Consider the following 134,546-nt stretch of genomic DNA (forward strand, 5'->3'; position numbering starts at 1 on the left):
AAAATGACGAAAAATGCTGGTGACGAAAAAATGCTGCTGACGAAAAATGACAAAAAATGCTGGTGACGAAAAATGACGAAAAATGCTGGTGACGAAAAAAATGCTGGTGACGAAAAAATGCTGGTGACGAAAAATGACGAAAAAATGCTGGTGACGAAAAATGACAAAAAATGCTGGTGACGAAAAATGACAAAAAATGCTGGTGACGAAAAAATGCTGGTGACGAAAAATGCTGGTGTCGAAAAAATGCTGGTGACTAAAAATGACGAAAAATGCTGGTGACGAAAAATGACGAAAAATGCTGGTGACGAAAAATGCTGGTGACAAAAAAATGCTGGTGACGAAAAAATGCTGGTGACGAAAAATGACAAAAAATGCTGACAAAAAATGCTGGTGACGAAAAAATGCTGGTGACGAAAAATGACGAAAAAATGCTGGTGACGAAAAATGACGAAAAAATGCTGGTGACGAAAAATGACGAAAAATGCTGGTGACGAAAAAAATGCTGGTGACGAAAAAATGCTGGTTACGAAAAATGACGAAAAACGCTGGTGACGAAAAATGACGAAAAATGCTGGTGACGAAAAAAATGCTGGTGACGAAAAAATGCTGGTGACGAAAAATGACGAAAAAATGCTGGTGACGAAAAATGACAAAAAATGCTGGTGACGAAAAAATGCTGGTGACGAAAAATGACAAAAAATGCTGGTGACGAAAAAATGCTGGTGACGAAAAATGACGAAAAATGCTGGTGACGAAAAAAATGCTGGTGACGAAAAATGACGAAAAATGCTGGTGACGAAAAATGCTGGTGACGAAAAATGACGAAAAATGCTGGTGACGAAAAAATGCTGGTGACGAAAAAATGCTGGTGACGAAAAAATGCTGGTGACGAAAAATGACGAAAAATGCTGGTGACGAAAAATGACGAAAAATGCTGGTGACGAAAAAATGCTGGTGGCGAAAAATGACGAAAAATGCTGGTGACGAAAAAATACTGGTGACGAAAAATGACAAAAAATGCTGGTGACGAAAAAATGCTGGTGACGAAAAAATGCTGGTTACGAAAAATTACGAAAAACGCTGGTGACGAAAAATGACGAAAAATGCTGGTGACGAAAAAAATGCTGGTGACGAAAAAATGCTGGTGACGAAAAATGACGAAAAAATGCTGGTGACAAAAAATGCTGGTGACGAAAAATGACGAAAAATGCTGGTGACGAAAAAATGCTGGTGACGAAAAATTACGAAAAATGCTGGTGACGAAAAAAATGCTGGTGACGAAAAATGACGAAAAATGCTGGTGACGAAAAAATGCTGGTAACGCTGGTGATGAAAAATGCTGGTGACGAAAAATGACGAAAAATGCTGGTGACGAAAAAATGCTGGTGACGAAAAAATGCTGGTGACGAAAAATGACGAAAAATGCTGGTGACGAAAAATGACGAAAAATGCTGGTGACGAAAAAATGCTGGTGACGAAAAATGACAAAAAATGCTGGTGACGAAAAAATGCTGGTGACGAAAAATGACGAAAAATGCTGGTGACGAAAAAAATGCTGGTGACGAAAAATGACGAAAAATGCTGGTGACGAAAAAATGCTGGTAACGCTGGTGACGAAAAATGCTGGTGACGAAAAATGACGAAAAATGCTGGTGACGAAAAATGCTGGTGACGAAAAAATGCTGGTGACGAAAAATGACGAAAAATGCTGGTGACGAAAAATGACAAAAAATGCTGGTGACGAAAAAATGCTGGTGACGAAAAATGACAAAAAATGCTGGTGACGAAAAAATGCTGGTGACGAAAAATGACGAAAAATGCTGGTGACGAAAAAAATGCTGGTGACGAAAAATGACGAAAAATGCTGGTGACGAAAAATGACGAAAAATGCTGGTGACGAAAAATGACGAAAAATGCTGGTGACGAAAAAATGCTGGTGACGAAAAAATGCTGGTGACGAAAAATGCTGGTGACGAAAAATGACGAAAAATGCTGGTGACGAAAAAATGCTGGTGACGAAAAATGACGAAAAATGCTGGTGACGAAAAATGACGAAAAATGCTGGTGACGAAAAAAATGCTGGTGACGAAAAATGACGAAAAATGCTGGTGACGAAAAAATGCTGGTGACGAAAAATGACGAAAAATGCTGGTGACGAAAAATGACGAAAAATGCTGGTGACGAAAAAATGCTGGTGACGAAAAAATGCTGGTGACGAAAAATGACGAAAAATGCTGGTGACGAAAAATGACGAAAAATGCTGGTGACGAAAAAAATGCTGGTGACGAAAAAATGCTGGTGACGAAAAATGACGAAAAATGACGAAAAATGCTGGTGACGAAAAAATGCTGGTGACGAAAAATGACGAAAAATGCTGGTGACGAAAAAATGCTGGTGACGAAAAATGACAAAAAATGCTGGTGACGAAAAAATGCTGGTGACGAAAAATTTCCACTTCTATGGTAATATATATGTATTTTTAGCGGCGCTAGCCGCTCTATACCTTTAGGTATAGAGCGGATATTAGCCCTATACACAACATACACAATACATTACACAAAGTACATTACAGGACATACATCACAGAAGCAGACAGAAACAAGCAATGTTTTATTTTGGTTCTGAAACGAAAATCAGTAAGATAGACTTGAGAAGTGAATTTGAATTGAATCTTAGGGCGGATTCACAATCTTAGGGCGGAACCAGCCTTGAGGCTGGTAGGAAGGAATACCTGGGAAGGAATTGGTAAAGCGTGTGCACTTTGTGAGAAGTTTTATAAGGTTTTCAATAGGGGGCGAGCCTAACTTGTTAGCAATGTTTTTTAAAAAGCTATACCCTTACCAAATAAAAAAAAATGCTGGTGACGAAAAAATGCTGGTAACGCTGGTGACGAAAAATGCTGGTGACGAAAAATGACGAAAAATGCTGGTGACGAAAAATGCTGGTGACGAAAAAATGCTGGTGACGAAAAATGACGAAAAATGCTGGTGACGAAAAATGACAAAAAATGCTGGTGACGAAAAAATGCTGGTGACGAAAAATGACAAAAAATGCTGGTGACGAAAAAATGCTGGTGACGAAAAATGACGAAAAATGCTGGTGACGAAAAAAATGCTGGTGACGAAAAATGACGAAAAATGCTGGTGACGAAAAATGACGAAAAATGCTGGTGACGAAAAATGACGAAAAATGCTGGTGACGAAAAAATGCTGGTGACGAAAAAATGCTGGTGACGAAAAATGCTGGTGACGAAAAATGACGAAAAATGCTGGTGACGAAAAAATGCTGGTGACGAAAAATGACTTACCAAATACCATTCCAAAAATCTAAAACTTCTCACAAAGTACACTTATAATAGATGCTAGCTTTACCAATTCCTTCCCAGGTATTCCTTCCAACCAGCCTCAAGGCTGGTTCAAGGCCGCAGTGTGAATCCGCCTTCAGATTATACTAAGATACCTTCACAGGCCCGGGGGATCTTAGTATAATCTGAGCTTCAAATTGGAAGTGAATATTTGAAAAATTGAGCAATATCTAATTTGGGGTCTGAAAGGAAAATCAGTAAAATAATTGTTTAAAAAGTGAATTGGAATAGAATGTGAGATTATACTAAGATCCCCTGACCGACATGCATGCTTGAGTTTTTTTCTTTGAAATCATTTGTAGTTTGGGAGATATTTAACTTTAAGCGCCCAATGCATTGTCAATGCGGCAATGGACATTTAAACTTTTACCTGGGGCTTTTACCTTTATCTAATATTGTAGTGAATACCACACGAGTTAACAGATTACGTCAAAATCTCTGTGGTGCAGTGGTTTAGATACAGGGCTTACAACCGGAAGGTTCCCAGTCCAAATCCAACTTAGACATTTTTCCAACTTTTACCTGACTCTTGCACCTTCAAATCCCACACATGCTGATTTGCCATTTCCAGGATTTGATTTCCAGGATTTGAGTCTTGAGTCCCAAGACTCAAGACCCAAAAGAGTCTTGAGTCGAACCAATTACTCCCGCGGAGACATCAAATTTATCTTTTGGGCCTTGAGTCCCAAGACTCAAGGCCCAAAAGAGAAATTTGATCTCTCCGCGGGAGTAATTGGTTCGACTCAAGACCCAAAAGAAGGTGAACTGACTGTAATGATTCAAAATGTCATATACTAGAAGTGTGAAATGGGACATTCTGCATAATGAGTACCTTCTACTTTTGGTACTTTAAGTACATTTTGATACCAATACTTTTGTATCTATCTATATATACAATTTGAATCCTGCGCCATGTCGGTTGTCAGTATGTACGAACGTTGTATGTGGCCAGTGTGACGTAATCTGACATCACGCCAGTGTGACGTAATCTGACATCACGATGAGACGGTCGTCCCGAATATGGACACAACGCCAGTGTGACGTAATCTCACGACAGCATGACATCACGCGTCAGACCGCACCAGTTCGACGGCTTCCATAGTGGGTTTTGGTCATTGGAGAGGTGATGCACGTCACCTCTTTCTGAAGTGGGTACTTTCAAAGCCTGCCGTGGATTTAGGAGAGCACAAAACTCTCTCTCACACTATGAGGTGCCTGTAAGGTGGCACTGCAAAGTGAACGACGCGTCACGCTAGACGTTCGGGCCGCGTAGCGGCCCGAACTTCTAGTTTTGTACATTTTGAATTCCTGACTTCTACTTATTTCTACATTGCAGTATTGATACTTTTACTTAAGTAAAAAAATTGAGTACTTTTTCCACGACTGGCGAAATTACATTTCTCTGTCCACGTTTTTTTGTTTTGTTAATAATCACCATTGTTTTTCATATTTTTCAGTTGATATCAATCATGTTCTTTCTGTCAGATCACACTTATCATCTAAAAGGGTGAAATGACCTACAGATTCAAACAGCAGTAACCAGGGTTTCTAAATAGATTACATTGTCTACCCCACCAAAGTGGGGTCTGGGGACCCCCGGGGGTCCTTGACGGGGTTCTAGGGGTGGGGCCCCCAGCGAAATCAGTTAAACCACTTTATATACATTGGCTGTTTGAAAATAGCCGATCTACAAAGCACTGTGAGCTTGCAGATCTGCTATTTAAAAAAAAAACTCTTGCAATTTTTGTAAACATTTGGAATATATTTGAGACATTTTAACACAAATCTTGTATGGGGTCCGCAGCCAATTACATACAGTATTAAGTTGGGGCTCTTTGACATAAAAACGTTTGAGAACCACTGGATTTAATACATTGTGTACAGTTTGGCTTGTTGTCATGGGAGAGTTGTCACAGCAGTGTTCATCACACCGTTGGATCGCTGTGAACGGCCACAGTGGGCAGAATAGCTCGCTTACAGCACCTGAGCTCCAGAGCGCGGAATCTGTGACCGCCCCTCCAGAGCATGGACAAGCAATAGCGGACAATGGGAAAAGAAGCCTGTCATTCAGCCATTCGAACCAATAGTCAAAAAGTGACGGACACGCCCCCATTGTCATTCAAACCAATCAAAGCATCACAGGCACTCCCCTTTTTTGCTGTCTTTCTATAGACCAGATTCACACGGCGGCCATATAGAGCATCGCAGTTGCGCAGAATCCGGGTGCCGGAAGTAAATACTCAATGCATTTTTCCCATTGACTTTTCCAAAAATATTTATATCAATGAATTTAAGCCTAGAATCAAGCCATCCAGGATTCTGGTGAATCATGACCATAAAACCTTTTTTTCTGTGATTTTTAAAATTTTATATTTAATGATATGATATACTATGTTTAATAAATACCCTTTGTTTTGCCGTTTTCAAAAAAGCTTTTTCACAGAATCAAACGTTTTATGGTCATGATTCACCAGGATCCTGGATAGCTTGATTCTAGGCTTAAATTAATTTATATGAATATTTTCGGAAAAGTCAATGGGAAAAATGCATTGAGTATTTACTTCCGGCAACTGGAAGTGGGCGGGAACTGCGACGCTCTATTGCCATTAAGTCAATGAAATGCCACCCCAGTTGCCACAGCAACGCAATGTTAAATTCCAAAATGGCCACTGTGTGAATATGGACTATACCGGCTTGCTGTACAACCTGGTAAAAACAAGACAGAGGCAAGAGGAAACAGACAAAAATACAACATGAGTCTACTGATGGAAGCAGAAAAACAATAGATTGAAATTCCAATACATTTGAAGTTCTCCAAGATCTACTTGAGCAGGACACCAGCATTTACAACCAGTGGCAACATAAAGATACAATAACATAAACGTGCCAAGTGGTCGGCAGAAACAGAAAATGGATATCTACAGAAACTCTACATAGGATTAAATAGTACGAAAAAAGAAAGCAGTGACAAACAGCCGCACAAGAGTACACTGATGTCAACAGAACAGTAAAGAGGAGCATCTATGGGGACAAGCTGAAATACATCAACGAGAAGCAGAGTCAGAAGCAGAGTGTCAACGAGAAGCAGAGTGTCAAGGCTGAGCGAATCAACTAGGGCCAGGCAAGCGCTGCCGAATCTATCCAATGCCTCACCACCAGATTTCTGAACAGTTTCCAAATGGCTACCATCAGATTGTGTAACAAGTTCTGTACGCTGCCCGTCGCCTTGCTGTTCTGATGAGTCCATGATATCACTAATGAGAAAGGATTGATAGGGTGGGGCAGAGAACACATCAGAAACACAAAAACATTCTATCACACCTACTGACAGAGACACGAGTCAGTCAAGTTCATACAAAAAGTAATTTTGGAATGTGATCCTAGCAGAATGATTATTGATGACAGTCTCCTCTCCATCCTCATTCTTGGTTTCTCTCAACACGGCTGGCGGGGGCTTCCTTTGGCAGTCCAGTGATGGGAAGGTCTGCCCTAGTGGCAGCAGGTCATCTTCATCAATCTCATTTTCCTCAGCTGGTATCTCTGTGATGTCATCTGTTCCCAGGGACATACTACCATCTTCAGTCGGTTTGCTGTTGTCTGGGACCAGTGCCATGGCAGACACAGCTAATGCCATTTGTGTTGTTTCACTTGGTATCTGATTCATAAGTAATGCATGTGTTTCCACCTGATTCAGCTTTCCATTTGAATAATCGTTCTCTGCTGCGACCACATTGATCTCTGGTTTTACATGAGCATTTGACTCAGAATAGTAATAGTTTTCATTGCAGGGTGCAGGGATTCTCTCATAATCAACAGTGATTCCCTCTTCAGTAGACAGGCCTATATGATGGACAGTACCATCGCCTTGGCAAACTGTACCGCAGGTGTATTTGTATTGTGCTGCTTGGACACAAATCTTTCCACCTTTCTCTTTGCTTTCCACAATGTCCTCATGCTCTCCTTTAACCATGTCTTCATCTTTCTTCTTTTCATTGATCTCTGAAGTTTTCACGTAAGCATTTGACTCAGAATAGTTATAATTTTCATTGCAGAGTGCAGGGATGTTCCCATTATCAACAGCGATTCCTCCTTCAGTAGACAGGCCTATATGATGGATAGTACCGTCCCCTTGGCAAACAGTACAGCAGGCATCTTTGTATTGTGTTGCTCGGTCACATATCCCGCATTCGCTCTCTTTTCTTTCCACAATTTCTTCTTGCTCCCCTTTACCCTCGTCTTCATCTTTCTCACATTCTTTCTCCTGCTCCTTCCAAATCTCCTCCACTCCACTTGCCTCCGCCTCAAACTCCTCCTCATCTCTCTTGCAAGCACTGTCAGTTTGACAAATACTTAAAGCCTCCGTGGAGGGCAAAACAGGCAGTATGATGGTGAGCTGTCCTTTCTGTTTGTTGAACTTGGCATAGCCTTTATCCTCATCCACAGGGTATGCTAGAGGCAGCTCCAGTCTGTAGGCTGGTTTGTTTGACTCCAGCAGTAGGGTTTTATTCTTTATCTCCAGGTTAGCATCCCTGGCTGACTTAAGTAGGGGCACGGCAACAGTGACAACTATCTCCTTGGGCCTTGGGCTTTGGGCTGAGTCTCTGGAACATCGGAAGTCCTGCAGATCAATGAAGGATCTGTATTTCAATGTGTAGATGGGTGTCGTCACCTCCTTGGGTGGTTGGATGTGGAGAGTCTTGGATTTGGTGTCATTATTGTTTTTTGTTTTGGGAGCCTCTGTTGACTCAGTTGTTGCTGGGGATTTCTCAGGGTATGGGAAAGCAAGAGGGTCGGACTGTGTTGGAGGCTCTTTGGGTATAAAGCCAGAAATGGGTTTTCGAATCATACAAGGATGAGGACTACCTTTGTACTTGATGTTCAACTCTCTCATATTATTTTCATCAAGAGTCACTTTAAAAGCATCTTGGATTCCTTGAATGGCTGTGTTGTCTACTATACTCATGAACCGTTTGTCTTTGCTAGCGAGGTGAATACTGTCAGGATGGAGCACAACATCATAGATCATGAACTTGTTTCCCTTTGGATCTCTCTCTTGTCTTCCAGGGACCAAACTGTGAGGCAGAGACCAATGCTGCCCCCTCCTGCCATCCTCTGTCACTCCCCTTTTGAATTCAGGCTTTCCAATTTCTTCGCTGCTACAGATGTTGATGAAGCACTTCTGACTGCCGTTCAGACTTGTCCTGAGAACTCTAAATGGTTCTACATGGATAAAATTGATGTCATTTCCTCTCCCCTGTTCCAACTGTTTGATCTCTTCTTCATATCTTTTCTTTTTATTGGGGTCCGATAACTCTCTAGCGTAATCAAATAACAATCCTCTGAACTTTTCATCTCTGAAAGCTTGTGTGAATATCTTGATTTCATCCTCTGTCACATTAAGTTCTTTTGTGAATTTCTTGATTTCGTCCTCTGTCACATTAAGTTCTTTTATATGTTCTCCAAACACCATGATGATTGCACTGAGGAAGTAGCAAAACTACGGTATCAACAAACATGCGTTGCAATTTAGCAAATGCAAACTAAAATTTACATAATGTACAAGTTCCCAAGTGATAATTAAATGGGTTTATAAAGGGATTTTATATTGGGGCGGTGATGTCACAATTAGTTCTGACCTTGCATTGTGATTGGGTGATTCAATCGTGTATGATTCGAAACCCCATTCCTGTCATTTGCAAACTCATAGCGCACCTTGTTTACCTTGCCTATTGCAGTAGCAATGGCTGCCATCAGCTGAAAGCAAAGGCAATAACCTGCATCCTCGCCACACTTCTCCCTAATCTGTTCGTCACTGATTACTGATTACAGACAGACATTGTGCAACACATTGTGCGAGTGTAGTCATTTGAACCGGAAACACATGAAGGTGTCCTGTGTTTCGAGTTCAAATCTGCTGCTGAGCCAATCAAAAGTAGTTATGAGAAACTGACCTGGAACAGGGAACAGGAAGGCCACATTCTGGAAAAGGGAACTACAGTCATGTACTGTACAGGGCCTACTGCCTCGTGTGCTGATGAGCGCTCCCTCTGTGCGTACGGCTTATCACAGCGACTGGAGGTGTGGTTTTGAGGACAACTGGTTTGGGAATCGCTTACACACAACATAAACCAAGGAGTATACAGTTGCCTACTATATGTAAAGGAGAGGTCACGGTAAACAGCCTTCTACCTCTGCACTGGGAGGAAAACTTCAGCAGAAAGTTTGATGGAATGCATTTTTAAGTGTCGGGACTTCTTATTGAGCGGTCGGTCCTGTTCTTTTGCAACCTGCCTGCGTGCACGCCTGCATTTCATGTCTGATAAGGGCTCTATTTGTATACGCTTGTGGCACCCATGTCCATCATCAAAATCAACACTCTCAAAATATCAACCATTTCTGTTCAGTTGACTAAAGACACTCTCTCCTCTCTTCTCTTTCTCTCTAGTGAAAATGACAGAAACAAGGCCGGAATGTACTCACTTACGCGAGTCAGTCTGTCTGTCTGTCTGTCCGTCCGTCTGTGAACATTTCATCTCCGGTGCTGTTGGACCGATCCACGTGAAACTGTGCACGCACACTCCAAGTAGGCCAAGGAAGAACCTCTGCCCCAAATTCTTCAAATCAACCTCATGGTGGCGCTACAGGCCAATTCACGTTTTGGCCTATAACTCGACTATAGAACCGTAGGGCGAACAATCATTGGATCATGACGGCACTTCCCACATAGGCCACGCCCATTTCGGCCTGACAATATTCGTCAATTTAGCGTTTTATTCAAAACACACTTTGTGCTACTGCTCCTGCAGATTTTGTCCAAAACTCACGCAAATCGGTACGCATCATGGCTGTGGTCACCTGATGCATAATGCATCTGTTCTGATTGGCGAAGAAGGAGGAACCGTCACACCAATCCTTTCAAATCAGCCTCATGGTGGCGCTATAACAGCTCTCTAATACGTCTTGAACCGTAGGTCATACAATCATAATCCTTTTATGGATTTCTTAGAGTATGACTCCACACATAGGCACCAGCCATTTGTGTAAGACTACATTTTCAGTTTTCTTCAAAACCCACTTTTGGCTACTACTCCTACAAATTACATACAAAACTCACACAAATGGGTACATATTAGCTGTGGGGTCATGTGATCAAGATGTATCAGTCTGGGTAGGCACCTGGCCTGGCGAAGATCTGTGCTCTGAGGAGCGCACTTTTCTAGTTGAGATATGAATCATTAGCAGTTGTGTTGTATTAAGATAATTCATTCTCAGAATCAAGGATTTCTTATATTAATACATTTTGAGTCATTGAATATATCATCTACAGACAATAAAAAAATCACACCCAGTGTGAAGTGGGCGGTGTGGTCACAGTGGTCATCACAGTGATGGAAGTGATTCACTTAACAAAAAACATACAAGTGTTTTTTTTAAGTCCATACTGCTATTCATAGGGCTGCACATGTGTCATGTGTTTCGCTTGCCAATCACAGTCCTGAATTTGCAAAGACAGCCAATCACATTACAGCTAGTGGTGATGACACTACAGCTGTAATGTGATTGGCTGACTTTTCAAAAGTATAGATTTGCATTGACTGTGGAAGGGTTAGCGTTGTAGACTGCGTTGTAGACTATTGGCCAATCATGGTGCAGGATTGGTCAGTGTCCAAACCTCACTTATAGGGGGCGGTTACACCGCCCCAAAAATGATAATAATAAAATAATCATGTGGATCTTGGGACCCACAGAAACAGCATGGTTCTCAGACTTCATATGGCCAGCCTTCATCATTAACATCATTAACCCAAAGGATCTCAAAACACCTTCTTCAGGCAGCCGAACTAATCTTTTTACTGAGCATGTGAAGACAGTGTGCTGTTTATTTTTATTTTTTTATTCAGTGTAACTTTAATTTGATCAATTTAAATATTTTTTTAAAATTCTAAACGTGAAAAGAAATTAGCCACGGAAACAGACAGACAGACACACACAGGGACCAGCAGGGGGTCCTCTGAGGGCTAAATTAACACTGAGGATTCTACAGTATAGGCTAGGGTCCCAGAGATAAAGAAATGGAACCAAATGGGGGGGTCCGTGGCCAAATGCATATCCAACCGGGGGTCTTTGAAATTAAACAGGGTGAGAATTACTAAAACATTGTGGACACAATCTTTCTAAAATGTAAAAAATTAGGATAAGTGTGCAAGCCCCTTTCATTTAACTTTGGAACATGGTCTGAAATAATGTAAAGTATACATGATTTGAACATGCTTGAACATTTGATATTTAAGGCTTAGTATTTCTACAATTGCCACAAATAGCTACAAAACCAGTTCGTAGCAATTACAAGGTTACTTTAGCTCTGATAATGCAACTAAACTACACTAAAATCCTCAGTGCTTCCTTGACTCAGTTAAGTTACAGACCCGTAAGCCCTGGTAGGCCACACACCTGATATTGATTAAAGGTTCTATGACATTCATTTTCACTTTTTATATTTTGTATGTTTTTTGGGGGGTTTTATGACCTCAATTACACCCAAAAAATATGAACTTCGAACATTCAGTGGATTTTCTGTGGTCTGGGGTTTTCTGAATATTTAGGCTGAAAAGTAATCTGAGCTTGGCCCTTGGGCAGTGAAGTCACAGGCCATTAATCCCGCCCACTCTCCTCCTCGTCCCTCGGCGATGATTGACAGGCAAAATCCCTCAACGGCGACACCCGCAGGCAAAGATTTATTTTTTCATTGCAGTTGAAAAGGCTTTAGAAATGTGAGAGAAAAAAACCTGCCATGGATCACTGGAGTGGAATTTTCGTTAAAACTTTTTATACAGGACCATGACAAAGACTTTTAATGAGTGGTAAAACTGTACAGTATGTCACGAAACCTTTAACAGCTGGTCAAGAAGAGACCCTCTTCTAGACGGCTATACTCCTGCAGAGCCACGCTGTAGAAAAAAAAGGTTTCAAAATAAATAAATCAAGTAAATAGGAGCGTTCCTCGCAATGTTACTGTGAGAGTGTCTGTGAGATCATACAGATAATCAATCATTGAATCATGTGAGATGGGAGATTCCTGCAAATGAGGTAAAAGTCGCCAGGTATCATATTTCTTAATGATTAGATTAGGCCACTGTTTCCTAAACCATGGGTCGGGACCCATGTTTATGGGTCGCAAGTAAATATCCATGTTTTTTAACATTTCATACAATCTTTAAAAAAATAGGCAAAATCTTTTTACAAATCTTTTTTTCAAAATAATTTCAGAAATAAAATTTAAAAATCCAAAAAATGTAAAAAAAGAAGAGGCTTACAACATGTTACATCGCGACACATTGTGAGCTTTTAGATCAGCTATCTTTATACTGCAATTAGAGAAGGTAGTGGGTGGAGCCTGTATGCCAGAACACTTTTTTTCTTGGGGTAGGACAGGGGTAAGCTAGGCTATGGGGATAGGGGTAGGGGGGCCTTTGGGTAGGACAGGGGTAAACGGCCGGAGGCCGCTTTTTTCTAGTTATCACAATTAAATAGGGCTTAAGTGGATGTATGCAGTGTTGCTATGCTCATTTGGGATGTGCTTGCACTGTATCTTAATGACGTGACGCGCATGTCGCTTAACACCTACACTACAGGTCACACAATGGACAATTGATATGCATCTAGGCTCATTCCTATGTTAATGTACCTGGTGTGAGTCGGGAGCCGTTGTAAACTTTGTTGAGGTGTGAATTTAAAGTCGTCTTAAATCTATGCGTGTGCCTGCGCGTGCTCCTGGTCAAATAGGTTCCTGCACTCTGTGCAAGGCCGTCCCATGAGCATTGCACCCCTGGAGGTATGTTTGTACGTTTGGGTCCCAGAAAAACACCAAATCCATCTTTTGGGTCTCAGCTGAAAACTTTTGGAAACCAGCGGGTTAGGCTATATCTTTTCCAGGGGTGTGCTGCTGCTGTCCATCTCTGAGAGCCACGATCCAACTGGCAATGGGAGATCTGATGTCCATTTCAGTTAATCCTGATGCATTTAATGCATCAAAAATAGCCAATTTGAAAGCGTGGCTATTTTCTTGTGTCACGTGGTTGGTGTGTAACACTGACTTTGTTTCTGTTCCTGACAAGCTCTGCTTCTTGGACAGTGGACTTTCTGCAAAAACTCTTTATGAAGTGGTGGAATGTACAGATAGATGCATCTTATTGACAGCCCTTGGGGAGGAATATGAAACCCGACTGTTTCATAATCATTTGGAGACCTGTCAATGTTACTGTATCTAGCTATGGCTGCTGACAAGTAGTTCCTGGCTGACTGGCTCTTGAACATCATCTGGATCTTGCTCCCTTAGTATCGGAGGAATGTACTTGTACGTATCGGTGGCCGAGTCGTCCAGGATCTTCCAATCCTTCACCTTGCTGTCAGTTGGGTTGTTCAGGCATGTAAAATTCCCAAAGCAGACATGCATGATGACAACGACGAAGACGATGCACAGGACTACAGTCGTGAATATGAACGGCGGAGACGTAAACCCCTTGGTGAAGGTGAAGAAAAACACATAGAACAGACAGATAATGGGGGCCATCCCCACGGCGGTCACGGCTGAAGAATGGATCTTTTTGTCGAGTTTGGCGGGCAGGTATGCGTAGTACATGTTGTACCTGTCAGCAAAGCGCTTCAGCAGCATGTATATCAGTCCAAAGGGGACGATGATTGGGCAGGCGATGCTGTAGGCCATGACTATAGTAAAGACACACATCATCCAGGCATAAGCTGTACCGAAGTCGAACTCTTGGGCTTGGTGCTTCTTGACATGCCTGCGGTCAGCATCAGAACGGGCCAGACAAAGTTTGATCATGTATGTTATAAAACCCATGATGTTCAACAGTTCACAGGGAATACCAATGAAGGATGAAGCAATGACGTAATTCACAAAGAAGGCTCCAATGTGGGGAAGGAACACACACTCAAATCTGTCTAAGTCCTCTGCCAGGGTGTCGCTCAATAACCATTTGAAGAACACTTCCAGATTGGAGATTCCCAATGAGGGTAGCACCAGGATCATCAAGATTAAGAAAATGTAGCCTTTGTACATGGCCTCCCTTCTCGTTACTGACTGCGTCCAGTGATTTTCCAAATCAGAAGAGTACAGAACGACGATGGGGAGAGTACAGGATAAGACAGCCATAAGGATGGTGGGGAGAAACATTTTGAGAATTGGATTTAGGTCATCGATTACAGCAATTTCGTCCAGCTTGGTGATAAACCTGGCTGGGGTGGTGAGGAAGAACAACAGGGTGAATAGGGATATGTTGATGGTGAGCCAGCGCACCCACCAGATATACTTATTACATGACAGATTCCCCCAGTAGAGGTTCTGTGGATCAGGGGCATAGGTAACACAGACATTCGGGTTGTTCAAGTCGAGTTTGCTACTGAACTGAGAGGACTTCGGCGTCTGACAATAACAGCGACAGTAAGCGCCAAAACACTTGCAAGCATTGAAGTCCCTCATGATCGTGTTAGTCATGGCCTCGCTTTTGAAGGTGACAAAGGCCATTCCTATGGGTTTCATTTTTACTCTCTCTTTCTCTTCCGTAAACTCCACTCCCAGTTCGTTCTCCAGTTTGGTGTAGTAGCTCACAGCCTCTTCCTTTACGACACTTCTTTTGTCGAAGATGGAGCTGAGACTCCATAACTGTGGGTTGATCATGGTAGGCGTGCCCTGCTTATCCTCCAATTCTTTGTAGAACACCTTGTTGCGCACTGCCTTCTTCTTTCGAGATTGTAGATTCATCAGCTTAGACACATCATAACATAAAGTAACCTGTGCAACTTTACATCCATCCTCCTCATACGCCATCTCAAAGTGTTGCTCTAATTCATTCTCCGTTGCATCTTTAGGGAGTCCAGTGATGAATAAAGTGTGTCTCACCACCTCATCCTCTTTGTAGTGCATTTTGGATGCGTGCCGTTTCATAAAGTACAGTGTCAGTAACACGTAAAATAATGCAAAGACTGTGTGCAGCCATAGTCGTGGATTAAGGGCATCTAAATTAGCAATCATTGTTCGTCCAAAATTGTAAGGGTTATTTTTTGAAAATATTGTTCCGGAAAAGTTGATTGGCAAGACGATGACAATAGACAGTGAGCACAACACTACAAGCAATTGAATGATGTGGCGCTGAAAGGACAGGTAGTGTTCCGCATCCTCACCGCACTTCTCCCGAATCTGTTCGTCACTGATGCAGTACATGGCAGTTAGCCAGGAACAAAAGCCTGGGTCTTGGTTTACATTTCCTGAGCTGGAGATCGAGTTGCCGACCTCTTTAGGCTCCTGGTGTTCTTCAAGTATATTTAAACTTGTGGAGTAGGCCACGTTTTCTGCATCACGCACCAATGCAAGACGTCCATGGTCACCAAGTCTTTGCATGAAGGAGAACACAACCAAGCAAGACAAGAACACCATGAAGTCCAGGGCGAGGACAGTGAGCACCCCTCCAAAGTTCAAGCCTTTAAGAAGGTCACTGTGGATTTTGGTTGAATTGGTGCATACTTCGTGGCGGCCTTGTGGAGTCAATGCTTGTGCCACCCAAATGCCCATCATCAAAATCAGCACTCTCTGGAAATAAGCCATTTCTGGAAACCTCAGTACGCTGAAGACTCTCTTCTCTCTCTAGTGAATGGAAACATCAAAGAACACTAGCTGCTCATTCAGCAGCTTATATATAGGCAGCGGATGTCACACATAGTTCTGACCTTGCGTTGTGATTGGCTGAGATTGCGTTGTGATTGGCTGACACATTGTCAATGTTTCCAAATATATCACATTTCACAATTTTGTCATGCTGTACTGTCCCAGGTGAAGGCGCTGTTACAGCAACACACACATGCGAGTGCACGCACACAGACCCTGTTCTAGGCGGCTCGGCCCCTAACTCCAATTGTTTTTGTCTCCGCCAGGAGACTATGTTTTCGTTCTCGTCCTTCCGTGTGTCCACCAAGCTAACATTGGTCAAGCTTCACGTGACACGTGACAATATGTTGAAAGGGTGTGCTTTGATTGGCTAGCGAGACGCATGATGAAATAGAGACCTATAAATAGGTGTGTCACTTCAAAAGAGCATTTATATCTTTTGAAGTGAGGTAAGACATGATTAATCAGGAACAGTACTGGCGGAGACCTGTGCTCCGAGGAGCACATTTTCTAGTTTTAATAATATTCCAGTATATTAATTATGTGATATTGTCTAGTTAGTAATCTGTGTGTGTGTGTGTGTGTGTGTGTGTGTGTGTGTGTGTGTGTGTGTGTGTGTGTGTGTGTGTGTGTGTGTGTGTGTGTTTTCGAGAACCGAAAAACCACGAAAATCACTAATATCTGTATCTGTCAGCTGAGGAGAATGCACAAATTATCTGTGTTCAGGAGATGGTATGCATTGGCTTTCCTGATTGGCCAACCCAAACTGTTGGCTTCACGGATTGGCGGAGCATCACGTCACGTTTGTGGCGCTAAACGGTATAAATCGGCTGACCTGACAGAGATTTGCTAACCTGACCTGTCGGCTTAAGTGATTGGCCGAGCTTCACGTAACGTTTATGCCGCATAGCCGATAGTAACAAAGCAATAGAACGGAAAGTAGGAAAAGGCCATAATATGGAAGAATGTGATAGAAGAATGGCAATAATGTTGGGATGGAGGAGAGAGGAGGTCATAACATGTATTGTATTCCCGAATTGCATCGTTCACGACATGCATGGCCCCGATTAGGCCAGTAATAATGATTTCAGTAACTCGTGTTGTTGTGGGAACAAACGATCATGAGGGCATCCCTGGACGTGGACGTACTAAAGATGCAGGCATGTAAAGTACTGGCGAGCTATCCAGATGTATGGAGACTCAAGATGACAGTGGTTCCCAACCTGTGGGCCATGAGGATAATGCAGGTGGGCCCCCAAATAATTGACAAAACAAAAGATTTCATTGACAATATAACATTATTATATTAAAATAATAACATTGACAATGTAGTTTCCGTAGTGATACCGATAAATGGGAACTTAAAGTATTATACTATGTTTAGTTTCATAGATCCAAGAGTGAGAATGCCCGATTTAGTTGGAATTCAGGACAGAGGCATGGTAAAGTTCAACCAGACGGTAAATTTATTCAGCATATGAACAATACCAACTGACAAACACTGGAAGCTCCAGCCCAGTGGCAAATGGCAGCCTTTTATACCCAGCTGGAACTAATAAGCCTGGACTATACCATTTTACGGGGTGTAGTCTAAATGAGAGCATACCATAAATACATAAATAAACACACAATAAATACATAAAGGTCCAGCCCAATCTACTGAAACACAAAAGGTAATGTTAAGCATTCAATCAAACTCAACAATAAAACCTCACACGGTGAACTGCAAATTACTAAAAGTGCAAATGTGCTGTGCAAATAAATGCATGCGTGCACTCTGTATTCTGTATTCTTTATTCATTTGGATCCCCATTAACTGCCACCAAAGTAGCAATACTCTTCCTGGGGTCCACAACAAACAAACAACAAACAAAACACAATGAAAACGTGTACAGTCTTGTTAAAAACATTTCAAGACAATACATTTCATATTTTAAAATAAAATAAAATAAAATAAAGTTTAAAAAATTGAGAAAACTTTCATTCACAAGTGGATAAAATATTCAATATAATTTTGATGTGGTTACACTATTTGTCATTTTCAGGCGCATTCTGTCATTTTCTTTACAAGAATTGTGCAAATGTCTGTTCAAATGACATGAAACCAACAACCTACAAAATTTACATTTTAACAAACCTGATACATGCCTTTAAAATAAGATATTAAAAATATGTTTTAATTTGTCATCTTGTCAAGCCCATTTTGTCACCAACCCAGTACCTTTTTCTTGCACTGTAACTGTATCTGAACTGCTGTACTGAACTTTGGCTACTGAATAATATGATGAATAATATCTTATCTTGTCTCACCATAACAAGGTCATGGAAAAGGCTGTGGCGAAAACAAAGGTTGCCAAGATCATTAGAGAAGTGGGCTCTCAACCCTTTTTGGGGCAAGGACCCCCAAATGAATGTGTATTTGGTCACTTTCCAGGGACCCCATACAAGATTTGCGTTGCCAATATGCTTTACTTATACCCAAGTAAACGTTTGAATACAGGACTTTTACTTGTAACAGAGTATTTGTACATTGAAGTGATACTTTCACTTATTATTCTTCCACCTCTGCTTGGTGGGCTGGGTGGCTTTTAAGTAGCGAAGTAAGTTGCGTTTAGACACATCCTGACTCTTGGGAGGCTCATGAAAGCAAAAACTAATCTCACACTGAAAGTCTATAGAAAAGCATGTTGAAAGTACATACCAACAATGACCACATGATGGCAGTGTCTCCACATGCTGTCAGCATTGACTATGTAATGGGATTGGATTTTCAAGAAATTAACTACACGCAGTGGTGAAAGAAGTAGATTTTCGACAACGTGTTGTGAGCTTGTATATTGCATATTTTTTATTTCTGATTACTAATTTGATTAATTATTATGTAATCTATATCTGCAAAGTAACTGGTACCTAAAGCTGTCAAAGACATGTAGGAGTAAAATGTACAACATTGCCTGTGAGATGTACTGAAGTAAAAGTATAAAGTATCAAGAAATTGAAAAACTCAAGTAATGTGCTTATAGTTTACTTTATGTCACTGACTACAGGTCTCACAAGGTACATTCTGTGTTGTGTATGCTGCATTGATTTCAGTGTAACCGGAACAGTGGGCCCCTGAGAACACTGGGCACAATTTTTCAAAATATTGATTTATTTTATATTTCTCTGTGTAATTGATGCATAGCCAAATATGTTTCTATGTTTCGTTTGTTCTGACTTGAAGCATCGTTGATACTTGGTTTTCTCTATTTTTGTCTTTTGTTTCCTTTTTTCTATTGTGACAATTAATTTAACTATTAATAAGGTGGGCTTGGTTAACACAAAGGAGCAAATATCTCAGTGGTTAGTACTATTATGAACACAATTTTGGCCATTACGCAGCCCTTGGTTCGTTGGGCAGAAACCTCTTATCTCCATTCTAACTTTGTGTTTTTTCATAAATGAATGCCCTACTTGATCATACTACAGCATCAGGCAACAGCATCAAAAGTAGCAGATCCTGGGCTGCCCGCTGGCCTAGCGGTCCAGGCCCATACCACAAACAGTAGGTTCTGATGCAGCCTGACAGCGAGTCGAGGGTTCAAATCCCCATCCCAACGACCTTTGCTGCATGTCACTCCCCATTTCTCTCTCCCCGTTTCCTGTCAAACCAGTGGAGGTCAATAAGTAGGCCTACAGAAAAAGCCCCCAAAAATATCTATAAAAAGAAGTAGCAGATTAGGGCTGTGAATTGTTTGCTATCTCACAAATCGATTCGATTCGGATTCTTGGGGTCACGATTCCGATTTTTATCAATTTTTTCAAAATAAACGATTCTCGATTCAAAATCGATTTTTTTCGATTCAAAAGCGATTTTTTTTTTATTCAAAAGCGATTTTTTTCCCGATTCGATTCAAAACGATTCTTGATTCAAAACATAGGATACATTTATGTAACTTTTATAATTGTAAAGGTTTTATCAACTGATAATAATGTAAACACACAAAGGTAATTTTTTCTTTTTTGAAAAAAAACGTTTTTGGTTGAGAATTGATTCTGAATCAATCGTCCAACATGAGAATCGCGATTCGTATTCGAATAGATTTTTTCCGACACCCTTATAGCAGATCCACAAGCTCGCAACGCGTTTTGAGCTTGTCGATCTGCTGCTTTTGTTATTTTTGAATTTGAATCCTGAAAAGTAACAGTTTTGTACATATGAGGTTTCCACCCGACAGAGATGATATTTTAATTTACATTAAAGGAGTAGTGCACCCAAAAAAAATACGTATTGTCTATAAATTACACACCCCATGAAGTGTTGAATTCATGGTGATTTTTATCTCCGTATTTCAAGTTTTTTTTTTTTGCGTAAATGCCCTACTTCATCATACAAGAGTGTCGCGCAAAACTCGTGAAAATAGCCGATCTACATGCGTCACAACAACGCCTCGCATCGCGAAATGTTGTGAGCTTGTAGATCGGTTATTTTTTTTAAAAGGACCTTGTTTTGGACATACAAAGTTTTCACCCGACAGCGACGATATATTATATACAACGTTGGTTCTCAAAGTGGGGTCCGGGGACCCCCAGGGGTCCTTAAGGGGTCATTTCAACCACGTTATGAATTTATACATTGGCTATTCAAAAATAGCAGATCTACAAGATCTGCTATTTTTGAATTATTTTGAAAAATATCAAACATGTTTCAGATGGGGGTCCACGGCCAAATATATATCGATTTGGGGGTCCTTGACATGAAAAGGTTTGAGAACCACTGATATCCTATAATACATTGCAAAACCCAAAACCCAAAAACAAACCCTGCCACTGTGTGGGAATAAACACAAAAACAACATATCAATGTCACTAACAACACACGCCACAACGCGCAGAATGACTACGCGCAGTCTGTAGGCCACTTCACACTGCTCAGCACACATCTGCCCCCTCGAAGCATAATTAATTGCGGCCAACACAAACTCACAACATTACGGTCGGCCATGTTGTTCCTTAGCGTCATCGCTGAACACCGCCCAGCGAGACCCAAACCGCGAGGCGGACCAAATTTCGTGTACACCATTTGTGTTACCTTTTATTTCCTCCGAGGTGGAAACTGGAAAGACTGGTGATGCGAGGTTAGTTCCCTTTAGCTCTCAGCACGCTGTGTGTGTGTGTGTGTGTGTGTGTGTGTGTGTGTGTCTGTGGACTACTGCACGCTTTTGTGGGTCTTTGCGAAATCCCGAAGTGGAGTTTATTGGTCATTGGAACGGTGATGCACGTCACCCCTTTGTCAAGTGGGTATTTTCAAACCCTGGAATGGATTTAGGGGAGCATCAGAGTGTTTGTGTTGGAGCGCCTCAGTGCGGCTGCAGAGTTCATGTGCAACCTCTTGCATGCGATGTTTCGCGGGGGTCCAAAAGGGTCCGCGATGTTTGGCGGGGGTCCCGACACTCCCAGGGGACCCGGGGGTCCCCCATATTGAATATCAGTGTTGCCACATTTGCGCCAGAAACAAGCAAACACCTTCATGAAAAAAAAAAAAACAGCCGAAGGGGTCCGCCATGTTCCAGGGGGGTCCCAACACTCCCAGGGGTGGGGTCCGCGGACCCCCACGTAAAAAAAATATATAAACACTTTTTTCATTTTTTTTTTTTTTTTTTTTTACTTTTGGAAAGTTCTATCCCACCATTTTGGTACCCCAAAATAAGCGCGCCATCACAGCCCTAGAGCCCCGTGCGCGGCTGGGGTCGAGGGGGGCGTAGCCCCCCGAGAATCTAGTACAGAATAAAGCTTTTTGTCATTGTCAATCATTGATTGGGACTTAGTTGGAATGTATACACACACCCCTTCTTCCAAGTTGCAGACACTGCTGGTCATAAAGATTAAAGATAGAAGATAGGCATATGACCTAAATTGATTCCTTGTAAACTTGTAAATCACTATTCCCGATATGAGTAGTATGTCCTGTTTTGAACTCCTTTGCAAGGCGTTTGTTCAATACCTTTCAGTAACCATGATGACCATGAGCAGTGCATGGTGGAAGAAGCACTCAGATCTTCACCTTAATTAAAAGCACCAATACCACAGTGAAGAAATACTCTGTTACAATAAACATCCTTACTCCAAGTCCAAATACTAGATTATTAGCATCAAGATATACTTAAAGTAGAGAAGTAAAAGTAGTCCTTTTGCAGTATGTAATTTGACAATAATTATTGATTATTTATGTGTTCATTACTTTGAAGTTGCAGCTGGTAAAGGTGGAGTCCCTTTTAATATTGGCTAAATACTGCTAGCTTAACCTATAACATTCATTAGTTGATTTATAATTTGTAACAATAATCTATATCCGCAAAGTAACTATTAACTCAAACTAAAAAAGTACTTCCCTCTGAAAATGTTGTGTATTAGAAGTAAGTACGTAGCATGAAATAGAAATAACTACCTCTACTTAAGTACAGTACTTGAGTAAATGCTCTACATTCCCGAGTCCTCATTTAGCTGCCTTCAAATATGAGCCAACACTTCAGTCACACTCACAACACAAATGCATGCAATCGCTTTTATTGTTTGTTGTGGCTGGAGTGGCTACAATCGTGTTTAGGTTGCCGTTTATTGCACCAATTTTCTACAGAAAGGTCCAAGTAGTATAATGTAGGCGCACAGATTAGCCTACATACTTGCATATACATTTATAAAAGGTTATGTTCATCCTACAGCAAGATCAGCTGTATTTTCTATGGTCACAAAAAAATAAACACAAAACATAATTAACCACTTAAGCCCTGTTATTTTATACTTTGTCGTCGGATGATGTTGTCACACAGCGAAAACAGCCGACCAACAAGCTCTGATCATGATGCATCATGAGCTTGTTAATTGGCTATTTTCTTTTTCTATTTTTGACCATTTTGTGACCACTTTTGCCTATATGAGGCCAAGTTGAAACTAACTCATTTGAGTTGGTTTAACTCTGTAGTTAAACCAACCCCCAAAGGACCCCCAAATTGATATGTATGTGGCCGCAGACCCCCACCTGAAAATGTGTTGTGAGGCCAGGGACCCCCAGAAGCAAACATTTGTGTTAACAATGTTCGCCCTTTAAAAAAAAAGGATTTAAAGATTTGCACACATTTTCAAGATTTTTCAAAAATAGCAGATCTACAAACTCATAGCGCGGCACTCGGTGTCGCACTATGAGCTTGTACATCTGCTATTTTTGAATAGCCAAAGTATAAAATGTGGATAAAGGGGTTAAAAATGATTGTGACGCTTTATTAACTAATTTTGCTGGGGACCCCCTGGAACCACCTTACTGTCCCAGTCGTCACAATGCGCAGCTGCAACCTGATTTGCAACAATCAAACTTGACTTTGTAATGAGATGCAAGAATTCCCTTCCTCTATTGTCTGTACTTAGTGGTTTTACACCCTGGAAATCATTTGACCCATAATTAAAGGATGTGTTGCGGGGGTGGGGGGGGGGGGGGCTGCAAACCAGAGCAGCTGGTTCTCAAACATCTTTGTGTCAAGGACCCCCAAATTTTGTCCCATGCAGGGAATATATTTTTGTTGTTAGGTTTTGTGGAACATTCAACAACCGTCTATATCAGGGATCTTCAACAGGGGGTCCGGGATCCCTAGGGGGTCCTCAGAGTTACTACAGGGGGTCCGCCAAAATGTGTGATATGATTTATTCATTTTTTTACATCAACCACTTGAACCCTAGCATCCCTTTTCTGAGGAGAATTTTAGCCAAAAATAGCAGATCTACAAACTCATAACTCAAGATCGGCTATTTTTGGCAAAGAGATATAGGTGTAGAGAGAAAAAAGAGCAGCAGAAGTTTATCTGAAACACAATTTTATACAATATAGAATAGGGCGTGCTTCGTCTCTCCCTCAGCTAGGGGGTCCTTGGCCTGAAAACGTTGAAGACCCCTGGTCTATATACTGAGGAGATGAAAGCAGAGAGAGTGAATAGTCAGTGTATACATTATCTTATTGGGCAACTTCTACACAACTTCACAACACAACGTTTGGCTTGTGAAATAATCACGTCGAAATAAATGAAAGAAACCGTTCCTCATTTTGCTGGGGAACCCCTGTATCCCCCCGTCCCCCCCGTCCCCCAACGACTTCACTCTGAGAAGCACTGCCCCGGGGGGTAATCTCTAATAAGACATTGTGTCACTCACCTCCATGTCTGTCTGCGATCACTTATTACACACAATCTCCCTCCACAGGGGGATTGTGGGGCAATGGAGCAAGAGAGGAGACTCATCAACCCCGGGTGGAACTGTATGACATTGGTTCTCAAAGTATGGTCCTTTGGGGGGGGGTCCCCAGCTAAATTTGTTAATACATATATAATAACCCCTTTATCCATATTGTATACGTTGGCTATTCATCATACATACATACATACATTCATCATATACATCTGCTATTTTTGAACATTTTCGAAGTGTTTGAAGAATTTCAAATAATTTTGATTTTTTTTTAAACACAAAATGTTCTTTTCTGGGGGTCGCTGGCACAAATTATCTTCAGATGGGGGAGTTCTGCGGACAAATATATATATATATATATATATAAACACTACCCTTCCTCTCTGCCTGGCCTACTTGTTGTTAACTAGTTGTACGAACGCTTGTTTTGTATTGTTGTATTGTTTATTGGATCTTGTTTAGTCGATACACTTATTTGTTTTAGCTCATGCTCATTTGATTTTGCTATTTTGTCTCATCTGTTTAGGGAAATAGGTAGCTGATATATTGCACTTTTACCTTAGCGCTAGGTATACTCTTATTTGCTTGTTTTTGCAGAAAATGCACTTAAGACTTCTGGTGATTAGTAGTTTTCGTTCCCTACCTATGTTGAAGACACTTATTGTAAGTCGCTTTGGATAAAAGCGTCTGCTAAATGACTGTAATGTAATGTATATATACATTTTGGGGTCCTTGACAGCAAAAAGGTTTGAGAACCACTGCTGTATGAGACATGGCATGTCCTTTGCGCCAGTAGCTAATGAGGATTCACAACAAGGCGTGCCGTGGCCGCTCTGCCCGGTCAACTCTCCTGTAGGTCAGCTGTCATGTAACTCGGAGTAACACCCGTGCAATTCTGCACGGCGGCTTTGGGGGAAAGTAACTAAGTACATTTACTTATTTAAGTACTGTACTTAAGTGACATTTTCTGGTATTTCTTACCTTACTAGAATTTTAAGTACTTTTACTTCTATTCCACTACATCTCAGAGGCAAATATTGTACTTTTACTCCACTACAATTGTTTAAAAACTTGAGCTACTAGTTACTTCGTAGGTTTCAATTATTATTACAAAACATACATTACCCACTTCAGCCATATATTTCATCCATTTGAAAATAGCCGATCTACAAGCTCACAATGCGTCGCGATGCGACGCATTGTGAGCTTGTAGATCTGCTACTTTCAAAAGATTTTTATACACTTCATACATTTGAAAACGTGTGAGATGGGACCTTCTGCATAATGACTAGGTGCTTTCTACCTTTGGTACTTTAAGTACATTTTGATACCAATACTTTCGTACTTTTACTTCAAGTGCTTTTTGAATTCCGCACTTTTACTTGTAACAGAGTACTTCTAGATTGCAGTATTGATACTTTTACTTGAGTAAAACATTTAAGTACTTTTTCCACCACTGCACAGCGGCCACATCGTAATATCAACGGTGTTTCTTTCTTAGTAACACTGGGTTGTTGTACTGATTAGCCTACACTGTTGACACTGTAACAATATCAGCTTTTCTGTGATATCATATAATGTCAGTGTGATTGGGTGTTATTTGCTCATGTTTTTTTTGTTTTGTTTTTTTGCCTACGCTTGGGGCAGGACACTGTATGGAGTCTATGGACACAGTGAATGTGTTTTGTTTTGTTTTGTTCTGCAGTGCAGGCGTTATATATTAGTATTGAGGTATATTGTGGGTATACCGTTTGGCATACATATTTGATTGTGCTTTTTGGGGCGGGATACTGTGACTTTGTGGTTGTTGTTCCACATAGTGCAGGCTATTGTACAGGTGTATACTACTGTTTACTGTTGCTTGATGGTGCTTTTTGTGACGTTATTCCTGTATCTACAGCAGGGGTCTTCAACGTTTTCAGGCCAAGGACTCCCTAGCTGAGAGAGAGAGATGAAGCAGGGACCCCCTCTATATTGTATAAAATTGTGTTTCAGATTCAACTTTTTTTGTTTACTTGGTCTGCTCTTTTTTCCCTCTGCACCTATACCTCTTTGCCAAAATAGCCCGATCTACAAGCACACAACGCCTCACAGCGCGAGGTGCTGTGAGCTTGTAGATCTGCTATTTTTGGCTAAAGTTCTCCTCAGAAAAAGGGATGCTAGGGTTCAAGTGGTAAAGGTAAAAAAAATAATCATATCACACAAAGATTTGGCGGCCCCCCCTGTAGTAACTCTGAGGACCCCCTGTTGAAGACCCCTGATCTACAGTACTTTTTCTCACTCTTGTACTGTATCTGTAACTAAACTGTTGTGCAGCCTCTGGTGACAGAATTTCCCGCGCAAGATCAATATCAATGTCTGTCTGTCTGTTCAATAGATATTATGACACTAAATATCTTCGCCAAAAATAGCCTATCTACAAGCTCACAACGTCACAGTCACAGTGTGGCAAGTTCCTTTCGCCAAAGATTGGCCCCTAGAATATATGTTAGGAGTTAAGTGCTCAAATTGACATTGACGATTCTACTGTGTAGAAAAGGTATTAGCACTGCGGCACAATGTCTCTGCAAAAAAAAAAAAAGGAAAGAAAGAAAAAATAAATGACCCCATTACCCAATGACCTTGACATGTGCTGCAACATGGCAAAGTTTGCAATGTTGGCTCTGGGTCAACTTCTGTTCGAGGAGAGGCAAATGACATCTTTTATCTTCTATCTCCTGTTTAAGCAAATGTGGGAACATGCCCCGCAGCTGACTGTAACGAACGGAGAGTAAACATTGTCTCTTTTTATTGGCCACTCCTGCACTGTGTCGATGCAGCCTAGCCACAGTTAGCCCACTCACGTGTAAGAACGTCCAGATTCTGGACAAACGACTGGAAAGCAACCAGACCAACGTAATAACAAGCACCATAGTAATTTGAACAAAACTGAAGTTTTGACACAATAGGCCATACAAAAATGCCATTTGCAGGGCAAGAAATTGCTCATGAAAGTTTAAACCATTTCCCAAAGAATTTCAAGATTTTTCCACAATCTTGTTTTTGCTGATCTACAAGCTCATAATGCATCAAAAAATGCGATAGGCTTGTAGATGTGAGCTTGTAGATCAGCTATTTCTGAATAACCGAAGTATAAAATATAGGGCTTAATTGGTTAAAAGTGAAATGACACCTGTATGCTATGTAAAACTGTCCACTGTGACACCATTTTAAACTGCCTAAAGTAATTCTGAACAAAATCGAGGTTTTGAGACAATAGGTCACAGGCATTGCTTTCCGAAGTCCCCCATATGCACACGTGTTACTGTAACTGAGTTTACATATTCCAGTGAAGGAAATAAAGGATCATTCTGAGAGCTTTTCCGCATCATCAAAGCTCACGCCCAATAAATGACTTTGGTGATATGAAACAGTGGTATTTGTATTAGGGTTACTAAATAACCCAGGGAACGGGCTACTGCTAATGGCCCCAGACCCATTAGTCATTACCAAGAAAAGAAAACTACCAAACTATGTGCGGCGTGACTTTAAATTGTCTTGTCTTTGTGGACTTGTTGTGACTGTTTTCCAGTGGTTGGCCATAAAGATAGGCATGCGACCTAAATTGATTCTTTGTAAACCAATATTACCCCTGATTATGTTTTTGTTTAGAGCTCCTTGCAATAGCTGTTACACCTAAATGACACCTCAAGTCCTCATTTGACTGCACTCCCATTCACTTTCAAGACTCAATATTTTCTATTTGTTACATTTCATAAACTATAGTACACAGTGTATAATGATTTGGGTTCGGTTCCTCTACATTGTAGCAACAATAACAAACAAACAAACCAAAAATAATTAAATAATAACAACAAGGAAGGTGTGTGTGTGTGTGTGTGTGTGTGTGTGTGTGTGTGTGTGTGTGTGTGTGTGTGTGTGTGTGTGTGTGTGTGTGTGTGTGTGTGTGTGTGTGTGTGTGTGTGTGTGTGTGTGTGTGTGTGTGTGTGTGTGTGTGTGGGGACATTATTTATTTAAATAAGGCAAGGGTTGTATTAGTTTCATTTAAAGTACTGATGATGTAGCAATACACATTCAATGAGGTCTAGCAGGTCTGTGTTGCTAGCCTTGGTATCAATGGCTCAATTAGCATTTCACAAGTAAGGGTGACGTTGCTGGAAAAAATACAATTGCACAGCAAAACTTGGCTGTATTTAGTTAGACATGGTTATATTTGGTTACATTTCTAACTCTAGGGTTAAATGAACTTGTGATCAAAGCCCTTGCAATAAGGAAGTGTGGCACCCAGTCATTCAGAGGGGTGTGGGAAGACATTGCTTTGTCACCATCTGCTGCCTTATCACTGACTAAATGGAAATGTATCTATTGTCCCCTGTGTGTGCAACTGCATTTATATTGGCTGATGCAATGGGGGGGTGGGGGCGCATGTGTTTCTCTTGCGTAAAGGACATTGGGACAACCTTGTTTAGTTTTCATTATTGTTCTATTCTATTAGTCTGAAGGGATGGTGGATATGGCATTGTGTACAGGACTGTAGGCACAATACAAGCTACAGTATACAAGGTTGTTTCACAAGCAGTGTGGACACAGGAGAGATGCACTCTTTTCAGGGTGTCTCACCTCGGATGGGTGTGGTTTTGAGGTAAAGTTAAGGCATAGTTTCTGTGAGTGTGCGTTAGGGGATAGGCATATTAGGGGTGGTCCCTGGGCGAAACAACCTGGAAAGAGGTTGTCCCAGACACAGGATGTGCTGTCCAATGGCTGTTCATGGGGACGGCAAATGAACACTAACTAATTAAACCCTACATACTTAGTTGACCGGGGTCCCCCCGGTACATAAAAAACGTTTTGTCGGTTAAACGGCCCTGATATTTCCGTTGTCTGGAGGGATAGGTAGAGTTGGGTGGTGTGTGTGTGTGTGTGTGTGTGTGTGTGTGTGTGTGTGTGTGTGTGTGTGTGTGTGTGTGTGTGTGTGTGTGTGTGTGTGTGTGTGTGTGTGTGTGTGTGTGTGTGTGAATGAATGAATGAATGCATTTTTATTTCCGTGTCTTGTCAAAAAGACCCATCCCTTACGGGGTTTTAAGACACCAAAACACAAATAAACAATATCAAATTCTCTTCCTAGAAGACTGCACAAAGGAAAACGTTTGGTAAACGTGTGTGTGTGCGTGTGCGTGTGTGTGTGTGTGTGTGTGTGTGTGTGTGTGTGTGTGTGTGTGTGTGTGTGTGTGTGTGTGTGAGAGACGTGTGTGCGTGGAGGGAGGGGGGATCAAAGAAAAGTGAGACAAGGTGAAAAATTGGGAGGATGTGTTTTTTCCGTCCCTTGACGCCTTGAGGGATTCTTTGGCTTGATATGCCCTGCCTCCCCACACCTCTGTCCTCCTCCAGAAACCCCCTCCAAAGCCTCCACTCCCTGCCCCCCCCCCCCCCCCCTCCCCCCCACACACACACACCCCAGCCCGCCCTATCCACTTCATTTGCATAGAGTACTTGAAAAACAGGGGGCAGGTGACACCGGCCAACAGAGGAACGAGGGACCTGGGGCTGAACACACTCACTCACTCACTCACACACCACAGCGCTCCTCTGTTCCACTGGCTTTGAGCGCACACACCCACAACCTCTCTCTCTCATACACACACACACACACACACCCACACCCACACACCTGTCACTCAGACCAGCCCTCAAAGGTTCAGTAACCACCTAGAACAGAAGAGCCAGTGCAAGACACCAGAGACAGACAGAGAGCAGCTCCCTACTGGGACCTCCTGGACAAATTCATCCCACTTTAAAGACCGCTGAAGGAGACGCATGTTGGCCCCACAGCGGGAGTGAGGGCCCGAGCAAGTGATAACCTGCTAACCCAGGACAGAGTGGGAGAGAGATAACGGCCCGACTGCACCTCTTCACTGAACAATTAGGTAAGCTGAAACGGTACTTTAAACACTGAGAGTGCAATTGCCACATGGTTCCATTTGTACACTCTCAGTATTTTACCTATGTTAGATGTGTACAGGCTCAGAGTTACAAATGTTTGAATCTTCAGTGAACTTCACCGAAACGTTACTTTAACACTCTGTGTCACAAATGTTTGAATGAACTGTGGAGGATTGAATGAACTGTGGAGGATTTTCTGTGTAATGTGTAGAATTGGACACAGCACCATTGTTTCTGCACCGGCTGCTGTTGAGTGAGGGAAAGCAATTTCACCCGTTGAGCTGTTCACCAAGTGAAATTTGAATGCATTAGTGCGAGTGTTTTTTTTTCATTTAACCCAGAGAGTAAACCCTTTTTTATATATTCATTTTTTCAAGCTTATGTATTTACACAACCTAGATGTACCATATTGAGCCATGCAAGCACACAGATCCACCACAAACAAAGGGAAAAGCTCCAGAAATCGTAGGCTGCAATACATGAATGCATTTTATCCTTATGGATAATAAAGCCTGAAGGGGTCGCAAACGTGACAGTGAAAACGGGCCATTGTCAAGACTGCCGCTGTTGGAAACGATATCGGGATATTATAATACACGTATGACGGAGGCTCATTATGTTGCGTTCCATGGGAGCAGCACCTCCTCGCGCTCGGCTCCACTCTCTCTGTGTTGCGGTATCTCAAATGGCAGGGAGCTCAAATTACATTTACTTTTCAAATACAGAACAGGTAGGGTGAGCAAATGAGCACACCGGTTTGGGAGCTTAAAAAACATACAAACAGGTGACCTCAAAGTACACCACACCTGAATCCATGGGCTCAAAGAGTGGGAGGGGGTGCGCGGAGCATAGAAGGAGGTTTTCTATAATCTTAACCCACTGTTTCCCAAAGTTAAAAACAATTAAATCACAACTTTTCATCAATTAAAAACAATTCCAACATTTTTCAAAAGTATTTCATAAATAAAATGAAAAAAATCTGAATCATTTCAATAAATGAATAAATAAAAAAAGTTGAAGAAGTTGTGAAAAAAGCAGATGTACAAGCTCACAACACGGCGCGTAGCAACACGTTGTGAGCTTGTAGATCTGCTATTTTCACTAGTCTGGGTCCCGGGCAGACGTCTAATTTCTCTTTTGGGTCTTGAGCTAAAAGGTTTGGGAACCACTGCTTTAACCAACCTGGCGTCCCTCCCCGTTTTGGATTTTTTTTTAACAAAAGTTAAAAAATGCATTCCTAAATATAGCCTACCGCCGTACGAGGAAGTATAAAGTAGAGCTTCTAGCTGTTAAATTGCCCCAACAAGCTGTGTTTGCCTCTGTTTTGAATACACAAAATATGGTCTCGTGAGATAATGGTAAATGGGTCAGTTGAACAGTTGAGTGCAGAACAAAACACGTGCTTGCTGATAGTGATTGGAGGGGGGCATATAGATAGCAAGGTCCTAGACAGTGAGCAAGTTCAAACCAGTAGTTCTACCGTGTTACACTATATACGTATAATATACGTATTTAGTGTAACATGGTAGAACTACTGGTTTGAACTTGCAGGTCTTAGTATATTATACCTGCTGAACATTTTCGGAGCCAAAGACCACACCACTGGTTCAAACTAACCACCAAACAGTGGCATTTGAACTTCTGTTTTCATTTTGGTTTCCTCATTTTTGTTTTTATTTCAGTCTTAGTTTTAGCTTACTATAATAACCCCACTACAGAGACCACAGGCAAAGGTATTCCGTACACAGGGTGAAACACAAGGCACTCCTCCGTCCAGCGTCGTTCTGTCCTGGCAACAAGCGTCAGCAGCAATACAGTTAATGTGTAACTTCCCTGTAACCTCTACTACCCAACACTCTGACCCTGCACCGTTTAACCACTCCTTGAAAGCTTAGGGAAGGATTTCCCCTGTTGTGTAAACTGGCACTTAACGGTATCTCATTTTGCATCCGGTATTCACCTCGCTCTGTCTAGAAACTTAGATCCCAAACCAGATTCTGACTGTTTACACACCGCTATAAGAAGAGTCTGCAAAGTGAGGCGGCACAACCGACACAATAATGACCCTCTAGAGCAGTGGTTCTCAAAGTGGGTACCAAATAGACTTTTATGAGTCTGTAAGTCCCCCATAACTTTGAGAGCATACATGTGGAACCAAATGGGTCCATTTGGTTACACGTGTATGCTCTCAAAGTTATGGGGTTCCTTGAAATTAAAAAAGTTTCTGCTTTATACATCCCTGTCTGTGCAGCAATCCCAAAGCGAAGAACTTTAATCTTCTAAACAAAGAACACTAAAAAGTTATTTGTTTTCACACTTGAAATTAAAACGTTTGACAGCCAATGCTCTGGAGAACCGTGTGCTTTATACTTCCCTGTCCGAGCTGCAATCCCAAAGCAAAGAACTTACATTTTCTAAACAAAGAACACCTATGCATCAACAGCCCCGCCCGGTCTGGTCTTTCCAGCGGGCGTCAATGACCATGTCAGTTAAACTGTCATGGAAATTAACGGAGGATGAAGCTATGTCCAAGTCTGGCCTGGAGCTAATCCACACACACACACACACACACACACACACACACACACACACACACACACACACACACACACACACACACACACACACACACACACACACACACACACACACACACACACACACACACACACACACACACACACACACACACACACACACACACACACACACACACACACACTGCTTTCAGCTCATTGACTTCTGACAATTATGTATGTGTTACATTGTTGCCCAATGCAAAGATGGTTGCTATGTATTTAAAGCTATCACTGACACTGGCTAACCTGGCCTCAGGCTTTTGAGAACCGTTTCTCCAGTCCAGTTTCGCTGGTTTTCTGTGACTTTCTATGATGCTGAAACGTATAGGTCAACCCTGTAGGATCTGGGCCTTTCGAGGAAAGCTAAGGAGGAAAGCTTTAATGATTGAGTGAACTAGACCAGTGGTTCTCAAAGTGAGGTCCGGGGACCTCCAGGGATCCGTGAGCAGGTTCGAGGGGGTCCCCAGCAAAATGAGGATAATGTTTTCACTGGCTAGACGTTAACCAATGATTGAATGTATTACACATTCAACCCCGGGGATTGAATTTAGACCAAATATTTTCAAATGGGGGTCTGCTGCCTAATACACATCAATGTGGGGGTCTTTGACATGAAAGTATCTCAGAATCACTGCACTAGCCCTCCTCCTATAGCCATTACCAAAAAAAACACAGATTTAAAGCTGGCTGCCCTATTATCATATAGGGTCATGTCATTATAGGTGAAAGCTTTCAAAGAATTTCAAAATATTTCAAAATGTTCACAAATATGGAAGATAGCACAACTACAAGCAGCTCAGTTGTTTTCAATATTTCACTAATCATCGTACGATGAAGTATACAATATAGGGCTACCAGTACAGACAGAAATGGATGGATGGATGGCTGGATGGATGGATGCACACAGAGAGTGCAAGAGAGAGAGAGAGTGAAAGAGGGGGTTGGACGGAGTAATGGGGCAGAGGCTGCAGCGCTATGTAGGAATGCCAAGGGTAGATGGAGCGATGGGCCTGAGAACAAGCAGGTACATTGTGTGTAGCTGGACACAGGGGCAGGGCCGCCCCCCCCCCGAGGGCACAGTGAGGGGAACACCTGTGAAATGACCACTCAACTCACCCCTGCCTACACTGTAAAACGCTGAGTGCTCATTTAGACCTCAGAGCATACAAATGGAACCAAATTGACTCAGAGTTTTACTGTGTACCTCCAACGCACCTGCACACACACACACACACACACACACCGCGCGCACACACACACACACACACACACACACACACACACACACACACACACACACACATTGAATGCCCTATAAGAAAAGGCACCAAACCTGTCTAGCCAAATCATTTATAACAGCCACTACAGCACTGAACGTGGTAGACGTTAGCATTACACTGTCATTTCATATTTAATCTATGTTTTAAGATGGCGTAGTGCCATGGTAGTATATATAAGCAAACCTCCCGCAAGACCATCAGTCAGTGTCAAAGCGTTTAACGTCTGCCACAATGGCAAACACTCAGCCTTGTTTGTTCTACAGTTCAACTGCCGTGCTCCTATGTTGACATAATGCCTAAGTCTATTGTCAGAGCAAGTATTCTGAAGCGTTGTGGTTAACATTTACTGAAAAGAGAAACTGTCCTCAAGTACATTTTTGAGGTACATTTACTTGACTTGAGCATTTCGTTATACTTCTACTCCACTATATCTCAAATATTGTACTTTTTACTCCACTACAATTATTTGACAGTTTTAGTTTTTTTCATTTTCAAAAAATAATATTAAAAATAAATGAAAAAAGTTCTCGAAAAAACACGGCCCCCTCGCATATTAGGAGGGCGGGGTGAGTCACCAAAACCAAGGACGGGTGTTTTTGATGAATCTAACATGGTTAAAATGGAGTTTGAAGTTATAATGGGTTTGTATAGGAAGTGGGCGTGTCTGATAAAATGAATATCAAATATCTAAATACTGAATCAAGCAACTTAAAAACGGTCTGGGGGGCTCACAAAAGCCTGAGTAGATGATAAAATGACCCAAAGTTTTTTTGAAAGTGAAATTTAATACTATGCATACAGTACATTAACTGATAAATGATGATGTATTATTATAGGTTAAGCTACCTTCTTTATCAGCTGCAACATTAAAGTGATAAACACATGAGTACTTTTGGCACAGAAAGTATATGTTGATGCCAATTATTTTGTACATTTCCGTTAACCCATTCAATGCGGGAACGCATCTCTGTCATTTTATATTTCTTTGGCCATTCAAAAATAGCAGATATACAAGCTTGCTATGAGCTTGTAGATCTGCTATTTTGTACAAATCTTTGAATATATATATCTTTAAAGCAAACATTTGTAACTCAAATCTTTGCTTCTGGGGGATCCCTGGAACAAAATATTTGACAAATGTATGCTTTTAAAAAAAAAGATATATTTCAAGATTTGCACAAAATGTTCACGATTAAAAAAAAAACTCGGTGCCGCGCTATGAGCTTGTAGATCTGCTATTTTTGAATATCCAAAGAAATCTAAAATGACACGAGTTCCCGGATTGAATGTATGGTTAAATGCAGGACTTTTACTCAAGACTTTTACTCAAGTAGAAACTCAAATAGATTCTTCCACTACTGTTGAAGGGCACCATGCACCCTCCCTTGCTGACGTCTGAGGACAGTAGACGTTTTTAAACAAAGCGACCTGTGTCTCCTGCCCCAGATAGTGACACAGAAGTGACCAGAAACAATCTTTCAAGAGCTACTGGATGTTGAAGGTGCCCCGTGGGGCTCAAGGGGTGGGGGAGTTATTGTAGTTATTGTACCATGGAGGGTACTAGGGTTGCATGGCAGAGAATTAACATGAATGGAAGTCTGGCATATAATATGCACCCTGAATGTGTTCAGAGATTCATGAACGAGCTATTATCAGGAAGGGGGAAAATCCTCAATAGCCGGGTAGAAGCATTACATTTTTTTTGGCTTATTGTTTCTAACGGTCGTTCAACGCTTTAAGGCTTTTAAGAATATTATTATTAAAATAGGTGTTAAATAGCTCTATATTCTGATGGCGATCTGCTTGTTCAGTAACAGGGGTATCACTGTCTCTCCAGCTCGTTAGTAAACAGAAAATAAATGTTCATCCCTAAACTTTTAACCAGTGGTGGAAAAAGTACTCAAACGTTAAGTGAAAGTATCAATACTGCAGTGTAGAAATACTCCGTTACAAGTAAAAGTCCGGTATTCAAAATGGACTTGGAGTTAAAAAGTATCGGAATCTAAATATACTTAAAGTACCAAAAGTAAAAGTACTCATTATGCAGAATGTCCCCATTTCACAAGTTTTCAAAATCTTTCGAAAATAGCCGATCTACAAGCTCACGATGCGTCGCATCGCAACACATTGTGAGCTTGTAGATCGGCTATTTAAGTAACTAGTAACTAAAGTTTTCAAATAATTGTAGTGGAGTAAAAGTACAATATTTGCATCTGAGATGTGATGGAGCAGAAGTAAAAGTACTGAAAATTGGAAATACTCCAGTAAAGTAAAAGTACCTCAAAATTGTACTTAAGTACAGTACTTGAGTAAATGTACTTAGTTACTTTACACCACTGGGTATCACTCTCTCCAGCTCTTTAGTAAACAGAACATACATTACGTTTAACAGTAGTTACTTTACAGGCCCTAAGGTGTCTATATACCAGATATACAGGACGTACAGGGCTACTTGTTGTCCATAGCTGTAGCTACAGTATGTGAAAAAGGTGAAAGTCTGTGTCTCTGGGTGTGGAAACAGAAGCACCAGTTACTGTTGTGTCCTATAGGATTAGGAAGATACATCTAGTAACAACATTTTAAGTAACTAAAACTGTAAACTGTTGTTATGCGAATCATTTCCTTAAACAATTAGTATTCATGTATGGTACACCAGGAATTCAACACCTTTTGCAATGAGCTGCTGGCCGAATTGGACGGCCTGCAATCCTGATAGCTTTGTAAAAATGATATACTCTGTCCTCTGTGTGGAGGTTAAACATAGCCGGTGCAAATTCAAACAGAAAATCCTCAAAGTGTAATCATTCTGAGAGTTAAATAAACGTGATAGCTTTTTCTTTGTTATATTAAGTTTGCTCTATATTCCGATATAGCAATCCTTGCTATAGCGTTTGTTCAGTAACAGGGGCCTCCCTGTCTCTCCAACACTTTAGAAAACAGAAAATACATTTCCAGGACGGGATACCAATGATTACTACCCGAATATAGAGCTTTAAGCGGGCATGAAAACCTAAGCTGTTTGTTCTCCAGTTCAGGTTACATTAGATTAAAACCATGGCAGCTGCAGCTAATACAATTAATAATGGGTGTGTTAGATTAGGTGTGCCCAGAGCCTCTTGACACACCTAGATATAACCGGCCGGTCCTCCCTTAAGCCAATTTTAATACAGGATGCTCTATAAGGTCAGTCTCATGCGGCCTGACATGTTTTACCCTGCTGCAGTTTTTAACCTGAAATGGAAAACAAAATACAACATCATTATAGGGTTTCATGCCCCTTTAACCCATTCAATCCGGGAACACACCTCTGTCATTTTTAGATTTCTTTGGCTATTTTTGAAAAATCGTGAAAAGTTGTGGAAATCTTTGAGTATATATATATTTTAAGCGAACATTTATATACAAATCTTTGCTTCTGGGCGTTCCTGGAACACAATATTTTACAAATGTTCGCTTTAAATAATACATATTCAAAGATTTGCACACATTTTCACAATCTTTAAAAAAAATAGCAGATCTACAACTTTGTTTCCTTCTTCTTGCAAGCCGTTTAACACTGAGAATTTCACAGTCTGTGCTGTTGTAATGATGTGAGCAACCAGGTACATACAGGTCAAAATAGTCAAACTAATCTCTAATTCTACTCTCTTCCCTTCAGATAACCCACACCTGGTATCAGCTGGAAAGGGGAGAGAAAGGCTGAATAATCAGCGAGAGGCGCCGCGTGAGGAGCAAAGCGAGGCCCCTCTGAAGATGGCCAAGACCCCTCAGATATGGCACATCCAGCTGGCCATGCCCCCGGAGCTGTTCGGCGGCGAGCTGGAGTGCACCATCTGCTGCAACGCGTACGACAACGTCTTCAGGACGCCCAAACTGCTGGACTGCAAGCACACCTTCTGCCTGGAGTGTCTCTCGCGCCTCATGTCCATCTCGCTGACCGAGCAGGACGGCGGCGGCGGCGGGAGCTGCAAGCTCCTGTGCCCGCTCTGCCGCCACCCCACCACGCTGCCCGAGGAGGGTCCGCCGGCGCTGGCCACCAGCCGCGAGCTCCTCTGCAGGCTGCCCACCAACCAGCAGCAGGAGCGGCCCGTCTGGCTGGAGGGGGAGAAGCTGTGCAGCAAGGACCCCGCCCCGGCGGCGGGCCCCGCCGCGCTGTGCGTCTGCATCAACATCGGCGCCAGCAAGGCGGGCGCCGAGGCCCCGGTTCAGACGCGGCCGCGGCCCGCGCACCCGTTTGACCGGCTGACGAACTGGAAGAGGCTGCTGCTCTTCATCGTGCTCATGGTGCTGCTGGTGGTCATCGTGCTGTGGCCCCTGCAGTGCATCGTCACCACGGGCAACATGCGCTGCGTGGCCCCCAACCACCACGACGCCATCACCACCACCACCACCTCTCTGGCGCCGTTCACCAGGCCGCTGCCCAGAGGGGTATAATGGTGGGGGAAAGATAACCTGTGTCTTTTTGGGGCGGCCCCCTATAAGTGAGTTTTGGACACTGACCAATCCTGCACCGTGATTGGCCAATAGTCTACAACGCAGTCTACAACCCTAACCCTTCCACAGTCAATGCAAATCTATACTTTTGCAAAGTCAGCCAATCACATTACAGCTAGTGTCATCACCACTAGCTGTAATGTGATTGGCTGACTTTGCAAATTCAGGACTGTGATTGGCTAGCGAAACACATGACACATGTGCAGCCCTATGAATAGCAGTATGGACTGGAAAAAGTAATCCATTTTTTTTAAGTGAGTCATGTTGTGATGACCACACACCGCCCACTTCACACTGGGTGTGATTTTTTCTCCTCACATGGTATTTAGGTTTGATAATCGTTAAAAGGTTGATAAATTAACGATGTTACTGGAGATGTGATTGAAATCGTTCTGCATACGTTGACAGTCTCTTCAACTTAATAGTACCGGTATATATATATATATATATACATATATATATATATATATGTATATACTGTATATATACTTGCCAGGAACACATTCTCAACTGCTCCACTCCTCCGAGCTACAAGTGCTAATATAACTCCTGCAGGGTCTATATTCTCACACTTGCAAGGTTATGATATTGTGGTTATGATGAGTTTCAGGCAGTACTACATGTCAAGCAGTAGGTGTCCTACCCGACACCAGGGTCTGAATATCTCAATGGAAGAGTACCGAGACCACCTCCAACCACTGCAGATAGACTAGCCTAGTTATATTGTATTATAATTAACATAATATACTATACAGACTGGTTAGGATAGAATTGTATTCATCAAAATAACCTGTTGGCTGAGCTCACGATGGCAACAAGGGGGGTAAAAACAAATCATACATGGATGCCAAATTCTTGCACTTTGATCAACTTCTGTGAAAACTGTACTAATGTGTTGTAAATACATAGATAGAATATGTTGTAATATTCAGACTCACATCATTCCTGTGCAGTACAGTTTGTGCTCATATAGACGACAGTAGCGGACCTTTCCGCCACGGACCGTGCAAACAGAGACAATGACAGCAAAACGACTGCTCGTCCATCATGACACGTGGAATAGATGTTTTGATGGAGAGAAAACACAATGCTGAGTTACAAATGTTGAAGGGTCTGGTGGGATGTCTGGATTATTTGGCAGGTCGTTGGAATTGCCAATGAAAAATTGTAGTCGCATTTAGTGACAATTGTAAAAGTGGTCGACAGTCGACAGAAAATGAAGAACCCATACAAAATGCCATGCAAATGTGCCAAGTTGGGGACCGTAAGGGCCGAGTTACTTTGTCTAACTCGATCAAAACATTTTCTTTTGGTTGTGCACAGAAGAATAAATTGGTCGTATATATATTGTACATATGATTTGAACATTTGTTTTGATATGCATTTTGTTTACAGATGTAATAAAACCAAACAAAAAGGATCCTATGACTACAAAAAGCTTCATTACTAGATCATGGTCGTGGCAAATTTAAAAAAATATTTGACTGTAACTGTTTATTTTTAACCTGAATACTATGAGTTAAACTAAAGCCTGATTTATACATAGCTGCGTGCCCATAAAAGCCGATCTACAAGCTCTCAATATCGCATTGCATCGCGACGCATTGAGCTTGTAGATCTGCAATGTTTTGGCACACACCTCCGGCACACCTACTATATAAGTCAAGCGAAGAGTTACGTGATTCTCCTTGTCTAAGACATAAATTAGTTGGACAACATATTGTTGCTGTCAGGCAGAAACCTCTTTTATCCATATTTTAACTTTTTTTGTTTTTTCGCAAATTAATGCCCTACTTGATTATACTACAGCGTCACACAAAAGCATCAAAAGTAGCAGATCTGCAAGCTTGAAACGTGGCAGAAGCGACTTGTTTTGAGCTTCTACTTTTGCAATTTTTCAAATCCTGAAAAGTAACGGTTTTGGACATATGAGCTTTCCACCCGACAGAGACAATATGTATTTTCTAAACCCTCGCCCCTTAATCAGTTATAAATGAATTGATCTATTCATTGATCAAGGTGCCTCTAGGCATGGACATTACTCCTATAACCATGTATTTAAATACAGCCTACTTCCCCCTTTACAGGAAGTTGTATTTCTTCTTTGTTCCTGGATAAGTATGTGGTTGGGCCAAAGGTTTTCTGTGGGATTTTCCACAGGGTGAAATGATGATAAGAAGACTGTGTAATGTTTGAACGTGACGTTATTTTGTTGGGTGGAACCGCAATAAAAAAAAGATCAATTTCCGCATCATTCACCATGAGCCATAACAATAACAACTTCCCAGAAAGTGTGGTATCTCATCACACCACAAAATATAACGAAACCAAAAGGCAAAACCCCATTGAATGTTTTCAATTTGATACTTTTGAGAACCATGGTAATTAAAAATATTACAGTTACTCCAAGTAACTAGGCATTACTATACACACAATATACGGGGGGGTGTGTGTATGTGTGTGTGTGTATATATATACACACTGCATATATAAAGTAATGCAGTTACTTGGATTAGTAATGAATATAATTCCGGTTTTGGCAATTGTAGTCCCTTACACTACTCATTACTGGGTAAAGTAATAGAGCACCGAAGTCTGACTTCACTGCCGCTAGAGGGCGCTGTTCCGCTGGTTCGTGGCTTTATTTTTTGTGTTGAAATCCCCATTGGAGAATCTTAGATCACGTCATATAAGAACTGTGTTCCAAACATAAACACACCACCCCAGCGTTTCTGTCAGGGGGGGTGGCTCTGCATCGTTTATGATATTCATTCATATTTGATACAGCCTGTTTCTGGCGAAAATGGAATTCATTCTGCCTTAAAAGTCTTAAGAACTACAACTTCCGGGTCTGAAATCACTGTCCCTACAGCAGCCGCGTTCATGGGAAATGTAGTCTTTGGGTCGCTTGACTCGTTTCTAGCGTTTATTGTGTTATTCTTTGGGTAAATGTGTACATTTACACCTTCAGTCGATGCTTCATATCCATATGAGTAAAATCGCCAGGGTGGTGTGTTTATTTTTCGATAAAGCCACGAACCAGCGGAACAGTGCCCTCTACCGGCAGTGAGGTCAGGACTTCAGTGCTCTATAATATTACAGTTATACTTTGTAATAAGTTTACTGCCCAAAACTGGTTGCAAACCAGGTTCAGAAGTCACTAATCAACACTACTGACATCTTAACCAGAGTCTACTTCTGGTTATCACTCGGACCTTAACAAATGAGCATAATTCACATGATTGTTTTCATTATAGTTCCTTCATAGATCTTTATTAAACTATTCAACATTTAAACCATTTGCTGCCATTTGTAGCAGAGTCATTGCATCAGCAGTTTTAGGACAGATTTATACTCCCGTCGTACGGCGGAGTCGCGGGGCAAAAGAAAATGCAGATTTACAAGCTCACGTGCAGTGGTGTAAAGTAAAAGTCCGGAATTTTCCGAAAATGTTCTTGAGTAAAAGTACAAACGTATTGGCATCAAAATATACTTAGTAAAAGTACTCATTATGCAGAATGTCCAATTTCAAGTATTGGAAATGTATAAAAAATCTTTTGAAGATAGCAGAAATATATAAAGCTAAAGTGGTTAATGTATGTTTAGTAATAAAACTCTAAATCTACAAAGTAACTATTAACTAAAGTTTTCAAATAAAGGTAGTGGAGTAAAAGTACAACATTTTCCTCAGAGATGTAGTGGAGTAGAAGTAAAAGTGCTGAACATTGGAAATACTCCACTAATGTAAAAAATACCTCAAAATTGTAGGTACAGTAGTTGAGTAAATGTACTTAGTTACTTTACACCACTACTCACGTGCAGTGAGACACGTTGTGAGCTTGTAGATCTGCAATTTTTTTGCCACACGACACACCGTGGTACAACACAGGATAAATGATTAGGCGTTTGGGCAGAGCCAGTGCAATAGAGAGAGGGAAACAGTCTTCATTGAACATGGGAACAATCAAACAGCACAGTTCAAATCAGCCATATTGCAGCCAACAGAGGGACAAGGAATAATAACAATAATATTAACAATAATAATAATAAAAAAGACAATATCGACATCATATTCAAGTAGAATTTCAAGAGGACAAACAAGAAAGAAAATAAGTGATATTCATTTACACCTCCATGTACTCTGCGTTTAGCTTTCAAACTTTTCTGTGACTTTAGTCAATGGCTTATTAACACTAATAATAATTTCTTACAAAGTACAAAATGTGTGAACGAAAAAAGCAACAATTATAAAGGTACAATTTGAAAGACTAAAAAAATCTGAAGAAAGACAACACTGATGGCATATAACATTAGCTAGTGCAGTACCAAAATACTTCCCCAGCTGACAGACATCCACACAGCCACAGGCCACATAGCCTGGAGCCGACGATCCAGCAGTTTTTCAAGTATTTAAGTGTCGATATTTCATCACATCATAAAAAAAAGAAAACTTGACCCATAGAGGCAAAGTGAAAAAATGCAAATAAATCTGAATATGTCATCCACAACAAACTCAAAGAAAAATGGAAAAAAGCCAAAGATGGGGTCGTTTCTCCTATAGGATTGGGTTGACAGGGTGGAACAGGTAAGGGAATCCTGTCACTTCTCAAGTGTTCATAAAAACAATGCCCAACTTCCAGTGACAACGGATATTTCCGAACAAACAAATAATAGAAAAAGTCCTTTTGCACACCTACTCACAAGGACAGGTGTGTAGGAGAAAAAAAAACAACGTGAAAAACAGATACCTGATGCGGGTCAGTTGGACCGAAACATTCATCTCCATTTAATAAATGTTCCTGTAAGTTCCTGTGAAAATGTTCCTTTTTTCCACGGTTATCAAACAAATAATGAAACTGGGCGATGCCGTAAAGACATACACTATAGTACTTTGTACAAATATTGACCATCTTCAATCCCTCAGCGACAATTTATGAAAGGAAAACTGAAAAGACGAATTTATACTTTGTCGAACGACAAAATCAACATATTTCCAGCACAATGCCTTTGTTTTTATTCTGTTTAAACTTCCATCATTTTGTGTCATTCAGTAAAGTTTGTAAAACACAGTGACAGTAAAAATACAAATGGAACCAAACAGACCCGTAGGTCTGTAACTCAGAAAGTGTACAAATGGAACCAAATGGACCCTTACGGGTCCACTTGGTTCCGTTTGTACACTCTCAGAGTTAAATTGACACTGAGGATATCCCAGTGTATATTGGGGTCCCAGAGATAAAATGAAATAAATATTAGTCCATGGCCTGGTGATATCAAACATGGAGTCCTTGACATTAAAAAGGGGGAGAATCAGTGGTCTATCACAGAACAATTTGAGAGAGAGACAGTCATCGCTGAAGGCTAAAGTCATTCCACTCCACATGAGGGTTCATTTTCTCTAACCAACCTACATGCTAAGAATAGTTGACAATCTGTCAGACACAGTGCAGCACCACTGTTATCAGCCCACTGTCATCAGGCCTGGATTATGGCCGTCTCATAAATTACTTTCTGGAGACAAATCTATGTTCTTTAATCTTCGGTTGATGGCCCATCTGTCCAAGGACACAGGGAGGCAGCAGTCGGCCTTAAGCCCGAGTTGTACGTAGTCGTGTGAGGGTGTCGCGCACGGGAAATAGCCGATCTACAAACTCACAAAGCGCCGCAGTGCGACGCGTTGTGAGATTGTAGATCGGCTATACTTGAACTTGTAAATTGGCTAAATTTAGTTGCGAGACAAAACGCACAACTAAGTATAAATGAGACACTACTCATTGAGTGTCCCCTCTCTCTTCCTTCATGTCCCCTCTCGTATCCCGGGCGACAGATGTTCAACCACAGAAGCCATGGTGATTAATATGCATGTGTGTATGTTTGGGGGGGAGGGGTGGACGCTACATTCAAGAATCCTCTCCACCCGTAGTATTGTTTTTAACCACCTGAGCCCTAGGAACATTTGCTGAAAATAAAAGATCTACAAGGCGTTGCAATGCGACATGCTGTGAGCTTTTGGATCTGTTATTTTCGGTGAAGAGTTTTGGTGTAGAGGGGAAAAGCGCAAACCAACTACAGTGCCAACTCAGGTCTGTTTTACTAAGTATACAGGGCCTCCAAGTGGAGTGGGTGTCAAATTGCAATGCCAACGCAATGCTGGTTAGTTGAGTTGTGCTTTGGAACGATAGTCTGTCACCTGACTGCTTTTTAAATATAAAAAACCTATAATAATAGTCATCATCAACTATTTTAAAAAGTCACATCAATGTAACAAAAATAATACAGTATATCCAAGAAACTAATCAAAATGAGAGGGTCCACCAAAACAAAAAACTTTATGGATGTGTGCAGTGGGACCAGCTAGAAGCCATTTCTACACGTGAGAGGCGTTTGTTTACCACCAGAAATAAGCCCCGAAAAAAAGCTCTTAACCTGCGGCCCTTTAGCTAAACAGTTTAGCTAAGCCTGTCAGTTGAACCAGTACAAGAGAAAACAAGATAGATTTTCTTGTTTTTGCATTGGCACAAGAGAGCAAGGTGGGAAAGCGAAGACACAAAACACAGAGACATTCTGTCACATCTTCAAAAGAAATGTTCACATTTACTCCTAGAGTTATAATGGAGTCAATCTGGACTTTTTGACATACACAGACCAAGGACTTGGTCCTCCTAGTGCCTTGTGGTACCTTAGCGGGTTACATAACGTGCCTTTGTCATCACTCAACGGCTACTTTAATAATCGGCACAGCTGGACAGACCGAACGTAGAGAAAAAAAGTCTTTGACTGCCAGTGAAGAGACAGTGAAGTGAAGGAGGCAAAGAGCAAATTCTGGCAAAGAGGGCTGAAGACTGCTTAGCTTTGACGTTTTGCGTCCCGTCCAGCTGTGTTCAGAGCTTGACATCACTTCTAACATTGACGGCAGTGGTGGACAAAGTACTCAACCCCAGTACTTGAGTCAAAGTATAGATAGGCCTACTCCTGGTCAAACATTACTCAACTACAAGTGAAAGTTGCTCCGTCAAATTTGAACTTTTTTAAACAGGGCTATGGTTTATTCATAATGTACTTTTTCCCTTCCTAGAAATGTAGCAGAGTCAAAAGTACAATAATAGTCGAGGGAAAGTCACAAGAACATAAAAAACAACTCAAGTAAAGTACAGATACTCAAATTTACTCAAGTACGGTACTCAAGTACTTTGTTAATGTCCACCACTGATCGAGGGTGAGTCAGAATGTGAGAAGACACGGTTTGGTTTCTAGTATCAGAGGGATATATCAGAATGAAGAGATCTGAAGTGTCACAACAGTTGTGCCAGGGTGGCCGGAGTTCATTGACAAGGCACTTACGTATGTGTGTGTGTGTGTGTGTGTGTGTGTGTGTGTGTGTGTGTGTGTGTGTGTGTGTGTGTGTGTGTGTGTGTGTGTGTGTGTGTGTGTGTGTGTGTGTGTGTGTGTGTGTGTAGAGAGGGAGAGACAAGGGTCCAGCATGGCAACCCCTCCATGCAGGGTGTGTAGAGGCTCTGGACAGAGCTCGGTACAGACAGCAGTAGGACGGGCATTTAGGAGTATTGGGGTGGGGTGGGGGGTGGGGGTTTCGCAGCAATACCACCTTCACCCCAGGCAAGCTCCACTGTTCTGGGGTGCAGGGCCAGAGCACCACAGACCCCCCCGCGGATCTTCGGGCGCTGACGAAGCAGCACGTCCGCCGAAACTGCAAGCGAACACAAGCAGAGGTGCGTGCGTTAATTACCGCCGCTCGTAATTATTCTGCCCCCCCAGCCGCACATATCGAGCAGAGATCAGCACAAACTCAGCTCGTTTTTTTTTTTTTTTTTACACCTCTTTCAGTGAGAGAGTCAGAGAGAGATCATTTTTGGACTGATATAAGTGCTGATTGCCTTGAAAATAATTAAAATCCCCCTCGTTCCCAAAACGGAGAAAATGAGTTTGACTTTCGCTATGCACTCAGGTCAAATTCTTCTGCGTTTGCCTCCATATTGTCGCTGTTGGTTGGAAACCTCATATGTGCAAAAACTGTACATTTTCAGGAACATTTTTAAAAGAATCTGTTATTATTTGGTCACAAGCTCTAGTTAATATTTGTCATTGGTTCAATATTTATAAAACCCAAAGACACACTTAACCACAGCTCACTTTTTGTTAGCTTATAGGTCTGCCATTTCCACTATTTTAGCATGACACTGTTGTATGACAAAGTAAGACATTAATTAACAGGGGGAGGGGGGGGGGGGGTCTTGGGGGGAGACATAAAAAAAAAAGTTGAAATATGGAGATACAAGGTTTCGGCCTGACAGCAGCGATATGTGTGTGCGTGCCAGAGTGGCATAAGTCCTTATCAGCACAGCTGACAAAGGTTTTCATTCAACGACAATAGAGTTATGCCAAGACTCAACAAGAACGCCCTTGTTCCTTCGCCCTGTACCAAATCCTCCCTGTACCTTCTTGTTTCAAAAGACTTAACAAGAACATTACTCCAGCAAGTAAATGTTCCAGGAGATGATTCAGAGATTTTCTTCTAAAAGGGCATGCGGAACATTTCATTTTAAAGTCATACCGTGTAACATTCATTTCAGTAGTGTTTTTTTTTTGGCAACACCTACTGATAGCTCCGTGGCATTACAGCGGTTGCCTAGACCAGAATGTTTGCAAACCAACGTGTAGAGCAGTATTTCCGGGTACAATGTCTATGGATATCTACACTATATTATAAAGCAATGTGATATGGAATATATTTGTAATAGTCATTAACAATATCACAAGTGACCTGTTATGTCCAGATATAAGGTTAATAACCTAATAATACAGCTCCAATACAACGCTGCCGGCATTATCTACCCGTAAAATATGTTTTGGTTGTGGTGATGTCGTGATGATTTGGTCTACACTGAAGGAACCCAGAAAAATGAAATCTAATATATTTTGGAAAGCAACAAAACGTAGCTCTATCAACGTTAAAATGTACATTCAGTGTGACTTTAAGCGACTGATTTATACATAGCTGGGCCAGTGTCGTGCAGAATAACCGTTCTGCAAGCCGAAAAATAGCTCACAAGTTCACAACACACCAGTGCATAGTGAGCGTGTTGTGAGCTATTTTCGGCGGGCGCCGCCAAGCGCCAGCAAATAACACTAAGGCTTTATGCTCCAAAACACCAGCATTGGAAATGTACGCTAGGTGATATGACTTATAAAATGTGACTTGAAGCACTCACACAGGCAGAGAGAGACTCAGAAGCAGACGTCCCCCGGTGGTCTCTTTACCTCCTGGTGTTACTGCTCACAGATGACATTGAGCTCTTAATGTTGATGTTCTCGTACACGCCACTCGACTCGTCACTTGTCACCCTGCATGCCAGCACACACAGACAACACATTAGTTTACTGTATATAACATATATATGTATATATGTATATATATGTCCCTTTTGCTCAGTCTAAAACACTCATGTCCAGAGTGGCAGGTTGGTAGAGGTTTATTGATACTTTGACTTAAAGGAGTAGTTAACTTACTTTCTATCAATTACACACCCCATGGAGCCTTGAATATATGGAGATATTTTTGTTTTTGTCACATACCTAAGCCAATAATTCGATGACCCGGGTGGCTGCTCAGTAGGAGCACGGTTATCAAATGATTGGCTTAGGAATGCGTCAAAAACAAAAAGATCTCCATTAATTCAAGGCTTCATTGGTAATGATAAAAAGTATTTTTTTTGGCTGAACAACTGCTTTAAGTAAAAAGAAAATACATCTGAGTACTTCTCCCACCACTGCAAAAGCCATCATAAATAAGGGATACAAAGTAAAATGCATGCCAGGTTTGGGATGGTTCTAAAACCGTATGAGTCTAAAACGGTCTTTAACATGAGTGGAACACTGACAATGTTGCTTCGGCATCACGTGCCTATCACCATATCTACACCATATCAACACCAAGGAACACGTGACAATATGTTGAAGGACTGAAGCTCACATTACTTTTCCATGTTACATAATGCGAGAGAGCTGGTTATTTACTCAATGGATTAAATTGTTCTTTTTGCATAATAATGCCTGTTTATGCATTCACAGACACAGTTCAAGACACTTGGGAGTGTTGGAAGACTGAAGCTGTTGTCACAGTTTAACCACTTAAGCCCTATGTAATTTATTTATCATAATATTACAAAAATAGCAGATCTAAAAGCTCACAACTTGTGAGGTTTTACTGCCCACAAGCTAACAACACAATAGACTCGCTTTAGACTCGCAAGTAAATCTTAGTAGTTTGTAATGGCATGTGATTATATACAGTATATTCAGTTTCACAAGACATGGCACTTAAATGCTCTAACAAGTTTTTATAAAGTTTATTTTCAAGCCGTGCCGTTTCAGCTGGAGATAAAATCCTCGGCTGAGGGTGGGCCAAAGACTACTTTGTCCGTCTGTCACGAATCACATGATACAAAAAAACGATACTCTGGTTCTAGGCTGCACAGAAGGTGGGGAACTTTTTCTTATTTGCGGACATCAGCCCTAAGGTATATCCCCTTTAAACTGTTCCTCCTTTGAGGGGACCCCCTCAAAGAACCCTGGGGGTCTCCGGACCCCACTTAGGGAGTGGGTACTCACACAGAAGGGGAGCGAGAAGGTGCAATACTGGTTTTGGACCTGGAGTTGGTCATCTGTGGATATTGGATATTGGAGTACTCCCTCTCCTTGGTCTTGTTTCTCTGCAAGGTCAGCACAAGGAGAACAACAGTAAACATGCACTCTATGGAGGCAAAGACCACGTGTGTTTCAGGGAAAAACACTGTTAAAAACATGACAACGTTAAAAGTTGGGTACAGTCAGTGCTTATGACTTGTTGTTCTGACTGTCATAGCATACACAGCAAAGGCCTCAGTGTTATTTGATCCATTTTTATAGAAATGAATCTATTTCAGGAAGTTTTACTGAAAGTCTTTGTGTCGGGTACACGTGAGAAACAAGCCCCGCCCCATTCTATACACAATACAGACACGTGAATATGATCGCATTACATCTGCTCTGTGTGCATGTACTGTGATTCTCAACCTTTCAAGGACCCGCAGTTTGAAATGTCTTAGGCCACTGTTTCCCAAACAGTGGGTCGGGGGACCCATCTTTGGGTCGCTGGACCAATTTGTATGGGTAGCGAGTAAATATATATATCTTTTTATGTTTCCTACATAAAAAAAATATATATATATATATATATATATATTATTGTCTCCGCCAGGCTGACAGGCATGGCGAAGACTATGTTTTGCACCCTGACCGTCCGTCCAGCCGTCCATCATTCTGGCTGTGAACAGCTCCGGCACCGTAGGCTTGATTGCAACAAAACTGTGCGCACACGCTCCCTGGATGCCAGAGCAGAACCTCTGGCCCAAACCTTTCACATGGGCCTGTTAAAGTGCCAGGAGGCCGATTTTTGCGAAACACATTTTTTTTACAGTACTCCTACAGATTTTGTCCTAAAATCACGCGAATCGGTACACAGTATCTCTATAGTCATTAAATGAAACGGGTATTTCAGATTTTTCATATTCCATCCTGATTGGCTAAGATTGGCTTCCAAAGTTTGCAGGAATGCCCAGTCTGTCCGTCCGTCTGTCATTCTGTCTGTGAACAGCTAATCTCTGGCACTGTAGTGAAACTGTACACACGCTCCCTGGATGCCAGAGCAGAACCTCTGCCCCAAATCTTTCACATGGGCCTGTTATAGCGCCACCAGGAGGCCGATTTGTGCAAAACCCATTTTTGGACAGTACTCCAACAGCCAACGTATAAATGGATATAGTGGCTAAAATGATTGTGATGCCATATTAACTACTTTTACTGGGGATCCCCTGGAACCCCCACCCAAGCCATGCACCCTGGACCCCACGTGGGGAGGAGAACCAGTGCAGTAAAACATACATTTGTCCACCGGGTCCATGAGGCACACGCAACACGTGAGTGCGTCACACACTCTGCTCCACCATACAGTATACTGTATGCTTCAATATTTAACTTTGTGTGTTGTCTAGGAATAGTCTACTACGGTCATCTGCTGTGTAAACACGTGTTCTACAATGTCATTATGTACGAGGGCTGGGCAATTAACCCAACATATATTGAAACTGACATTAGAACCAGTAACTGACTTCATCTTGCTCATGTAGGTTCATTGAATAATCGCGAAACAGATGAATGTTTTTAATGTGAGAACTACTGATTTAGAAGGCATTTGTAGAATCTGCGTCAGGTCTTAATGTGTTAAAAGAAAGAAATTATCTTAATGGAGTTTGAAGTAATGGGTCACAACCAAGCCCCCAGAACCAAGGTAGAACAGTGAAGTGGCCGTCGCCTGGTGGTCAAATCTGGGATAGCAACACTTCCGCATTTAAAATGCTACTGCGAGTGTGTCTACTGTTAAAGCCTACTAATGTCCCTTCAGAGACTCCGTAGAAACCCTAATGCGCCTGCTCAGGACCCAATATCGACCAAATATATGGTACTTCCGGGTGCTTCAAACGCCACTGAGCAACTTTCATCTAAATGAATAGCTGGGGGGCGGTGCAGTCCGCCCTCTAGATATAGTACGGAGTTTAAGCAATGGACTGCTACGGCAGAGGACTACGGTAACCGGAAATGATCAGCGCTCGATAGATAAACCTGCCGTCGCCGCAGCCTATTTTACTACGCCAGAAGCTACCGTTCCATGTAGTGTCTACAACGTCAAAAATAGGTGATTGATTTTAGTGCTTTTGACGCGTTGTTTGTAGGTATGAGCATGGCTAATCATACTCTAGTCTAAACAAATTCACGGAACAGTTACCAAACTGTTCAAAAGTAAGTTATTGGCAAGTGAAGCTGCCGCGACGGGTGTTGTCTTTGTTTATGTCTGTGTCTATGTTTGACACGTGCTGCATAGACGCGTCACCATGGAAACCAAAAAGGGGTGGGAACCCGTCGCCGACGGCTGCTTGCTTAACGATTTTGACTGCTACGGCGATTGCGTCATAGCAGCCGCACTCCGCCTGGCGTCGCCGTACTGAAAAACAGAAAGCTTAAAGTCCCTATTATAACTCTGTGGTTCCCAACCTGCTCCTCCTCCAGCCTCTTCTGGGCGGTGTCTATGTACTGCTGCACCGCCATGTAGATGAACTTGTACTGAGCCTCCGTCTGCACCATGCCGGACCTCTGCTGCCGCACCCTCTGGATGGTCTTAGGGATGTCTATGTCACAGTCTAGACCTGACACACACACACACACACACACACACACACACACACACACACACACACACAGTATAAGTACTGACAGGCCATTTGTAATTTTAGAGTGAATAACACGAGAATCCCAAAGGTTACTGGCAGATATAAAGGTCTGGAAAGAAGTCAGAGGTTACGCAATTTATGTAACGACAACGGAGTTGGGGATGAGTTTCACGTTTTGTTTGAGATCAAGAATATCAGCATATAAGGCATTTTAGACAAAAATATCTGTACTATAACTCACCCATTTATGTTGAAATTAATTTTATTACTGCAATCTGATGAGCCAAAAGTTATTTGTAAATTGCTTGCTTTTCTGAAAAACGTTCTACTGCTGTTCAAATAATGCATGCCATGCGTTTGCTACGTCTGTATGAATAGTGTTATGTACTGTATTGTCTATTTATGAATCTGCGCTAAATACCATGTGAACATGGTCTTGAGTTAAATGAATGAGTATGATGATCAGTAAAATCCTCTTTGTTTGTGTGTCTGTCTCTGTATTTCTTGTAGAAGGCTTCTCTTGCCTTTCAATCAGAAACACTCACGTCAAAGTAGATTTAACCATTTATTGCCACAAATGGAATACAGTTAAGCTTGGCGTTAAAGCTCCGGGCTTGGGAGAATATTCACTGAATTTTGTCGAAGCAGCCTGCTAAGCATATATTCAGGGAATGCTTAAGCAAATCCCCCATATGGATACAATGTCAACAATAAGCAGTACAGACATATTAGTTTGAATTAACAGATATACATGATAATCACAAGTATTTGAGCCTATGCCAGACTCTAATCAAAAGGTGGAGGCTGGGGTGGAGGAGGAGCTAGCAGAATGCATTGGTTCAGCAACCAAGAAAGACCTAGAGAATTCGAACCGTAATCCATTAAGACCTGGAACGCATCTGTGTCACTTTAGATTTCTTTGGCTATTCAAAAATAGCAGATCTACAAGCTCATAGCGCTATGAGCTTGTAGATCTGCTATTTTTGAAAAATCTTGAAAACATTTTTTTGGGGGATTTTTTTCAAAAAACTGTTAGGATTTAGATTTTTTTTGAAGAATCACCTCATGTCTTAATGGCTAAGAACCTCTTTGCTAATGCGTGAGCTGTGATTGGAGTATGAGTGTGTGACGTAATGACCAGCAGTACTGTGAATGGGGAATAGAAAGCTGATGTTCACATCAGCTGACTGACAGCTAGTTACAGCTTTAACGTGCAAGACTTCCGTGTCCTGCACGAACTAACGCTATATGCTTCATTTATTGACAGCTACAGTGTGGAGCATTAGTTCACAAAGTGGGGTCCGGTCCCCAAACACCAAACTTTGAGAACCACTGATCAATAGAATCAAAAGTTCTTACAACACAAGTCTTTAGCTTTAGTGGTTGAATTAACCCATTCAGACCGGGGACGCAGCTGTGTAATTTTAAGATTTCTATGGGCTATTCAAAAATAGCAGATATACAAGCTCATAGCGCGGCACCGAGTGCCGTGCTATGAGCTTGTACATCTGCTAGTTTAGAAAAAACGTGAAAAATGTGTGCATATCTTTGAATATATACTGTAGATTTTTTAAAGTGAACATCTGCGGCACTCGGTGCCACACTATGAGCTTGTAGATCTGCTATTTTTGAATAGCCAAAAGTATAAAATAATGGTTAAAGTGGTTACGCACGTTCCCGGCTTTAATGGGTTAACATTATGGGTTTGATTGTGCACCAACACTTCCATGCGTAGTTGTCCCTACCTTGCCGGTTGATGATATCAATTAGGATGTCGATGACGATAATGGTACCCGTCCTTCCGATGCCTGCACTGCAGAGACAAATGACACAAAATGTCAAACCGTGTTCTGCATTGTTGCTCCAGTTCCCCCCTGCCACTGACACTACAGCACATAACCACATCACCAACGATACACAATACACCACACACACAATAGCCTGGCAGCGTGCCAAGGATAGTTTGGTGGGTTCCCCACACAGGACAACATTGAACATTTAGCACGTTTCCTGTGCTAGCTCTTTCCCAACGTATAACAGAAATAATAGCACGTGGTTAAAGTTTGGAATCACACCTTTATTATTCAAGTGTTGCAGACCATGGTATTTTGAAATATGCTTGACTCGGTTTCTCTTCTTACCACAGCGCTTCCTGGTTCTGGGCAAGGAGTTCTGGGCAGTGGGAAAGGACCCGAGTGTAGCATCAGCCTTTTATCAGTCTGGAATCCAGACTGATGGTCGCTACATTCGGCGGAAACCTGCAGAACGTAGCAATCAGTCTGGATACCAGGCTAGCCTTTTATAGTGCCTGAGACTGAGAGTACGGAGCATACTCAGTCCATCCTTACCTGCACAATACCAACTAGGTTTAATTATACCAACTGGGGTTGTTAATTATATACCTTGGGTAATGTGTGGATGATTTAATGACTTCTATGCAGTTGTAATGTTTTTGGTCATGGGGAATAATCAGTTTTGGTTGTATTGAGGATTCAATTGAGATTGGTATGGTCCACTGGGAGGGACCATACCAATCTTAATAGCTTTTATAAGAAGGATATCTGACACACTGCCTAGGCAGTTAGTGAAGGGCTGTGGTGCAGACTAATGTGAATTAGTCATTTGTAAATACACATTCTCTCTTTGTGGTAATTTTCCTGAACACTATTGTCAATAACACACCTTTCTCATTTACATGGATTCTGTCTTGCTATGATTTTACACGTTTTTTTTTTGTATTTTTAATGTTTTTTCTAGTGCCTTTCGGTAAACTACCCTCACTCTAGGGCAGAGTATGACAGGCAGAAACCTTGCATGTCCTAGGCTTGTCAAGGCTTTCAGACAGAAAACTTGGCAACGCCATCTGGGGAGCCCCCAAAATAATTTGGGTCAAGACCCCCAGTTTGGGAACCGCTGCACTAGGCCACCAAGCTCGCCGCTCCAAACTGGTTTTGCATGGTATTTAAACCTTACTTTGTGACAGACAGATTTCTGTCAGAAAGACCCTTTTCTGCCAGAAACATTTCGGCCAGAAAGCCCCTGAAGGAAAGGGGGCAGCCCCCCTTTCCGCCCCTCTTTCTGACAGAAAGCCTTGACGGGAGATTCCTCCTTTCTGCCCTATGGTGTTCATTTAACTCTCTGCTAACCTCCCGCTCGTACCTGCAGTGGACCACGATAGGCCCCGTGTCTGGAATGGCGCTCTGTGTGCGGTTGACCTGCTCCAGGAAGCTGAGGACCCCCCCGGGCTCGTTAGGCACACCGTGGTCCGGCCAGCTCAGGTACTGGTAATGCCAGATGTACCTCACATGCTCCCTCTGCAGGTCAAACATGGTACAGTTGTTAGAGCAGTAGGTATTTTGCTGGGGGACTCCGTGGAACCCCCTCAAGGACCCCACTTTGAGAGCCATTGAGTTACAGATACAGCCGATCATTTTGACCCCACTTTGAGAACCCCTGGTCTACACCATCAACAGGAAACTGTATGGTCATTTCAAGCGTAAAATACTTTCTAAAAACAGTTTTTTGAAAAAACTTATGTTACTATGTCAGTGGCTCTCAAACTTTTTCATGTCAAGGACCCCAAAATGTATATGTTTTTGACCCCCATCTCAAAATGTTTTGTTCCAGGGACCCCCAGAAGCAAAGATTTGAGTAACGAATGTTCGCTTGAAAAAATATATATTCAAAGTTTTGCACACATTTTCACGATTTCTCAAAAATAGCAGATCTACAAGCTCATAGCGCGGCACTCGGTGCCGCTCTATGAGCTATTTTTGAATAGCCAAAGTGTAAAATAATGACGGTATAGCTCATTGGTCCTCAAAGTGGGGTCCGGGGACCCCCAGGGATCCTTGGAGGGGTTCCATGGGGTCCCCAGTAAAAGTAGTTAACATAGCATCACAATAACTTTAACCACTTTATCCATTTATCCTATATGTTGGCTATTCAAAAATAGCAGATCTACAAGCTTGCACATCTGCTATTTTTGAACATATTTGAAAAATATCGAAGATGTTTGGCAAACTTTGAACACTTTCCCAATCTTCTCTTCTGGGGGTCCCTGACACGAAACCTTTTCGGATGGGAGTCTGCGGCCAAATACATATACATCAATTTAGGGGTCCTTGACATGAGAAGGTTTGAGAAACACTGGCGTAGGTCAGGGGTTTTCAACCGGTGGACCACCTGCAATACCTCTGCGGACCACTGGTATTGCAGGTGGTCCCTGGCCATGCATAAAAAATTATAATAATAAAAAAAAACTTTTTTTTACTTTTAATAACTTATAGGAGTTCTTACTGTATGGTGTGTGTGTGTGTGTGTGTGTGTGTGTGTGTGTGTGTGTGTGTGTGTGTGTGTGTGTGTGATATGAAATGTGAGCTTACCATAATCACAGTAATCCTTCATCATATTCCATCATATTCAAACAAAATCACTGTATTTTATTAGATATTATATTGATATTATAGCTATTTTCTCCAGTTCCCTGTGGTGCATGAACCCCCCCACCACTATTGTGTGGGGTGGGTCTATGATGAACCCACCACGCAAAATAGTGGTGGTCCCCAGGTTGCTCTCAGGATGGTGGTCCCTGGGTCAAAATCAGTTGAAAACCCCTGGCATAGGTCATCGAAAATGGCCGATCGCGATCGGCTATTATCAGGCAAATTCTTCCCGCCTTCTTACCCTGTCCAGACGGGTCACCTCCAGCTCCCTCAGGATGTAGTCCTGTGCCGGCCGCTCCTCCACGTTCCTCACCACCACCTTCCCGAACTCCTTTGTGGCGTTGAGGTCGGGCCAGTAGCGGACACACTTGTTCTGAACGGGGCAGAGATGGAGAGAGACACACTGTGGGATAGGCCTATACAAAAAACTTACATTATCGCCTGGTCGAATGTCACAATAGTTTTTTGCATAATCATCAGGATCATTGATCTGTGTGAATTAATCTGTGGAAAAGCCGCTTGTAGATCGGTTAAAGTATAACATTATGAAATAAGCCCCGTTTTGGACATAGGCCTAGTATAATTTATTTTTATTAGTGGTTCTGGTCAATGTCAGTCATTTCTGTTTATATTTAAGTTACTTGTCATGTCTGCCCTGTGCCATTTTTGTTTACAAAGCATAAAAGGAAAACAGAAACGTAATGCTTTCATTGTTCAATGCCCCAAAACACAATAAAGTCATTAACCGCAATTATTTGACAATAAAGTAAATAGTCCTGATGGTGACAGCCCTAGTGTGGGTGTGGTGATGGGTATTAAGACCATTTAAACGACCAGCTCAGCTCAAGCAGCTTTGCAATCAGCTTAACAGTCATACGATACTTGTTCAGGGGGGGGCGTAGCTGAGTGGGTAGAGAGGCCTTCTGGGAAATCTCAATCTCACCTCTTCAGACTCCACCTCAGCCCCTAGCACTGCTCTCTCCTTGTGTCCCTTCTTGTCACCTTTTGTTCCGACAGATGCTAGTTAGTTTACTCAAGTTGGTGGTTTCAAGTTGAAAACGTTTGGGACCCCCTGGACTAACCTATAGATGGTTCCAAAATAACTGTTTTTATTAAATTTTTTCATTCCAGCAGCAAATTAACAGTGGTCCCACAGGGCTCCATTCTTGAACTTCTAATGTTTCTGACCTGAATTAATGACCTGGTACCCGGTGTTATTCTATCTAAACTGAGGTTGTTGCTGATTTATGTGTAAGGTGATCTGTGGGATGCTGGACAAATCTAGTGATGAAAATAGGGAATTATATTTTACTGGGGACGCAAATATTGACTGGTTTGGTATGTGCCCACTTAAAAAGAAACTTACAGCTGTGGCTAATGCCTGTAACCTTACACAAACAATTACTCTACCCACTAGAACCACTATAAATAAAAATGGGTTAAAATCATCCAAATGTATTGACCACCTGTTCACAAATGTTCCGGAAAAATGCACAAAAACAGTATCAATAGCTCTTGGTTTCAGTGATCACAATTTAATAGCACTTAAAAGGAAAACTAAGGTTTCAAAAGCACCTAGCTTGATTATACATAAAAGGTCATATAAACATTTTAATCAAAAACTGTTTATGGATGATGTGAAAAATGTTAACTGGTCTACGGTGTGTCTTGAGGAGGATCCAGAAGTCGCTTTGGATATATTTATGAGGTCATTTTTGCAGATTGCAGATAAACATGCCCCTGTCAGGAAAACAACTGTCAGGGCTAATGGCGCCCCCTGGATAGGCAATGAGCTTAAATCACTTATGAAGCAACGTGAGCTGGCTAAAAAGTTGGCTGACTCATCAGGTTTACTGTCTGACAGGATGATCTACCGTAAATTAAGAAATCATGTAACTAAAATAAATAGAAGTAATAAAAAAGAATATTATCAGAATAAAATCAATAACTCTAAAAATGATGGAAAACAATTATGGAAAATATTGAATCAAATAATGGGAAGTCGAAGATCATCATACCAGACCAATTCTTTCATAGAAGTCAATGGAGCTTTTCTGACTAAACCAGTGGAGATTGCCAATTACTTTAACAACTACTTCACCAGTAAGGTTGAAAATTTGAGAGAAAAAATGACGCCATCTGATGGCTCCTCCTCATGCACATTAATAGAAAATTATATAATGAAAGGTAAGGGCTGTCTATTTGATTTTGTGCAAGTTAGTATTACGGACATTGAGAACTTGCTGTCATCACTACCATGTGAGAAACCTGCTGGTACTGATATGCTAGATAGCAAACTGTTAAGATTTGCATCACCCTATGTATCTAATCCAATTTGTCATATTTTCAATAAGTGTTTAACATACGGTGTTTGTCCTAAGACTTGGAAGGAGGCAAAGGTCATTCCATTACCTAAGGATAAAAAGAAAGAATTTACTGGTACAAACAGTCGGCCAATAAGCATACTTCCTGTTTTGAGCAAATTGATGGAAAAAGTTGTTTTTAAACAAATTCAAGATTATTTTACCAATAACAAACTGTTCACTAGTTCCCAGCATGCTTATAGGCAGGGTCATTCCACAGCAACTGCTCTAGCTCAGTTAACTGATGAGTGGCTGACACAAATGGACATCAAGAAGATGGCTGGTACTGTCTTGCTTGATTTTAGCGCTGCATTTGATGTTATAGACCATGATATAATGTTATCTAAGCTAAGAAAATATGGATTCAGTAGTATGGCACTTGGTTGGATGTTGAGCTACTTATCAGAGAGATCGCAGAGAGTGTTTTTTAATGGTAGCCTATCAGAACGCAAGTTCAATAACTGCGGGGTTCCTCAAGGAAGCTGCTTAGGTCCTTTACTTTTTATTATTTTCACAAATGATCTCCCTTGTGTAACAAAGAACACCAATATGGTAATGTACGCTGATGACACAACTCTGTACAGCACTGCCCCTACCTTGAATGAATTAATAACTGCTTTAAATCGTGATCTTGAAAGGGTGTCTAACTGGGTTAAAAATAACAAACTAGCCCTGAATGTCACCAAAACAAAGAGTATTGTTTTTGGTTCCAGGTTTATGCTTATTGGTGACCCTCAACTGAATCTATCTATGTCAGGAATCCCTATAGAACAGGTAAAAAAGACAAAACTACTTGGTGTTTTATTGGACAGTCAACTGTCATGGTCTGAACATATTGATAGCATTATAACAAAAATGGGAAGAGGCATAGCGATGGTCAGGAAGTGCTCCACCTACTTGACACCCACTATCATGGGTCAAGTCATTCAGTCTCTGGTGTTTTGTCATCTTCACTACTGTCCTGTCATATGGTCAGCGGCAACTAAGTCGGATCTGAACAAATTGCAACTTGTTCAGAACAGAGCTGCCAGACTGGCACTTCATTGTTCATCACGCACTAATATCGCATATATGCATACACGCCTGTCCTGGTTATCTGTCGAACAAAAACTGGCCTGTAGTCTCCTTATGTTCTTCAGGAACATTATTTTAAATCAAACACCAGATTATTTTTGCAAACAGTTATCAAAATCAAACAACACACACAATTATTTCACCAGGAATGCCAGCCGTGGCCTTTTAACACTTCCTGCCCCAAGAACTAATCTACTCAAACATACAGTTATATATAGAGCTATATCCTTCTGGAATTTGTTACCATCTCACATTCATCTTATACAAAATAAATTATCCTTCAAAATAGCGTTAAAGACACACTTATTGCAGCAGACCACATGACCGGAATCTTAATCTTGTGTTGTATTTAATTTTTGTAAAATGTAATGCAATGTAATTATGTATTTTCTATGTTTTATTTTTGTATGCATCTTATATGGACCCCAGGAAGACTAGCTGTCGCTTTGGCGTCATCTAATGGGGATCCATTCAATAAACAATAAACAATAAGGTCACGATGGAATGGTTTGTTAAGCGTACCACAAGCACGCACGCGACAATTTGTACGATGCCCTGCCGATGGCTTTGCTGAAGCACATTAGCTTAACACAAAAGCAACTGGGAACGAGGTTAGCTTTAAACTACAGCTAGAAAACATCAGCGTGAGCTTTTGACCTTCATCACACACTCGTTCCAAACTCTGTATCTTCTAATTTAAATATGCGCAAAACAAGCAAAAGGTGAGGTTCACCTAATTTTGATCAATGAGATGTGGCTTCCGAAAATGTTCTCAAGATCACCTCTAAAAGAAAAAAAAACTGCTGGTACATTTCCATGAGGCCAAGGACCGTGGGCAATGAAAACAAGCCATAAACTCTAATGCCATCATAAATCATCTAAACTAAAGCATAGGACACTTCATATAACCACTCACACAGAAAGTGTTCATTTACCGTATCCATTTGTAACCCTGAGAGTGTGCTCTGAGTGTGTACACCACATTTGTACACTCTCAGAGTTAAAAGTGCTTTGAGTGATATTTCTTTGCTAAGTATTAAATAGCTCTATCCACCTGTTTCCTAGGCTTTTCACTGTGTTCCACTTCCTGTCTTTTGATCCAATGAAATCCAATGAAACCGGTCAGATGACTAATAATATCCAATGAAATCCGACAGGAAGTGGAAAACACACAGCCAAGAAACAAGTGAATAGAGCACGAAGTCTGACACCACTGCCACTAGAGGGCGCTGTTCCGCGGGTTCGTGGCTTTATTTTTTGTGTTGAAATCCCCATTTGGGAATCTTAGATCACGTCATATAAGAACCGTGTTCCAAACATAAACACACCACCCTGGTGTTTTTGTCAGGGGGGTGGCTCTGCATCGTTTATGATATACATTCATATTTGATACAGCCTGTTTCTGGCGAAATTTGAATTAATTCTGCCTTAAAAGTCTTAAGAACTACTACTTCCGGGTCTGAAATCACTGTCCCTACTGCAGCCACGTTCATGGGAAATGTAGTCTTTGGGTTGTTTGACTCGTTTCTAGTGTTTATATTGTGTTACTCTTTGGGTAAATGTGTACATTTACACCTTCAGTCGATGCTTCATATCCATATGAGTAAAAACGCCAGGGTGGTGTGTTTATTTTTGGAAAACAGTTCTTATATGAAGCGATCTAAGATTGCTTCTGGGGATTCTACAAATGTCTTTTTGAAAAAACATATGTTGGTAATATCAGATATTGAAGAAAAAAAAAGAATCGTCAGGTCTTAACACTTCACCTGCCAGAGTTATTTCAGATTTTTTGCTGTTGTCTGCCAGAAAATTTTCATTGAAATTAAAAAAGTACTCAGGAGCCGAGATACATCATTTTTAAGTTTTAAGTTACCAAGGAAGTGGATGGGAGTCTTTTCCTTCGAAAAATCATATCTCCTTGGTCTTTGGGTCAAATTGAAAAAAAAAATATATATATATATATATATTTTTTTTTTTTCAATATTTTTCAATTTTTTCAATAGAACGCGTTTATGCGTGATTGGCGGCCAAGTGCGCTATTTAATAGATCGCATTTATGCGTGATTGGCAGGAATTGAGTTAATGGGTTAAAGGGTGCAGCAGATGCTTACCCGTCCGCGCTCCATCTCCTTGGTGGTCATGACGATGACGTGGGTGTTCTCCTGGTACACCATGCTCCAGAAGTCTGCCACGGTGTTGTGCAGACAGCCCTGCGTGGCGATGAACACCTTGCCCTCGTCCACGTGGCGGCCCTCCTCCCGCACGCTCTGCACCACAACACACAGTGATGGAAGAAGTACACACATGTTTTAAGTAAAAGTATCAATAATGCAATGTAGAAATACTCTGTTACGAGTAAAAATTCCAGTATTCAAAATGTACTTGAGTGAAAAGTGCAAAAGTATTGGCGTCAAAATATACTTAAAAGTGCCAAAAAGTTAAAGTACTAATTGTGCAGAATGTCCCAAGTTCAAAATGTATATAAATCTTTTGAAAATAGCCGATCTACAAGCTCACAATGCATCGCTTTGCGATGCATTGTGGGATTGTAGATCTGCTATTTTCAAATTGTCGAAATATGTAAAGGGCTGAGGTGGTTTATGCATGTTTTGTGATAATAATCAAAATCTACAAAGTAACTAATAACTAAAGCTGTCAAATAATTGTAGTGGAGTAAAAAGTACAATATTTGCCTCTGAGATGTAGTGGAGTAGAAGTAAAAGTATTGAACATTGGAAATACTGAAGAAAGTAAAAATACATCAAAATTGTATTCAAGTACAGTACTTGAGTAAGTTACTTTACACCACTGCACAACACAGCACAACTAGATCAGTGGTTCTCAAACCCTTTCATGTCAAGGACACCCAAATTGATATGTATTTGGCCGTAGTGGACCCCCATCTGAAAAGGTTTTGTGCCAGAGACTCCCAGAGGAGAATATTTATATTAAAAAAAAAATATCAAAGTTATTCCATAAACCATTTTCAATATTTTCAAAAATAGCAGATGTAGATCTGCATTTTTTGAATAGCCAACATATAAATGGATAAAGTGGTTAAAATGATTGTGATGCTATGTTAAAGGTAGGGTAAGTGATATTTTTGGGTTAAAACAAAAAGTATTTTGTTAAAAGGTTAAAGCACTATATTGTGATAGTAATCATTGCTATAGAGTGTTTGTTCAGTAACAGGAGTCTCCCCGTCTCTCCAGCTCTTTAATAAACAGAAAATACATTTTTCGGTAGGTGTCAAAATCTCAGCCAATCAGGAGAAAGTACCCATTTTAAGCTTAATTTGTATAGTGTTCCAGTTCCAATTTTGTCTGCTCATTTCTTAGTGTCATCACTTCCAATTTCACTTGTTTAATCTGTATCCTGATTGAGTTCTCTGTCCTGGTTGGATAAAATTGGAAATGAAACTGAAACTGAAACGAAAATGCATTTTCTGTTTAATAAAGAGGTGGAGAGACATGGGAGACTCCTTTTACTGAACAAACACTCTATAGTAATGAGTACTATCAGAATATAGAGCTATTTAACACTTATTTTAACCAAAGAAAATCACTTACCCTACCTTTAACTACTTTTGCTAGCAGGTTGTATTCACTGAGAGGTGAGACTAATTGTGATGTGTGTCTGTATGTATGCATGTATCTCACTCTGTCCACCAGACGGTGCTGAAAACACCAAAACAAACTGGAATCACAGCCAGGCAGCTCCAGATTACCTTGTTATAGATATCAGTTTATGACAGGGGGGGGGGGGCTCCATGGGGTCCCCAGCAAAATGAGTTAAAACAGCATCACAATGAGTTTGACCACTTTAACCCTATATACTGTACATCGGCTATTTGAAAATTACCCATTTACAAGCTCACACAATGCGCCGTCGCATCATGACGTGTTGTGAGGTCGTAGATCTGCTATAAAATTAACACCACAAACACCTGTTCCGTATGGGGGTCCCTGGTACAACATGTTTACAGACGGAGGTCTGCATCCAAATACATGATAATGTTTGAGAACCACTGCTTTATGAAACACTGACTCTCACACATATTGACCCATTCTCTGTCTGTCTGTCTGTCTGTCTGTCTGTCTGTCTGTCTGTCTGTCTGTCTGTCTGTCTGTCTGTCTGTCTGTCTGTCTGTCTGTCTGTCTGTCTGTCTGTCTGTCTGTCTGTCTGTCTGTCTGGGTGGGTGTCTGGGTGGGTGGGTGGGTGGGTGGGTGGGTGTGTGTGTGTGTGTGTGTGTGTGTGTGTGTGTGTGTGTGTGTGTGTGTGTGTGTGTGTGTGTGTGTGTGTGTGTGTGTGTGTGTGTGTGCGCGTGTGCTGTGTGTCTAGTGAGGCACCAGGACTCACTCTGATGTAGTTGGCGTTGATGTAGTCAGAACCAGACACCTCTGGGTCCGCTTCCCTGATCTCAACACGTGTGGTGTCGACTGAAAACACACACACACACACACACACACACACACACACACACACACACACACACACACACATTACTATACACGCTGCAAGCTGTCTATAAATGGAGCTTATAGATCTGCTATTTCTGTATAAATCAGGCATAAATCCAACCCTAAGCCATAGACCTAACCTCTAAATGTCTGATCCTAACCCCAAGCTCAAACTGTTCCTAATCATAAATTAACTCTAAAAATCAGCCATATCAACCATAAAACAACCATTTCTCTCTACACAACCACACGCGTGCACGCGCACACACACACACACACACACACACACACACACACACACACACACACACACACACACACACACACACACACACACACACACACACACACACACACACACACACACACACACACACACACACAGAAAACCCATAGTCGAACTGCCATCTGTACCAGCATGGAAAACATGTACATTAAAAGTGACATTTTAGCAACGGATGTGACGCATCACACAGTGGTGGAAGAAGTACTCTAGATGTGTTTACTTAAGTAAAAGTAGCGAACTATAATATACTTATTACTGTTAAAGTAAAAATAAAAGTAAAAGGCAAAGTTAAATTTGACTTAAGTTTGACTTGAGTGAAAAGAACAAAAGTATTGGCATCAACATATACTCACAATACCAACGTAAAAGTAGCCATATCTACAAGACGATCTACAAGCTCTCAACGGGTCGCGATATGAGTCGTTGTATAGATCTGCTATTTTCGAATAGCCTAAAATATAGGGCTTAATTGGTCCATGTGTGTTTTGTATCAATAATCAAAATCTTCAAAGTAACTCGTAACTAAGGCTGTCAAAAAGTGTGTGGCGTAAAAAGTGAAATATTTCCTTTGCCTCTGAGATGTAATGGGGTAGAAGCATAAAGTATCTACAGTAAGTAAGTACAATGGAAATACTCAATGTACCTCAAAACACAGCACTGGTGCCACCACTGGCATCAAAACATCATCACAATGCGTGGCTACAAGCCTCTTAACCCATTCAATCCGGATCTCTGCCATTTTAGATGTCTTTGGCTATTCAAAAAAAGCAGATATACAAGCTATGAGCTTGTGAGCTTGTAGATCTGCCATTTTTGAAAAATCTTGAAAATGTGCGCAAATATTTGAATATATATATTTTTTAAAGCGAGCATGTGTCAAATATGTTGTTCCAGGGACCTCCAGAAGTAAAGATTCAAGGTTCACGATTTAAAAAAAATATAGCAGATCTACAAGCTCATAGCGCGGCACTCGGTGCCGCGCTATGAGCTTGTAGATCTGCTATTTTTGAATAGCCCAAAGAAAATCTTTAAAAATGACACACGGATGGCGTTCCCGGGTTGAAGGGGTTAAACATGTTCCACACACACACACACACACACACACACTATTATATCGGTGTCATTCTTTCCACAGGAAGTAGGAGCGAGAAGAGAAAGGAAGTGGTGACGCACAGGGGAGAATGTTCTTGTATCTGTTTTTGCTCTTGTTCTCTGGTCTCTGGCCCTCCTTCCTGGGATACAACAGCTTACACTCCTGCTGCTGCAGCACCTGATGGAGAGAGAGAGAGAGAGAGAGAGAGGGGGGGGGGGAGAGGGGGGGGAGAGGTGGGGGAGAGGAGGGGGCGGTGGAAGTAGAAGTGAGAGGAGTTCTCGAAAAAAACATCTGAGCTCAAAGAGAAAACTGCATAAAAACGATGCCGGATATTTATAATTCGCCGTATGACGGTGTTGTTGTGGAAAAAAAGTAGCGCTATAACTTTCCACCACCGCATATCGCTGCCGTCGGCGGCAGAAAGCTCTTATGTCCATATTTAATTTTTTTGTGTTGTTTTCGTAAATAAACGCGCTACAACCAGGGCAGGAATTTCAGGGAGGCCACGAAGGCCATGGCCGCCGTTGCCCCTCAGTTCGACCTTGTGCCCCTCATAGAAATGTCCACAGTGGCCTTAATGCCCCAGTTGACTGTACCACTTTGTCCTCTGTCTCTTTCTTGTCAATATGTACAGTATACACCAGTGGTGTTTTGTTGAGACTCTGAATTCTTAACTCCCCTGAGTCCCCATCTTTATACCAATCTAGTAACTTTGATTGGTGCAGGGCTGAGCATGGATACCATCATTTATTTACTTCACTGCAGATAGTCTACATATTACATTTTAAATCATCCTTAACCCTTTAATTCAATAAATTATTTCAATGGACTAAAATCTTGTTTTATTTGATGGCCTTCCTGCCCTCAAAAAATGGTTAACAGCAAAGACCAAGTGGCCTTGCCCCAGAAATGACAAAATTCCAGGCCTGGCTACAACAGTGTCACACAAAAGCATGAAAAGTAGCAGATCCACAAGCGGTGCGAAACGACGCATTTGAGCTCGTAGATCTGCTACTTTTGATATTTTTGAATCCTGAAAAGTAACAGTTTTGGACATATGAGGTTTCCACAGGCAAGGACAACAAGCCGACCCTTTTCATCAAAGCAAAACAACAAAACAGTTGAATGCTATTTCAGAGGCCGCCACTGTGAAAGGCATTAATTCTATGGATTTAATACCAAAGCTGTGCGCGTTGATATTATTCAGACTTTTCATGTATTGAAATGAAAGGTAATGCGACTTTTTTTTCCCCAAGAAGAACGTTAGTCACATTCAAATCCCCATTCGCCCAAAACTTCTTCAGATGACAAGAAAAAAGTGACGCCCCAGCGGGTGGAGGCTGCAAACCGCTGATTTCCATGTTTTGCATAAACCAACCGAAAGACGGAAAACAATTCAGCAGCAGCAGCACTCGTCTCATCTGAATAACACTTTACTTTAAGCTGTATTATGGAACTTTTTTTTTTGTTGGGTGAATAACATTTAATTGTTTTGTAATAAATAAAGTATGTTAAAGCTAGAAATATTTTTTGGGTGAAAACTAAAAATGTTTTTTGTTAAAAGGTTAAAGCACTATATTATGATAGTAATGATTGTTATAGAGTGTTTGTTCAGTAACAGGGGTCTCCCTGTCTCTACAGCTCTTTAATAAACAGAAAATACATTTTCAGGTGGGTGACCGATCATCAGCCAATCGGGAAAGAGTACCCAATTATCAGCTTCAATTTTATAGTGTTTCAGTTCCAATTTTGTCTGCCAATTTCTTTGTGACATCATTTCAAATTTCACTTGTTTAATTTGTATCCTGTGCGAGTTCTCTCTCCTGACAGGTATCTCGGGTTTAAATCTTGGGTAAGGTTCAAGGTGATCTTTATTGTTACGTCTTGTTTACGGGTACATCCATAAGAGTAAAAAGTCATTTTTGTTCAGCTCATCGGACATTGTAACAGCATTAAACAATATAATGATATGGGAGGAAAAAAACATGGAAAAAAACATCTGCATACAATATAGACAAATACTATCGTCTCTGTCAGGTGGAAACCTTGGTAAGTCCAACACCGTTATTTTACAGGAAATGGAAAACAACAACCCGTTGCGATGCGTCACGTTGTGAGCTCGTAGAGCGGCTATTTTTGCTACTTTTGTGCGACACTGTTGCACGAAGATGTAGGGTATTCACTGTACGAAAAAACATAACAAGTTAAAGAAGTTTGAGATACAAGGTTTCTGTCCGACAGTGATTATTATACAAGGTCTATGTACTAACAATAGCAGCAGTATACAACAGTGTTCTCGTCCATATACAAGCACATGAAACTTCAGGGATTGTAGCTTTAACCCATTCAATCCGGGAACGCATCTGTGTCACTTTAGATTTTAAGTCATATTTTATACTTTGGCTATTCCAAAATTCAGCAGATATACAAGCTCATAGCATGGCAGAGAGTGCCAATCTACGAGCTTGTAGATCTTCTATTTAAAAAAAAAATCCTGAACATTCGTAACGCAGAGGGGGTCCCTGGAACAACATATTTTGATGAGGGTCGGTGGCCAAAAACATAATTTTGGGGGTCCTTGACATAAAAACGTTTTGTTCCAGGGACCCCCAGAAGCAAAGATTTGAGTTAAAAACGTTGTTTCAAAAAATATATATATTCAAAGATTTGCACGAAATGTTCAAAAATAGCAGATATGCAAGCTCATGGCGCGGCACTTGCATATCTGCTATTTTTGAATAGCCCAAAGTATAAAATAATGGTTTTAGCTAAAAATCTAAAATGACACAGATGCGTTCCCGGAGTGAATGAGTTAAAAGTAAAGCATTATTCAAGTGGATCCCATGCCAGTAAAATACACATACTGTACCTCAAACTCTTCCCAGAACCCTTGTTTGGGCTTCTCCGAGTTGTCGGCTACCTTGTTGAGTTCTCGTACCCTGTTCTCAATGTTGGCAGCATTTATTCTCGTCGCATTGAAGGGCTGTGGTTATAAAAGACAACATTATGAGGATAGAAAATATGAAAATTAGCACAACATTAAATACGGCGATAACATATTTCATTACTATAGAGTTTGGTTTATAGAGGTGGTTCCCAGAGGTGAGTAGTAACAAGTTACATTTACTCAATAACATACTTAGGTAACTTTTGAATACATTGTACTAGTAAGAGTAATTTCAATGGAACATACTTTTCACTTTTACTCGAATATATTTGTGAAGACAAAACGTTAGTTACTACTTTACTTTATTCGGGCCAAACGTAAAAGGGTAAAAGTCAATATTTTCGAATAATTTGGCTACATTCTGCACGTTACTTTTATGCATAGTATAGGATTATACTGTATGACATAACTAATTATCACTAGATACTTACTCTTACTCAAGTAATTATTTGGATAACTACTTCTACTTGAGTCATTAGTATTTTAAAGTAACAACACTTTTATTTGAGTACAGTTTTTGGACACTCTACGCGCCTCTGATTCACTACAATACAGCATCCTTCAAAACTTAACGTCAAAGTTAGTAGTAGTTTAGTACCGTGACGTCAAGCTTTCTCTCCAGTTTTCGACAGAGTTCTTAAACTTCCACTTTAAACACCCTCTAAAGTTCTAGGTGCCTGGTCAGAGTTTCTCCAATGCTTCATATTTTCATGAAAGAGCCAATTTAAAGGTCAGCCCTCTCTTCAGCTATTACTGAATGTTAGGCTATGTGAGATCATGTACTGGTAATTGTAAAAGTTATCCAGGAATTAAATATTCAATACAATTCAAGCACTATCAGGTGCTTCATTCAATATTCATGCAGACCCCTCACCTCACCTCACCTGCACTGCTCACTCATAGCAAATTTGGCATATTAAAGGTTTTCCAGCAAAAAAAAAGGACTGGCTTCATTTATACTCAGCGGTGCTCCAGTGTCGCTCGCTGAAAATAGCCGATCTACAAGCTGCATTTGCATTGTGAGCTTATAGATCGGCTATTTTCAGCACGCAACACTGGTGCATAACTGAGAATAACCCTAGCTTCCATATCCTAGGGCGAACATATAGAGGTGTAGAGGGTGAAAAGGAGCGGACCAAATAAGAGCCAAATATAAAGCCAGTAGGGTTTACCATACATACATTATAAAATAAAATACTACAAAGCTAAAACAGATTTTGATATTGCACTTCTAAGGCCAATATTGCCGATACCGATATGTTGTCCCTAGAATATTTCGCTAATAACTTCGGGTCCAGGAGAATGTGTCACTATTTAACCCATTAAGACCGGGGACGCGTCTGTGTCATTTTAGATTTCTTTGGCTATTCAAAAATAGCTACAAGCTCTTTTTTGAAAAATCGTGAAAATGAATTCTTTATATTTTTTTCTGAAAAACTGTTAGGATTTAGAAAATCTTTAGAAGCGGCCTCAGGTCTTAATGGGTTAAAAAAAATGCCAACGTGGATTATACACAAAAATGCCGAAGCTTGTTTCCTTTGTGGTTGAATCGGTTCCGTTCTTTTGTTCCGCTTAAGTTTGAACCAGTTCAGAATGTTTCCACTGAAAATTCATTGGTTCAGAAGTGAACCCTAAAAGTTGGTACGGAACTGGAACCAAAAAATACTTCTTTTTTTTTAAGTGGGCGTTTCACTATTCTACAGGTTGGAAGATGCAGATGTGATATAAACAATGGCAAAAGCAAGCGAAAAATCATCATTCAAAAAAAGTAAAGAAAAGTGTAACTGCCATTGACGATTGAATTTCCCCTGTTAAATGGACACGTTGACCGGTCATATTCGACACATTGTTGGCCAGGGCTGGAATCGAACCTGGAGCAACTGGGGATTAACTAATTATAATGGTGCTTTAAACTGGTGGAAACGTAAGCCGGTTCCGAGAAAGCACTAAGGTTCTAGAACGGAACCAGTTCTAGAACCAATGTTCTTTTGGCGGAAAAGGGGCCTCAGAGTTACAGTACAGAGGACCCCTGGAGGGCCCCGGACCAGAGGTAGACAAACAGTGGTAGGCTATATATACAGTAGGGCTTGATGGTTTTACAGTGCCCATGGCTGTCCCGCCCTGACCTGTTTGAGGTGAACTACGATGCCACTCTTCTCCACCATGGGGTTCTTCTTGTAATGCTCCACCAGGTCGGCCAGGGTGTCGAACCTCTCTCCACCGCCCACGTCGTATTTGCCGTCCTGCTGGAGGGAAGCGCAGACAATGTCTGTCAGCTCGAAAATGACTAATTTGAAATTACTGTTTCACCGGAAAAAAAAAATCACAAAGAAGATGACAGATCTGGTAACTAGCCTACACAGAAAAACACCTTTTTAGTTAATACAGCGGTTCTCAAAGTGGGGTCTGTGGGCAACCCAGGGGTCCTTGAAGGGGTCCCCAGCTAAATGTGTTAATATAGCATAATATAGCACCCCAGGTAGCATCAGTTTAACCATACAGCTGCTGCTCTACAAGCACAGCACGTCGCAATGTGAGGTGTTGTGAGCATAGAATTTTGACTATTTCTCCCTTGGCAAAAAAAATATTTTCAGATGGGAGGTCGCAGCCAATTCATTTATACATTAGGAGGTCCTTGACATAAAAAAAGTGAGAACCATTGAGATAACTGCAGAATATATGGTCTCTGTCGGGTGGAAACCTCACGTCCAAAACCGTTACTTTTCTGCTGAAAAGTAGCGGTTTTGGACGTGAGGTTTCCAGCAGATATACAAGCTCAAAGCGCTATGAGCTTGTATATCTGCTATTTTTGAATAGCCAAAGTATAAGATAATGGTTAAAGAGGTTAAAATCTAAAATGACACATGCTTTCCCGGTCTTAACACATCGGGTGCCGAACACGGTCTGAACCGTGTGTTTACATAGTAGCGCTCAGGTGCCGTTCACGGTCTGAACCGTGATTTCAGTCTTTTTTTTTTTTCGTTTTTCTCCGTGCGGGCGGGGCTAGAGCAGCTCTGGGAGCACCCATTGTAATCCTGCGAAGGAAGTGCCAAATCGCTCACCGGAAACAAAAAAATGGCTCCCATCCGCTTCCTGTCTATTTCCTACTTTGAAACGCCTATATCTCCGAATCGGTTTCCTGTGGGGAAAACCGGTCATGCGCGATGCGCGATCCCCCCCCGTTGTAACTCGCGAGGGAAATGTTATGGTTCCAGGCTGTAGCCAGGCTCATGGCACAACATGAATCGATGCTTTTTTTTGCGTGGATTTGCTTGTAACGCACGCAGAAGCTTTAAACAGCAAAGCGCAGTCAATGGGGAGAATGCTGGCACCCACGGTAAGTTGTTATGAAAAAATGCTGGCACCCGATGTGTTAACATGTATTCATTTATGAAAAAACACAAAAAGTTAGAACCTGGAGATAAGAGGTCTCTGGCCGACAGCAACGATACACTGTATTGTTTATGGCATACCTGATAGCGTATCATGACATGTGTGACCTTGGTCTTGCGGTCCACATTGTCGTGTTTCTCTTCGTTGGTGAGCACCGACAGGACAAAGTCGCCCGGTTTGCTCTGGCTCTCCCGTACCAGGAAGCTGCCAGGCTTCCCCTTGTCTGTGAGCAGCTTCTCTGCATCGCGGCCAGAAAGATGCCCGTGGAACCACCTGAACAGAGGAGAACAAGAACGTATGACATGGATGTCAAGTTGGAGTGGTAACAGGGCAGTGCCTGTTACGCTGACAGGCTTCCCCATGTGTGTGAGTCCGTGGAACCACCTGAACAGAGGAGAAAAAGTGTCGCACACTCTGGCTCCATTATGCAGTTTTATTAACCCACTAAGACCGGGAATGCATCTGTGTAACATTTTTGCAAATCTTTGAACATATATATTGATTTTTTTAAAGCAAACATTTGTAACTCAAATCTTTGCTTCTGAGGATTCTACAAATGTCCTATCAGTTTTCTGAAAAACATATGTTGCTATAATATCAGTGGTTCTCAAACCTTTTTCATGTCAAGGACCACCCAAAATTATTGGCCGCGGACCCCTACCTCAAAATATTTTGTTCCAGGGACATTCGCTATTATATAGCGAATGTCTATATGTATATATAAAAATGCTATTTTCTAATAGCCAAATAAATATGTATGATCCTTCAACTGCAACTTGCTTCCATACTCTTCGGTAATGAACGTGATATAACCACATGTATCGATAGCGTTTAGTATTTGTATACTGTAGCTCTACTACAGACTCAGGAAGTCAACTCCTCCGCTGATGAACGTGACAACCTGCATGTGTGTGTGTTTTTCCTATGCGGTGAGCAAACGTGTGTGTGTATGTGTGTGTGTGTGTGTGTGTGTGTGTGTGTGTGTGTGTGTGTGTGTGTGTGTGTGTGTGTGTGTGTGAGAGAGTATTATGACAAGAGACCCCGGCTGTATGGAAACAAAACCCACAGAAACCAAAAACCAGAGATCACAAATTGTTCCTGGACCCAAATAGGAGCTGAGAGCGCACCTCACACGACACAGATGCACACACACACACAGATGCACACACACACACACACACACACACACACACACACACACAGACAGACAGACAGACAGACAGACAGACAGACAGACAGACAGACAGACAGAGAGAGAGAGAGAGAATAAAGCGACATCATGCACATAAAAACAGGCACATTGTCAACAATCACCTGAAATGAAATGTAGTGATTTTTAACCACATGAACTCTGCAACATATTTTGGGGTGAATTCATCTAAGAAAATGTGCCCCCAATGTGTAACGACCTCAACACAGGGCAAACGCTGCATGGGGGCTTCAAAACAACGTTTCAAAATGTGCGATTGTACGTGCCAATGCGTGTGTGTTCTCGACATACTCCCGTAGCACTCTTCTCTACTTGTTTGATGAGGTGTGTAGGTGCCGGGTGCCTGTATTTACAACTTGTGTTAACTGTGCCCACTGACTTCAAACAGCACAGAACAAACACCACCCGCTGTTTGAACGTGCGTCCCTGCACATGAATATATATATTCTTACTGTCGGGTGGAAGCAGTGGTGGAAAAAGTACTCACATTTTTTACTTAGTTCAAGATGTATAAAAAAATCTTTTGAAAATAGCAGATCTACAAGCTCACAATGCGCCGCATTGTGAGCTTGTAGACCGGCTATTTTCAAATGGCCGAAATGTATATAGGGCTGAAGTGGGTAATAAATGTTTTGTGATAATAATCTAACTCTATAAAGTAACTAAAGTTTTTGAAATAATTGTATTGGAGTAAAAGTAAAATATTTGCCTCTGTGATATAGTGGAGTAGAAGTAAAAGTACTGACAATTGGAATATTTCCAATTGTCAGTAAATTTACTTCTACTCCAGTAAAGTAAAAATACCTCAAAATTGTACTTAAGTACAGCCCTTGAGTAAATGTACTTAGTTACTTTACACCACTGGGTGGAACCCTTAGTAAGAATGTGTGTTCCAATGGATCCAATGTAGCTAATATTTATTGTTAATACTTTTCATTGATTCAATATTTATAAAACCCACACACACACTTTTCAACGTGGCGTCCCTATTTTAGTTTAGGTTTAGGGTCAGGGGTTAGGACTGGGCTTGTACTATAAATAGTGTGTGTGTCATGTGTGCGTGAGCGTTGGTGCATAATAGGCTCTATGCGCAGCCGCCACACTGGAAGGAAATTGGGCCTCTTCCTTACTTCTTTCACAGGTGTTACCAATGATACTAACGAAGGCTCTGTTCCATTTTGTGCAGCACAGTGGTTCTCAAACCTTTTAATTGCAAGGACCCCCATAACTCTGAGGGTGTACAAATGGAACCAAATGGACCCTTACGGGTCCATTTGGTTCCATTTGTACACCCTCAGAGTTACACGCATGCACAGCCAACATGCACAATATCAGCACCCTGACTCAGTTTTACCAGAATGGAACAGAGCCTTAATTAGTATCATTGGTAACACCTGTGAATGAATTAAGAAGAGGCCCAATTTCTTTTCAATATGGCTGCTGTGAATAGAGCCTATTATGTGCCATGTGCGTATGTATACCTCTCAGAGGTGGGGTCCTTGCAGTTGAGCGGGTATTTGAGTTCGATGACGTGGCCGTTCCTCTCGCGCAGCAGGTCGTGCTGCTCGGTGTAGTACTGGACCAGCTCCGCCAGCGTGGCGAACTTCTCCCCTCCGTACAGGTCGTAGTAGTCCCCCGAGTTCTGGATCTTAATGTGGGTGACCTCATCGCCCCTCCTATTACAGAGCAAAACAAAAAAAAACAGTCACAAAAAGACAGTCAAGAGCCAGTGCAGCTTTTTCTCGTTTAACCCATTAAGACCGGGGAACACATCCGTGTTATTTTTTAGATTTCTTTGGCTATTAAAAAAAATGCAGATATACAAGCTCATAGCGCCAGTGCTGCGCTATGAGCTTGTAGATCTGATATATTTTTTTAAATCGTGAAAATGTGTGCAAATCTTTGAAGATATATTTTTTAAAGCAAACATTTGTAACTTAAATCTTTGCTTCTGGGGGATTCTAAAAATGTCTTCTAAATACAGTTTTTTAGTGAAAAATATATGTATTTGACATCAGACAAAAACAAACCCCCATCTGAAAATATTTTGATCCAGGGACGCCCCCCCCCCTAAATATGCCATGAGCTTGTATATCTGCAAATTCTTATAGACAAATAAATCTTAATGGATTAAGCCGTTTTATTTTGTTCGTACACTGGTGTGTGTGCCGGAAATAGACAATATAGATTCTAGATCAACGAGTTTTGATTGATGATGTACTTTATTTAGTAAGACATGAGAACAACAGTACATGGAAGTACAAATTCACAATACGAGGTCTACCAAACTGGAAGACTCATTAAGCACTGAGCTTGTTTAAAATGAGATCCCCATGCACACAAATCATGATGACATATAAGAGACAGACAGATATACACACTACTATACAGAACGTCATACAAGCAGCTTACAGGTTACTGGTATGAAAAATAAGAAAATATGTACAAGAGAAAAAAGAGGAAGAGTTCGGGGAGGGGGGGGGTTTAGGTTAAGACTTGGACAGGGGACATTTTCGAATTGCAGCCTCCTGGAGGTGTTTCTTTAAGGCAGTTTTGAAAGTGAGTAGGGTTTTACACTCCTTTACTCCTTTTTGTAGGGCATTCCACATTTTTGTTGAATAGCAACAGCATCGTACGACCCCCATGGACCCCACGGGGTCCCCATACCCCACGTTGAGAACCAGAGTCATGCAACACAATCAAACAGCTGTGTGACCTTCTGCTTGCTCTGCTGACATCAGTACGGTGACAGAAACAAAACCGCTGGGTCTTTCAGGAACGGGAACAAAAGACAAGGACAGATTAAATATGGCTTATCTATTTTAGAGCGCACTAGCTGTTTATCAGAGAGAGAGAGAGAGAGAGAGAGAGAGAGAGAGAGAGAGAGAGAGAGAGAGAGAGAGAGAGAGAGAGAGAGAGTGAGAGAGAGAGAGAGAGAGAGACGGAGACTGACAGCATGAGACGGATAGTAATAGAGGCAGCAGGAGACAGAGATGGACAGAGAGAGAGAGAGAGAGAGAGAGAGAGAGAGAGAGAGAGAGAAAAGTATCTTTTCATGGAAATCTCCATCATACTAACTACAGTGTCACACAAAAGTAGCTAAAAGAATTTAAAACAAAAATTAAGTGAAAGTGAAAATGGTTTTATACTGTGCCAATGAAAAGTATTAACAAGAGCCCCCTCATGCAATTTTTCCACAACTTTTTTCATTTATTTAAAAAAAAAGTGAAAGTGAAATATCCCTTTAAATTGGAACACTTGCTTCTTTTTCCCATTTTCTGAAAACGAACCGTTTTGGACGATGAGATGTTAATCTTATGTGGAGACTACGTTTACCTGCTAGCCGGACAGATAAAGAAACATTTGCTGTCACTTTGCATGTTGAACTGACTTCAGTGGAATGGAAGCTTTGAATCTGTGCGTTACCAATGCAAAACATGTGGATGCGCGTGCTAGTGTACACACACACACACACACACACACACACACACACACACACACACACACAGATGTTATCGATGTGGGAACAAGAATGAGAAATCATATACAGTAAATGTCCAAATATCTAATCAATCACACCCTATGTAATCGTAGATCTCCCTTTGGAAGGTAGGTAGAGCCGTGGCCAGTGGATACAACTCAAACAAGTGTCTTTTATGGCGTTTTATTTCTGTTTCATTCACACACAAACTCTCACACACATATCTAACACTATACTGGTCGTTACAACGGTAGTTAGCAGGTTATAAACCTGCAGATAAAACATAGAACATAGCAATCATTACCGACATGAAATACATCTTCACAAGGTATAATATATATATGCAAGAAATAAGTTATGTCGTGTAAGGTCGGAGCTTAATTGTACATACCATCTGCCCACCGCGGCTCTTCTTTGTTACTGAGATACTAAACCAAAAGCCCCGGTGCTAGGAAAGCTGACGCATGCGCAGTACACTTGGTCACGATGGCAGGCATAACAAATAGCTTAAAAAACCCTCAGAAAGTTAGATAGTAAATACATAAATCACCCCACTACTAGGACAATACTTTCTATGCGCGGTTTAAGCCGCTAATCTACCTAAATCTTAATGAAAGTATATAATTAAATCACGCTAAACCGGACGTGCGTCATCACTCCGTCATTTCTGAACAAACGGTCATTTACCACGGGATGGCGCTAGAGGGCCATATAAGTAGTTACATGTCAATAAACACTCCACCCTCATCATAATCATAGATTATTCCACACCTCCCACTTGGTCCTCTGGCTTTAAGACCCAAGAGGACCACCACCCATAACCCCCTTAGTCCATGCATTCGAAACATTTCTCCAAGGGAAAAATAATGGGCACTAGGCCGTCAATATTGTTCGTAAAAGGCGCAAAACAGTGTCTGTAAAAAACGCAAAATACGCGAAATATTGTCTGTAAAAGGTGAAAAATACGTTACAAAAATGGTGAGGTCCTTCTCGTGGTCCTTGATGCAGCATACAATCCTTTAAGCGCAGCCCTAGCAGATGCAACAACGCACAACTGCCAACTAAACATACAGAAGTACAAGCCCGCACAGAGGTGGGCTTAGACCTCGGTCATGTCCAGTCACAGTTGTGCCAAGTTGCACCGGCACGGAACTGGCCTTACCGAAACACACCGCCAACCTCCAGGGAGGATGGCAGTGGGGAATCTTTTCTTCTTTTACTGCTCTTCTACTGGTAGAAGAACCACCAGCCTCCTAACATCCCTGTGGAGGATGGTGGACGGGCAACTTGCGACGGGCTGGTCACTCTTGGAAGGGCTGGTGCCGGCAGGAAGGCTGTGGCAGGTTCTCACCTTCACGTCTCGGACGACACCTTTCTCATCAGGAAACGCCTCCACGACTCGACCCAGTCTGAAACGGCCTCTGAGTGCGTTCTGGTCAGCGAGCCATACCAGGTCTCCGACGGTGACGTCCCTGGCAGGGGTGTGCCACTTCTTACGGATGAAGAGTCCTGGACCCGCTAGCTGGCTCCACCGTTTCCAGAACTTGTCCACCTCGATCTGGATCGCTCTCAGACGGACGAATGGGTAGACAGTGGAATCGAACCCTCCGGGGTCGCCACTGGGCCCTGCGCGCCCCAGCAGGAGGGAGTTGGGGGAGATGACCTCAACGCTCCCGTCTTGCAGCTGGGTCAATGCGCCGATAGGCCTCTCATTAGACAGGTTAGCGGCCAGGTATAGAAGGGTCTGGAACTCCAGTGCCGTCATGTTTCCTTCTTCTCCCACGCTGCTCATTGCTCTTTTCATTACATGAACTGCTGCTTCTGCAGCGCCATTTCGGTGTGGCGAGTCGGCTGGGTGGAATACCCACGTCCAATCTGTGCCAGTCTCGGCAGCTCTCTTTTGGACTTTTTCCTTGTCGACACTTGCCAGGAACTTGTAAAGTTCTTCCAATACTGGCTTAGCTCCAACAAAGTTGGTTCCCTGGTCAGACCAGAGCTTCTTCGGATGGCCTCTCAGGGCAGTGAAGCGTTGAAATGCTTTCAGGAAACCTTCTGTTGATAGGTCTTCTACGACGTCAGCATGCACCGCTCTTGATGCCATGCAGCAGTAGACAATGCCCCAGGCTTTCTTGCTAGTCCTTTTCTTCACTGCATCTCTGATGGTGTAAGGGCCGAAGAGATCCAACGTTGTGTATTCAAAAGGTGCAGCTGGCGTTGTGCGCTCCGGCGGGAGGTCGCTCATAACTTGCTGGCACATTTTTGCCCTGTTTTTCCGGCAGTGAATGCAGGAGTCGATTACTTTTCGAGCAACTCTTGGTCCTTGCACAATCCACGCCTTTTCCCTTATTCGTAGAAGGGTACCAGCTACTCCCTCATGGTTGGCCCGGTGGGCTTCTTCAGCCAGAAGGATGCTAACCCACTCCCCGTAGGGAATCAAGGGCACTCCGGGCCGTCCTTCAGTCATAGTTTGGACTCGGCCGTGGCACAGTAACAGTTTAGAAGTTTTCTCCTCACGGACTACAAGCCTGTTTAGTGTAGTTTCAGGAAACTTCACTCCTGTCTGAGCTGCCAGGCTTAGTTCTTCGAAAGCAGCTTGACGTTCAGTCACTGTCAAGGCCTCCCACTTTACTGGTGTGCAGGTTCTCTTCTTCCGTGATAACCAGAACTTCACTGCTCTTCTGACGAAGCCGATTACATTACAGAGCTTGGTCAGCGTGCTGTATCTTCTTGGGTCGACTTGGTCCACAAGCGCAGCGCCCCAGAGCTTTTGGGGAACTTTGCTCTCTTCTGAGGGAAGGGCTGTCGCGTCTGAAGACTTTTGTGGCGCCCCGTCGTCCGTCTTTTTCTTCTCATGACTGTCAGGGGGTGTCATCAGCTTGGCCTGTGCTCTCGTAGTTACAGCTGAGAAGGACTTTCTTTGGAGCTTGCTCACGATGTCTCTAGCAGCAGTCACTACTTCGGAGGCGGATTTCATGGGCCATTCTTCTTCAGGATCGGCCAGGAAGTCAGGACCATTTTGCCATACAGAGCTCTCTGTGAGCAGTTCAGGGGTGCAGCCGCTCCTTGTCACTAAGTCAGCAACGTTTAGTGTTCCAGGTATCCACCACCAGTCTTCTACGGGGCCAGCCTTCTGGATCTCCCCAACTCGATTAGCGAAGAACGTCTGGAACCCGTAGCTTTCTCTTTGGATGGCACCTAGCACCGTCTGGCTGTCTACAAAATGGAACCATCTCTCCACTTCCAATCTTCCATGCTTCAGCACGTAGCCCTTTAGACGAGAGGCGAACACAGCTCCACAGATTTCGGCCTTGACCGCGTCACCCTTCTGGTCAAGAGGGGCTAGTTTTGCCTTTGATTCTATCAGTCGGGTGACTACACCATCGGCTGTCCTCCACCTTAGGTACAGTACAGCTCCATAGGACTCACAGCTTCCATCCGAAAACGTGATACCCCAGGGCTTCCCCCTCCAGCCGGAGGGCGTGATGCTCCTGTGAAACGTGATGCTGCTCAGTCTTGTATACTCCTTGAATAGCTCTACTGCTTTTTCACGGAGGTCATCAGACAGTGGTTCATCCCAGGTGTCTCTTGTCAGGTTTCCGGCCTCCTGGAATGCTCTCCTCACGAGAATCACTCCCTTTTGCTTCATTGGTGTTGCGAGACCTAGAGGGTCGTACAGTCCAGCAACTTGGCTTAGCAGCACCCGACGTGACAATGGGTTTGGCGTCATCTCCACAACTTCCTCTTCGCTCAGGTCTTCTCCAGTCCTCATTTTCCCCTTTCTCCTAGAGAAGTTGATGGATACCATGACAAAGAGCTTGTCATCACGGACGAGGTAACCAACTCCCAATGCCTTGTTGTCTTCTTCTTTGAGCTGGTTAGGAAGAATCAGTGTTTCAGGTTTGGATTCTGTAGCATCAATCCTCCCACTTTGCCCAGACCGGACCCAGGGCTTGAGGTGGAAGCCTCCTGTCTTCAGTATAGCTTCAACCCCCTCCAGGATCTCTTCAAGTCTGCTGGGGTCATTATTTGATGCAAAGATGTCATCCACGTAGCTGTTCTCCTGAATGACACTTCTTTCATCCACAAGGTGGGAGAACTGAGGAAGATTGGCAGTCTCCCTCATAGCCACTTGCGCTATGCATCCGGCTGGCTTATCTCCCATGTTCACCCTTACAACGGCATAGTCTTCAATCGTGTCCTGTGGTGAGTCTCTCCACAGGAATCGGTGAAGATGGACTTCTTGCTCTTCCAGCCAAACTGAATTGTACATCTTTTTGATGTCGCCGATAGCAGCAAACTCTCCCTCCCGGAATCTGAGTAATACTGCCCGAATGGGGTTTAGCACGTCTGGACCCTTTAGCAGGATGTTGTTCAGGCTCACTCCCCTGTATTCTTGGCTGCTGTCCCAGACGATACGCACTGGCGTGGTAACTGAATGGGGATTGGGTGCTGTCAGATGACTCACCCACCACACTGCTCCCGGCCACTCTTCCATCATGGACTTTGTCAACTTCACCGCTGCTCCTCTTTCAATCATTTCGTGGATCTGCCTGGAGTAGGCTTCTTTCCACTTGGGATCTTTTTCAAGGCGCCTCTCTGTTCGTAGGAACGTTGCTTCCACTACTTTGCGGTTGTTGGGGAGTGATGCCGGATCCTCCTTCCAGGGGTACTTTGCATCCCAGTGGGGCTCTCCACTGTGCTCATCCCTTTCTTTGAAGGTCAAGCCTGCTTTTATACGCTCCATCTCCCTTTCTTCAACCAGCGTCATCTCCTTTCCTCCCGGAGAGCATTTCCCGCAACGACAGCCCCCGCATGCAGGGTCACATGCTGCTCCAATGCTGTCCATCTTCAACCAACTTATGGCATCGGTAGCGCTTGCAGCGGTAGTTGCCCTTTTCACATTACCCACAGACCTTGAGACGTTTAAAAGGTGTTCCTTTTCCACATTGCCCACAGGCTTTGGTACATTGGAAAGGTGTTCCTTTTCCACATTGCCCACAGGCTTTGGGACATTGAAAAGGTGTTCCTCCACCCTAATGGCTGCCGTCCTCATGGAACGAGCAAAGTGTGTTAAGGAATGGCGTGTTGTCACCTCCACCTCTTCAAAGAGGTCCGGATGCACACCACTCACGGTCTTGCCCAGGGGGCCATCCCACAGCACTAGATCACCGATTCTATGCAGTCTTTGCGGTGCTAGTCGGCCTTCGCGAGTGCTGATGAGAAGTTCAATCTTCTCGGGACGGGCCAATTCTCCTGGCCTGACCCTTGGGAAGAACTGCTCCAGTTCTTCTGATTCCACCACTCGATCCACTTTGGCGATGTCATCTAAACCGTAGCAGATCATCTCGTGGGATCTTAGGGTTCCTCTTGGGGTCCATACTTTGATTGCCACAAGATATCTCCTTGTGTCGACCCTTACCTCCATCTTCCCGACTCCAGAAACCACCAGTGTGATTGGTTCACCAGTCAGTCCGAGTCTTTTAGCGGCTTGGTGCGTGATATAGTTGGTGTCGGAGGCGAGGTCAATCAGGGCTCCAATATAGTCTCCTCCTCTTGTTGTGACATCCACAAGCATCATGAGGACCGGTAGCTCCTTCTCCACCAGACTGTACTTAGAGCATACTTTTGAGGTTACCTTGTTAGTGAACGCTTTCTTGAACTCCTCCCTCTGGCTTGGGCTAAGCTTGCTCGCGAAGGCTTCTTGATCCTCTGTCAGGCCACGAGGCCCTCTCTTGTCTTCGGCCCGGGTCTCCCTTCTGGTTGACGCCCCTCTCCCTTCTGAGCTGGGGCAGAGGAGGTAATGATGGTCTGCAGGAGCGTCCTCCCCAGCACACCCTTCCTTTCGGCAGGGAAAACCCTGTTTACATGCTCTGGCCCCGTGAACGCTCAGGCATCTGGGACACGCCTTTGTCTTCTTTACCTGGACTTTCTTAACTGACAGGTTAGCCTTCTTGAAGGCTGGGCAGACGTAGAGTCGTCCTCCATGTTTTTCATCTCCACACATAGCGCACGGTTCTCGCTGGGACTCCCTCTTGATCTCACTCACTGCTGTCTTGGTGAATGACTGCTTTTCCTGCCTCCTCTCTCTCGGTTTCTCCCGCTGGGCCGTCTTCTCATTAACATAGGTGGTTCCAAGATCCATCTCTGCTAGCCTTTCGAGGATCCCCTCCTCCACTTTCAGAAACGTTAAGAGCTTGTCGAAATGATTCCCTTGGTTGACATCATTCATGGCGTCCTGCTCATGGGAAATCCATTTCCTCTTGACCTCCGCGGGAAGTTTCCCTACTATCCTATTGATCATCAAAGGATTTTTGATGGCCCCCACCATTTCCAGGTCTTCTAGATCGCACAGTGCCCTTTCCACTGTCTGGATTAAGGTTATTGCCTTCCTAGGCTGGTTGCCCTTCACCGCAGGCATTTCCTCCAGTTCCTCCAGGATCACCTGAGCAGTAGTGCCCTTGTTTCCAAACCGGTTATCCAGGAGTCTAAAGATATCCATTGACGTTCTGCATGTATCTAATCGAAGCTCTGTCTTCAGTGCCCCTTCCAGGCTGTCAAGTAGGTGAGCCCTCTTGCACACTTCTAACCCTGAGGGTTCTGCATGTCCCTGGAGTTTCTCCCAATTGTTCCGCCAGTTCCAGTAGGTCCTTCTGTCCCCGGAGAACATAGGCAGACTAATCGGCTTCACCTTGACTTTGGGCCTGTAGAACTGGGCGCTGCCATCTCCTCCAGATGCCATGCCAGACCAACCGTGGGATTCAAACGCTGCCTGCGGAGCTGCAGTGGCGCCGTGCTGTCCTGTACGGCCACTCTGCAGATGTGGTGGTATGCCTGAGGCTGGGAATGACAAGCGCGGAGTCCCACCGTCTCTTACTGGTGTTGAGGACGTGGGTAGCCCCACATATGCGCGCTTAGAGATGATAACGTCACTGGATACAGCAGGCCGGTCTCTAAGGCTAAACACTTGCGGGCTGGCTGGGGTCGTAGTATGCTTTGACGGGTCGTTATGTCCCTCATCTACCACCACCACTGACTCCTCCTTCTCGGCAGCTTCCTTAACCTCCCTAGCCCAGTCTACCATCAGCACCTCTATTTGCTCCTTCTGGTCCTTGTGCCTTCTCCGAATCTCGGCTCCGTGATTCTCAGGGACAATGCACCTCCATTCCATTACTCCTTGGTAATAGTCATCTAGTCTCCTATGTAGTCTATCTCTCTCTATCTCTCGATCATCCCTGGAAGCTGGCTGCAGGCTGAGTAGCTTGACTTTCCCCAAAGCATCCTCGAACTCCCCCCTTAGGGTGTCCATCTGCGGTGCTGCAAAACGGGACCATAGCGCCTCCCGGACCCTCCGATCCGTGTCTAAGGACCTTTCGTTACAGATCTTCCTCTTTGCCTTGGCGCCGGCAATCGCTGCTTCATTTCTACTCGCATCATCCTCTGTTAAGGCCGTAGTATACTGATTCAGGTACATAAGGACTCTCTCATCCTCATTCAGGAGTGCTCTTCTCTCTCTCTCCAGTTCCTCGGCTGGCTTACGAGCCATTGCGTCGTCTAACCGATCAGCTAATACTCCACATTCGGCTATTGCACCATTTAGCTTCTTCTTAATCTCATCAGCCATAATGCTGTCCGTCTTATTGTCCCCCTTATGGGCTCTTAGCACACATATAGGGACTCCGGAATAGCGTGATTACGGCTCACTAGGTAGCAGATCGCAGCAGAGAGTACAATAGCAGCAAAGTCAATAGCAGCAAAGGCAAAGGCAGCAAAACCAAGAGCAGCAAAACCCATAGAGCGCTGCTGCAGCCTCCTTAGCATGTAGCAGTGTGTTGTATCTTCAACAAGAGACAATAGGGCTTCCTTCTCTAGCGAACACCCAAGAGACAATAGCACTTGGCAAGCAGCCGTTGTATCTCCAACAAGAGACAATAGGGCTTCCTTAGCATGTAGCAGTATAGCATAGCATCCTCAGCGTAGCCTTCTCTAGCAAAACATCCAAGAAACAATAGAACTCAGCATGTAGCAGCGTAGCATAGCATCCGTAGCGTAGCCTTCTCTAGCAAAACATCCAAGAAACAATAGCACTCAGCATGTAGCAGCGTAGCATAGCATCCGTAGCGTAGCCTTCTCTAGCAAAACATCCAAGAAACAATAGCACTCAGCATGTAGCAGCGTAGCATAGCATCCGTAGCGTAGCCTTCTCTAGCAAAACATCCAAGAAACAATAGCTTTACGTCTTTTAGCTTACAGCCTTTCTCTCCTTTTGTCCTCAAAGCCTTCTTTACCACTAGTAGTCAATATGAGCGCTATTTTACTTCCCTTTGATGGCTTCTCCGCCGTGCAGCGTCGAGTGAAAGTGGTCCGGTCGTCACGTCCGCTTTCTCCCCGCCGTCTGTTCCACGCGTTATCCTCCTCCGGAGGCGACGATGGTTTATAACTGTCCAAATATCTAATCAATCACACCCTATGTAATCGTAGATCTCCCTTTGGAAGGTAGGTAGAGCCGTGGCCAGTGGATACAACTCAAACAAGTGTCTTTTATGGCGTTTTATTTCTGTTTCATTCACACACAAACTCTCACACACATATCTAACACTATACTGGTCGTTACAACGGTAGTTAGCAGGTTATAAACCTGCAGATAAAACATAGAACATAGCAATCATTACCGACATGAAATACATCTTCACAAGGTATAATATATATATGCAAGAAATAAGTTATGTCGTGTAAGGTCGGAGCTTAATTGTACATACCATCTGCCCACCGCGGCTCTTCTTTGTTACTGAGATACTAAACCAAAAGCCCCGGTGCTAGGAAAGCTGACGCATGCGCAGTACACTTGGTCACGATGGCAGGCATAACAAATAGCTTAAAAAACCCTCAGAAAGTTAGATAGTAAATACATAAATCACCCCACTACTAGGACAATACTTTCTATGCGCGGTTTAAGCCGCTAATCTACCTAAATCTTAATGAAAGTATATAATTAAATCACGCTAAACCGGACGTGCGTCATCACTCCGTCATTTCTGAACAAACGGTCATTTACCACGGGATGGCGCTAGAGGGCCATATAAGTAGTTACATGTCAATAAACACTCCACCCTCATCATAATCATAGATTATTCCACAGTAAAGTCTCAGATGCTGGATTTACAGTGTTTTCTTTCTATCTTGCGTACCCAAGTTATTTTCCTTCAGCATAACGAACACAGAGCATCCTGTACACACACACACACACACAGGTACACGTACACACACACTCTCGGGCAGTCAGACACTATACTGCAGAGCACCTGCCCTTAAAAGACTGATGATAAGAGTTAAATCAACACATGATTTCACTGTGCTATAGTCTATCTGATGCATGGAGCCTGTCTGTCTGTCTGTCTGTCTGTCTGTCTGTCTGTCTGTCTGTCTGTCTGTCTGTCTGTCTGTGTCTGTCTGTCTGTCTGTCTCTGTCTCTGTCTCTGTCTCTGTCTCTGTCTCTGTCTCTGTCTCTGTCTCTCTCTGTCTCTCTCTCTCTCTCTCTCTCTCTCTCTCTCTCTCTCTCTCTCTCTCTCTCTCTCTCTCTCTCTCTCTCTCTCTCTCTCTCTCTCTCTCTCTCTCTCTCTCTCTCTCTCTCTCTCTCTCTCTCTCTCTCTCTCTCTCTCTCTCTCTCTCTCTCTCTCTCTCTCTCTCTCTCTCTCCCTCCAAACTGATTATCATCTAATGGTCGTATCAAGTGACACAAATCCTATTTACCTCCATCCCTTTTCACTCTCTCTGTCCGGCATGAAAATGCCACTTCCTTTTCCTCTCCTTCTATCCATTCCCTCCGTCACTTTCTGTCAAGAGCTCTCTCTCTCTCTCTCTCTCTCTCTCTCTCTCTCTCTCTCTCTCTCTCTCTCTCTCTCTCTCTCTCTCTCTCTCTCTCTCTCCCTCTCTGTCTCTCTCTCCATCATCAGACTCATCTCTCAGTGTTTTCTGGTAATTGCTACGTATATCGTCACCGTCGAGTGAAAACCTTGTATGGCCGAAACCGTTACTTTTCTGCCAATTGGTATCTTGTTAATATTTTTCATTGGGTTCAATATTTATTAAAAAACACACACAAAAACAACATATCTACAAGCTCAAAACGTGCCACTTCACGCCACGTTTCGAGCTTGCAAATCTACTATTTTGGATACTTTTTTGTGACGCTGTAGTATGATCAAGTAGAGGGCGTTCATTTACCAAAATAACACAACAAGTTAAAATATGGAGATAAGAGGTTTGGGTCTGTATCATGTGCTGCTGGCAGCGGGCCACCTGTCTCCACAGGGACCCCCCCTGATGGCCCCCCTCTGCCCCAGCATGGCGCCTCCTCTCAGGCTGCATGAGGCCTATATGCCCTCTAAGAGTTGAACGCCATTAAAAGACTCCAGAATCACCTAAATGCACCCAATTACATTTTCAGGCACTCTCCTCCCTCTCTCTCCCTCTCTCCTTCTCTACAGAGATATTTCTGGTAATGCTTTCTATGAAGCCCATTTCTATAACGCATTTTAAACATACTTATATTATAGTCTGTTTATAACGCAATAATTATAGTATAACCCCTGCTCACTTTGCTAGGGTTGGATGGCTCAGGGTTGAGGACAGAGCACAGCAACTTGCTATAGGCCTGGTCTACAAGATTCGACACAACATTGGGATCCTCCTGGTATTTGTCACAATACTTCCAAAACGTAAATTAAGTCCACGATCATAACACCAGAGGCAGCTCCACGGTCATGTTCAACCCAGATTTGGCTCAACAAAGGGAATAAACTCGTTCTCATGCTATTCAACAAAAATGTGGAATACTGTTTGAGATGTTGCCGCGTGGAAAACGTACGTCTACGCAGTCTCAAAGCTACTAGCAATAGACTCCAAAAAAGCATCTTTTCCACAAACAATCGGGTACATGAACCATCGGACAAGAACCAGAACGAACCAGGGCAAAGGGATGTGCTAAGCTGCCCCAGACCTTGACCCAGTTTGACATGCATTAAGCTACGGACCCCCATTTAATGGCATTTCTATCTCTGGGACCCCAATTTATATTGTAAAATCAATGACTCTGAGAGTACACTCAGAGTTACAGACCCATAAGGGTCCATTTGGTTCCATTTGTACACTCTCAGAGTTACAGACCCATAAGGGTCCATTTGGTTCCATTTGTACACTCTCAGAGTTACAGACCCATAAGGGTCCATTTGGTCCCATTTGTACACTCTCAGAGTTACAGACCCATAAGGGTCCATTTGGTTCCTAACTATCCATCATTTCGCAGGGGACCCCCTACAAGCTCGTATCGCGGCACTCGGTGCCGCGCTACAAGCTTGTAGATCTGCTATTTTTATAGAGCCAAAGAAATCTTAAAATGACACAAATGCGTTTCCGGTCTTAAAGGGTTCAGAAAAGTGACAAATACACACAAATGTTTCTGCCTATAACTCCAGGAATGTCATTACTTACAGACTACAGTATAATCCGTTTACCTGTATATGCTTGACCTTATAAGTCATTATGAAATGATTTATGATGTTTTGATTATTGTTATACGAGTATTATGACTATCAGGGATTATAAATGCAATTATAAAACAGATTATAATGCATTACACATGTGTTCAAATGAATTATAAACATGGGCTTCATATAAACTGTTTTTTATTTATTTAAAGGGAATATTGTTAAGTTGGTGGTCTCAACATGCAACTGTATAGCTGTAATATAATGTACCAGGATAATGACCACCCACCTACAGTACCATTTATTTTCATGTACTGTAAATTATACTCCATAACATGCGAGTAAAGCCTATTATTCAAACATGTTTTATATGTGTAACTGTGGGTGCAACACATGTAACTACAAGCTCTCGCAAACCAGACAATGGCTTACAACTTACAAAGGACAGAAAGAGAGAGAGAGATACAGAGAGAGAGAGATATATAAAGAGAGAGAGAGAAAGAGAGAGAGAGAGAGAGAACACAGCTGTTATACTGTGTCGAGGTTTAAAACCTTTCTGACTCAAGGACAGCCTGAAACAATCATTTTGTATCATACACTACAGCATTAATTTCTCCTCATTGATCTGTGTGCCTGAACGCCAGGACACACTTAAACTCGGTGTACCAATCATGTAACCATTATGTGCGGCATCATTATTCATTATTACTGTATGTGTTTCCTAAGTACTTCATTGCTTCTGCACTGGATTGATGTGACCAAAATAATTTGCCATCCATCCGTCCATCTCTTCAGATCAGCCTACTGATCATTCCCATCAAGATTCATGAAAATACACCATCTGTTCTCATGTTATCTAGCTAACAAACCAGACAAACAAACAAACAAACAGGAGCGATTACAATGCGGTAGTTCCCACCAGAACCATCTTCTTGTGTCTCCTACACCAGTGGTTCTCAAGCTTTTTTGTGCCAAGGAGCAAGGACCCCCAAATTGTATGTGACCGCGGACCCCCACCTAAAAATATGTTGTGCCAGGGACCCCCAGAAGCAAAGATTTGTTAAAAATGTACGCCTTTTAAAAAAAATGATTTGAAGATTTGCACCCATTTTCAAGAAAAAGAAAAAATAGCAGCTCAACAAGCTTGTAGATCTGCTATTTTTGAATAGCCAAAATATAAAATATGGATAAAGGGGTTCAAATGATAGTGACGCTCTATTAACTAATTTTGCTGGGGACCCCCTGGTATCCCCCCAAGGACCCCTGGGGGTCCCTGGACCCCACTAAACGTCCTTACGGTCTATCTCAAAGACTAAACTATATGGAATATACTTGATTTTAATTTAGCTTATTTGACGTTATGTTTAAAAGAAAAACACAATGCTTCCCATGGAAAGTGATAGAACACAAAGTCAGCGATTTATGTCCATTGCGGTCCTTGGTTTTAGACAAACAAAACAACAGGGAACAGGTATAGGAACATAAATAAAACGCTCTAAAAACTATTAAACAAAAAAAACTGTCCACAGCACGAATACAAATATATAGCAACATACGTTTTTCAGAAAACTGTTAGCATTTAGAAGGCATTTTTAGAATCGGCCTCAGGTCTGAATGGGTTAATCCATTAAGACCTGGAACGCACCTGTGTCACTTTTTCATTTGAGCTAAAAAAGTATAATTTTATACTTTGGCTATTGAAAAATATCAGATATACAAGCTCGTAGCGCGGGACCGAGTGCCGCGCTATGAGCTTGTATATCTGCTATTTTTGAAAAATCGTGAAAATGTGTGCAAATCTTTGAATATATATTGTTTTAAAGCGAACATTTTCAACTCAAATCTTTGCTTCTGGGGGTCCCTGGAACAAAACATTTTGAGATGGGGGTCGGTGGCCAAATACATATGATTTTGGGGGTCCTTGACATGAAAAAGTTTGAGCACCACTGATATAAAAACATACGTTTCTATAACACAAAACCGTTAGGATTTAAAAGGCATTTTTAGAATCGGCCTCGGGTCTAAATGGGTTAAACAAGTGACGGTGCTATAAAAATGTACAAAACTGTTACTTTTCAGGATTCAAATAAAATAAAATAGCAAAAGTAGCAGATCTACAAGCTCAAAAATCTGCTACTTTTGAGTGACGCTCTGTAGTACGATCATAAGTAGGACATTGATTTACAAAAAACACAAAAAGTTAAAATATGGCGATGAGAGGTTTCTGCCCGACGACAGCCAAGTCATGCATCTATCTAATCAATGATGGTAATCTATTAATAGCCTCCCAGCGGCAGAGCTACTATGTCTAAGTGAGTAGGCTCGCTGCCTGGCGTTATGTAATAATAAAGCAGCCAGAGGGATAGATAAATAAATCAATGTACTCTCCTAGGTAATAATCTCTGCAAAAAAAAACAACTTGTTTTATATTCCCCTTCTCTTTCTGCACAGGGTCTTTCTTTGTTGGTGTATAAAAGAGCATGAGAGATGACTGGGAAAACTCCACTAGACTTCCTCCCAAATATCTCAGGGCCGGTTGTATAGTTTGGATAAGCTTCCTCTCTCTCTCTCCCTCTTTCTCTGTGACTCTCTCTCTCCCTCTCTCAGTGCTGTAAAGTAACTAAGTACATTTACTCAAGTAGTGTACTTAAATACAATTTTGAGGTATTTTTTACTTTAGTGGAGTATTTCCAATTTTCAGTACTTTTACTTCTACTCCACTACATCTCAGAAGCAAATATTGTACTTTTACTCCACTAGAATTATTTGGAAACTTTTGTTTCGAGTTACTTTGTAGATTTTGATTATTATTATAAAACATACATTAACCACTTCAGCCCTATATACATTTCGGCCATTTGAAAATAGCAGATCTACAAGCTCACAATGCGTCGCGATGCGACGCATTGTGAGCTTGTAGATCGGCTATTTTCAAAAGATTTGTATACATTTTACACATTTGAAAACTTGTGAAATGGGACATTCTGCACAATGAGTACTTTCCACTAGGGATGTCCGATATTATCGGCCTCCCGATATTATCAGCCGATATTAGCATAAAAATTTATATCGGGAAAATATCGGTATCGGTTTAAAAAAAAAAAAAATTTTTTTTTTTTGCTTTATAAATAAGTTACAGGAGTTCTTAGTGTATATGGTGTGTGTGATATGAAATTTGAGCTTACCCTAATCACAATAATCCCCGCATATATCGGTATCGGTTGATATCGGTATCGGTAATTAAGAGTTGGACAATATCGGTATATCGGTTATCGGTAAAAAAGCCAATATCGGACAACCCTACTTTCCACGTTTGGTAGTTCAAGTACATTTTGATGCCAATACTTTTGTACCTTTCTCAAGTAAATTCTTAACTCCGGACTTTTACTTGTAATAGAGCATTTCTACGTTCGCAGTATTGATACTTTTACTTAAAGTAAAACATTTGAGTACTTTTTCCACCACTGCTCTCATCCGTCTCTCTGCCCCCCCCCCCCCCCCCTCACAGTCTTCAAAAGCTGTCTCTGAGCCTCCCCCCCAAGAGCAACTTTTGGCTCCGTCCAGAAAACATATCTGACAGCGAAACCCCCCCCCCCGCCCACCCGCCCAAACACCCACCCCCCCCCCCCCCCCTCCCTCCCGGGCCAGGAAAGAAGGGAGCGGGGGGAGATAAGCAGAAGAGGGAAAGGCAGGGAGAGGGAGATAAGACCCCCCGAGTCCCTCGGCGTCCATTAGGACCTCAGGAACAGTGAGGCCGACTGTCCCACTCATAATGGCCCTGGTAAGAAGAGAACCCGGCTGGCTAATGACTGGCTAATTATCCTCTCCTCTGCTCCGATAAGGCACGCTAAAGGATCATTATATTCTCCGTCTACTCTAATGACCGCATCAGCCCGGCGGACATGACGCGTCGTCAGGCTGAAGAGGAGTGTTGACGAGCGAACATTTTTTTGCACGCCGAAAATAGCCGATCTGCAAGCTCACAAAAGGCAACAAGCAATGCATGCGAGCTTGTAGTGCTGCTATTTTAAAGGACCTTATGATGGCCATTGGCCTCACAAGTATAGTAATACAAACGTTGTGTGCGTGTGTGTGTGTGTGTGTGTGTGTGTGTGTGTGTGTGTGTGTGTGTGTGTGTGTGTGTGTGTGTGTGTGTGTGTGTGTGTGTGTGTGTGTGTGTGTGTGTGTGTGTGTGTGTATTTGACAATAACAAAGTAAACACAGATAGAAAGAGCACATGCATGTTGTCATAGTGTAGGACCTGGGCTCTTGTGTTCTTCTGAAGTTAATCAACTTCCTCTGACCTTCACTTCCTCCGTTGCTCCTCCCCCCACCTCACTTCAAAATGACTCTCCCCCCCCGCCTTATAGCAGGCCAAGAGGCTATTTCTGCCAATTGACCCATAATGCGTGCGCATGCGTGTGCGTGTGCGTGTGTGTGCGTGCGTGTGTGTGTGTGTGTGTGTGTGGGTGGGTGTCTGTCTGCCTGTGTGAATGTGACAGACCCTGTGGCTAGACAGTCCCCCCCCCCCGTGTCTGATTTATGACACCTTGCTCCCCCCCCCCCCCCACACACACACACACACACACACACACACCAGAGGCAGTGGGGTCAAGCCTCAACATGCGTCCCCCGCCTTAACATTATTTAAGTGCCACCGCCTGCCTACACAGTGAAACCCTTAAAGGACCACTTCACCCATTTATAAATTGGCCCTCCCCTTGGGTTGTGGATAGTTCAGAAACCTACCAGTGACATCATCGGTAGGCAGGTTTGATCATTTCAAACAAGATTTCAAACATTTTTGTTTTTATTAATGCAAGAGCAACGGCTTCTATTTCAGTGAGCTAACTTTCCAGGAAGAGAAAGGCTGTAGTTTCTGTAGTAATTAGCTTTGGATACATTGGTAGGCAGGTTTCTGAACTGTTCACAGCCCACCAATGGCAATGAGACGCATTGTGAGTAGACGGAAATTGCGACATCTTATAATGAGCATTAGAGAGGGGAGCAATTATATGAAGATAAAGTTGAAAATAGGTGAAGTGCTCCTTTAGCTCTGAGAGTGTACAAATGGAACCGTACGGGTCCATTTGTACACTCTCAGAGTTAAATGAACACTGAGGATCGTACAGTGTGGTACTTCTCTTCCTGAAGCCTAATTTATACGTTGTGTGTGTCTCTCTCTCTCTCTCTCACACACACACACACACACACACACACACGTGGCCATGCCAACGCCAGCTGCACAGCCAAAGAGTAGAGGGCTACTAACAAATGCTTTTGGGCCGTTTCCAGGCACTGCGCTCACTGATGAGCCTCTTAAAAGCTTCCGTTGCCAAGAGAAGAACCGCTCGGACAAAACTACCCCCCCCCCTCTCTCGGTAATACATTCTCTCTCTCTCTCTCTCTCTCTGTACACTACAGTAGTTGTGTTTACCCCCAAAAAAATACATTTCTCTATCGCAGAATAATAATAATCATTAATTTGATAAAATAATCGATTAATAGTCGATCCCTATTTTGGGAATGTCACTATAGGCGAAAAATAGCCAATGAAAATCTGGCATCTACCGATACCAATTTTCACTGTTTTGTGTAAGTACAAAATAAGTAAATAACGCTTAAGTGGTTAATCAATTTGTTTATATATGAAAACATATATGAAACTAGACAAATGTGCTCCTCAGGGGACAGAGGCCTCCGCCAGGGCAGGTAGGTTATTGTGGGCCAGCAATGATTCATGGCAATCGGACGCTGCTTTCGTGCATTTTGTTCAAAACGGGCCACTCCTGCAAACTTTAGAAGCCAATCTTAGCCAATCAGGATGGAATATGAAAAATCTGACAGATCCGTCTTAATCACATGCCTATAGAGATACTGTGTACCAATTTGCGTGATGTTTGGACAAAATCTGTAGGAGTAATAGCAATTTTTTTTTTTTTGCAAAACTCTGGAAACTTGAGAAATTTGGGCCAGAGGTTTTTACTTGGCCTCCAGGGAGTATGCGTTCAAAGTTTAATGCCGGTAGGTCCAACGGACAGACAGGACAGACAGACAGACAGACAGACAGACAGACAGACAGACAGACAGACAGACAGACAGACAGACAGACAGACAGACAGACAGACAGACAGACAGGACAGACAGACAGACAGAGACAGACACACACACACACTGACGGCCAGGGGCGAAAACCTAGTCTGGGCCTTCGGCCTGGCGGAGACAGAAATACAGCTTCTCAACTATTCGATTAATCGAAAAAGACGTCGATAGAATAATCGCTCAAGTAATCGTTAGTTTTTAACAGTTGGTAATAGTTGGAGCCCTAGAAATGTCTCAGTTACCAAGAAAAGAGACAAAAATCCCTCCTCCTTCTCTCTCACTCTCTCCCTCCCTCCCTCCGTCTCTCTCGGTAAAACATCGCCTCTTTCTCTGCCACAGGGTGTATAGTAGTTGTGGTTTGTTTACCAAAAAATAGAACATTTCTCTATCACAATAATCCCCCCAAATCAGAAAAAAACAAGACTTGGTTCTTGTTTAAAAAAATAAATCCCTCTGTCTCTCATTGCCATAGGCTGTTTACCAAAAAATATCACAAATTCTGTAAAATGTCATGTCTAGTTTATTTTGCGCACAACCCATGCAAGGAGGTATAAAGTATATTTACTAAGAATATATATTGAGTACTGTACTTAAGAACAATTTCATGGTACTTTTACTTTACTGCAAATATTGTACTTGTTACTCCACTATGTTTATTTAACAACTTTAGCTATTAGTTACTCTGCAGATCACAGACTTTGTAGAAGTATACAGTAGGGCTTATAATTATAGTCCAATAACATGATACATGTATGATTCTGACATGGGACATTCTGCATAATTAGAACTTTTCCTTTTGCTATTAAGTATATTTTGATGCCAAAACCTTTTGCACTTTGACTAAAGACTACAGCTTTTAAATAGAGGACTTTTATTGTAGCAAAGTATTTTTACACTGTGGTACTGCTACTTTAAGACCTAGAACGCATCTGTGTCATTTTTTGATTTGAGCTAAAAAGCATTATTTTAAACTTTGGCTATTCAAAAATAGCAGATATACAAGCTCATAGCGCAGCACCGAGTGCCGCGCTACGAGCTTGTAGATCTGCTATTTTTGAAAAATTGAGAAAATGTGTGCAAATTCATATATTTATATTATTTTAAAACGAACATTTTTAACTCAAATCTTTGCTTCTGGGGGGTCCCTGGAGCAAAATATTTTGAGATGGGGGTCGGCGGCCAAATACATATCATTCTGGGGTTCCTTGACATGAAAAGGTTTGAGAACCACTGACATAGAAACATACTTTGTTCAGAAACTGTTAGGATTTAGAAGACATTAGTAAGAATCCTCAGGTCTTAATGGGTTAAGTCCAACCTCCGAATACTTCTTCCATAGCACTGAAGGCCGTGGCCGGCTTCCTCCCGGGGCTTTGATTTGGCGTGTGATCAAATCCAGGCCGGGAAAAGGCAGCAAACGGCCGCTTCCCCTCAGTCTGTTATTCAACAACTTTTCCTGGAAGAACGTCCGAGAAGCGTGTCAGAGATCCCCTCCTCCTCCTCCAAGGACAGACGGACAGACGGACGTGGACGGACGGAGGGAGGGAGGGGAAAGCGATCGCTTTCCATTTCAAACTTGGCCAACTGCACACAGAGGGCCAGGCAGACTGACTCTGACAATGTGTCGCAATGCGACGCCTTGTGAACTTATAGATCTGTTATTTAAACAAAAAAAAAGTTTGACACATTTTGAGACCTGTAAGTATATTTTGATGCAAATGTTGTACTTTTACTCAAGTAAAACATGTCAATATAGGCCTTTGACTTGTAACAGACAGAGTAACACATTTAGTTTCATAAATAGTTTTATACTGTGGTATTGCTACTTTTACTTAACCCAGTCAATCCGGGAACGCATCTACAAATGTCTTCTAAATCCTAATAGGTTTCTGAAAAAACAATGTTGCTATAATATCAATGGTTCTCAAACTTTTTCATGTCAAGGACCCCCAAAAAGATATGCATTTGTCCGGCGACCCCCATCTAAGAATATTTTGTTCAATCCAGGGATCCCCAAAAGCAAAACTTTGAGTTACAAATGTTCGCTTTAAAAATATATATATTCAAAGATTTCCACACATTTTCACGATTTTTCAAAAAGTAGCAGATCTACAAGCTATATGAGCTTGTAGATCTGCTACTTTTTGAATAGTCAAAGACATCTTAAAATGACATGGATTGGATGCGTCCCCGGATTGAAAGGGTTAAGTAAAAAAAAAAAGATATCATAGTAGCCTACTTCTTTCACCATTGTCCATTCCAACAGCTTGGCCAACAGCACACAGAGGCCAGGCAGACTGACTCATGCGTTCGTTCGGTTCATCGCCTGCCTTGCCTGGCTCCGAGGACCACAACACCCCCGAGCTTTGTTTGTTCACTCGGCTGAACTTTGCACCAGCCACAAAGCCCCCCCCCCCCCGGTGCCAAAGAACAGCTAATGCTACTCCACTGTTAGTTGCACCGCAGAAAATAGCAGATATATATATATATATATATAAGCTCAAGAAGTACTCAGTTCCTTGATCTAAAAAAATAAATGTACCCATTTTCAACCTCTCTTCATTTAACTGGTCCTCACAAATGCTCATTATAAGATGGTAACCACCTGTGTGTCTATTAGGTCTGTGTCTCAGAGGACCGTGTGGACACTTTAGAGAAACGTGCCTACCAGTGACATCATCAGTAGGCAGGTTTGGACATTTCAAACAAGATTTCGATTGTTGTTTTTTAGACCGGGAAAAGCATCTGTGTCATTTTAGATTTCTTTGGCTATTCAAAAATAGCAGATATACGAGCTCATAGTGAGTGCCGTGCTATGAACTTGTAGATCTGCTATTTTTAGAAAAATAGTGAAAATTTGTTAAAGTCTTTGCATATAGCTCATAGCGTGAAAAGCCAAAGTATCAATACCACAGTGTAAGCTCCTTTATTACAAGTAAAACTATGAACACGCAAAATGCATTCATGCAGAATGCCCATGTGGGTAACCATAACACCGTAGTACTGTAGATCATGTTATTGCTTCCATTGGCGCTTCAGAAAAACGCCTCGGCAAAAAACAGTGCATTGCGTGGAACAGTGTGGTGTGCCTGTGGAGCGGGGCCTGCATGCATAATAACCAGGTGATCAATCATGGGGAGGGGGGGTGTTGAGCTGTTGAGTCTGGGCATATCTGTCTGTCGGGTGGAAACCTCATTATGTCCAAAACTGTTACTTTTCAGGAATTCAAATAGTATCTTTTGATGCTTTTGCGTGACGCTGTACTATGACGTGACGCTCCATGTTAGAATATGGAGATAAGAGGTTTCTGCCCACACGACAGCGACGATATCCAACTTTCATCTGCATCTGCCATTGTCCCATGCTGTTCATACCACATCAACCAGCATCAAAAATCTAAACAGTATGGAGCCCCCCCTCTAAGTTAAGAATATTATTATTTTATGCGCATTTAAAAACAGCTAGGAAAAACAACGCCACGTGCTGTGCAATAGAGGCGCGCTCGCCAGTTGAACCATGATACCCTAGGAAAACAATGGTTTTGCTGGCTCTGTGCAGCGATGCAGTCTGGTGTGATATAAGTCTACTTTTAAAACAGATATATTTGAGTGAAAGTGAACCAGTGGAGGTGTTGTGCTGCAGTTAATATAAAAAGATAAGTGTATTATATGTACAGTTTTTGTACATTATATTAACCACTTGAACACTAGCGTCCATATTCTGGGGGGGAACATTAGCCAAAAAATAGCAGATCTACAAGCTCAACGCGTCACGTGAGCTTGTAGATCAGCAATTTTTTGTAGACAGAAAAATAACGGTCCAAGTACAGAGACAACTCAGGTCCAGTTTACCAAGTCTAGAGGGTTTATGTGGTTAACCAACTGTATGTTTATGAGCTGTTTGAACTTGTATAATGTGTCAGTGTGTGATTGATTCCCAAAAATAAGTAAAACAAATTGTGTCCCTTATCAGTTCAATAAGGGTTTCGTTATCCAAATAAGGGACGATTCCATATTTCAACCCTGCTAACTGCAGTGAGCAGAGGTCCCGTACCTGACAGAGAGAGTGAAGTCTCCTGGGTTGCTCTTGCTGGGGCGGGCCAGGAAGCTACCATGCACCCCCCGCGTCAACAGCAGCTGTTCTGCCTCAATGCCGGTGACGTTTGGATGGAACCACCTGACAAAGAGATGACAAAACATGAGAGTAGGGCTGGGCAATGCATCTTCAGTATTATGTTAAAACTACTACAAAAAAATCCAAATAGAAAAGAAGTTCTATGACTTTATGCACTGTCACTTGTGATATTGTACTATTGTGTTGATAATGTATTATTTACAGCTGTAATAGCATACAGCTGGGGTCTTCAACCTTTTCAGGCCAAGATCCCCCTAGATGAGAGAGAGATGAAGCAGGGACCCCCTCTATATTGTATAAAATTGTGTTTCAGATAAACTTTTGCTGCTCTTTTTTCCCTCTACACCTATAACTCTTTGCCAAAAATAGCCGATCTACAAGCTCACAACGCCTCACAGCGCGAGGCGTTGTGAGCTTGTAGATCTGCTATTTTTGGCTAAAGTTCTCCTCAGGAAAGGGATGCTAGGGTTCAAGTGGTTAATGTAAAAAGAAAAAATCATATCACACAAATATTTGGCGACCCCCCCTGTAGTAACTCTGAGGACCCCCTAGGGGTCCCGGACCCCCTGTTGAAGACCCCTGGCATACAGCATATCTTGATTTTTGCGGGGCAACCATGAACCTTTTTTTAAATCATTATTCTCATTCATTAACATGGTAATCAGTTTCTTAATTCTAGTGCCAGCCTGTCTTTTAACCACTTGAAACCTATAGCGTACCCTTTTCTGGGGGGCGAACATTCACAAAGAAAACAGGGGATCGGCTATTGGCTATTGGCTATCGGCTATTTCCGGCAAAGACATTTGGTGTAGATTGAAAAAAAAGGAGGGTGCCTAACACAGACCCTTGGGGGACTCCGGTCAAGTAAGTATAGAGTTCAAGTGGTCAACACAGAAGTCAAAGATAACTAGGTTTGCATATGAGAGCTTTGAGTGTGACCACCACGGTGAATAAACAACACGATGTGAGTTCTGCGACTGGAATGGAAGGACATCATCAAGGTTTACAGTAAGTCCCCAGCAGCAGCAGCTAATGATTACCGGTTCCTTCCTCTGTTGTGTAACAGTGTGCAGGCAAATATTTATCCCCATCCACTCCACAGGTACAGCACACTGCCGCACGCTGACTCACTCACTGGTTTACACTTAACATCGTGGGGGAAGTACACAGCGGACTGTTTGGAAACTCTCAGTCCTTTAAAAACAGTGATGCTCACGACACAAAAACGTGTATTTCAAGGTCACCCAGTTTGTTTCGTTTCTTCTATGGGACCCACGTCTACACTGTAAAATCATTCATTTAACTCGGGAGATACAGACCCATAAGGGTCCATTTGGTTCCCTAACTATCAATCATTTAGCTGGGGACTACCTTAGAACCGCCTCAAGGACTCTTGCAGGTCTCCAGACTGTATATCATTCTTTAACAGTAACTTAAACATTATTTATATTGGTTTGTTCCCACAGAGAAGCCTGCTTTATTGCTGTATTGCTTTATTGTGCATGAGTTCTGTAGCATTAAAAAAAAGGTTCCCCTCCGTTTAATTGAATAGTGTTTAATTAACAAAACGTTGCATTGGCGCAGGGCATAAAGCGCTAGAGGCACAGTGAATGGCTGTCTGTCATGTGGATTTGGAGCTCATATTTATAAGCTAGGGATCACTGGGTTAAACGTCCCTAACTACCGGGTGACCTGGTCGGGCTAATCCAACACGCCATTAGCTGCTCCCAGACCCATTTGTGCATGAAAATGCAGGAGGGCTGCTGGATCAAACTGACATGAGACTGCAGACACGAGTGTGGCTAAGTGGTGTGTTTACTGGCAGCGACACCCAAAAAGACACACAGCAAATTAGCATAATAATACTGTCAGCGTGTGGTCAGGGTTAGGGCTGTCACGATTACAGATTTAAGTTGACGATTCATTGTCACGCTAATAATTGTGATTAACGATTTTAATTGTGTTTTTGGCATTGAACGTCGGAACATTATGAATAAAAACGTGATTTCTGTTTGGCTTTTAGGCTTCGTAATAAAAATGTAAATTAAATATACAAAGAAATGACTGACATATTTAATAATTTTATACTTTGAAAAACTTAAATAGCGGAAATAGCTGATCTACAAGCTTACAACGCGTCACTTTGTGACACGTTGTAAGCTTGTAGATCTGCTATTTCAGATTTTTAAAATTTTGTCGATTATGACGTTTATGCAAAATAATTAGACGATTATGTAATAATTGTGACAGGCCTAGTCAGGGTTATCCCTGGATATTCCTTCAGCGAGTGAAAAATGCTGATGCTTATCAGGGTAACATTTTGATGACAATGAATAATAAAAAATAAAATAATAAATCCACCAACCAAAAGGAAAGAAGCGCCGTCGTTGACCCCACTTGGCGGCCATTGCGCTTGTAGTTTTCTTTGAGTGAGTCAACTACCCCAAACGTAAGTGAAACAAACTACAAACCGGAAAAGAGTCAAATAAAGAGGACCTTTTGTTGAAAGCTCATCATTTCATAGAAGGTATGGTGTGGTGTGGTGTGGTGGTATGGTGCTACATTTACAGCAGGTATTAGAAGAATGGGGATCGCTCATGTTAAAGACACTTGTATTTGTTATATTAAAAAAATAGGGCTTTAACAATTTCCGATTATGCTCTGTAAGAAAGTTGGGGCATTACAGATATAAAATGACACCTAATGGCACTGTGACCGACTAGTCTATGAATGGACTAGAATGACTCAGAACAGAAGCTCTACAATCTGAGCCATTCATATGGCCTTTTGTCCAGCATGAAAAACATGGACTTCTGTGCCCCAGAACAATCAACCTCGACGTAGTAAGTGTCCCCCACCCCCGGGCGCTCGTACATATCAATGATTCAGCAGGAGTGTGAAACGAGGCCTTTTCGGCACACATTCAGAACGTAATGACTATATGAGTCACAGAGCGCATACAGAGCTCATGCATTTCACAAACCTAAACCACGGGCCCGTTTTCAACTCCTATCGAAACTTTACAAAGGCGTTTTATTAACCAACGTCACCCTAACGAGTCCATGATGCCACAGGCCACGCAACAACGTGGGCTTTATTATCAGGCAATCCCGCGTCGTCGAGATGGCATCTGGAAGTTTTTCACAGCCGGAAACATTGGTTGGACGGTTTCTATATTTGGAAGTTACAATACGCTGACATAAACCCATGACACCGAGATGAAAATAAGACTTGTGTGTCGTCCTCGGTGTGTGCGGGCACTGTGCTCGCCGGACAATGCGGAGAGCTGCTGTCTGTATAGCTGCTACCAAAACAAATAATCAATGTTTTGTGACCTGAAACCTTGGCTGTCATCTGTCCTGCAACTGAGCCTGTTACATACACATTTCTTTCATTTTAATCATGTCAGTTATTATATGCGGGTACATTAATGTACAGATCTATCCGATATGTATGTATCGTGTGAATATACTGCAAGAAACATCTAATGGTACAGTAGGCCTACTAACTTTATTGTTTACATATGCACTGATTTTTCCTGTAGTTGATAAGGATAACAAAAAGGCTAAATAATGTGTCAATATTTTAAACAGGGAATGTATTGATTATTGCTGAATTGCCTTTGATGAGTTCATTATGCGCATGTGTTGCACTCCTGTTTAATTAGTGTAACTGGTTGCATCTTTGTGTTGCAATCAGCTGCAGCTGTTGAGGCCAGACACAAACATGTTGAGGCCAGACACAAACATGTTGAGGCCGTCCGCAAACATACGGACACACACACACACACACACACTAAGTCAGTCCTTGTGAGTGGTTGGCACCACTCAAAACATGAAAGTATAAATGGGTTAAATGTCAAACGTGCAGTAGGATTCTCTGAGGAGGCTGTCAGCTGTCAGCAGGTTCACTTGCTTGGGACACGGATGAACATGACCGACAGTGGCAGCTTGTCACTCTCACAGGACGCTCCACGCTGATGAAGAGGGAATGACAGGTCGAGTGCTGCGGTAGTTCAGGCCGGTCACGGCAGTCAGGCTGTTCCCCCATGCTGCAGGCGTCCTCCAATCTCATTCGCAAGACATACGCCGTGTCAATCCTAATGGTTCCATCTAGGCGGTCTTTTTTTAAGCAGAACGCTGTTCACTCTTCGTACTACAAGCTCGGCATACAGTAGGTCAGCGTAACCTCTTCTGCAGCGTGTCAGTGATCAAACTCCCTCCTCTTCCCCCGGCCTCGTCCTTGTGGCATTTAGTTCTTCACTATGTCAGTATGTTAACTGTATGGATATGTCTGTGGATTGTCTGATGATTTATCTGTGTATCTTAACCCTTTAAGACCGGGAACGCATCTCTGTGTCATTCTAAGATTTATTTGGCAATTCAAAAATAGCAGATCTACAAGCTCATAGCGCGGCACTATTTTTTTTAAATCGTGAAAATGTGTGCAAATCATTGAATATAGCATATATATTTTTTAAAGCAAACATTTTTAACTCATTTTTTTTGCTTCTGGGGGGTCCCTGGAACAAAATATTTTGAGATATCCGTGGCCAAATACATATCATTTTGGGGGTCCTTGACATGAAAAAGGTTTGAGAACCATTGCAACCTCATAAGTTTTTTCCAAAAACTGTTTTAGAAGACATTTGTAGAATCCCCAAGAAGCAAAGATTTGAGTTAAAAATGTTTTAAAAAATATATATATTCAAAGATTTGGACACATTTTCATGATTAAAAAATAGCAGATTTACAAGGTCATAGCGCAGCACTCGGTACCGCGCTATGAGCTTGTAGATCTGCTATTTTTGAATAGCTAAAGCAAAAATGACACAGATGCGTTCCCGGATTGAATGGGTTAAGTTATGCCCTTGAAGGGTTCAATGTTATGTCCATGCAATAACTCTATCTATCTTAGGCTCTACTTCTTGAGATCTCAGATTCTGTCATGATGATGCATGTAGATAAATCTGTAGTATCACAGGAGCAGAGCCACACGGCCAAATGTAACGCAATGTCATTGCAATAAATGGTTGATCTTGACAAAAGTGTCTGACTGAACAAGCCAGAGATCAAATGAGAATTTGTACACTCTCAAGAGTTAAATGAACACAGATGATTTTACTGTGTAGACACACACACACACAATTTGAAGGACCCTCGGTTTGATATGCATTAGACCACAGACCCCCATTTTATACCATATTTTGTCTCTGGGACGCCAATCTACATTGTAAAATCCTCAGTGTTGTATTATTAAGACCCATAAAAGGGTGAAAACCAGTGCACTAGCTTGTGACATACATATATCTTTACATGTATGTATGGGGGGGGGGGGGGGGGGGGTGCCCATGGGGAGCAGATTAGAGCAGGAACAGCCAATCGTAAGCGATTACAGCAGGATTGTACCAGTACATCAGGGGATTAGTCACAAATACATAGATGAGAGGTGGGGGGGTGCTCAATTGTTGGACACGTCCCTTCCACGTCGCCATCAAAGCCTGTCATGAGCAGCGGAGCCGGACGGAGCAACGGACGCATTTCAACCTTACAGGTCTCAGCGTTGTCTCTGAGGAAGACCTGTGGTGTCCCATGCAGAGAAAATAGTAGATCTCACAAGCTCATAATCTGCTGACGACTTTGTGTACAACTGGGGATACAGCAATTAAAATATGACTGGCTGCAGCAGATACACTGGCTGTTAACACTATGGTGACTATATGATCTCACCACCATGTCACACAGAGTGTCAGAGACACAGAGGCAGTGTCTGCCAAGATTACACCATCCACACTTACGGTACACACCTGCACACCAGTCGTAATGGTGGTGATGCTTGTGGTTTGGACACACACACACACACACACACACACACACACACACACACACACACACACACACACACACACACACACACACACACACACACACACACACACACACACACACACACACACACACACACACACACACACACACACACACACACACACACACACACACACCTGTTATCCTATGCTGAACTACAATATAGGTCAAAGGTTTTGTGCCCAAAGCACACCAATAGATAAATGTGTGATATTGTTCATAAAATAAATCAATAAATTGTATATTCTCGGATGTATATTGTCGGATGGAAACCTCATATGTCTAACACAGTTACTTTTTTGGATTCAAACCCTAAAAATATGGAGATAAGAGGTTTCTGCCCGACAGCAACAATATATTTCAATAATGTGTGGTTGCCACAAAATCCCAATGCACACCTGGACCTCTCATCACACCATTGTGCCTCAGCACACTGGTGTTTTGGAACCACTGGGGCTGCAACTATCCATTATTTACCATTACTGTCATTATTCTATCCATTACTTTTTTGATTAAGCACTTAAGCATGATTTTATACTTTGCACGGCACAATGGTGCTGTGCAAAATAAAATATGTTTTACAACATTCTTGACATCTTTTTAGACTTTTTGCCAATAATGCCATGCCCAAATTAGGGATGGAGTATTAATCAATTATTTGTATTAACCTATCGATTATCAATAGAAAAATATATAATCAAATCGATTAGTTCAATTAACTGTTGCAGCCCTAATTTGCAATGCAATGCAGCATTTCATTAAGCCCAGAACGGACACATCGCAAACACTGCATTAAAATGATCAAAACACAGGCTGTGGAGAAGAACAGGCGTGGGATAACAGCAAGCCAACTGAAGTGTAATCATTTTGCGGCCTACCTCACCCTCACACACACGCACACACACACACACACACACACACACACACACACACACACACACCGCTGCTTCTGTATAGCCAATATAGCCACAGAGCTGTGTAATCCAGCCCCAAGCAGTATTACACAAGACAGGAGGGAGAGAGAGAAAGAGTGAGAGAGAGAGGGAGGGAGAGAAAGAGAGAGAGGGGGGGAGGGAGAAAGCGGGCTTGTGTTAGAGAGACAGAAAGACTGAGATTGAATTGAAATTGAATTGAAAATGTACAGAATGACAGAGACAGAGAGACACAGAGAGAGAGAGAGAGAGAGAGAGAGAGAGAGAGAGAGAGAGTAAAATAGAGAAAGAGAGAGAGAGGTCAGGGAGGTTACTGTAAGCGTGTTACAGAGCAAGCGAGAGTTGGGGGATTTAATCTGGGATTTGGATAAGCGTGAGCAGACCTGATACGAGAGGCTGACTATCCCCCCCCCCCTCTCCGGGCACAGACCAGTGTGATTGCACCGCTTCCCAGTTCACAGCGGCTCCTTGCCGTACAGACAGAGGTCGATAGCTCCATTCCCAGGCTCCTCTAGTCTATGATCCTCCATGCTCCAAGGCTCCACACAGACCAGCACGCTAGGCAGTGGTGGAAGAAGTACTCATATATTTGTTTACGTCACTAGAAGTATCAATACCCCACTACAACGTATATTGCCATTATTCTATCCATTACTTTTTCAATTAAGCAATTAAGACCTGAGGCCGATTCAAAAAATGTTTTCTAAATCCCAACAGTTTTCTGAAAAAAATATTTAAAAAAATGTTTTCACGATTTAACAAAAATAGCAGATCTACAAGCTCATAGCGTGGCACTCAGTGCTATTTTTGAATAGCAGATATGCTATTCTAGTAGGCTACTAGTAGCCTACTAGGCTACTAGTACTCATTATGCAGAATGTCCCATTTCACAACTTTTCAAAACGTCTAAAGAAATCTTTTGAAAATAGCAGATCTACAGGCTCACAACTGAGCTTGGAGATCAAAAGTATAAACTAGGGCTGGTTAATGTTTTGTAATAATATTCTAAAACCTACAAAGTAACCTACAAATATTAACCTCTGAGAGGTGATGGAGTGGAATGATAAAGCGTCGAAAAACAGAAACACTCAAGTGAAGTGAAAGTAGCTCAGAATTGTACTTAAGCTACAGTACTTGAGAGTGAATATCGTCTCTGTAGCGTGGAAACCTCGTATGTCCGACCAAAACTGTTTTTCAGGATTCAGGCTACTTTTTATGCTTTTGTGTGACACTGTAGTATGACCAAGTAGGGCGTAGATTTACGAAAAAAAACGCATCAAGTTAGAATATGGAGATAAGAGGTTTCTCTGCCGGACAGCAACTTTCTACCACTGGTTGCTGAGTGAGAGCCCAAGGCCCCCCCTCCCTCCTCCCCCCTCCCACACACACTCACAGTGCTATCTCGTTGGCGGCTAAAATGCAACAGCTGTGTTGCCGGTGCCGGGAGATTACACTGTAATGCTGGGCAGCATACTTTACACTGGATAATAGTTAACTCTAGGCAAGCTAAAAAGCCCAATCTAGCCAATTCAGCAGCATGCCCATTAAGCCATTATTTGTGGCTGTTTGGATTGAAGGGTGGTGGTGGTGGTGGGGGTGGGGGGGATCCTGATTTCCCCATCTGCCAGCGAGATAGAAAATAATAACTGAGCACATGAAAACATAACGGGAGCCAATCATGTGCTCAACCACTTAAGCCCTATAGTTTCACTTTTTTTTTCTTTTGAAATATATATTCACCTATAAAGATGTGAGGTGACGCGTTGTGAGCTTGCTTGCTTGTACACCGGCTTTTTTTCAGAACATTCGACAACTCCTGCCCATAAAGACACGCCTGTAACAGGGGTGCCAGGGATAAAGTGGTTAAATATGATTCACTATCTCAGTATCTTTTGCAACAAGCCAGGCTGAAATACAGTTTGGAATTTAATGGAGCAGAGAGACAACCCCAAGGCCCACATTACAAAGAACCTGCAAGAGAGAGCACATCCACAAAAGCAGGCAAAGTTAAAACGGTTCAACTACAGAAGTGGAAAGGAAAAACCCCACGAGAATATACTGTATCTTCAGGCACGAACGCCTTAGGATATTTTCTGTTAGTTTTCCACCTAGCCTTGGATCAAGACTATCATAGGTGTATTTTATCGAGTTTGCCTTTTACTTTTGTATCTATGATAGTCTTGGTCTCTACAGTCACTGGAAATCTGCGCGCAAAACCCCGTACTTCTCCGTACACACTGTACATGTACAAAAACAAAACGAATACAAGTGCTGACCCTGTAGCCACGGATGTTAACTCGACATTAATCGGAACCTGTGCACTGTATTAGTCCGTATTTTTTAATAGAAATGTATTTTAATCCCATTCTGTCGGAAGTTCCCTGTATTCCTCAATGGGTGGTAGCGTCGGGGAGCATCAGGTGAAAGCCGGTATTACACTCGATGTAAACAGGATGTAAACAAGGACATAAAATGGAGTTCAGGCACAGACGGGATTAAAACACATAACTATTGAAAAATAGGGACTCATACAGTGCACACAGGTTCCTAATGTCCAGTTACGGACTTTACGGGCGGATGTCCAGTTTGTCCACAATTGGGGGGGGGGGGGGGGGGGGACCAAGACGACCATTATGCAAACGTCAAAATATAGTTATTTAGTCACAACAAGCTCTTGTTAATACTTCTCATTGGTTCAATATTTATAAAACCCACAGACACACTTAACCACTTTCACTTATACTTTCAATACATTTTAAAGACAGTGAAAATAGCTGATCTACAAGTTCGGCATCGTGACGCTTGTAGATCATCTTTTTTCACTACTTTTGCATAACACTTATGTTGTATGACAAGGTACTGTAGGGCTAGGGCATTACTTTACCAAAAAAAAAAACACAAAAAGTCAAAACATGGAGATACAAGGTTTCTGCCCGGACAGTGACGACGTCCGTTACGTTTTTCCACCCGTATACACAATAAGACCACTACTACCAAGTCAAACCAGGACACAGTGGAAGACTTTCTCTACAAGGTCTCGTTTCTGTCACTTTGCAGAGCGGAGGCTAGACACGGCACCAGGCTGAAAGCTTCTTAAATGTCCCCTGTGACATTCTACTAAGCTGCTGGAGTTAAGACTTCTCCAGAGCCTCCACTCTGGGCCCGGCCTGCCATGAACCACCCAGGGGCGGATTTAAGGGCTTTTTAGACCCGTTTCAAGCTGCCCTCACTCCCCTCACCCACAAAGATTTTCATATATCTTTTAGTCATATAATTGGTCCATGCTCATTATAAGATGGTACCATTTCTGTCTACTCACTCTGCATCTCAGAGGAGGGCAGTACAGTTCAGAAACCTGCCTGGAAAATATACTTAAAAGTACCAAAAGTAAAAGTACTCACAATGCAGAGTTTTGTCAAAATCTTTAAAAAAAATCACTGATCTACAAGCTCACAACGGGTATGTGACCCACGTTGTGAGCGTATAAATAAAGATAAACACAAATAAGTGTTTGAAAGATTAAACCTTTACATTCACATCAGCCATATATTCAGGTCACAATGGTCAGACAACTTGTAGATTTGATTTATGTTCCTCTGTACTCCTCTCCACACAATCGACATCCTTTGCGTGTGTCTGTGTGTGTATATACAATAAGTATACTGAGTAGACATACTCAGTATACACAGGCTAATACCAAGACAAGTCACTGATTCCTCTATAATCGTAGCATAGCCACAGTTGAATGAACAAACAATGAACCAGGTATAAATTTGCCCTTAATGTGGTGTGCATTTTCCTTTTCGTTCCCCTTATCTCCCTACCTCACTGTACTCTCTCTCTCTCTCTCTCTCTCTCTCTCGCTCGCTCTCTCTCTGTGCATCTCTCTGCTTTCCTTAATGATTAACTTTTATGTCCACGCTTGGCTGTAACTTTTAAACGTGCCTGCACTGCATTAGACTCGCAGCAAATGATCATCATTGCAACACAAAGATACCAATATATGCATAATCCATAATTGTGCAGCCTGCATTTCTCATCTAGTCGTGGTCTTCCCATCCTAACCAGACCATGACGGCAGTGCAGTGGCTAAGGGCTTTCCAAGAATAGGATTCCTTTTTGACAACAACCAGGCGCTCTCCACTCCCCTGTATCTGGCCTGGGGCAGAGAGAGAGAGAGAGACACAGAGAGAGAGAGAGAGAGACTTTTCTCTTCACCTCCCTTTTCTATGCGTTCTTAATCTTCCGAGATGAAGACCCATAGAGTGAGATTGAGAGGACGGAGTATACACAGAGAGAGACAGAGACAGCTGGAGGCTGTAGGTTAAGGCTACAGGCAGCCATGGCACAGCCTCTCTCTGCCGGCCGGCTGGCTGTGTGTACGTATGTGTGTATGTGGGGGGAAGGGGGGGGGGAGCGAGGGGGTTAGTGACAGAGGCCCCACGTGTGTCCAGCCTCCGCTTCTGCTCTATCCTCTTACATAATGTCTCAAGTTCAATACAGCGCGGGGCTATTTAAAGCAAACCCCCCCCCCCCCCCCCCAGCGGGGCCCGCTGCTGACAAAAAGGTGATATATTTAGTACCGGCCAGCCAGCGTGGCTTTAGAGACCCCCGCGTCAGGGCTGTTAATGGTCCCAGACGAGCCCCGGGGTGTGTTTTTTTTGGGGGGGTAATGTCGGGAGTTGTTTTTAGCCACATGCTGATGATCTGGGTTGGGGGTGGGGGGGGTTGTAAAATCCACCCTCCATCACTGGATGCTCCACATCTCTTGGCAACACTGCGTGGCATGCCGACGAGCTGAAAATAGCCGATATACAAGCTCACAACGGCATGACGCGTGGTGAGCTTGCACATCGGCTATTTTCAGAGCACAACACTATGGTACGACGAAGTATGAATTATGCTTCATGCATCCGTGGAAGAGAAATAAAGCAGTATACTCTTTGGCAAGAGCTCACCGGAGACATCATTCAAATGTCCTCTAATGATGTGTTTCTTTTGCTAATGTAAAGCACATTGAATTGCCCAGTTGTTGAAATTTGCCATACAAATAAACTTGCCTTGCCAACTGAAATTGAGTGTCTGAGCCGATATTGAACACAGGTCTAAAAGCCATTCTATAGAACGCACATTAGTGACTTTTAACCCGTGTTAGGCCATGTTTCTAGAGGACGCTGGCTTCTATCGTAACATGGAACAAGAATTGCTTAAGCTCCGCAGTGAGCTCTCTGCCTCTGACATTAACAGTTAATAACTAACCACTCCTGAAATGTTCAACTCCTATTCAACAGGCTGTGTGAAAGTGTAACGGTACAGAAAATAAACATTTTGCCTCTGTGATACTACTACTACAATAATTCAAAGTCAATATTTAAATAAATCAGGGAGTACAAAAGCCAAATACCATACATTTAGGCTGTAAAAGTACAACTCTCACATTTGACACCCTTTTAGCTCAGTCACCTTCTACAGCAAGGGTGAGGTTGCCAACAGAATACCACAATTGTGGAAGAATGGGTTTCGTTTGAGGAAATCATTTCAATCCACTCCCTGAGAATTGTAATAAAATGTAAGACATCGCTCTCTCTCTCTCTCTCTCTCTGTCTCAATATTATAAGAGAGAGGCAATTTCACCAGGACATTGTTGTTCAATTTTGCTACAGAAATCAATAAGGAATGTTGGTTTGCTGGCCAAGTTTAATGCCTAATATAAGTCATATTAATGTTTGAAGGGATAAATGTTACATTGTATTACTGTGTGTATTGATTGAACAGAACAGATTCTCTACAGGAGGCCATTCACCAACATAGTTGAATAATCTATACAACATCTAGAAAACCTCACAATGTTTCACATTTGAGTTCAAACAAGCTCACAGAGACACAATCCATAGAGAACAATATATATTATTACAGTCAGTGGTGGAAGAAGTACCGCTACTCAAATTGAGCAGAACTCAAAAGAAGTTTGAGTAACATTAAAATACCAAAATATAAAAAAATACTCTAACAAAAGTCCTGTATTCAAAATGTTACTGTTATAAAAGTACAAAAGTATATTGGCATCAAAATATACTTACAGTAAAGTAACAAAGTAAAAGTCGTTTTTTTAACTTATTTTTTTGTTGATCTACTGCTCTCAACACGTTGCATAGTTGATATATAAGTAGCCTAGTAACTAAAGTTTTATAATAATTGTAGTGGAGTAAAAAGTACAATATTTGCCTTTGAGATGTAGTGGGAGATGTAATAAAGTATCAAAAAATATATAATACCAAAAATATTTACAGTACTTAAGTAAATGCTGAATGTAAAATGTAAGTGCTTAAATACTTTCCACCACTGATGAATAATCTATTAGAGCATCTTGAAAACCTCACAATGTTTCACATGTGAGTTCAAACAAGAAAACAGTGACACACACTCCATAGAGACAAACATATTAGTTCAGGTGCACCACCACTTTGTGCGTCCTATTTCCTATAATTGTGCTGCTGTGGAGTTACAGTATATATCACCATAGACAGGTTCGATGGGAAACGTTAGTCAGTGGCTCGTACCACTTTTCCACTCATTTCACTTAACCCATTGAGACCTGAAGCCGATTCTACATGTCTCCTAAATCTCAACAGTATTCTGAAAAAACGTATGTTTCTATATCAGTGGTGCTCAATCTTTTTCATGTCAAGGACCCCCAAAATGATATGAATTTGTATATATTTAGTTCCAGGGACCCCCAGAAGCAAAGATTTGAGTTAAAAACGGTTCGCTTTAAAAATATATATATTCAAAGATTTTCAAACATTTTCACGATTTTTCAAAAATAGCAGATCTACAAGCTCATAGCGCGGCACTCGGTGCCGCGCTATGAGCTTGTATATCTGCTATTTTTGAATAACCAAAGTGTAAAATAAAGCTTTTAAGCTCAAATCTAAAAATGACACAGTTCCAGGTCTTAATGGGTTAACTTGTGAAAAGTTGTTGGAAAATAGCATTGTTCCATGAATCATATCATCAGTGTCGGGCCAGAAACCTTGTATCTCCATAGTTCATCTTTTCATGTCGATCTACAAGCCCACAAACACGTCGCCGCGTTGAGATCTAGTAACCGTTTTTGAGAATACAAACTTTCCATCTGACAGCGATGACATTCAAATGAACAGGATTTGGTGTTTCAGTGCCATGTTCACTTATCAAGGCAGTCAATGTTTCATACTGTACATACTGGGGCAGGAGATCAAACTACAACGAAAATTTAGTTTTTTTTCAATATTATTCCACATTTTTCAAGATTTTTGAAAGATTTCAAATATAGCTGACCTATTAACTGAGGTTCCGATTCTACAAATGTCTTCTAAATCCTGTACCAGTTTTCTGAAAAACATACAGTATGTTGTTATATCAGTGGTTCTCAAACTTTTTCATGTCAAGGACCGCCAAAATGTATTAAATGTATTTGGGCCGCGGACCCCCATCTCAAAATAAATTGTTCCAGGGACCCCCAGAAGCAAAGATATGAGTTAAAAAATGTTGCTTTAAATATATATATTTTTTGCAAACATTTTCATGATTTTTCAAAAATATCAGATCTACAAGTTCATAGCGCGGCACTCGGTGCCGCGCTATGAGCTTGTATATCTGCTATTTTTGAAAAACCAAAGTATAAAATAATAGTTTAAGATTTCGATGCTATATCAATTTAGCTGGGGACCCCCTGGAACACCCTCAAGTACCCAAGGGGTCCCCGGACCCCACTTTGAGAACCACTGGAAGGTGTCACGGCTACAACAGCAACATCTCAAGACACAATAAACTCCCCCAGTAAAGACTTTGGGTTCACAATCCCACCATTTTTCAAAGCTTTTCCTGCATTCCTTTCCTTTGTCTCCCTCACTTCCTTACGAGTTAATAGGAATACAACGCCAAAAATATGGATCTGGAAGAGAGAAAAACATTAACCCATTGAGACCGGGAACATCATTTTAAGATTTATTTGGCTATCAAAATAAATAGCAGATAAACAAGCTCACAGAGCTATGAGCTTGTAGATCTGCTATCTTTGAAAAATCGTGAAAATGTGTGCAAATCATCGAATATATATATATTTTTAAAGCGAATATTTTTTAACTCAAATCTTTGCTTTGCGGTCAATGGAACAAAATATTTTGAGATGGGGGTCCGCGGCCAAATACATATAATTTTGGGGGTCCTTGGCGTGAATAAAAAAGAACCACTGATTATAGCAACATATATTTGTTCAAAAAACTGTTTTTAGAATCTACCCCAGAAGCAAAGATTTGAGTTACAAATGTTCGCTTTAAAAACACATTTACATACACACATTTTCAGGACTTTTCAAAAATAGCAGATCTACAAGCTCATAGCGCGGCACTCGGTGCCGCGCTATGAGCTTGTAGATCTGCTATTTTTGAATAGCCAAAGAAATCTAAAAAATGACACAGTATGCGTTTCCCGGTCTTAATGGGTTAAGCCGGTCGGCTCGGAGCACTCCTGGAAATTTTGGGCTGCGTGCTATCTCACTGCTCCACATGGCCAGTTGTTTTCCTGTCGCCTTATCGGGGCCGAACAAAAAAAAAAACTGACTCATGAGCTCCCAGCTTGGTCGAATCAGTTTCACAGTGACAGACGACAAGGCCTTGTTCCATAAACAAAACACCAGGGCCCAGAGGTGCTTTCCAATAGTGGAAAAAAGGGGGTAACACCATTTGTGACTGTGACGGTGCAAAGCGTGACGCATTGCGTCTGTGGCTGCTTTTCTTTTCTGGTCAAATCGCCACCGCAGGACCGGTCTAGCCTTGATTTATACTTTGACGTACTAATGGTGTCACCGTCGAAAATAGCCGATCTATGAGCTCACTGAGGGGCTGCAACTGTGGGTTACTTTACTGATTTCTGCGTTGAATCGAATAATCACAAAAACAACAATAAGCATGTTATTTATATATGAATCGTTTTTAATATATCAACAAATCGATGTGAAAAAAATCGAATAGATTTCCTATAAATCAATTAACCGTAATCCTATTTTATACATTGTTGTTCGCCGGGGTCAAACAGAAATCGTGTGAGCTTGTAGATAGATACCGCCAACTGACGAAATGAGCCAGATGTCACACGTCCATGTCTGTCACACGGAGGGGGCACCCACCAAGCCATTGTTGTGCTGCAGGCAGCGTCCCCCCTGCCTGGCACTTTGGTGGCAGGAAGTATAGAATGACCAACCAGACGACGCGTCTGTCTCAGCCGGCCGGCGACTAAACATGGAAACCGCTGGAGGGTTGAAACGGCTCTTAAAAACTTTTGTCGCTGATGTTTTTTCCTCCACTATTTCTGAAGTCAGGTTGAGGGGGGGGAGACTCCCCCACCCCATCCCGTGGTGACAGAACCACACTGCGTTGAACCATTTGGTACCATTTGCACACTCTCAAGAGTTAGACAAGCACTGAGGATTTTACAGTGTAGACTGGTGTTCCAGTATACTGCCCTACAGGGCCAAAGTGTAACTACGGCGAGAATCAAACTAAACAGACCCGATTCTACAAATTCCTTCTAAATCAGTAGTTCTCAAACTTTTTCGTGCCAACTAAGGACCCCCAAATTGATATATATTTGGCCAAGGACCCGCCATCTGAAAATGTTTTGTGCCAGGGACCCCCAGAAGAGAAGATTTGTGTTAAAAAAAAATCTAAATTATTCTAAATTATAAAAAAAAAATCAAACATGTTCAAGATTTTTCAAAAATGTTCAAAAATAGCAGATGTAGATCTGCTATTTTTGAGTAGCCAACGCTAAAATGTAAAATGACACAGATGCTTTCCCGGTTTGAATGGGTTTAAGTGTATAGGTGATATTGCACTAAATAATTGTATATCTGTTCATGAGGTAATTGTTTATCCCCTGTCCCCCAAATCATGAAGGCTGATTTGACCTTTGAGACAAATAAATAAGTCAATGTGTCCAAACATTTACTTTGGAAGTCTGTGACATGCGGAGGAGTGACATGCAGCAAAGGCCGTCGGGATCGGGACTCGAACCCCGCAACCCGCTATCAGGCTCCTTTGGAGCCTAGGTGACTCGACCGCTACGCCAGCGGTCCAAGCCCAAATCGACTTGTCTTGCGGGTCCATTTCGTTCAATTTGTATCGTACGCTCTCAGAGCTACAGAGCTGTTAACGGTTCATTTGGACCCCCGGTGGTCCCCTGACCCGACGTCGACAACCAGTGGTTTACACTGAGAACTCCTGACTGAAAATTCGAGAAATAGATGTCATGAATACAAAAGAAAAATGGCTTTATAGCCCCGTTGGAATACAATGCATACAAGCCAGCAACGTCTGTGAATGTGAATGAAACGGTGTCACCAACTGGCTCGAAAAAATGGGACCCGCGCCGTTTTAGAAATGACAGCAGCATTGGTTCTCAGCAACACCACCCAGGGTGCACTGGGATCCTGGCACGTATCCACACACATTCAGGGGCCAAAAACTCCTTTTCTTTTGCCAATAATGCAGCCAGAATTCAACAGGCTTTGTTCTGTGAAAGGGAGAACTGAACTAGAGCCTGACCCCGTGCCAGATCTTTGGGTCAAATGAAGGGCTGGGCAATTAACCGAAAATATATATATATATATATATATATATACACCACATGCGGATTTACATTGCATAGTTGTTCTATACCTGAGGTGGATTATTATACCTATGTGAACATGGTGGTTAGCTCCTTAGAACTGGCCTATTGAACAGCACCTTAACAACCCATTGATACCTGGAACGCATCTGTGTCACTTTAGATGTCTTTGGCTATTCAAAAATAGCAGATATACAAGCTCATAGCGCGGCACTGAGTGCCGCGCTATGAGCTTGTATATCTGCTATTTTTGAAAGAAATCGTGAAAAAATATTTTTTACATTATTTTCAAAAAACTGTTAGGATTTAGATTTTTTTTTTAATCGGCCTCAGGTCTTAATGGGTTAAGAACGCTGTGTCTGCTGCTACTTTCTTTAACGTGGCCTCAGGGCAGCATGTTATGTATACACCTGCATATAGGGTTGTCCGATATTGGCTTTTTTACCGATAACCGATATACCGATATTGTCCAACTCTTAATTACCGATACCGATATCAACCGATACCGATATATGCGGGGATTATTGTGATTAGGGTAAGCTCAAATTTCATATCACACACACCATATACAGTAAGAACTCCTGTAACTTATTTATAAAGCAAAAAAAAAAAAAAAAAAAAAAAAAATTTTTTTTTTTTTTCAAAAACCGATACCGATATTTTCCCGATATCAATTTTTATGCTAATATCGGCCGATAATATCGGGAGGCCGATAAAATCGGACATCCCTACCTGCATACCATGCTGATGTTCCTAAAGAGGACACACACCTGCATATGATGCTAGAATGTTCTAAACATCATGTACCTGCTACTACACACGCCATCTCTACATTGTTGCTATCGGGCAGAAAGCTCTTATCTCCATAGCTTTTTTGTGTTTTCTTCCTAAATTAATGCCCTAGTTGCTCATACTACAGTGTCACACAAAAGCATCACAATTAGCAGATCTACAAGCGTTCTGCGCTTGTAGATCTGCTATTGTTTTTATTTGAATCCTGAAAAGTAACAGTTTTGGACATATGAGGTTTCCACCCGACAGAGACGATATAGTCTATGTACTGTGTGTGTGTATATATATATATATATATATATATATATATATATATATCTTTGATTATTTGATCTGTTTGTATCCCGTGCTCTTTTCTTTTTACCTCTATCCTTTCTTTCTCACAAAAACTACAAATGATGCCACACACTCCAGTCCAAACCCACTCCTTTACAGCAGTAAACCTATGATGTGACAATAAAGATGATTCTGATTCTATATGAAAACTGTTTTACATAATTGTTTCCCCTCATATATCATGAAATCAACACGATTTTCTATAATTGACTACGTTCATTAGTCTGACTAAAGCACTTAACCCAGTATTATACTTTGCTGTACAAGGCGTTCAAAAATAGTGTGCCCGTAATATTTACAGTTCAGACCTGGTCAGAAAACTATGACAGCAGTGTCAAAAAAAAGTGTATAAAGTAATTGTTCATTAATCATAATCGTGGCAAATGTTTGAAATAATGGTGATATTGATTGGAAGCCGTATCGCCCAGCCCGAGTCCAATGCATATCTCCATTTTAGAGAGTTCTAAACACTCATGTTTTGACTCAATAATGTTTCTCAATATTTGAAAAACTTTTATTTGATTCAAGTTTCTATTTCATTTAATATACAAGCAAACAAGTACATTATAATATACACATAAAGTGAGCTTAATAATAGCAGATATACAAGCAGATATACAAGCTCATAGCGCGGCACCGAGTGCCGCGCTATGAGCTTGTAGATCTGCTAGTTTTGAAAAATCTTGAAAATGTGTGCAAATCTTTGAATATATATATTTCTAAAACAAAACATTGTTAACTCAAATATTTGCTGGGGGTCCCTGGAACAAAACATTTTGAGATGAAGGTTGGCGGCCAAATACTTATAAATTTGGGGGTCCTTGACATAAAAAGGTTTGAGAACCACTGATATAGCAACATATGTTTTTCAGAAAACTGATTTAGAAGACATTCGTAGAATCGGAACCTCAGGCCTTAATGGGTTAAGCCCTATCAAACATGTTCTAAAATAGCATAGTTCTACAAGCTCACAACACAACACAACACATTGTGAGCTTGTAGATCTGCTTAATCTTGTTAACTAACCCTGGTGGGTTTTCACAGCCCACCTGCGAGATGTTGCACACGCAGGACAGAATTCACATTCCCATGTGTTCCACTGCATCTCTTATCTTCTTTCCACCCATATAAAAGCCAAGCTATTTGTGTAAACTGCAAACTGTCAGATGGCTGACAAGGCTTTTTTTCCCCTTTTTGCACATAACGCCGCTAATGACAAGCCCACACAGTCTCTTGTTAGAAACAAGCCATCTGCTTGAGTCCACATTTGGCTGCTGTCGTGTGGAAAACTCACATGTCCAAAACTGTTACTTTTCGGAGTTCAAATAATAAAAAAAAAAGGGAAAAATAGCCGATCTACAAGCTCAAAACGAGTCGCGATGCGTCACGTTTTCAGCTTGTAGATCGGCTACGTTTGCTACTTTTGGGTGACACTGTGTGATATGACGAAGCAGGGCATTAACCCTTTAAGACGGGGAAAGCATCATTTGTGTCATTTTTAAGATTTCTTTGGGCTATTCAAAAATAGCAGATCTTTTGTGATTCTTTGAAAAATCGTGGAAATGTGTGCAAATCTTTGAGTATCTACTCTTCCATAGCGAACATTTTTAACTCTGTTACAACTTCTTGGGGGTTCCTGGAACAAAATATTTTTGAGATGGGGGTCCGTGGCCAAAATTCGTATAATTTTGGGGGTCCTTGACATGAAAAAGTTTGAGAACCACTGGTTATAGCAACATAATTTTTTTTTTCAAAAAACTGTTAGGATTTAGAAGACATTTGTAGAATTCCCCAGAAACAAAGATTCGAGTTACAAATGTTCACTTTGAAAAATATATATATTCAAAGATTTGCTCAAATTTTCACGATTTTTCAAAAATAGCAGATCTACGGCACTCGGTGCCGCGCTATGAGCTTGTATATCTGCTGTTTTTGAATAGCCAAAGAAATCTTAAAATGACACAGATGCGTTCCCGGTCTGAATGGGTTAATTTACGATGAAACATAGAAAGTACAACTATGGAGATAAGGGCTTTCTGCTTGACAGCAACGATGTGGGAGGTCACCTTGGCAGGTAACTCCACATCAAAGCATTTATGTTACAACAAACGACAACAAACAGTTATATTAACGACAGAGTTGAAAGAAGTACTGAGGGTTGTTTTTTTTCGTAGCTTTACATGGCCTGTATTCAAAATGTTACCAAATACAAAATGATTGCTCAAAATAAGTATCGAAGTAAAAGTAGTGGAATTTTTTCTATTTCTTTTCTAGCAGATCTACAAGCTCTATGAGCTTGTAGATCTGCTATTTTTGAAAAATCGTGACAATGTGTGCAAATCTTTGAATATGTGTATTCTTTTAAAGCGGACATTTTTAACTCAAATCTTCAGGTCTTAATGGGTTAACCACTTAACCCATACTTCATTACAATGTACAACTAGGCCTATGGATAAAATAGCCGATCTACAAGCTCACAATGTTTTGAGCTTGTAGATGCGCTATTTTCAAAAATGCAATTTAAATAATCGTTCATTAATCTAATTAATCCAGCCGTAGTATGAACTATTAGGCATTATGGTGCATGGCCATTGGCCACCTGCTGCAGTACAGTGCAGCACTCTCATAATTAAGATGAATGATATGAGATGCAGTATTGATTATGTCATAGACAGACAAAGCTCAAACTAAATGTACGTACAGTAGGTGAGGGCAAAGCAGAGCCTACTGTGTAAAGTGTGCACCCTGCTTTTGACAGCAAGCTTGCACCCCCAATTTCCTGCATTAAGCGCGCGCACACACACACACACACACACACGCACACGCACACGCACACGCACACACACACACACACACACGAGTGTGGTTGTAATGTGTATGAAAAGTATTCATGCGTGTATTTTGTATATGCATTTGATTAATATGAATTTGCTTCATATAGCCTAGTTTTAACAACAGAACAATGTTCCAATTTTTTGAAGTAAATTTTACCTACTAAATTGTATTGCAATGTTACACAGCTCTGTTTACACATTTCTAAACTCTATAGTACTGTAGCCTAGTTTAGTTTTTGCACTTGCTTTGGCAAAATATATGTTTCGCATGCCAATAATAAAGCCCTCATGGATTTGAGAGAGAGAGAGAGAGAGAGAGAGAGAGAGAGAGAGAGAGAGAGAGAGAGAGAGAGACAGACAGAGAGAGACAGACAGAGAGAGAGAGAGACAAACACAGAGACAGAGAGAGACACACACACACAGAGACAGAGAGAGAGACACACAGAGACAGACAGAAACAGACAGGGACAGAGAGACAGAGAGACAGACAAACAAACACAGAGAGAGAGAGAGAGAGAGAGAGAGAGAGAGAGAGAGAGAGAGAGAGAGAGAGAGAGAGAGAGAGAGAGACACACACACACACACACACACACACACACACACACACACACACACACACACACACACACACAGAAACAGACAGAGACAGAGAGACAGACAGAGAGACATAGACAAGCAAAGGAAATTCTCCCGTCTCTTCTCCTGCTGCTGAAATCACCAGGACTCAAACAGAGCAGCCTGAGTTGATAGTTGATGAAACCACATGAGCAAACTAAACTAAAACACCGTTTCTCAAGCAGTGGGTCGGGACCCATTTGTGGGTCGCAAACTGGTTGAGAATCACTGCTAGAGCCGTAAAATGTTTCTCTTATGGGGGTCCCTGGCTTATCTTTTCAAATGGGGGTCCGCGGGCTAATAAGTGTCCATTTGGGGGTCCTTGACATGAAAAAGTTTCAGAACCACTGCTCTAAAACACACAGACAGACAGTAGTTTGTAACAGTTCACAACGGCGAACAGTCAAGGTGCGCTGATTGTGAACAGCGTCTGATCCACTGTGTAACGTATAAAGCCACACACACAGACAGGAGGCAGAGGTTATGAAGTTAAACATGACTAAACACCACGGGGCCGTTATTATTATTAATGTCAGTCATTATTAACGTCAGTAGAACAAACAGGACTTACCTGCGAGACGTCATAGCAGACTTTAGAAGCTGTCAGTCGTCCTCGAACGAGAAGGGAAAGTCGGATAAAGTGAACCTTCCTTCCCTTGTTGTGTCCTGTCTGTGCACAGTCAGTGCAGCGCAGTGTGTGTGTGTGAGTAGTGGAGCGCTCCGGGAGGGCGGTGCTGCGTCTGTACAATGTTCAACTACCAAACACGCCCCGCCTCCAAAGAGACAGGCTGCTGGACAGTGTGGACACATGCTGGCAGTGGTGGAAAAAGTTTAAAAAAAAAATGTTTTACTTGAGTAAAAGTATCAATACTGCAATAATGTAGAAATACTCTGTTACAAGTAAAAGTCTGGAATTCAGGATTTACTTGAGTATAAAAGTATTGGCATCAAAATGTACTTAAAGTACAAAAGTAAAAAGCTCACAATGATGAGTCGCATTGCCACGCATTATGAGCTTGTAGATCGGCTATTTTCAAATGGCCGAAATGTTTATAGGGCTGAAGTGGTTAATGCATAATAATCCAAATCCACAAAGTAACTAACTAAAGTTTTTAAATAATTGTAGTGGAGGAAAAGTATAATATTTGCCTCTGAGATAGTGGAGTAGAAGTAAAAGTACAGAAATTTGGAAATGTGTAAAGTAGAAAATACCCAAAAACTGTACTTAAGTACAGTACTTGAGTAAATGTACTTAGTTACTTTACACCACTGCATGAGTGCATGTGCATGCTGGTGTAGCCTGGTTCAGTGGTGGTTCTCAAACTTTCTCATTTCAAGCACCCCAAACTCTGAGAATGTATTATTGAACATGTAGTAGTTACATACAGCAGTCTACATGTTCCATAAAAGCCTACACAGTGTAGGCTACACTCAGAGTTACAGACCTGTGTAAGGGTCCATTTGGAACCCCCTCTCTGACTTCGAGAACCATTGTTATTGTTATTGTAGATCTGCTACTTTCGGCTCCCGACAGAGTAGCTAGTTTAAAGGTATTGTAGAGGTTTAAATTATAGCTTGGTGTGGCTTACTTGCTCCCTGACTTCAGGTCAAAATTGCCTTCATAGCTACTAAACAGAAGCCACTCCAGACACGTATAGGCTATATATATATACAAAAATTATCATGAAGTTTTAATGCCTCAAAACAAAAATATTCCACAGTTTTAATACAAAAAGGTGCATGCTGTTGCACTGGTCTGTCTGCTGCCTGTGTCACACTGACTGTCAGCACCTGCTTCTAATCAACATAATTAAGAATCAAAGTACTGTAGTTGCAGTTATCAGTAGGCTACTTAGTGGATTTAAAATGATCTTATATCAACTTATGGAGAACTACTTGATTGAATACTTTATTATTAGACATAAATGCAAACAGCAGAGTATTCATACACTGGGTAACCCAAAAAAAAGTCCTTCATACTGAAAATAAAGGGAATTTTCTTAAGATACACTTGGGAACCCCTCATAGACATCACTTCTGAAAACACAGGGCTAATGATTTCTGTTTGCTTGCATTTTACCAACCTGGGAACCCATCGTCGAGATTAGCATTTTACCAACACTGAACTGGTGTCAGGGTTTACCACGCAATAAAGCATTATCTTATGAATAATGAAGGCAAATCTACACAGTAAAATCCTCTGGTAATGTATTCATTTGTAACTCCTTTAATCTAAACACTGAGGATTTTACTGTGTAGGCTATTTAAGTTGAATGTTTTGAGGCAAGGACAGAATGAACTTGAAAAGGGTGCATATCTCCACCAGACTGGGTTGTCTAGCCAGGGCTGGTCAAGTCTGGGGTGCAGCCATCAGGATGTGAGGAAGCTGTGGGGGGAAATAGCATTTCTTCGACACACGGTGCAACGTTTTGCATTTGTGGCGCCTCTGGGTAGAAGCAAAAGTGCTTTTAGAGGTGCACTCTATAGATGCCTTTAGATAAAGGTCCTCACACCTACGTTGCACCGCCAATCCGACCGATATGTCTGAGTCATAAAGTCGGTGGCTTTGTCAGAGTACCCGTTGTACCTGTCTACAGAATATTTTTATACTGTTGTATTGCTACTTTTAACTTTAGTACAAAATCTGAGTACTTCTTCCACCACTGACGAATTAGAAAGATGAGACAGAGTGAGAAGAAGAGAGGAGCAGCATTGACGTCAACAGGCTGTGTTATTATCAGAGGAGGTTCATCTTGCAGGGAGAGAGAGCTGAGTTTATGCAATTACAGGCTGCTCCAAGGATCTGCTTTCCACCTATGTTGTTTTGACCCACCATGGTGCCACTACCGGACTGATGGAGTTCTCCTTTCTCTGGATACAGGAAGAGTGGGCTCCTCAATGTAAAATTGGCAATTTTTTCCAAAATGTATAATTTGGAAAATAGTCTGATAATGTAAAATATACATGATTTGAACATGCACGGTACATCATTATCAGACCTAAATCTACCCTTAAACGTTTTCTTCATGCCCAATAACACTGTTTTTCTAGCAATTGTGTAAATATTAGGTCTTAAATATTAAATATCAAATGTTCGAGCATGTTCAAACCATGTATACTTTACATTACTTCAGACCATTTTTTTCATTTTGTAACAAATTGCCAGTTCTCAGAGTTTCAAAGGGATTGTTAAAAAGTTTAAGGTCTATATTCTGATAGTAATCATTGCTAGTGTTTGTTGAGTTTAGGTGATAATTAAAATTGGCACCGCTGCACAATGGAAATAAATTGTAGGCTGGTGGATAGTGCAACGGATGAGACTGCTATTCTAAAATGTTATGTAATGAGGACCACAGATAGCAGAACGCAGGACGGGGTGCATACAGACGGATCAAGCAGAAAAGGGCACCGTCATTTACTGGAGCCAGAGCTGCCCTTTCAGGTTCCAATATATTGCTATTTTCAGGGAGGGTGATGGACAAAAAACATTAATGAGTGATGGAGGAATGGCTTAATGACCACACGAAACGATGCCGCCTTGTAAAATGGAAAATGGAAACATTTCTGACTTTTTGTAAAAAATATATATTTCCGAACATTTTGGACCATATTCAAACATTTTAGAAAATGCTGTCCTATACCCAAGATAGGGATGCCAGGTTGGCAGTGGTTGAAGAGGATGAAATAGCATGGCTTTAGTGTCCCAGAGAACATATCCCAGATGGCCATGCAGTCAGGATGTCCATTCTTCCCTGAGGTGATTGGTGCCGGGTTGACCTTCGACCTCTTTTCTGCCCTGAGACAGGCAAATCCTCTTGCACAAAGTAGTACAAATCTGCCCATGGAAACAAAGGCGACTTAGATTGAGAGTAATGCGGCCAGACAGCCAGGGCCTTGTGAGAAAAAAAAGAAAAGGAACCGTTCATCATTATTTCACATCAGGTTTGAAACAGAGTATGAGTAAGCTTTTTGATATTCTGTAGTGGAAAATAACTAATTTACTTAAGTACTGTAAGTAGACGTTTGAGGTACAGTCCTTTTACTTTACTTGAGTATTTCCATGTTTCAATACATTATACTCTACTCCACTACATCTCAAAGGTAAATTTGTAATTGTAATCCACTACAATTATTTGACATCTTAAGGTACTTGTTACTTTATTGATTTAGATGACAAAACATAACCTACATTAAGCCCTATTTTATAGACTCAAGTAAAAGTTTGAATACAGGCCTTTTACTTGTAAAAGAGTATTGTTATATTGTGGTATTGCTTACGTCTGAGTACTTCCTCAACCACTGTTGGACGAGGGGGGGGGGGGGGGGGGGCGGGGGGGGGGCTGTCGTGAAAGAAAAAAGGCTTCAATGTTGATGAGAGTGTCTTTTCTGGAGTGTGAAGGCTGTGCTGGCACAGCTGGAACTGGATCTGATGGCATGTCATTAAGGAGAGGGCCTGCCTCTGTTGCAGGATTTATCAATCCACCCTGACCTTTGTACAAAACTGCTTTCCCCAACGCGTATAAAAATAACACATTGTGAGATGTGCCTCTGACTCATGATGGTACTCCGTCTGCCAAAGGCGGCCACTGAATACATGAATCACTTAAGTACAGAGATGAGCATGAATGATGCATGGACACCTTCTATAACGCTCTACTTTCTATAAATACTGATGTATAGATGTACTGTATACCTTCTACTAGGCCTATCCCCGACTAAGGATTTCTATAGTCGAATATGATTGGACTAATAGTCGACCCCCCCCCCCCCCGGCCAAAAAAAAGCCATGATTTGACTGAGATTGGCAGCCGAATCAGTCTGATTCGACTGCCAATCTCTCAGTCGAATGCAAAAAAGATGTTATGCAATAGAGGAACATTCCATTTGGGCTGTAGGGGTGCTTAATGTCTGATTTAACATATACTTGCTTGGTTTCTCCCAATACATCATGATGTATATCCTATTTTTGGCAAACTATTAGTTAATATAACAAATTAGGCCAATCTCTCAGTCGAATAATGAAAAAAATAATATTTTTTAAACTTTTATTTCTATAATTCGACTAAGAGATTGGCAGTCGACTCAGACTCCCCTCGACTGATTAGTCGACTATTCGAATAATCGAGGTCAGGCCTACCTTCTACAAATCTGATACCCTTTTTTTTTCTTTGCAGAAGGTTATAGAGGTTAGTGTGAGACAGATGTACCCTACTCGGGTACCACGCAAGACAGGAACAATGTCAATCGGAAACGATGCAAGTTGGGAATGCTTGCCCCACATGTTATGTAATACCTGTTGTAAAGTCAAAACACTGTGATCTCGTTAACCCAACCACCCCGACCCCATGGTCTCTGATGAGAGTCCATGAAAGTTATGAACTGGATTTAATTGGGAGTGGACAGTACATACTTGAGCACTGTACTTAAGTACAGTACTCAAGTACAAGTATTTGTACTTGGATATAGCATTTTCGGATACTTGACTTTCACTCCCCGACAGTTGAAAGACAAATATTGTACTTTTGACTCCACGACTTCTACGTAGGGAAAAAGTTACATTATGAATTAACCACTTAAGCCCCATTTCAAATATAGCGAAAATAGCAGATCTACGAGCTCACAATGTGTCGCAATGCGACATGTCCTGAGCTTGTAGGTGCTATTTTAACTATTAAATATTTTTTTGCGAAAAAAAATCTGGAAAGTCTTTGATATATTTTGGCACAACCCAAAATGTCAATACAGCAATGCATTGATATAAAAAAGGAAATGTCCTAATTTGTACTTTTGAACACTCAAGTATTTTTAAAAGCAAGTACTCCTGTACTTTTAACGCAAGTACAAATTTGACTGAGCAACTTGAGTAATATTTGACCAGGAGTATCTAGGCTCAGTCTGACTCAAGTGCTGGGTTTGAGCCCTGTGTCCTCCACCGTGGCAGTGAATTGGAGATGAATGAATCCAGACGGCCGACAAGCGTGGGGTCCATTTTGGTTGACACTTTATTTTCATGGTGGTAGGAACACAAGACAAAGGTCATAAAGTTAGTAATGGTCAAGGTCATGCCACTCTCACTCGGCGCACTGCCCTTCTGAGGAAGTGTTTTGGCAGTCGGACAGACAGTAGTATTCCAGAGGCCAGACATGGGGGATATCCACATGTAGACATAAATAAGGAACAGAAAATAGATCCAAAAAACAGTAAATAGAAGATTTTTTGTAAAAAGCCAGAGGAGACGTTTTCTGGAGGCCCCCCACTGGGAATTCTTTTCTCGTATGAGCATTATTACTAATATAATTATCATTATTATTATTATGTATTATTCATTTACATTATGGGGATGAGGCTAATACACTGGCTAAAGAAAAGAGTATGGAAACAGCTATATGGAAAACGTCTTTTGTCACCTGTTTATGAAGTGACCAGCTTTTTTTTTTTTACATTTTAAGGCAATTCATAGTTTTTCAACCCTAATAACCACAGATTGCAACGGTCTATTCTTTCGTCTTCTCGAAACCCACAGGATTAGTCTGCAAAGTGCCTCTCCAAGTGCACAGGAATCTCCCTTCTTTTAAGCGCTATAGTAGTACCACTGGAATGGGTCCGTCTAAATAGTCTGTAAAAGACTCGGGAGAATTATTTGTGGCCATTTCTTGGGGACACGAAAGGCCGGTTCCTGGGTTTTAGCTTTCGGGGACACTCTGCAGCTTGAGGTTACAACGCTACACAGTCCTACCACTAGAATGTCCCTCCCCCCATCCCTCCCTCCCCCCCCGCTTAGGGCCGTTCACACCAAGCATTATAGCAATCGATAACCATAACTATACAGATATCGTTTTTGGTCAAGTGGATGGCAAAGTCCACACCACAACTATAACATAGACAACGATAGTGAACGATATAGTTATAGTTATCGCTATAGTTAAGATAGTGCTCTGTGTGAACGGTCCTTTTGACATGAGAATATCGTCATCACGTGTGGTTGGACAGACAAGTAATGCTCAATTTATATCCCGACGTACGCGGGCGGTGCTGCCCGAAAATAGCCGACGTACGCACACACACGAGAGCTCGTGCGTCGGCTATTTTCGGGCTAGGCGACGCTGTTGCACGACGAAGTATGAAACCGGCTTTAAGACTTGGTTCCAGTGTATAATACTAAAAAACATAAACGTCCACAGATTACACATTTACTAAATTTACACTTAAAAATTGCAGGGCTGTACAAAAAATACGGTCAAATGATGCTTTTTCTGGAGGGAGGATAACTTTGAAAAAGAAAAAGAAAAAAGTGTACAAGACCATTGATACTCGAACCACAGGCATGATATTTGTCTTATAATATTGCCATGTTATCTCATATAAACAAGAGTGTCTTTAAGTCTTATCAGTCTGCTTATTGTTGTTCAGCAAAGGATGATTTTTCCCACGGTGCATCAGCTCTCTGAATGTTATGGAATTCAATACAAACCCATGCATTACTATGTTAATTTGCAAGTGTGAATATACACCTTTTTTTCCACCTTTGCGGCTGTCGCATGTTCAAACGGCATGACAAAAATCTCTTTTGTCCCCCTTTTGTCCCCCAAACAGCCGGAGAGAACTCTCAGCTTCTCGGTCGGACCTTGGAAAAGAGATAGACTCTCTGACAAAGTTTTTTTTTGAAGTTCAAAGGCTTTTTGCTGTCGTCGACGGCCATCTGTAGGTCGTGATGAACATCCCCGAGTTCAGTTCTGCTAGAGTACTCCAATCTTCTCCTGGCTCTCCTCTCTGCAGCCTTTGCTTTTAGCACCTCCTTAAGGTCGCTCGTGGTAACAAACTCTCTCTCTCTCGTATGCACCGTTCAAGGTCCAGTGAAAAGTAACCTCTCCCACCGAATAAAAAAAAACAAAAACAGAACCACGCAAAAAAATAAAACAATAAAAACATCAGAGGGAAAAAGTAACAGGGTCAATATTTCTCTGAGCTATGCGGAAAAATACATCAGCCTGCTAGAGTGAACTTTGTTTTGTATTTACTGGCATGGGTTGCCACACACACACACAAAAATCTGTGACATTTCAGAATAAAACACTTTAGGGACAAAAGAAAAAACCCAAACAGTGAACAACAGTGAAATAAACCATCAAAACCAACACTGCAGAAGTGCATGCATTTATAGTGGTCATCGTTAACCTTCGCTTGCTTGATTTCGAAAAATAGATCGCACAATACATGAGAAGCACAATTCTCCCCGACAGAGAACCCATCGTACGTATGTATTCACAGTCTCAGGTATTATTTATATACTCTGTTATTCATTACATCTATTCATGGCAATGATTAGTTTCTTGATTGAAGCACTTGACTAATGGTACAGGGTGCGAGTCTTTGTGGAGCTCATTCTCTCTCTCTCTCACTCCGTCTCAGCACAGGTGGGGCTGCGTGTTAGTAAGGAACAGTTCAAAATAAAAACAAAACTCGGAGAGGATTCATATATCTAGGAGTACACAGTAAAATCGTTGAGTGCTACTTTTAACTCGGAGAGTGTAGAAATGGCCCATTAACACTCCGGGTTGTCGCTGTGTGAAGCGGTGTGTTTGCACTATTGCGATGGGGGTGATGGTGTGCGGTGCTTCTGAAGGGGCGTTAAAGGTTCATTCTTAGCAGCTTGATCATTGAAAGGTCCCATGAGTTTTACAGCTCTCTGAGGCTTGTGCTGGACACGCACAGAGTATAATGCCTCCAGTCTCTCATATATGGGAATGAATGTATGTATGTATGTATGTATGCATGTAGGTATGTATGTATGTATGTATGTATGCAGGGTTCGATTGTAAGACATTTTCTTACCCACCTAAGCCCTATATACCTATGTACTTAGGTAAAAATAGGGAAAATAGTTGATGTACAAGCTCTCGATGCGTGGCGAATTGCCCAATTTACCCAAAATATGGACGCCAGGCTTAATGTGGTTAATATAGGCACAAAAAAAAATGTAAATTGTTAAACTGTGATATTATCAAACATAAAATATTTTACATATCGAACAGTCTACAATGGGAAATGCATGTATTTCATTCGTAAGCAGGGGTAAAACACATCCCCAACAATTTATGACCAGAGTGGGGATATCAAAATCAGAGGCACGGATTATCTCCAAACACCCCTCCCCCCAACAGCAAATCGAACCCTGTATGTATGTATGTATATGTACGGTATGTGTGGTATAGTGAATGTTAGGCCTGATTTACACTTAGTTACGTGCCAGTGTCTCACACCAAAAATAGCAGATCTACTGTACAAGCACGTAGCTTGTAGATCGGCTATTTCCGGCGCGAGGCGCGATGCGCAAAACCAAGCAAAGATCGGGCGTAAGACGGGGAATGCATGGTAAAAGAGGGGTTGTGTAGTGTATGGCACCAGAGACCAAGCAGTGGCCAGGGATCGGCCACCAAGACTCACCAGTGTTTCAAGTAATGAGCTGGAGGACGGGGGACCGGGGACGGTATGAAGGGACAGGACGGAGGCAGGCGTTTCTGCGGACGTTTGCTTTTAAAATCACGAAAAGGTTCAATACAAAACAAAACAAAACAAAAAAATGTTGAATCTTGTTGGTGCGTGCCTGCGATTGGAGAGTGATACGGGGAGTGCGTGCGTTTGCGCACGTGTGTGCGTGTCTGTGTGTCTGTGTGTGTGTGTGTGTGTGTGTGTGTGTGTGTGTGTGTGTGTGCGTGTGTGTGTGTGCGTGTGCGGTGGATGGATGCATGTACTGTCAACATGGGTGCAGATTTTAAGAAGAAAAAAAGAGAACCCAGACAAAAAAAATATATAAAACAAAACGAAAAACAAAAAAAAGAAATCAAAACAACATACTCATTTTTTCATTTTCTCCGATATAAAAAGTGATGAAAAGTATATAAAAATAGAAAATAATTACAGCAGGAGACACGGGACGCTATGGATGGAGGGAATGGGTAGTTTTTTTCTTTCTTCCGTTCTTTTCTCTCTCTCGTTCTTTTCTCTATTCCTGGAGGGGGGGGATGGGGGGGGTGGAGGGGGGAGGGGGAGTTGTCAAGGCTATTTGGCGGCGGGACAGTGTAGTATTTTGGGGCTATTGAGGGCATCCTCCACCAGGTGGAGCTCCACACCGTCCACCAGCACGTCCTTCACGCAGCCCATGAAGCCTGTGCTGTACGCCTTGGGCAGCCGGCGGGCCACTGCTGACTCCTCTAGACCACCTAGAGAGAGAGAGACAGAGACAGAGAGAGAGATTAACATTCAGTATGACACTAATGTGGCACGCTGAAGTCCTCGCAAGCACACACACACACACACACACACACACACACACACACACACACACACACACACACACACACACACACACACACACACACACACACACACACACACACACACACACACACTCCCTCATTTGGCTTCATATATCACAGATAAACCGGCCAGTAAAATGCGCTTATTTAACATTTCCCATCTTCTTTTCTCAGACTCGACTCTTTTTCCGTCTCCCTCTCTTTCTCTATAGCCTCCTTTTTCTTCTCTTCCTCTCCTTAATCTGTGAGAGAGAGAGAGTTCATATCCACGTCGAGCTCTTTACACGGCCTCCCCCCTCTGCCCCCTCCTCTAATCGGATTGCGCGCCTTCCGAATCGCGGATCGACAGGGCTAATTTCATGCGAGTTACAGATGAATTAATGATGAGCGTGGAAAGGGGGGATTTAAAAAAGGAGAAGGCTCCTTGATGGGAGGGCTGTGTGAGGAGGGATTATGTATTCTTGCTGCGAGGCACGCTCAGCACCTGTTCCACTGCACTGCTTTACGCGCGCACACACACGCGCCTGCACACGCACACACACGCCTGCACACGCACACACGCGCCTGCACACGCGCACACCTGCACAAAGTGCAAACGTGAGTGTGGATGTGCGAGTGTTCTGTCCGAGGTCACTGTACTGCTTAATGCCTGCCAGAGTTTTTTCAGATTTTTAGCTGTTGCCTGCCAGGGTTTTGCCATGTTTTTGGTACCTGTTCGCGTAGCCACAGATTTTTTTCCTCCAGTATGATTGATCCCCAGATGGTTTCTAATCACAGATGAGATTCAGGTGTGGTTTCACAAATGTCAACGAGGTCATTTTGACCTCGTTGACATGTTTGGTTGATGTTTCAATATAGCTCAAAAGCAGTAGTTTTAAACCAAAAAACAAAGTGAATTGTTTGTCCGTTTGAATTTTAACATTGAAGTGAATGGAGCAGCAAATCTTCGAACATTTTTAGCTCCTAATCTGTTCATAATTCGACAAGGGTTGAAATTATAAAAGAATGCAAAAAAAAAAAAAAAAATTTTTTTTTGAAAAAAAAATTTTTTTTTTTCCTTTTTTCCAAAGACGTATATATACGTCATTGGCAGGCAACAGCTGATTTCTAAATGACGTATATATACGTCTTAGGCAGGCAATGTGTTAATTGCTTCAGCGGTTATCAAACATTTTCAGGTCAAGGACCACCAAATGAATATGTAATGGGTGTTTAGGGCTGTGGACCCCCAACCGAAAATATTTGTGTTTAAGATTTTTTGTAGATTTCCAAATAGCCGATGTGTGTCCAAATGTGCCGATAAAGTGGTTAAACTGATTTTGATGCCATATTAACACATTTAGCTGGGGACCCCCAAGGATCCCTGGGGGTCCCCTTACCCCACTTTTTGAGAACCACTATACCCCACTTTTTGAGAACCACTGGCTTAATTTGTCCTAAGTTGAGCACCGGTGTCGCAGGCTGAAAGTAGCAGATCTACAGGCGGTACGACTGTACTGGTCATGAGCTTGTATAGATCTTGTAGCTTGTAGATCTGCTATTTCCAGCGTTCGACACCGGCACGCAACCAAGTATAAATCAGGCTTACGGCCGCATCTCCTCTCAAACGTGCCTCTTCGCTGCCCCTAAGCACTGTGCATTTTTAAAGAATATTCAAGGATTGATTCAGGCATCCCCCCCTCTCCTCAAACACCCAGCAGCAAATGTTATTTCCCCCAGAATGCCTCTATCCGCGTGCCGCCGTGTGTGTTCTCCTCCTGAGCAATTTCTTCTCCTGCGAGGTTTTCAGACCAAATTGAACTCAGCGAGGGGGAGATAACGGAAGAGCCGACTTTGGTCGCTCGGAAATTCTGGAGAGCGGACAACTTTGGAGTTAGTCAGATAGCCTTTCATTTCTCGACTCAATACCTGAATGGGCTTTGACATTTTCTTTCGCCTCCCCTTCCAACCGCAATCCACCCCCCCCCCACCCTTCCCTTCCCTTCCCTCCGCCAGAGCCTATATACGCTTATCCTCCGCAGAGCCAATGAGTTCATTGCTCACTGCTAGCAGCCTTCTAACAGCGGCTGTAAAAAAAGTGCTGGAGAACTGCAAGTATTCCCATGGTGTGATGCATGCCTTTTCAACCAACAGTATTTCACAGTCTGAATGGTATGAGGTCTCGTTTTTTTTTTGGTGCTTTTTCTACGTACCCAACCAGAGCGCTCCATCAGTGTCCAGCTGTGTTGCTGCCAGGGGTGACGACCCTGTCACCGCCGCCTCGTTGCCCACCTGTAGAGAGCCGTCCCGAAGCGCTCTGAGGGAGAGAGAGAGAGAGAGAGAGAGAGAGAGAGAGAGAGAGAGGGAGAGAGAGAGAGAGAGAGGGAAAGAGAGAGAGAGAGAGAGAGAGAGAGAGAGAGAGAGATGGAAAAAGAATGGAGAAAGTGGGCAAAAGAGATTCAGCTGCAAGTCTCCTTTCGATGCGCGCACGTCACTTTGAATAACTTCCGTTTAATCTGGTGCACCGCGAGGAGGCCGCGGCTGCGCCACCAGAGCGCTAAGCGCTTACATAACTCCCCAGGCTGGGGGCGCTGAGCGGCGTTCTGAAAAATTAAAAACGAGAAGGCTGCCTAAACCACTGACAGATGCGGCTGGAAATACCATTCATTATAGATGGCACTGCACTAAACACTGGCACGCGCTACAATAGTGCGAGGAGTTTCAGAAGAGAGAACAGCTTTTTAACAGCACGCTGCTAAACGCCACCGCCAAGTTTCATCACGGTTTGGCTCTCTTTCTAAACACTGTCTCTCCTTTAACAACACCTGCTACAGTTCCCCTAAAAACCACGGGTAGGATTTATAAATCCAACATTCAACACTTTTTGCTCTTGTACACAAGAGTAAAATTCCAGATTTGGGGACTTTGGTATGAGCAAATTATGAGGGGAAATGCTGACTGCGAAGCAAGGACACTTGTGTATCACCTGGTACCCAGTTAAGAACGTTCCACTTAACAAAATATGCCCTACAGGAGTCCCCCAGGGGTCTATACAAGGCCCCGTACTTGTTTCCCTCTACACCACATCTCTTTGGTAAAAAAAATAGCATATCTACCAGCTCACACCGGTTTGCAAATGGGTGGGCTCGTACATCAGCTCTTTTCGCCGAATATTCGCCCAGGAATAGGGCTGCTAGGGTCCATGTGGTTAAGCCCTATTTAAAAAAAAGCCAAATATACCGTAGCCAACACGCAATGGCTCACATTGAGTCGGGCAACGTTGCACTTTTTCTTTGTATCTCAAAACAGGGACGTTGAGTTGAAAGTGTCTAATAGGTATCTGTTTTGTCCTAGAAAGGTAGCGTCGTGCAAGAGTTGCTGGCATTGACATTGTGGCATATCCTATGGTGGAATCATTTGAGGTTTCTTCGATATTTTGCCAAATTAAGGAACTTAACTCTGTCCTATGCTTCCTACTGTAACCAGCAGCAATCTTTTACTAAAAATGCTACCTAACTAGGAAGTGTCCTTGCTAATGAGACCATTATTTGAAACAGATTCCAGAGATGCATCAATATAAAAAAATAAATATACAAAAAAGGTCTCCATGACTGATATTGAGGATTAAAATAAACCTTGGCTGATAGAGTTACTGAGTGAGTCCAGTGGGTCCACGCACCACATCTATATATAACACAGCATATGTAATAGAATATGGAAACTCAAGTATCCAGGGATACACTCACAGAATAGAAAATATTGGCTTAGATCTTAGATGACTAAGATGTATAATTCTTCACTGATACAATGGAACCCAGGAGAGCAGCCCCCGCAACACCAACCCCATCCACCTCGTGCTCCAGATCAGACTAAAGCAAACAAAGGAGGCAACTTTGAGAGCTTTAACCACTTAAACACTAT

The 134,546-nt window shown here is 42.1% G+C and overlaps 4 protein-coding genes across 9 annotated transcripts in view; 1 reads left to right on the forward strand and 3 right to left on the reverse strand.

Moving 5' to 3' along the window:
* Positions 1-13,631: 13,631 nt before the first annotated feature.
* Positions 13,632-15,989, reverse strand: LOC311054130 (CSC1-like protein 2; the record flags this gene model as incomplete). The annotated part of the gene is made up of 1 exon (XM_084070010.1): positions 13,632-15,989. One exon carries the CDS (start codon positions 15,987-15,989, stop codon positions 13,632-13,634), a length of 2,358 nt encoding a protein of 785 aa, XP_083926136.1.
* A 13,912-nt stretch (positions 15,990-29,901) lies between these two features.
* On the forward strand, positions 29,902-38,605 carry rnf223 (ring finger protein 223). The gene is made up of 2 exons (XM_084069269.1): positions 29,902-30,184; positions 37,718-38,605. The coding sequence occupies exon 2, from the start codon at positions 37,813-37,815 to the stop codon at positions 38,491-38,493; it is 681 nt and encodes a 226-aa protein (XP_083925395.1). The 5' UTR covers positions 29,902-30,184; positions 37,718-37,812; the 3' UTR covers positions 38,494-38,605.
* Positions 38,606-45,939: 7,334 nt separating this feature from the next.
* Positions 45,940-121,013, reverse strand: ptpn11b (protein tyrosine phosphatase non-receptor type 11b). Of its 6 annotated transcripts, none has more exons than XM_084069254.1 (16): positions 120,902-121,013; positions 98,224-98,346; positions 74,586-74,780; positions 71,975-72,167; positions 70,628-70,744; positions 68,424-68,537; positions 65,635-65,731; positions 64,075-64,154; positions 61,827-61,982; positions 56,520-56,651; positions 54,993-55,147; positions 53,579-53,646; positions 51,658-51,809; positions 49,180-49,280; positions 47,830-47,913; positions 45,940-46,258 (listed from the first exon to the last, which is right to left on the reverse strand). In XM_084069254.1, the coding sequence occupies exons 1-16, from the start codon at positions 120,913-120,915 to the stop codon at positions 46,159-46,161; spliced, it is 1,881 nt and encodes a 626-aa protein (XP_083925380.1). In that variant the 5' UTR covers positions 120,916-121,013; the 3' UTR covers positions 45,940-46,158. The 6 variants fall into 6 exon arrangements, with proteins under 6 accessions (XP_083925380.1, XP_083925379.1, XP_083925382.1 ...); XM_084069253.1 differs by having other exon boundaries at positions 70,628-70,747; XM_084069256.1 differs by having other exon boundaries at positions 47,781-47,913; positions 70,628-70,747.
* Positions 121,014-127,903: 6,890 nt separating this feature from the next.
* agrn (agrin) overlaps positions 127,904-134,546 on the reverse strand; it is a 376,705-nt gene continuing 370,062 nt past the window's right edge. Inside the window, 2 exon segments of the mRNA XM_084069276.1 lie at positions 127,904-130,550; positions 132,839-132,942. Of these exon segments, the coding sequence (XP_083925402.1) occupies positions 130,390-130,550; positions 132,839-132,942 (265 nt within the window). The 3' untranslated portion in view covers positions 127,904-130,389.

This window comes from Gymnoscopelus microlampas (genome assembly GCF_963454915.1).
Source record: "Gymnoscopelus microlampas genome assembly, chromosome: 10".
NCBI classification, from domain to species: domain Eukaryota; kingdom Metazoa; phylum Chordata; class Actinopteri; order Myctophiformes; family Myctophidae; genus Gymnoscopelus; species Gymnoscopelus microlampas.

Excerpts from the sequence above, each read along its gene's own strand:
- rnf223 (XM_084069269.1), top strand. The coding sequence starts at position 37,813 with ATGGCCAAGACCCCTCAGATATGGCACATCCAGCTGGCCATGCCCCCG.
- ptpn11b (XM_084069253.1), bottom strand. Across the intron at positions 61,983-64,074 it reads TCAACGCCAACTACATCAGA|AGCGTGCGGGAGGAGGGCCG; the intron begins GTGAGTCCTGGT and ends GTTGTGGTGCAG. Across the intron at positions 56,652-61,826 it reads AGGAGATGGAGCGCGGACGG|AACAAGTGTGTCCGCTACTG; the intron begins GTAAGCATCTGC and ends TGCCCCGTTCAG.